General features: G+C 34.4%; 9 protein-coding genes across 10 annotated transcripts in view; 4 read left to right on the forward strand and 5 right to left on the reverse strand.

Moving 5' to 3' along the window:
• Positions 1 to 1180, forward strand: part of LOC123559968 (uncharacterized) — a 6315-nt gene extending 5135 nt beyond the window's left edge. The window contains exon 3 of the mRNA XM_045352146.2: positions 596 to 1180. Coding sequence (XP_045208081.1) covers positions 596 to 733 — 138 coding nt within the window. The 3' untranslated portion in view covers positions 734 to 1180. The remainder of the gene's footprint in view (positions 1 to 595) is intronic.
• A 4143-nt stretch (positions 1181 to 5323) lies between these two features.
• LOC123560566 (contactin-6-like) lies at positions 5324 to 11087 on the reverse strand. The gene is made up of 8 exons (XM_045352738.2): positions 10928 to 11087; positions 10498 to 10731; positions 9801 to 10070; positions 9029 to 9298; positions 8698 to 8835; positions 8043 to 8204; positions 7158 to 7289; positions 5324 to 6397 (listed from the first exon to the last, which is right to left on the reverse strand). Exons 1-8 carry the CDS (start codon positions 11016 to 11018, stop codon positions 6345 to 6347), a joined length of 1350 nt encoding a protein of 449 aa, XP_045208673.2. The 5' UTR covers positions 11019 to 11087; the 3' UTR covers positions 5324 to 6344.
• A 1388-nt stretch (positions 11088 to 12475) lies between these two features.
• On the forward strand, positions 12476 to 32836 carry LOC123559969 (contactin-5-like). Its single transcript, XM_053552212.1, has 13 exons — positions 12476 to 12622; positions 13651 to 13899; positions 14331 to 14597; positions 15186 to 15455; positions 16642 to 16779; positions 18111 to 18275; positions 20276 to 20545; positions 22150 to 22287; positions 24010 to 24174; positions 25927 to 26193; positions 29152 to 29277; positions 30158 to 30313; positions 30878 to 32836. The coding sequence occupies exons 1-13, from the start codon at positions 12574 to 12576 to the stop codon at positions 31015 to 31017; spliced, it is 2400 nt and encodes a 799-aa protein (XP_053408187.1). The 5' UTR covers positions 12476 to 12573; the 3' UTR covers positions 31018 to 32836.
• Positions 32837 to 34531: 1695 nt separating this feature from the next.
• LOC123560567 (uncharacterized) lies at positions 34532 to 43868 on the reverse strand. The gene is made up of 5 exons (XM_045352739.2): positions 43361 to 43868; positions 42627 to 42758; positions 41968 to 42103; positions 35346 to 35441; positions 34532 to 34918 (listed from the first exon to the last, which is right to left on the reverse strand). The coding sequence occupies exons 1-5, from the start codon at positions 43460 to 43462 to the stop codon at positions 34725 to 34727; spliced, it is 660 nt and encodes a 219-aa protein (XP_045208674.1). The 5' UTR covers positions 43463 to 43868; the 3' UTR covers positions 34532 to 34724.
• A 4749-nt stretch (positions 43869 to 48617) lies between these two features.
• Positions 48618 to 62471, reverse strand: LOC123560568 (methyltransferase-like protein 27). Of its 2 annotated transcripts, none has more exons than XM_053516708.1 (6): positions 62405 to 62471; positions 55475 to 55586; positions 54889 to 55020; positions 54228 to 54363; positions 53132 to 53227; positions 48618 to 51226 (listed from the first exon to the last, which is right to left on the reverse strand). In XM_053516708.1, coding segments are annotated over exons 1-6 (660 nt in total). In that variant the 5' UTR covers positions 62407 to 62471; the 3' UTR covers positions 48618 to 51044. The 2 variants fall into 2 exon arrangements, with proteins under 2 accessions (XP_053372683.1, XP_053372684.1); XM_053516709.1 differs by lacking the exon at positions 62405 to 62471 and adding an exon at positions 56782 to 56917 and having other exon boundaries at positions 48619 to 51226.
• A 10953-nt stretch (positions 62472 to 73424) lies between these two features.
• Positions 73425 to 90187, forward strand: LOC123560999 (fibrillin-2-like). The gene is made up of 12 exons (XM_053516673.1): positions 73425 to 73463; positions 73829 to 73997; positions 80291 to 80413; positions 81004 to 81126; positions 81671 to 81793; positions 82335 to 82457; positions 83001 to 83123; positions 84404 to 84526; positions 85016 to 85138; positions 87135 to 87257; positions 87797 to 87919; positions 89824 to 90187. Exons 1-12 carry the CDS (start codon positions 73425 to 73427, stop codon positions 89961 to 89963), a joined length of 1455 nt encoding a protein of 484 aa, XP_053372648.1. The 3' UTR covers positions 89964 to 90187.
• A 487-nt stretch (positions 90188 to 90674) lies between these two features.
• Positions 90675 to 103786, forward strand: LOC128546284 (uncharacterized). The gene is made up of 9 exons (XM_053516675.1): positions 90675 to 90678; positions 95649 to 95762; positions 96378 to 96466; positions 97130 to 97194; positions 97431 to 97624; positions 98474 to 98567; positions 101473 to 101634; positions 102388 to 102462; positions 103115 to 103786. Exons 1-9 carry the CDS (start codon positions 90675 to 90677, stop codon positions 103218 to 103220), a joined length of 903 nt encoding a protein of 300 aa, XP_053372650.1. The 3' UTR covers positions 103221 to 103786.
• A 1511-nt stretch (positions 103787 to 105297) lies between these two features.
• On the reverse strand, positions 105298 to 115625 carry LOC123560570 (uncharacterized). The gene is made up of 3 exons (XM_053516710.1): positions 115466 to 115625; positions 109798 to 109988; positions 105298 to 105780 (listed from the first exon to the last, which is right to left on the reverse strand). Exons 1-3 carry the CDS (start codon positions 115560 to 115562, stop codon positions 105637 to 105639), a joined length of 432 nt encoding a protein of 143 aa, XP_053372685.1. The 5' UTR covers positions 115563 to 115625; the 3' UTR covers positions 105298 to 105636.
• Positions 115626 to 118690: 3065 nt separating this feature from the next.
• Positions 118691 to 119818, reverse strand: LOC123561000 (uncharacterized). Its single transcript, XM_045353148.2, has one exon. It carries the CDS (start codon positions 119816 to 119818, stop codon positions 118691 to 118693), a length of 1128 nt encoding a protein of 375 aa, XP_045209083.2.
• Positions 119819 to 132383: the final 12565 nt, after the last annotated feature.

Consider the following 132383-nt stretch of genomic DNA (forward strand, 5'->3'; position numbering starts at 1 on the left):
AAAACATAGTAGGTCCTCTCGAGCGTTTTTTTACTTCACTCAACTGAGATTAAGATTAAGGGACCTTATGTTTATATTTTTCTCGCCATCCAACAAATAAATCTACATTGCAGATTGCAGACCGTAACAGAGACGTTATATATATAACAGTTATATCATTATTAAAAAATAACAAGGTCATCAAGTGTGTAGATAAATTGTTGATGACACTTTATATGACATATCTTGTAAAATACATGTACTTTACCATAAAGAAAGTGAAAAAGCGAAAAAAATGCGATTAAATGAGTTATGATTGTTCTTTGCATTGACATTAAGACTTAATCATGATTGTTATGTTGTTATGATTGTTTATTGTTATGATCGGTACGGTACTGAAAAAAAAGGCATTAATATAATCACGACTTCCTGAATTAATTGAAATTTCGCTAATATAAGATAAGAACCTTCGCGAATTTAAATTCCTTACCCTTCCATCGCGAATTCATAAAACCGCGAAATAATTCAGGGTGCCGGAATTCGCGAAATAAAGATCACGCTAATATAAAGTGATTTACAATAGATTATTGTTATAATTGTTTTATTGTATTGCCAGGATGCCGTAAGCACCAAATACGGAGTTCGTGGAATCCCAACACTAGTAGTTCTGAAGCCAGATGGGACCACCATAGATGCCAATGGCCGCGGAGTTGTAGCAAGTGCGGGCGATAAGTTCCCAGATGCTTGGTGTTAATGACACACATTATTTATTGGATTAATATTTACACAGACTTTATCTATTTACTTATTCTACTATAGCAACATTCTGATAAATCATGATTTGATATACCTTAGGTTTTGATTAAGTGTTATAGTAATTCTAACTCATAGTTAGGTTTAAGGAATGTATTTATATGTCTCTAACGTCTTGAAACAACATAAAAGTCTTGAACCACCAGTAAATGTACATTCCATCTCCGTATTGTTTCTGTTTTATGCGCTATTTCCTGTCATTATTTATTATTTGGTTTACATTATTTTACTCAGCATACTATATGCATTTCTTCATTTACATTATATTGTTCTTACATGAAAACGCGTTCGTTTTCAATATCATGTTGGCTAGTAATGATTTGCATGAATATTACAAATGGTTTCGCACAGTAAAACAATACATGTAAATATATATTCGTTTTTCATACGTTGTATTACTTTTTACTAACACACTTTTGCATACATCAGGATTTGGATCAGAACTTGTTTTTTGGTATCACTTCTTTACCTTTATTTCCTTTATTTTCGTCGGCATTGCCAGAAAATTGACTTACAGACAACAGCAATGTAGCTAATATCTAGGTCCCAGAAATATAAGGTCGTAACTGTTACTCACGAAGAAATATAAGGTCATAACTGTTACTTACGAAGGTATATATGGTTATATAATTATTACTTACGAAGGTATATATGGTAGTAACTGTTACTTGCGAGGAAATATGTCGCGAAACGGACTTGGTAACGTTAGGGGAGAAGATGTGTCAGGCAGCCGGTTAGCTCAGTCGGTAGAGCACTCGCCTTGTAAGCGAGGGGTCCCGGGTTCGAGCCCGGGACTGACTGCACATTTTTCTTACCCCGTGACATTTGGCGCCCAACGTGGGGCCGTGGCGTGCTTGCTTGGCCAGTCTTACGGCGCTTGCAATATTATGTACCTCCGGAATTCGAGGACGAATTTCCAATTTGTGGGGGTGTATGTCACGGTACGGACTTGGTCACGTTAGGGGAGAAGATGTGTCAAGCAGCCGGTTAGCACAGTCGGTAGAGCACTCGCCCTGTAAGCTGTAAGTAAGTGTTACTTACGAAGAAATATAAGGTAGTAACTGTTACTTACGAAGGTGTATATGGTAATAACTGTTACTTACGAAGGTATATTATTAGTTACACAGCTTGTTGGTGACAGGATACGGGATATACGCTGTCTCTAAAATCCATATCAGGCGAGAGCGAATCTCGAGCCTGATATGGATTTTAGAGACAGCGTATATCCCGTATCCTGTCACCAACAAGCTGTGTAACGATTTTATCTTGCCGACTACCCTTTATTTAAATGCTATAATCTAATATTTTGTAAAGTAACAAAGCGGCAGCCATTTTTTTAAAATCAAAATTCATATCTGAAATGTACTAGCAGGATATGGAATATGTATATATGGTAGTAACTGTTACTTACAAGGTATATATGGTAGTAACTGTTACTTACGAAGAAATATAAGGTCGTAACTGTTACTTACGAAGGTATATATGGTAGTAACTGTTACTTGCGATGAAATATAAGGTATATAAAACGCCGTAACTTGAATAGAAAATCATATTTGTGTGACCCTGTTTAGTGAACCAAACATAACATGTTGTTAATGATATAAGGTCGTATCTGTTACATACGACCAAGTTTTCGGAATGTTTTATAAATACCTACTGAAGAAAAAAGGTCGTATCTGTAACTTACAAATTTTACGATAGCATTTTATGTGATTTACAACAGTTATAAAGTAAATAGGTCGTGAGTATAAATTACATTGTATGCCCTTTCATTATTAACATCTGTAAAAAATTCTAAAGCCTTCAATTACTTAATTCTGATAAGTATATGGTAAACGGTACATTAAGTATTTGAAGGCTTTAGCTATGACGTTTTTAGCTAAGGGGTTACAATGTGAATACATTTCAATGAGCAATCTGTGAAACAAAATGTATAGTTCTTTTCAATTTTCTCAAAAGTACTGTTTTTACTTACCGCCTTTATTTGTGTGGGACGTCCATATGAAGACGGACGCTTTCCCAAATCAACATCCGTGTCATTGGCTGTTAAGCTACAGAAAGAACAAAGGACTACATCTCAATAAGGCGCGTGTTTGATCCCTGGGTGACGCAATATCCATGGCAACATTCGGACGCATCTGGTTGACTCCCCTTACAGTAAACCTCGACATTTTCATCGATTGATTTTCAATGTCGCTTATTGAGATTGTTTTGCTAATATTGCAGAGAATAAGCGTGAATATAGATGATAACACGAATAATATTTGAATGTCAAATGATGTTTTTGTTCAGGACAGGTAGGAGAGGTACTATGAAAAAAGCACTGCGAGGAGTTTTTATTTGCTTGCGAACAGCAAGACTGCAGTTTCCACAAAATAATCATAACATGTTGATGCAAGCTTAGATGCTTCAGACTTGTGGTGATGCTCTAATTTATTCTATAGAGCCAGCCACGTTTAAAGAACATTATTCAGACTCACTGAAACCAAAAGCAGAGTACGACTGATCGCGAAAATATATGCCAAATACATGGGCAAAGTAAAACGTGTATACATAGAGGACAAAATAAACAATCAAGAGAATTCCATAGAGTATCTTTTTGCAATGGTCAATGTTTAAACACAGCTGCTGAGCTTTAATCCGTTATTGATGCACTAAATCTTATTGCATCACAACATGCTCCAAAAGTTACATGAAAATATGAATCAAAACTACTCCGAAAAGATTAATCATGCAAATGAGAAAAATTCATACAAGACAAGAAAATTTAGTCTATAAAAATAATCGTAAAAAGCATAAAGAAGAACATACATATGTACTCAAGACAAGGCATTAATGAAACACCATTAAGAGCCAAACAAGACAGGTCAGATAATGGTCTTCAAAGCAGCTTAGTCCCTATGAGCTTTAAAAGGACTACCTGTCAATGGAGTATTTCACTTATTTCGACAGAGAGAACCAAAGAGGAAAGCGAAGCGTCCATCTGGTTTGCGATATGTATCAAAAGAGTTGGGTTATAACCTTTTTAAATAAGGCCATCAATCTGAAAAAAAGTATTTGAAAATGCATCGGGAAAAAAAAACATGTTTTGTTGAATGATAAGCCAAGAATTCTTTGAATTAAGTTACGTTTACAGACATATTTTAATGACCAAACAAAGTATCGTTAGGCTTTGTCAGACACTATATGACTCCCTTCGGTAGCTATATTCGGAACACATTTTCGTATATAGCTCCTTACTATAGAGAAGCTGTACACGAACGCAAACGTGCAAATCTGAATATGACTCACTAAATATAGATTAAAATGCTATAACAGCAATTTAAGAATAATACAAAACATTAGTATGCGACAGAGTTTTATTTGGACTTATGATTTCATCCCCGTTTGGTAAGAGAGGGGGGTATACAGATTTGCTATTCTCTGTCCATGCGTACGAATGAGTGAGGGAGCGAGCGTACGTAGGTAGTCCCGAAAATGTGTACCATTTGAATAATAATCATCAAACTTTATAAAAATGATAATTGACATTAGGCACCTGGGTTAAAACATTTTGTATCTGGACTGGCAGTTATGACACTTCATTTAGTCCAAAAACATACTTGATCATACTATGACAGGCATCCATATTCTCAACGATGTGAAAGTGTCACTTAATTCGAACAAATGATAATTTGGCGTAATTGACGACTTTATTTTTGTATCGGACCAGTAATTTCAGAATTAGAGCCCTTGACGCAAAACTGTACAAAAGTGTTGACTGGAAATGAGTGGTTAAGTTATGACCCTTCTAACAGATTTTAGACATCAGTTTTGAAATGTTGTAAACAGTTACCATTCATGAAGTCTCGAAGGAGAATACCATTGCTTTCGTCCTTTGAAAAAGTGACAAAGTGGGGACATCCGTATCCTAACGACCGAGTTTTAGTATGGAAGCGCCTACAGAAGCATCCTGGATGTGTGTTTTCCCAGCAATACCACGGTTACCTTCTTTAAAAGAACACGCGATTACGCATCTACGACGAAACGATATTTCAACGGTAACTTAAATTCTCTAACCTGTCTGTCATTCTCGCTTTTAAGTCGCTTTTTATAAATAATATTTAAATGAATTAGCAACTTCATGGTCAATATTGTGTAACAAGACCGGGGAGCTATATGCGGAACGGAACTACATGTGTTCCGTTTATAGCTCCAATTTTAGCAAGGGGGCTATATCCGAAGAGAGGCAAGGCTTGTAATTGTTGTCCAACTTTGCCCATGGAGTCTCATATATTCATACCATCCTGAAGAAGTCTTATCTAGGATAATTGTAATATTATTTATTCTAAAAGTTTTTGAATCATCAAACCCAAGAAGATCAGAAACAACTGCAGCAGTCTTACTGCAAATTCGCTTTATGTGATCATTTTGCATACACTTACGTTGAATGTAAGTTAAGTGGAAGATTCCTAATGCATTTCATAATTCTCATTTGGTAGACCGTTTAAAAAGAAATAGGAAAGTTGAAAATATGATTCAAACAATGCAGTATGATACAAACTTTTATAAAGCATAAAACGCAACACACATGCTTATAACCAGCACAGAATACGAGTTAAATGATAGATATTATTATTCAATTGAAATCATACAGCAGAGAGTCGTAGCAAGTTAAACTATTCTCAAAAGAGAACGAAATTAAGTAAAAGAAAGACATATTATCATTAAGAGCGTTACAATTATTATAACTTACAAATTTCAAAATGGACAAATAAATAAAAGCGTGTCTTGTACAGTATAGATTGGGTATATTTTTTTAAGACTGAAGACGAAAGAGATTATGAATTATAAAAATATATACATGTGCTTAGATATATTTTCGATAACACGTTGAGATTTTGATGGCATAATTTTTTCAATTTTCATGATATTTGGCCAGTAACAATAATATGGTTGTAAGTAATTACTTTTTAAGTCATGGTGCATTGATTATACTAATAAAAATGATATTCATTTTCAGTGATATTTATATGACATGAGTTACCGTCTCTTTGGTCGCAGAGTATCATTGTATCATTGTATCTTATATGGCAAAAATAAACATCCACGTTGAAGGGAAATAACTCTGCCAATAGCTTAACCTAAATGATTTCACTCTGGTATTTTTCAAAAGTTTTTTGTATGATTTTTATGTTCATATCTGAAGTAAAATGAAATACCTCCACTACACTATCCTTTCTCTGGTATTTCTAGCTTTGCTTTCCGGATTAGCATACAGCAAAAACCTTTTTCTTTTCAAGTTTAAATTTACTTTACTTGAACTCTTAAATTCATTGTAAAATGCTAAATGATGCTCAGTTACGCAATCAAATAATTCCTGATCAAAAGTCTTTTTGTCCGTCAACATTTCAAACATGTGTCTTTAATGATAGCTCTTCGTGAACATCCTATTCATTCATATCTTGCTGATATTCTGCACCATCAATATAGAGCTTTTCCCCCTGGAAGTCCACAGTCTTAATTTCATTGTTTTGTCTTTTTTGACGGCTGCGCATAGAAGATTCCTAGCCTCACACACGTTTGCCAGGTACAGAATCAGCACTATTGCTAAATTCAATGCTTCCTTCAATGAAATAAGAATAGCTTAATATATATATAAGTTGTTGTATTATATGTCGGTAAGGTCAAATTTTGCGACAAAAATGGCTGTACGGACTAAATACGCTCTACTTAATAGATAATTGCTTGGATGTGAAGAAAAATTGACTCTTATGTGAATAGTATTGATTTGGTGATTTTGCAGATTTCTGTTACTTGTGTTATTTGAGAAGGAACAAAATGGCGACTACAGCGTAGCAATCCGGGCGTTTTGTCGCGCAGTTTCGTGAAGCGGCTATTTGTATTGCTGTGTTTTAAGCAACACTGAATGAAATAGAATTATGTAAATTTTTATTTGGAAAAGAATGGCACGCGAGTATAAACTTAAATTATCTCATGTCCTGGTAGACTTTGTTACAGGTGGTTAATTGAGAGAATTACACTATTTATATATAATTCCTACGTATACGCTAGTTCTGTTTATTATTGTGAGTTATTAACTTATTGGAAAAAAAACGCAACCTTAGCTATGATTTCAGTTGAACACTCTGAAAGGTCAACGGACAATGTCATGCAAAGACCTGTATTTATATATGTATTACAAACGATTCAAGAAACTGACAGAACTATATACTAATTACACTAGCAATTTTCACTAGTTTCTAAAATATCGTTATTGTATGGGGTATATTCAAAATAAAGAAAAGAAAGTGGTAAGCCATTCAGATAAATTACTTTTTTGATGAAACCAATGAAAGTGCAAATGGATCTAATATATTTCTTACCTTCCATGCTCTTATATCCACTACGACATTTGTTTCTCATGCATACTATACATATCCCCACGAGACACAGGGATAAGACAACAGATGCAGAAATAACAATGCTAACTATTAATCCAGTTGAAAGTTGACTGCCTGAAACACAGCAGATGCATGATTTGAACAACCTTGATGGAGGATCTCCCAAAAAACATTCAGAGAAGAGTAACCTTCCCATCCGATGACCATTATCTAAGACAAATTTGGATACTGAAGAAATATATTAAACAATAAGGCAAGTAGTTTTTCTACGTGCAATGGCAGGACCCCTTGAACACGTTTAAAAGGATATCCGGGCAAGTTTTAATCAAATTCAATCGTATCATCTCAGAGATCTAGTATGAAGAAAATTGTGAAGGTTGAAAAGGTACGACGGACGCCATGTGGTCAGAGTAGATCACCACACCAAGCAATTGGAAAAGATCTATATAAGCCTTAGGCTTTCGATCCAGTCCTAAGCGTTTTGTTGAATGTATTTGTATTTTGTAAACTATCTCGCTAATAAGATATGTTTAAACCAATTGGTGCGCTGATGAGCTCCCAAGAACCATTAAAAGACTAGTCAGACAATGCCATGTGCCTTGGAAAGATAATATCTTAATCATGAAAAAATTACCATAATGCAACAATATATTAAAATGGATCTATAGATATAAAGATTAATATACCATTTTAGCTCTTACATCCACAGTAGAAGGATTATTTTCTTACTAATAGATCTTATACAGATCCCCAGCTTGGATAATTAAGTTATCGGACATAGGGATAGGAATCGAAGTAAAGACTTTTTCATATCCATTTCATCGCGATCCGCTTCGTGAGTAAAGTATAAATTATGCCTTGATATACCTTGCGTTGTAAAGGTGACACTTTCAAACTGTCCTTGATATTGTCCATTTTTGTTGTTTGCAATGACAGATACATTGTAAGATACATCGGGCTTCAAGTTATCTATTGTGTGTGTGACTGTGTCTCCGGAATAGTCTGACAAGTCTTTAAAAGCGGCAAGATCTATGAAATTGAAATATTTCAAAATTTTGATTAATGCAATGTAAACATTTGTTTAATGTACTATAAATTCTTTTCAGCACAAAACGTTTGGGCATTCCTACAGACAATGAATCGATTTATAAGACCTTTTTCCAGCTGACATTCAAATGAATTTGTTCATATAGTTGTATTTTATTTTTAACCTTTATCATGCTGGACACGATTGTTTCTGTCTTTTCGGTAAGTGTGGATAATGATAAGTCTGCACATCCGTGCAGTCTGATCAAAATCTGCGCTGTTCGCAATTCAGTCAATATCTTTTTGGTAAGCATCCGTTTTAACAGTTAATGGTACTGTTTCAATTGAAAAATGGACAAGTTCATTATAGAAATTTAGCAGGGTAAGGGTTAAATTAACGCAATAAAACAACAAATAACACTAATTTACTTGTTAAGCCTTTTCGTTTTTTTTTTCTGTTAAATAGCCAATAATCTGAATGGAATTATCTACATACTGGTGTATCCTCCACTTTGGTGCTTTATGACAAAAAATGTTTGGGTATCGTTGTAGTCGTACCCAGACACCCAGCTCAGAGTTACGCTGCGCGACGTGCTTTTCAAAACTGTGAGATTTTTTGTTGGTTCTGGAGGACCTAATGTCAATGTAAAACAAAATGGTCGCATTAAATAAAAATAGCACCATAAATTTTGTGCAAGAATAAATAAATGTAAGAAAAGAAGTGTTATCAGTTCCTATTTAAATAAGCAAGATTATAATAATTTGTAATGGTCACACATTTACTTTTATTGTATACATAAATAATTCAAGATTTAGACAACACAAACCTGTTGGAATTATGTGAAAGATATAATTGCCGACTCCAACCGGATTCTCCATTTCTAGATGATACGATCCGTAGTCATCTACAGCCATGTTTTCTATCTTTACGTTACTAGTGTATCCATCATCTAGATGTTCAACATTTCTTCCATTATGCCACCAGGTATAATTTGGTCGCGGATATGCCGCAGCATGCATTTCTAGCACCGCTTCTTCGCCTAGACGTGGCGTTATATCAAAAGTTGTTGGCACATCCGGATTTGCATATGGGACACCTTTCAAAGGGTAAGCGATAGCTGATTATTTGCAAATATATAAATCTATGAAGTTTCATAAACAAATGTTTAAACTATTCTGTCTCAAAAAATGATTACATGATTGCGACAAAAACATGGAGCACAAATATAAAACATATCCTACCATAGTACACGTATTTACCAGAGAAGGTCGACATTATCATAGCTGTCGTTTATTTCGGAATTTGTCACTACATTTTTAAGTTTTCAAAATTACGTAAATTGAGAATAATTGTATTTGTTACTAGTATTGTCAAACGTATTGCGAGCATTAATGTCATTGGTGCCTTCATATCATTTATTCATCATTCGTGCAATTCTAAATTGCTTTCTGATATCATATTCTTTTTGAGATAACATAAACTCATTAATGAAGTTCACAAATACACCTTATAGCATCAATGTCCGTAAATGCGTAGGTTTATTGTCACTGGTCAAAAGCAATTTGACTCTCTACCTACCAAGGTTTCAAACTACTTACAATATACTGTTATGTTCTTGGTAAGTGAGACTGAGCTGAAACGGTTCACTGATTGTAAGAAATAGGTTCCCATGTCATTGCATTTCACAGGTTCTATTGTTACATTCTTTGAACCGGCTACATCTTCTTTGAATACAACTCTGCTAGTCTTTTCTGATATGATCATGGTTGTAGGAGGCGGATTCCCTTCTATCTGTACAACCATGTTTAATGTATCGTTCTGATAAAGTTTGTAACTGGGCGTTTCCCATAATAATATCTTTGCTGGATCTGTTGCAGAAAAAAAACCCAAACCAAAACAGTTATATATATAATGCATATCAAACATAAATTAATGCACCTTTAAACTTGGTTACTTGAAACATGAGAATAAAAGTTAAAGCCGCAAAGATCCTTTAGTCCTTCCTGACTTTGACCTCTGAGATGCGATTACACATGGACCACTATAAGGTTTTAAACTGCAATGTTATAATGAGTTAAATTGATAATAAAATATGGATAAGCAAAGTAGAGAACAAGCAGGATATCCTATACTTCTAATTTCTACGTTTAAACCTATAAAATTATTTCTATGTATATTACTTTACATGATGTATTTCTATTACTGTTTCAGGTTGTAGTAGGGAACATTTTTACACCCTGTACACTGAGGTCCTTTTATCATTGCCTTAAGTAATTTCAAGTTTTATATACGTACATAGCACATCAATGAATATGTAATCAATAACTTCCGAATTAGATCCAACGACAGCATAGCACACATATAACCCAGTTTGTCCACGTTCTATATTAGTTATCAAAAGTTCACTTCCGTTCAAATGGAACTGTTTGTCAGAACTTTGCCAATAAATAAAGTATCCCCCATGACCAGAATTGTTACACACAATATCGATACTTCCGCCTTCTAGAATTTCTTTAGTTCGATTCTGCTCTGAAATAAGAATGTCAGGTTTTACAAGTGGATGTCAGTGTAAGCAATATTCAATGTAAAAATAATAGCTCATGTACTTTTTGAAGATTTGCAAAAGTGATAAAAAGTGTTAACCCTTTACCAAGCATAAGTTTTAGCAGATGAGTAGGACTACATACTTAAATTCATCACTACGTAATTTTATAAGTATACTTACCTTTATTTGAATACTGTGGCATCTCCCCACTAGCTAAATTAATAAATCCGATGAGAACGAAAACACAAGACAGTAAAATATTGTAAAACATTTTATTAAGATGAAGATGCTACCCAGTTTAGTATTTTGAATACTTTATATCCTACTTAAATATTTCTTATCTAAGATTACGAATAAAATCATTATGTCGCATTGTTTTCGGTCTACACTACACATATTTTAAATGTATCATGCGAGAAGCAATTAAACAGTTAACGCATTTGTTATATCTGCCAGATCCTGTGTATCCAGCAAACAGTTTTTTTTTTTTTTTTTTTTTTTTTTTTTTTTTTTTTTTTTTGTTTCATACAAATTTTAAGCTACTTCAGATCCATTCTGAAACAGCTATTATATTTTCACTCCGTTATAGACTTAATTTTTACAAGACATCTATACATTTGCTTCAAGAAAACAAAAAGTGGTGTTGGATAGTATGTAGTGACAGCCATGTAAACTGATGCCAGGTATGATATTGCCGCATTTCAGAAGGCGGTCCGCAAAATAAACACTAAATAAAAAATGTAGAAAACTCTAAACCATGTGAATATAAGTATGAAAAGTGTCTTATTTTAAGTAAAATACATTCCACTAGGGAAATAATGCCAATTTGCATAAATGCGCAAAAGGTGGAAAAATAAAACTATTTTCGAAGCACATTGATTGAATTACTGCTACATAACCTAAATTCATTTTGGATAATAAAGACCATTCAATATTACTTTATGACAGAGTTCCGATTTAGCTGGTCCTTTGGAGCAAGACGGGTGTTTCACATCATAATTCATGATACAGACTCAATCAAACCCAGCCGTGTTGGTTCTAACATTGTAAAGGATCTTCTCACAATCTATTTCAAATGGATTTTCCAGTTAAGCTTTAATACATTGAGATATCCTAAAATAGAATAGTAGTTGATATCCGTACAAATACAATATAATACATCATTTGTCAAAATAAAGTAGATCCTCAACCAACAAAAACGTTAAGAAGCAACAACTGTGTTTCTGTAAATATGGGGTAAATATGGGGTCTTTCAATGTAATAAAAACTACCTTATTTTATTTGCTAAAGATGCGATAAACGTTACTTTTGATAATATATCATACCATACAAGGGCCTCATGAAAGATACGTAAGAAATGTAGCATATCTTAACATATATACTACTTTATCAAAAATCTTATTTGCTAATATCTATCAAAAGGTACTTGGGACAGTCATGTAATATACTGAACATAGTTCATTACTGATATATAATGAGCCTTGACATTGGAAGAGGCACTAGCCGGGGTGATTAAATTTGTTGATCTATATTTGGTTTAAAAATGATAATAACAAATTTGTATTTTCAACTGTTACGTGTATTAGAGAATATATATGAAGTTATTTATAATTAAAACAGTATGTATAACAAGGAATTGTTTTATTGTTTTCATAGTTCGTTGTTAGGTTGCTCTCTATTTTGAAAAGAAATCCGGTTTTAAAGTATTTCTGTATATTGATATGTACTGTTATCAATTTATTAATTTTGATAACTTACTGTAACGGATAAAATGCTGTCAACACAACAAGGTGTCGGACGCTTTAAGAAATAATCAAAAGTGGAATATGTACAGGGTATTCTTTTTCTTGACGCATTTACTTATTTTTACTGGAGGTATGTTATTGGTATTTCTTTTAAACAATTATTTTATAATATAGCTTATTAGGCATATGTAATTATAATACTGTTATTTGACGTCTTCGCATATGTGTCATATATTTTCTTTATCACAAAACTCCTTTTATCAGATTATTTCTGGACACTTGTCATGTTATAGCCAAATGAAGTTCAAAATGCAAAATTGGTATGTTACGCTGCACATTTTATTTCTTGTATACACTAAATGAATTTACTTTCAAAAGTTGAACCGAAATGATAAGAATTTTTGCCATGGTAACCAACTTGTCTTTACAAATGCAATGCATTTGGTTTGAAATGTTGTGGATCTTCAGACTGTAGTTTTGGAGAAAAGGATGTCGCTCTTTTCCCATTTAATCGGTGAATTTGCTTTTTTATGCACAACCACCGCGTGTGCTTTGCGTTAAATCTTTACTTGTACATAAGTTGTATCTTATTTTATCAGTCAAAAGTTTTATCTCAGATTTGTTAAAGATACAATGTGTTCATCTTTAAGTAAAACATTTTATCGTCAGATTTTTTTTTTGAAATCGATAAATAACTTTAATTTTGCAGAATAATGTGCGTCTCATTGATTTTAATTTTGTACTTCTATTATTTTTATATAAGATGTATTGCTTCTTCTTGTCATTATTCTAATTTGTATAGTCACAATAAAAAGTATCCTGCTGTAATCATTTTCAATTTTGTTCAAGCTAAAGAACAATTATATATTATTTATAACAATTATGTACTCAATGTTTAGCGGCGAAGTAATGACCATACAACATGTCCGCTACAGAACTCGGGCACGGCACATATCTAAATAGAAATCTATTAATCCATAATTGTAAGATACACGTGGTTCATTGTAGCATCAATTGACACTGAAAATGTACATCACTGTTACATTGATATAAGATGTTTTGAAAACGTGAGTTATTGTTTTTACATATTGTAGATCATTTCAGTACACATCCTTAAAACTGGTAAGTGAGCACTTACAGATTGTTTTTCTTTATTAGAATGTGTAGCGGAAGGCAACACCCAGACGGCTACAGAAGGGAGTAACCTTACTGTTTTCTGTGATGGAGACACGCCCCAAAAAGGTCCTGTATACTGGGAGAACAGACCGTTACAGTTTCACCAAGATGGTGCAACTTTGTCTATCCACCATATACAACGTAACTTCACAGGCCAATATGATTGCTTTGAAGTGGACACTTCAACGAATAAATCGCGGAAAGTGTTTGGTGTTTTCGTCGATGTTACTTGTGAGTCATAACTGCTAAAAATCCTATCCTTACAATCCGTATAGTCACGTTATTAAGGTATTCGCTGTCTAAAGTCATGAGCAAGTCTGGCTATTATTTGTCTCGGTTGTGCTTTGTGCTTCAAGAGGATCTTCTTATAGATTTACTTTTCTTTTCAATCAAGTGCATTGAACTGGAAAAGGAAAACTGAACAATTCATCTATACATCTGCCTTGACAGACAGAGTCCTTTTACGTATGTTTCGCTTTTGGTAAAATTTACATATGAATCCTACCACTTCAATGCAATCAAAACATTATTTATCTTTTATTCCATTTATTTCTTCCACTGAATAATTTTATCTGACTGATAGTTTTACTGCAAAAGGTCATTTAACAATGTCTCGAATTTAAATAACCCCGTTGACTGTTGCAAAAATATTGTCATTTTAGATCCTGCTAAAATTTTATCCGCGAACGTATTCAAAAGTAGACTGATAGAGGAAGAAACATTTGCCACTGAAGTTTTAGTAGAAGGAAATCCGTCGCCTGAAATAAAATTTACACAATTGACAGATGGTGATGTTGTTTATGAGGACAATAAAGATGGGAAATTCAACATCAGCTTTGTTGTCCACTGTCGAAACATTGGCCGTTATCTTCTGACTTGTTCCAATGATTTAAACTATGACACTATGCATATAAATATAACGGTTATATGTGAGTATTGTTTTGTTAATAAAAAGTCTTACAATCTAACCACTCGCAGGAAAAGTCTTATCATTATATCATAAAAATGTACGTATTTACGTAATAAAAGACTTACATTTTATTCTCATTGACTCTGTTATAAACACACAATATTCTTACACTTATGTAACTGGATTAACTTAGAGTAAGTCAATGGTAGACGGAAAGAAGATGTTCCACATTTCGTTTCCTCTCATGCCAAAGACTGTTAGTGTTGTGCTTCTATACTTGTGATCGACCTTCTTGTAGATTTGATTTATTACAAAATTAGTATGAAAATTTTTCAATCTTTATTTCATATCATAGCAACATAAACATATTCCCCTTGTCCTGTAATAAAACATAAATGTAACAGTTTTTATGAACTATTTAACTAATTCGTCGGAATATTCGTAGTAAAAATTTATTACTGTTTTTTACCAAGAAATATGAAATTTACAGTTCATTGCTACTGTATCTATATACTGTTCACATTAGCCATTGGTATATTGCCAGGGCATGATACTAATTCATCGCACAATTCTATGTTATTCTTTGTTATGTTTCTGTTTAATTAAGGCAAGCCCAAACCAGACCCAGATCATTTGACAAATACGACATTTAAGCCACGTCTCGGAGACTCTGTTGCTCTTAAAATGACAGCCATCGGATATCCACCTCCTAACTTTCAATGGTGGCATAACGGTGTGCAACGGGACAGTGCAGACACTAACTTAAGTAGTGTGCTAACAATAAATCCTGTAGCAGTTCTGGATTTTGGAACATACACTCTCAACGTGTCTAACGAAGGCGGATACTTTGTCAAAGTCTTCGAAATTCTTGCATATGGTAAGAGAATCCTGAATATATTGATGTTTGTATATGCGTATAAACAATTATCAAGAGAAGAAAATATCCGAATGTAAAGTACAAACCGGAAAATCAAGACGTTAAGGATTCGATGGATAAATGACGCCTTGAAATTTGAACATCATCAAATTATAGAAAGAAAGAGATGTTTTAAATGAAATTGCACAACTTATAAAATATATGGGTTATTCGAAAAATAAATTGTCAATTTACTAACTGATGCTTTAAATCCCGAAAAAGGACCTAAAGAAGGGGCCATACCTCTGGACGGTGCAGTGACTTTAAAAACTCACCACTTTTATTGCAGTTTGACACACATCTTTGAATACATAAAACTTAATACAGAGCTAAAATGTTTCTCTTTATTTTATTCAGACGGTATTGAGCTTCACATATTTAATGACAACGTGATTTCTTTAAGGGGATAATTGCGAACATAAGCTTTTACAGTTAGAAAATGTAAGGCATGTAATATTTTACATTTAAATCCGATTTATTTCTTTACATTTTTTTTCAACTTGATGCGTGTCTTAATCTTTGTATTGAATGCCGTTTTAATAGAATAACAATGTTAGTTGAAGACATCTGTTTTCTCTACATTGTTCTGTACTGGTATTTTATTGCTTTGGAAGTAATTCTTCGAAGCACACGTGAATGACCATTAAATAAAGAGGACGAATAACTTTTGTCACTATTGTTATTGTTAAATTGGCTAATAGGACATTTACTTTATATCTATTTTCAAGATTATGTACACTCGTTTAAAACAAATGTTTTATGTTTCAGATATATTTGATTTTTGGTTACAATGAGTTCCCGGTGATAAAAGATTCGTTTTTCACCTTTGCCGTGCTATATATGATGTCATTTATGGCGTCAATTATACATGCAAACATTTTCTATAAATATATATGAATTTAAACAAAACGTGCTTTACAGTACGATAATGATTTCATCTTCTTTCTTCAGTTACTTGTAGAAATCAGTATTCCAGAAAAGAAATCGCAGGCTGTAGGTGCAAATGAAAATACCCGGCTGTCTGGTATCTGTATTTGTTACAAATTGACAGAGCCTCGTTACCGCCAAAATCTACGGCCAGTAAACTTTGTTATAGAGCTTTAACACCGTAAATGAGAAAAGAAAGCGCATGTGTTTTCTTTTAAAGGACCACCATCTCCTGTTACGCATCTTAGTTTAACGACAGTCTCAACGACAAATGCTTCACTTTCCTTTTTAACCGGCTTCGATTACAACGACACACAAACTTTTGTAGCAATGAGATATCAAAACGGAATCATGACAGGTAAATTAATGAAATTTTAATTACCTTTCCCATGCTTTTTGTCATTAAGTGTTTGTAGTAAAGCGCAAACGAGCGGCCAAATTCGCTAACTTAATTAACTGTTGGTCATAAGTATGGGTGGAACTCTTTCATATGAAGAAGTAAACTTACTATCATGTGGGGATCAATGCTTATACAAAGATGCTTGCATGTACCTGAAATATTGTCTAGAATTGCACCCGTGGTCTTAACCATGTAAGCTACTGGCTAGAACCCAATACTCGGACAGTACCAGTTTCCGGAGAAGTGTAATAACTGCTTCTTTTTGACAGTATTCATTCACTCGTTTGATTCGGATAATTCGGGTGTTTATTTTTAACGTGTAAAAGGAGACACGTATCCACAAGTCAGTTTTAATGTAAAATTTTATAATGATATCTCACCAGTGTCGCAACAATCTTCCATTGTATCAGGGTATGGAGACGGCATTGTGCATGTGTAACTTTTTTAATGTGTGGCGGTACCAAGTGTGGATGTAATAAACTTGTATATTATATTCAATGGCGACAAAATCAGTTACTTAATTTTAACTTCACTGCAGGGCAGTTGAATCTTACACGATGAACGATACTAAAAGTCTTGATCTTTTCGAATTATCAAGATTTCGTGATTGACAAAATTCTAATTTTAATGAGTTGGGTTCTACTGCTTTTGTTGCTGCCGTTGAATGTCAGATTACCTAAAAAGACGAAAAGTTATAGAGGCTTACAAATATGTCGGTTGCCCGTTAGTTTTGCAGATGTATTAGGAACTTAAGTTTAGTAGGTTGAGTTTTATTTATTTCAAAATGACTTCTAACAACGTAAAACATCGACACATTTCCGGCTACTGTTTCAATGCACGTAGGTCTTTAAACCGGCATGGTTAAAATCCGAATATAATGTATTTATCAAGCAAACCATAACCAATATGTGACAATTCAAGAATAGCATATCACGTGATATGTCATTTTTCATGATCCTTTATTTATTAATTTTGTCCGCGTGTGTTTGCTTTGTATGTGAGTGTGTGTGCTTGTAGTGTGCACATCTGCGTGGTGTGAGTTTCGTTTTGGGAAGGCTGCAAGTTTTGGAACATGGCATTCCCTGTTTGATATTTATCCTTGTTTTACACTCGTCGAAAGTAATAGTGGTGTATTTATTAAAACTTTACACTTATACCTCTATGGAACTTGTTTTATTTTTAGAACTTGCTTGCATTTTTTGGTCATAATCACGAAAATGGTATTATAATTCTAATAAGATAATGTCTAAGCCAAGTACCATTGTTTATGAATGTAAGTCCCCTTTCAGAGTTGAACAGCGTAAATGATGACTTTCCGGATGACGGGCAGAAAACATATAGTTTCACTGTCGAAGGATTGACTGCACTGACGAAATACAATATAACTGTGGTATCCAGAAATAGCAGGGGAATGTCCTCACCGGCACAAAATTATATCACATTCTTGACAGAGGGTTCGTACAATATCAATACTGAAATTTTACTTTGCTATATTTCACAAATATTTAGAAAGTACAACTTATTTTTGTTTGTTTTGATGATAAAAACAAAACACAGTAAACCTAACGGGAATTAATGAATATCATATACTTCCCAGTTTGAATAAGAGCTAGAGTACATGTATAAGGATTTCATGTGAAATTGTCACGACGGTTGGCCGAATTCTCGACTTCTTTATTGAGACTCTGCCTTCTGCAGAGTAGGCCAAACAACAAGTGCTTTTCTCTCATGGTAAAATATTTTCACTTGCATAAATGAGATCCCATCCATATTTCATTTGTTGTTTATATACTAAACTTAACATCACTTTTTACGAGTATCTTTTATGACAGTAACAATAGGCTAAGGAAAGTACATTCAAGCTGAATAAATGCATACGATCAGTATTTGGTAATTTATGTCCCTATGAAAACAAAAAGTGCATACAAAAGACCTCCTTTTTATCCAGGGCAAATATGAAATAATTAAAATGTTTCAAAGTTAAGTTGATGAAAACGACTAATTTCCTTACTACAACATGGCAGTACTTTGCTGATAACATTAAAATAGTACCCTTAGACGTTTTGAAGACGACAGTATTATCTATAGAGAAGTCAAAAGCATAACGGATGCAAAACTCCTCCAGTCTGATTAAGAAGTTGCTGGTAGCTGGGAGTGGGAAAACCCAGATAAATGTAATATTCTTAATATTACATAGAAAAAGAACCCTATCAAGTTTTGCTATAAATTAAATAATCATATTCTAGAAAAAGTTGAATCTTCAAAATACTCGGGTGTCACAATCCAGAATAAATAAAAATAGGACAAACATATCAATTCCTATACAAATAAGGCTAATCAGTCACTTGTTTAAATTCTTCATAGAAAGTTAAAAATAAGTTCCCCAAAAGCGAAAGAACATGCTTATAAAGCATAAAGCCATAGGAAGACCAACATTAGAACACTCTTCGACAGTCTGGGACCCACACACCAATAACTATTTAATTCAGATTGAAAGGGTCAAGAGAACAGTTGCAAGATTTGCACCAGCCGATATCATAGCACCAGCTCTCAGTCTCGGGCATGTTTAATCATTTGAATCGGCCAAACATCAGAAGAACCAGAGCAAGACTCATCATATTTTATAAGATAATCCATCATATTGTAGCTATTTACCCTGATAATAATTTAGTGATCCATACAGGTTCAAGAACAAGGTATAGTAGCATATACACATTCAGGCACATTGAAACATCCAAAGACTCGTGCAAGACTTCATTCTTCCCAAGGACTATTAGCCAGTGGAACATGTTGCCTATTGCAGCTTATGAAGCAGCCACTGTTGACACATTTAAAACCATCGTCACTGTGTCTGATTTTGTCTGAACCATAGGATATCTAACAGCAACTATTGTACAATTTTTATCCTAACATTATAAAAAAAATTGTAGCACTTGTACTATAATATCCGTATGACATGTTTAAAACGATATAGTTATTATTCAGCAACTTCTTAATCAGACTGGAGGAGTTTTGCATCCGTCTTCAAAACGTCTAAGGGTACTATTTTAAATTATCAACTTAATAAGCAAGAACTTGTCATTTAACGATGTTACTGAAATATGATGTTTCACTTTTCTATTGACATTTGTGAATGCTTTATAGCAAGTTCCGTAGAAAAATCAATCAGTAAACATACTAGCACTCATAGATCCTAGACATAATATTCTTTGTACTCCGATTATCTTTCTTAAATATTTATATGATTTCTGCTCGCAAGTTAAATATATATACGACTGAATTAGCGAAAGGATTGAATTCACGACGAGAAGAATTTCATACGCGATTGAAAACTGACAAAAATATATACGTTTACGTGAGTTTCCATTTTTGACGAATAAATCAAACTTAAAATTCAATAAACAATGCGATCTTTTGAAATAACGTTTTAATTGACGTTTCTTTTTAATTCAAGGTGCCCCGAAATCGGACCCGGACAAGACAATTATATATAAATACAAACCACGTGTTGGAGAAAATGTCCAGTTGGAAATGTTTTCCATAGGTAATCCGGCACCGTATTACACATGGGAACACGCTGGCAAACAAGTGCAACACGTAGATAATTCATCATATTCTGCTGTTAATCTGCATGCGATTGAACCAGAAAGCTACGGGGCATACATTGTCACAATGAGTAATTCTGTCGGGACAAGTGTATACAACTACTTTATAGAAGCTGACGGTAATATCTACACTCAAAAATTTAATATTAAAAAGTCATTAATTTCCTTTGATTACTTTAATTATGTTATTATTATGTCATGTAATGTGACCCATGATTGGAATAAAACAATATTCTATTCTATTCTATATGTAGTTAGTCATAACGGAATAAACAAGAATAATGAGTGTCTTTAAAAAATCATTTCTTCATTTCCCACAACATTTTTAGGTCCAGTCTTTACTTTGCGGCACATACCTAAACGCAGTCACGTGTAGCAATTTATGAGACGTGATTGCATTGTCACAATCAAACCTGCTATGATTTTGATTGAACTCGTTCTATGTTTCCGAACGGTCTTCTTACATATTTTATCATTGGTTACACGTAATCTGGTTTGAATCTTTTCACATTGAGTTATCGTTGTTTGTAATGCAAATATTTGTTAACATTAATATTTCCTATGAAGACATTTCAATCATAATAACTCTGAGTTATTCCCTGAAACTATCTGTGTAATTCTATATACATATAAATAGTAGCACAACACGAACTGTCATAATAGGAGCGTTATCACGTAACAGATTTATCAAATGAATTTGATTCATATATAGAGGATATTTGTTTGTTTTAGTGTAAGATCGAAATATATTTCACCGAGTGAACACTATAATGCAATATTTTCATGAGAGTGAAGATGTAAATTATGGTGTTCACGAGTGAAATACATTTCGATCTTACACTGAAACAAGCACATTTTCTATTTATTTTATGCATTTTTAATGACTTTAACCAAATTATTTCCTGTTTGACCGCGCAACTTCACGTGCATTGAATCATGACGTCATAATAATGTCGTCATGTCAAGAAATCTTTGTAGAAAAACTGCAAATAGTTCTATTACGTTTCCTGATTTCTTCTACATCTTACATAATATAATGTAAAAATTTATGATCTTTTTTCGATTTTATGCGTCCATACCTTTACTGAAGTATATTTTGCAAGGAATTTTCTATCATATAAAATTAATATTCTTTCGCATTCAAGTAGATTCTATAGTTCCGTACCAGTGAAAAATAAAAATGTTTGAAACAGTAAAAATAACAATTCTGTTTCACTGATAAATTTCGGTATTCCACTGAAGAGCATAAAATAAAAGAAGGCCTACTTATGCAAATATAATCTGTTTTGTTTCCTATGAGACAAACCCCGTGTTTTTATATTGGCAAGGCATATGCACTCCAGTGTTTTCGCGGGTACATGTACATCTCAGATATAGAATTACTGTAAATTATATCATTCATTGCATACTTTAAAACTGAATGCATAAAGTCACATGCTGCTTTAATCAAATATTACTTTTAAAAAAAGTCGTTTCATATCCATTTTCTGTTTCTGATAACTGTAGAAAATGCAACAGCATAAACGAAACAGAATCTTAAGTGCCAACAGGAGCACCCGTCATTCTAATAACCGTTTTAGTAGCACCGTTGCCGAGTATCGTTACCATCTAAATAATTACCCTGAACAAGACACTTCTGTGATTTTTACCCAAGACCTAAGACCCTTTTGTAGAGCGCTTATCAGGTTGATGAACGAATGTAGTAAATGTAATTTGTTTTTAGGGCCACCATCTCCTGTTACGTGTCTTAGTTTAACGGCTGTGTCAACGACAAGCGCTTCACTTTCTTTTATATCCGGCTTTGATTACAACGACACACAAATATTTGTAGCAATGAGATATCAAGATGGAAAAATGACAGGTATGAAGTGATAGAATCTAGTTCTTTTTTTATGTTCATTGTCTTAATATGATATACTCTATGCCATTAACAATGGTACAACGTAACGGATATCTGTAAATTGTGTCTGGTACTTGTAACATGTGACAATGTTAAGTTCTTGCATGCCAGACAGGATTTTTCCGTGCTTTGTCTGTGTTGGAAAACCTCATCTGACACCCTTACGTGTTGAAATTTATTAATTAATGCGTAAATGCATAAGCTACTATAATAAGGTAGTGCTGAAAACATTTTTATTCTTTTATTGATTGAAAAATACGATAGGCAAGAAGAAGAATCCATCACTTGTTGAAGGTGCCGATAGAAATATCTGGCTCTCGGGTAAATGTGTTGTGATAACTCGGCAGAGCCTCGTTATCACCTAAATCCGCACCTTCAACCGGTGAAAGATTCTTATATTCTGCTCAACCCGAGATAAGAGGGCGTGGACGGTAGCATGCATTTCAACTACCGTCCGTGGTCAGGCTCAATCAAATTTTCATTTTTATCGTATTGAGAGACTTGTGGAGTTTCATTTTTTCTAGCTTATTATTTTATTATATGGCTGATTTCTGTATTTCTGGGTGTGTTTCTAGGTACAATATTTGAAAAAGCATGTACAAATTAAGCCAAGTGCCAAATTTGCAAGTTATTTTGCAAATCTTTTATCATGGCTAAAACTCAGAAAATTAAAGATCAGTCTATATAACTTCTCATCAAAATCATTTTCAAGCTTAATTTACACAGTTTTAAACGTTTTGAATATTCGTAACGTGTTTTCCTTATTTCTTGTCAAGACTATGACCACTGTATACATAGTCAATGACTTGCCCAGAAACAGGGAAGTTTTACCATTTCCGCTAATATTACTGCAGTCTGTTTCATAAAAAATAATGAGATGATATTTTGTTTTGGCCGTTATTTTGATTACGTCGTTTGTTTGTGTTCTCAATAATGTAACTTAAAATTTGATTTATATGTGAAATTAAACCTTTAGCAAATTCGCAGATAATTTAACAATCGTTTATGAATGTTTAACAAATTTTTGCATTAGCCATGGGTTCCGATTGAAATATAACCTCTGACCACATGATCCCTTTTAACCAATCAAATTTCTCATGCCATATAAAGTTGAAATTATGAATATTTGTCACTTTGTCATGGTTCCTTCGTTTGAACTTGAAAGACTTTAGATTTAAAAAAATCTTTATATGACTTAAAATCGGCAAACATGTATTCGTCAGGCTGAAACAGCAAATATTTATCAATTCCGGTATTTTTTGTTTAGTTTTTGTTGGACTGAACGTCGCACCGACCCAAGTACAAATAACACTTTGGTGCTGGAGGAAGACTCAATGTGCCCCTCAGTGCATTATTTCAACCGATCTTCTGTAAGGCAACTTGGTTGCATTCTCATATAAAGAATTCAACGCCCATAGTAAGGCTCCAACCAACATCGGTGAGGGGCAAGTGATTTTCAGTTGGCATTTTATCCAACCAGCCACTGAGGCCCCAAAATTCCGCTGAAACATAGCACGTGTCATATCACTTGCAACTTTCATAGAAATACATTTTTAACATCATTATGAACTTGGTTTTGTTAAAGTATCACCAATACCAAAGTGAGTAGAAAAATAGTGTGTTTAGGATTTTATAGCTTTTATTTGATAGTGTCAGGTTTATGAATAATTATCCTCCTTTCAGAGTTGTACAGTGTGAAGGATACATTTCCGGATCAAGGGCAGAAAAGCATCAATGTTATTATCAAAGGATTAAATGTACTGACAATGTATAATTTAACTGTGGTATCAAGAAATAGCAGAGGAAGCTCTCCGCCAGCACTAAATGCTGTCACCTTCTTGACAAAAGGTAATTTTATGCCTTTGTTGCTTACAATAAACAATTTGAAGTAGTTTTGTGATTGTCTGTTTGGGTGATAATTATATTTTTCAACATTTTAGGGAAAGCATCGGCTGTAAATTTACCTGACGTGTGTTTCTCCACAGGTAAATGAACAATTTGACCAACCAGTTTCTGTTAGCCTAACATCAACATAGCTCTTGCAGTATTAAACCAGAAAAGGCAAAAGCACTGGCTCCCGCCATTTCCATGATGTTCGCTCATTGCTGTAGGTTTCAATATATGGTCGGCTGCTTTCTTTGATTTGTGGGGGCCTTTTTTGTCGTTTTTCCGGCTCAAATACAACTATATGCTAATTTTACAACACAATTTCAAATTATATTGAATATTGACATAACGGTTAAATAATTCAGTAAATGTATGGTGTAAATGATATTTAGAAAATGGAATACACACTCTTCTGACTGACATGCTGTGCTCCCTGATAGCCCTGTAGGCACGCGTAAATTTAGTTGATAAGTATTAAATATGTTAAATACACATTACCATATTTAATTATCAGAAAAAGACTGCGGAAATAACAGTTTGAAGCTTGAAAATAATTAGTTTATCAGAATATATTTTCACTTTTATATATGCATTGATTCTTCTTCGTATTTGATCCAGAAAATGAATGAAATAAAAATAAATTTTGCAAGGGAACAAATGGAACAGAAAAGTGTCCAATTGAGTTACAGGTATATTATAAGGATCTTGCATGCCTGCCTGTGTCAACAGGTTTTTTTTTCTACCCGAGGGACAGTGTAGAATGAAAAATCGAGCGTCAGCGAGGTTTTTATCCAAGCTGTCCAGAGGGTTAGGAAAAAAGCTGTCTTACACAGGAAGACATGTTGGATCATTTTTCTTGTCTATCACGTTCAAAATAGATCGTGATGACCAATAGATTTGGACGTCATAATAGTGCCAATACTATGTGACATCACCGGAGTGCACACTATTCTAGAGTATGAAAAGACAGGAATATCTATCCCTGGCGCGTGCTTGGATTAACGTATACTTTCCCCGCCAGGTAGGCAATAATTATTGATCTGTGTTAAACGCATTTTGAAGTTATTTCTTTAAAAGAAGGGTGTGCTCACTGCACTTCACTGAAATTGACAACAGCGTATCTTACATAATTCATTCGGATGTAAAATTTTATAAATAACGACCTTCCAACGCAGCGGTTAATCAGACCTGTTCATATGTATTGCGCTCTCTAAAATTTTCATGAATAACTGTCTTTTCGAGATCTTGGCTGACGTTTTGTTCTCCCTATATAGTTAGACAGGTAGACCAGGACAATATCACTTTAACAAGCGTAATAAAATTTTACCAGATAAAGGTCACCGAAAATGGTTTAATGCTGGCTGCATTTGTGAACATAGAAAAACATCGAACAAACATGACAGTATTTACAGATCCTAGATATAATGTATCTTTATTGATTTAGCTCGAACACATTTCCGTCTTGCAAGTCCAATGTGTCTGAAAGGAAAGAAGACAGGATTCACTATCCTGTACATAAAAAAGTCTCATTCATCACTCAACACCGACATGTTTTCGCTAAGTTTCATTTTAATGAAATCATTAATTACTTACAACTATGTCTACAAGTTTGGATGTATGTTCATATTGCATTTTCTTTGCTTTATTTTACCTTAAAATAGCTACAGAAATATTAGAAATTGTCTCCTAAACATACAATTTCTTCAATTGCAGGTACACCAGCATCTGATCCGGACAAGACTATCATATATAACTACAAACCACGTGTTGGAGAAAATGTCAAACTGGAAATGTTTGCCATAGGCAACCCGGTACCGACATACACGTGGCAACATGGCGGAAAAGATGTTCAACATACGGATACAGCATATTACTCCGCTGTTGATCTTGGAATTGGACCAGAAAGCTTTGGAACATATACTATCCTAATGAGTAATTCTGTAGGGAAAAATACATACAACTACTTAATTGAAGCTGATGGTAATTATTTATTCACTTATAAAAGTCCCGCGTCAGATAATCTGTCCTTACACAATTTTCGGAGGTCTTGAACAAGAAGTAAAACTTTAATTCAGTCAAGGCTATGTCTATGTTCTACTGTTTAGCACACGTTTAGGATTGTCACTAGCAGGCGCGTTGTCGATAGCTGTTAAAATGTTAAAACGACACAGACTTTATATGCATCCCAAAGATAGGGTAAATTTACTATTTTACAGGTCAGGTTAAAGGTAAAAGCAGGAAGTTGAATTAGAACTGATAGAAAAGTGGCTGTCCAGCAAATACTTCTTATGGCTGACTTAAGTTTACTTAAGAGTGTTTCATCATCTTCCTTAGGTTTGTAATAGGAAGAGATGTATATATTTCTAATACCCTTAAGGGACAGTTTGACCCAGATAGAATTGCAGTTTTACCTGAGTTGAGGTTGATCCGAGCTAACAAGAGAACAAGAGATGGCTAGGATGTCACCACCACCTTGGCCCTCCATCTTAGCATCTGTAAATATTTGAAAAAAAATCTGAATTTCTAATTTCTGATTTGAACCAGGTTTAAGTAAACATATGATGTCCGGCTTAACCTGTGAAATAACCTGATGTATATCTGGGATTTTATTTTTGATGGAGCGGCAGTTGACATTTAGAACAGTAAATCGCTCTGCAGGCTTAAGGTTAACATGATGTAATAGCCATATTTCATATCTTGTAACTGGATGGTAATATTTAACTGAAACTTGGTCACTTTAAAGACATTCATTATTAAAAACTTTTCATCAAGAGACTTTTTGAAATTTTATCATTTTTTGGGGAGACAATCGGTATTGAAGTTAACACTGATGCCTATGGGAAATATATAATTTCTTTGATTATGAGAATCTGAACCTGAGTTTCGAGAAAATTTGCAGTAGAAAGCTGCATTATATGATTCTGATACAAATATCAAAAAGAAACCTAAAATTCCCCGTAGGGAAAAGGAGAAAATCATTTTTTTTTCTAGTTTTTAGGGGAGATAACTCATGAAATACCAAAATTATCAGGAGAGGTAATCTAAAGGAAATTTAAGAGAACTTCTGTCACTATTTAACTTGTCAATATGCAGCTTATTTCTATCGTTTGACATTTTTAAAGCTTACATTATCAAGTTGTATGTACGCTTTTGGTGAAATTGAGGCCTATTACACCATGTTATCCTTAAGTTTAGGATCTGGGAGTATTGGCTTTTTTATTAGTATTTTGGGAAGATGTGGCAACTGGTTTAGATTTTTGACCGGGCGTGTATCTTGTCTGATCAGGTATATGAATGTACATGTTCATATCTAGGGTCATGTCTAGTTAGAGATTGTAAGGATGAGTTTGTTTGTTTGTTTGTTTGTTTTTGGTCTGACGCCGTTTTTCAACAGTATTTCAGTCATGTAACGGCGGGCAGTTAACCTTACTAGTATTCCTGGATTCTGTACCAGTACAAACCTGTTCTCCGCAAGTAACTGCCAACTGCCCCACATGAATCAGAGGTGGAGGACTAATGATTTCAGACACAATGTCATTTATCAAATAGTCACGGAGAACATACGCCCCGCCCGAGGATCGAACTCGCGACCCCGAGATCCGTAGACCAACGCTCTTATCTACTGAGCTAAACGGGCGGGCTGTCTAAGGATGAGTAGATTGTGCTTTCGCAAAGGGAATTAAATGAATTTGAAAGTGACGATAAGTAATTAGTATTGGCACACCTAGTGCAGTTCAAAATAAAGCGGGACTCAGAAGGGCAGTCACAGGTTTAGTCACCTACACTTTGGCAGTCTGTATGATACCAGAAGTAAAATGAGTCACGTAAGACGCCCTTCTATGCCCATGCGACCTCTTTATTAAAGACCGGAAGTAGTTTCTGTAAACAAAAAGAGGTTACCTAAAGGTTAACCTCTTACCTTAGAATACTTCAAATAATAAGATTCGGCACCTAAGATATTTATTTGTTTTCTGTATTTTGTTAAAATTCTACTTAACACCAATTTAGATTATAAGTGTAACAGATAAAACGTATTCTTGTGAAAGGTTTTTTTACAAGGACAAACTATGGTGGCTGATTTCTGCCATTTCGCGTTTTCGCCCCGCGACCCCGCCGAGCGAAAACACGAGAATTAACAAGTTAAAATGGCGGGGACGCGGGGTGAAAACTCGCTATTTAGCGGGGGCGCGGAGCGAAAACACGATAATTAGCGGGGTCGCGGGGCGAGAGTTAGTAACTGGTATGTCGGGGGCGCGTGGCGAAAACACGATAATTAGCGCTGCTTAAACGCCGAGTTTTCGCACCGCGCCCCCGACATTCCAGTTCCTAAATCTCGCCCCTCGACCCCGCTAATTATCGTGTTTTTGCTTCGCGCCCCTGCTAAATAGCGAGTTTTCGCCCCGCGACCCCGCCGAGCTAAAACACGAAAATTAACAAGATAAAATGGCGAGGGCGCCAGGCGAAAACTCGCTATTTAGCGGGGGCGCTAAGCGAAAACACGATAATTAGCGGGGGCGCGGGGCGAGATTTAGTAACTGGAATGTCGGGGCGCGGTGCGAAAACTCGACGTTTAAGCAGCGCTAATTATCGTGTTTTCGTCTCGCGCCCCCGACATACCAGTTACTAACTCTCACCCCGCGACCCCGCTAAACAGCGAGTTTTCGCTCCGCGCCCACGCTAAATAGCGAGTTTTCGCCCCGCGCTCGCCATTTTAACTTGTTAATTCTCGTGTTTTCGCTCGGCGGGGTCGCGGGGCGAAAACGCGAAATGGCAGAAATCAGCCACCATAACAAACTGTTTTAATTATACTGTAAAATTTCAGGATTTTTAATTATGCATTCTAAATCAAAGATGATAACTGAAATATTTTCAGCGTTATGGAATTATTTTTGTTTTATATGTACCGACTGAGTTACGAATTGTATTTTGTCTTCAAAGGACCGCCAGATGCTGCAAGTGGGCTTTATGTAGGAGATGTATCTACCACCGCTGCCTCTCTGTCATGGATCCCTGGATTTGATTATGGCAGTACACAAACATTCATTGTCGTCGATCCGTACCAAGGTAATTCATTGGGTTAAATTTAATAAACATACTTTGCCTAAGAAATCACATGGATATAAGAACTAATGTATTAGAATCTATATTTGTCAATTATTTACATTAATAAAAATTCATTAAGCCTACGTATGTAAGTAAAGTTCTTATTCCATCCCTTTACATATCTTGGTTGCGTAACCAGGATAGGTTGGAAATAAATAAATTCTGGAACTACACAACTGTTCTAAAACTTACCTGTTGGTTCAGATTGTTGAAATATTCCAATATCTATCAAAAAGCAAATGCAAATTTAGAAAGTATATCGAAGTCAAAAGCAATAATCCACTTTTTAATACTTTCATATTAAAGGGGAATAATAAAATTACATTAAAAAGATCAAACATACATTTCTGTTAGGGATCTTACTCTATAAAATGGGTCTTTTTGTCCCTTAAATAAATCTCTGTGAGAATGTACTAAAAAAGAAGAATGTCATAAATCTGTTTATCAAATGTGATTAACCACTTTTAAATCACAGAAAAGATTGTTTTAAGAAGCAGAGCTACGTGAAAGACACATATATATGTTACATAAATGTTCAGTAATAAAAGACATATGTGTTCGATACACATAGAACTGTGAAATAAGTTAGTACAGTGTCGTTTTTGATTTTTACACAAAGATTTTTGAAAATATAGAAACTCTGGGCGGATCAAGGTTTTAGTTCATAAAAGCATCTTTAAGACTTAGTGTACACGAACAAGGAGTCGGTTCTCTTAACTGAAGGTATCTAAGCGTCATATGGATATGCGAAAGTTGTATAAGACACATACCTAGGCGGTAAAATTCGGACATGCATGTATCTTCATGGACGGTAACTATAACTGAATGATATTCTTAACAGAGCTGGATTCATTTGTGTCAGAAGATCACACGCTGGATCGTGTTACCCGTACTATTTATCAGTTGCAAAGTGACACAACTTATGTCGTGCAAATCAAATCCAGAAACAACAATGGGGAAGCTGCAAGTTTATCAAATGCGGTTCAGTTTCATACAAGTAAGTAATGATGGAAGTGTATTCTCCTAACAGCGCTATTTCTTTTCCTAGCTGCGCTTAACTAAACATGACTGACTTTGGCGAAAAATAAAGGTTAAAAGTTACATTATAATGATTAGAGGTTGTCGTATATATAACCTATCTTTGGTCTATTTTATTATAATGACTTGAGAACAACTATCTACATATAGTATTATATATAAATCATCAAACGAAAATGAAGTGTCATAATCACGTAGTTGCTTTATTCTACTCTTAGGAATGACGTTGCTCAGACTTTCACAATTCCATTTTTATTACTAAATGGAATCATTTACAATTATTTTTTTCAACCCCTTATCCACAGAGAAATATTGTAAGTCTATAATAAACACAAATAATTCAACTGCTATTTTTTGTCCAATTAAAGAGCCACAAAGTACAGATGAACAAAAAAAAACTAGTACGCATCAAATTTAATTAAGTCGTATTATGTGAATTTCATGTTACAATATAGCCAAATGTGCACAAGATGTATGTTGATAAAAGTCTTAGAAATTTGTTTTATTTTTTGTTTTGTTTCAGAAGTCCCAGTAACCCCTTCTCCACCAAAACCAACACCTGCACCATCAGGAGCAAACACAGTTGCTGAAGCATGTTATCCGTGTGTACTGACCCTTGTAGGGATGGAATACCTGCTACATTCCATATATTCAACTGTTTAAATGTGCTAATTTAAAATATGATTTTCTAGCCCAGAAAATTTATTGTTTCATGCTTGCATATGTATTATGACCTGAAGTAATTATAAACTTTTCACAGCTATTTATGGTATTTCTAGCCGATGTGACTTAAGAGCATTGTCCAATAAAATCCAAGTGCGGCATCAGAACGTTTTAAATAATGTTTTTAGGATCGTCATGTTGGCTGGGGTAAAGAAGCACAAATGTCTGAATCAAAAACCACCACCATATGTTTTTGCGTTAGTACTATGGTGGCATAAATTTTTTGTGATTTCTTGATTTGTTTTGTTGTTTTATGTTGGTTTTTTTATTTATTATTCCATATCTATATAATACCCGTTTGATTATAAACAAGTTCAAATGTGCTTTACATCAATATAAACATATACACAGACAACAGTAGCCACTTGAGCACGCCAATGCATCTTTCATCGATGCGGATACTGAGCAATCAGACCAAAGGAACAGAGCGGAAAAAAAAACCCAGAACGAACTCACAGACATACATAGAGAGGTATTTTAGTTACAGGCATGTCTGGCTAACTGACCCTAGCTATTTGTGAATAGAGAGGCCGTTTTGTTCCTGATGTAGAGCATCAGTACATACGAAGTCCTATCTCCCGGAAAGCTCTTAGTTGGGTGAGGGACATTTGAGAATATCTCAGTGCCTTGACCATGATTCGAACCCGGACCTCTGGATTGGCAATCAAAAGTATTTTAATATTTTGCCGATGACGCTTTTATTTATTGTTAATTAAAATGAAAAAGTAGAAATGATACTACACTACTGTTGTAAATTGAAAAAAAATATATATAAAGCATACATTTTCATCAAGGCATATGTACATGTACATTTTTAGTTATGAAAAATAGATGAAAATTAAACATGATTTATGCTTGTTGGTTAGTGGTTTAAATAAGTTATAAAATATATATAATCAGGATTTTTTACATAGATTTTAACTTATTAGTTCGCAATTATACGTATTTCATAGTAAACATCTGTTTATAAGAAGCAATGTTAATTTTTTACCAGAGAGGTGCTCAAAGACATTAAATTCTATTTAACAAATAAAATTCCTATGTTATGTTTCGTTAAAGTAAAATATGTCTCATTCAAAATAGATGCTCCGGTATAATCCTGTACGAAATGTATGCCAGAAATATCAGTGTTTTCACAGTATTGTGTAAAGGGTCACAGAATATGGTGCTGACAGCCTGTACAACATGACAAAAATTTTGAAAAGAGTTGAAATGAGAGGGGTCATTGATATCGCAGCCATACATTACATCAATGTAACAATCAAAGTGTTTTTCAATAGTACCCTAGTATCTTAGTTTAGAAAAACACAGTAAGAAATTTAGTAAATGAGCGCAAGAATATCATACCGTGTTACCATGTCAATCCAGGCTGATCTTTTCTGCATGGCATTTTGTGTTAAAAAGCCCGTATGCAAACGCGAAAAAAATCGCCTTTAAAGTTTGTTAGAATGAACTGAATTAAACAGTTTATTTAAACTATGAAATGTTGCGCTAAGTTTAAAAATCGCAACCTCTCTTACTAATATGTCTTGTTGTATCAAGAGTACTGTTGTCGCTGTTTGTTTTATTCAAATTATCACCTACACAGAGAAATCACTTTGTCAAATTCTATGACATTGCTTTCCGCTGAGTACTTAATAACACCACATTATTTTATCTGTTTTTAGATGGTATTATTGGAAACATTTCGCGTGACACTTTCTTCTATTTCCTGTTGGCCTCCGTGATATCCAATAGCTCTTCCAAATATTTATATGTCTCATTATATTGAACAAGTTCAAGTTCGCTAGGGCAATATACCTTCCTTGAAAATATAGAACGATCATGAAAGTATGGTTTTGTTTTTATTGTTATTTACAGATTTATAATGCGACCAATGTAAGACTATGGAAAGGAAATCGCGTGTAGATATTAGCCCACCTGTTAATCTTAATTCATCACTAATTTACTTTATATACCCAATTTGCTCTTATAACTTTGCAACTTTTTTCACAAAACCCAGTCATATATATAAAAAAAACTTATTGTTTAAAAAAAATGGATGCGTAAAAGCCACATTCACATAGGTTTCCGATCTTAAATTATTGGGAACAATAATTATCAATAGGTCGAACGAGACATGGTCAAGTATTTCAAATTTGTATGTGGAGATTAAGCGTCAACCTAAGTTAAATTTTAGTATAGAAAATATTGTATTCCTTCAACATAACAATGGCATGCCGCAAAGAACATAGATATATTTATCAAAATAGATTGGACAAAAATGTATTAAAGGGTTACTGATAGCGCCTTCAGATATATCACTAAAAACTGCGCTGTCATATATATTATTGATTTGATAATATTTTACTGGTTTCAAAAGACATTACGGTATGACTTCAGTTGATCAAGGAAGAGCGACAACTCTTAAAAGTTTCGGAGCTTAGTATAGCAGTTCTTATCTACCTTCTTTAATGTTATAATAATTTTCCCGACGCTATATGCCAGATTTGACTGTAACAATTAGCCCAACGCTATACGTCAGTCTTGAATAAATGCAAGCGGTCCTAACCATTTCCACACGTTTAAGTGAAATTGCAAATGAACCTCTCTGTCTGGTACCCAGATTTCAAATACATTATTAACTAATTCAAATCTTGGTTTTTAGTCTTTAGCCTGCTGGTGGCAAGTGATTCTGCTTTTGCGACCAGTGCAGACCAAGATCAGCCTGAAAGTCCGTGCAGACTGATCACGGTCCGCACTGTTCGCAATTTAGTCAGTAAATTTTCAGTATATACCCATTTGAATAATAATTACGTGGCACTGCCCAAATTGAATGGTGGACCAGTCCATTTTAGAAATTTAGCAGGCTAAAGGTTAATTACTGTGATTGGCCAGCACTGGTGTCTTGTTTATAATATAAATCGTAAAATTAGATACAATAGTTTGGATTCTTCCTGAAAAATCAATCAGCGAGACAAGCATACCAAAACATTCTGATCTTCGTACAACGAAAAATATCAACCATTACAGGCCATGATAAAAAAAAAACACATACACGTGTGACACTAGAACTCTGACGTCGCCGGAAAGCCCGCTAACGTACTGGACTTTATTAAATGAGGAGTCATATGCCATTTTTGAGGACTTCTGTCACACACTTTCGAACAGACTATGCATAGTGTGAGAATAACAGACTGGTGAGCACCAGGAAGATTGTAGAACTGCCTAGTCGCATCACACTCCTTCCTTACTTAAACCCGTTTAGCTAATCCCTTCTATGCTATATAAAAGTAGCTATAGGCCTACACACTCCTTAAACAATACGTTTCAGCACATGTTAAAAATATATAAAAAAAAAGTAAACAAAGAAATAATCGTATCATAGTAACAATTACATATACATAGTCAGAAAAGACAAGGGAATATTGACGAAAGTCCCGAATGTTATTGGTCCAGAAAAGACAAGGGAATATTGACGAAAGTCCCGACGAATGTTATTGGTTATATAACTGACGACATAGTCAGATTTGATAGAAGAATTAGCTTCGATTTATTATCATAAATGTATTCATTTTTCTTCCATGTGTGCAATATCTTGGGGCCAGTTGTTGTTACTGATGTCATGCTATGAAATTAAGTTAGGTTAACTTTTGCCAATGACGTGGCTATGCCTTTCCCTGGAGTACTTGGTAACACCACATTATTCCGTCTTTCTTGAGATTAAATCTAGGAAACACATCACGTGACACTTTCTTCCATTTCCCGTTGGTCTCTATGTTATCCATCAATGGTTCTAAATGTTTATACGTCTCATTATTTTGAACTAGTTCATTACGTGTGGCTAGGACAATATACCCTCCTGTAAAAGACAGAGTATTTTGATTTTTTCTATGAAATAACAAATTAAATGACCACTGAAAAGTGGAAAAACAACCCGTATATACCTAACGCCATCTGCTTATTAAACATGCGACTTTTTGTTATGCAACAGAAATAAATTTGTCACAATGTCATTTACTTCGTACAGTATTTACATTCTTTAACATGTGTCAAACATGAGCTCCTAGTGGGACCTCTGGAGTATTTCTTCAATACTGATAGTTCTATTACATTGCAGGCTAAAGGTTCCGGCCAAATAACAGCTTTTTGCGAAAACTCGTCTGGAAACAGAATCCTGGACGAAAAGCATTGTCGGTGCGATTTCAAATTCGACACCGATTTACATCTCTTCAGGAATAAATGTATTTACATATTTACAGTTTTGAAAAAGAAGTACTTGTATATACCTTGTTTAACGAGCCGTATCATCTCGTGCGAAGCCTCACATGGCACGTGAGCATCGTCTCCGTATATTCCACATCCGGTTATGACGTCATATGAACCTAGATTATAAAATCTATAAGAAGATCCTTTGTAAACACAGAGTGTAACCTAGTACAATAACAGAAGTTAACGGGTTTGACTGAGTCTTGTCATGAGAGGTAATGAACTGTGCAACACCCCTCACACCTCATGGCATCGGTTTAGGCGGAACACTATTATACAGATATCGAATGGATCCAATGTTCCCAAAGTACCAGAAAATATGACAACACATAAGTTAGTTTAGTTTATACTTATTTGTTTTAGCTCGATTGTGATGTAAGTTTAAAGCTTGTTTGAACCACTCTCGAGTCCGCTTCCTGGAAAAATCAGTACTGGTGTCGTTCCCATGACCGACTGAACATGTTAATGTTTCAAATAAGACTGGTAGAAGATTGTGTTAGTTACATTCATCAGTTTATGATATACAGATCATTAACTAATAAAGTCATGGCCGTAATCCCAGTGGTGCTCGAACCCTCAACCCACGGGTTCAGCGGCCGACACAGAGTACTTCGCATAAAGTACACAGACTATCATGAACAGCAATAACAGACAAACTAGGTTTGCTCGACAAGCCTTTTAAGAATTAATAATATCTTACGAAGAAACGTCCCAGAGTCGTTGAATACATTGCTTGTATGCATGCAAGTATATTTGTTCTGTTTGTTTGAGCCGTTGGGTCAAAAGGCTGCTCTGCATACAACTACGCTGCACAGTGGACATACTATGTGTATATACTAGTATACTCAAAGAGCTGTTATCGTCTATGACATTTTAGTTCTTTCTTAAATTAACTGAATAGGACCAGAAAATAGAGGACATTTGTTGGTTTCTGTGTAAGATAATAATATATTCTTTTTTTAAAAATTAACTGCTATTAAAAGGTAATGTTATGAAACTCGAACATTTAGCTTTCCAATACATAAGATCCACGAGGATATAAGTTTGCTATATAAATAAGTATAGATCGAGAGAATTTATAGGAATCACCATCACATTGCACCAGGCCAATTACAGCGAAACACCTTCGCGCTTACATTAACACATTTTTTTTTTATAATATCAAGACAGTAACTGTTAATTAAACTAGTATATAAATACATATATGTCTATCTAACAGTTCTGATATTATGAAAACATGTTTAATCACCATATAGTTACAACATACATATAGGAATTGTTATATGTCTACTGCATACAGCTGCTTTTAAAGTATGGCCATGTTTATGAGACCATTATTATGTAAATGTGTACTGAACATTCTAATATGCTTGCCTCTTTTAAAACACTCTACGCTAGAATAACGTCATGTTAACGTGCGGTGACGTCATAGTTTTTGTTGCGACCAAGGAAAAGCGCTTCTATATTGTAAGTGTATATGAATTCGCGGAGACAAATATTCGCGGAACGGTCCATTTTCGGCATCGTAGATATATTCGCGCAAATTTGAATTCGCGGAGACATAGGCTTAAAATCATAAATTCGCTCACGGCAATCCACTCAAGGGACGCTACTACAAGAGTTTTAACTCGTATGAAAGACGGACGAAGTGGGACAACATCACGGATCAGTCATAGGTACATAACGGTACATGTTAGCCAAGCCTTGACACGCTATACGCCTCTGATAGTTTATAGACATAACAATTGTGTTTCAATCAACACCTACATTTATAGTTCAAACATTGCTTTTATCCAATGACAAGCGAGGGATTTTCAAAAAAGTAACCAACTTATTTTCATATTATTTCATAACTGAAGAATTTGATCCACCTAATCATGAAGTAGTTCAAAATTAAGGCCTATGCTATTTTGAAATTATGAATTAGGTGGGTGGGGTACATGATATTATTTCTGATTAATTTCGAAGTTACTGTAAAACAAACGTTATTCCAATGTGACAATACATCAAAATCATGAAGTGCTGAACTCTTACTTTAATTTAAAAAGTAAAGTGGGAAAAGTTATCAATATGTTCGTGTCACAATTTTCGGGGTAAGTATTCTATGTCATCGTGCATAACTGCGAAAAACTATAACATACATAATAAAGCTAAACTATCCGTGTAAATGAGCTGAGAGCTATTTTTCTATTTCCGTTTATTACTTTTCTAAAAAAACACATTACAATTTACCAGGTGTTGGCAAAATTTGTCATTTTTGTGCACATGCCTTTACACATTAAAGAAGTCCGAACTATAGGTATGGTGTGCGAGAGGGGCCTGACGCTTACGTAGTGCTCATTTACAGGAATTGTACTGCTCATATATATATGAATTTTATAGGTAGATAAAATTATTTATGTCATTGTTGTTACATTTGGAGCAAATCGGTCCTATTCTGAAATATGTTAATTTATATACTACGTAAAATCCAATCAATGAATTCCTTTTATACCGTTGAACAATCGTGAAACGGCATCTTCCTTCTTTGTCAGCATTCAAGAGTGAATAGCACGCTTCTTCTTTAATTTTATTTTGGGGTAATTTCTGGTTTTTTCTTACCACCCAACATGCCATTCCGCCTCCTCTTTCAAGTGACAATTTTCTAATTTTGAAAGATTTCTCTTAATATGCAAATTCATCTACATTTCTTGATATGCTTTTTGCGGTTATATCCGCCCTAATATGTGAATATATATATTTGTTATGGTATTGGACTGTAACTCCATTCAGATATGAGAACATATCTATTTGTTAAGGACGGTATGTTTCGCCCAGATATGTGAAAATATAAATTTGTTAAGGTATTTTTCGGCGGTATTTTCTGCCCAGACATGTGAAAATATATATATTTTTTAATGTATTATTTTGCAATGGCGGTATTTTTCGCCCAGATATGTGAAAATATATATTTGTTAAGCGGTATTTTTCGCCCAGATATGTGAAAATATATATTTGTTAAGGTATTGTTCGGCAAAATAAATGTTGCCCTTTTTCAGTCAACACTTAGTTCACTCTTATATTTTCCCATACATAGTCCTCAGGGTCAGTGCTTCGTTGTGAACAGATGCACATAAATAACTTTATCATAAGTCCGCAAAGTGCAACAAAAGAAATAGCAGTATTAATTTTGTAATAATATTTTTTATTTACAAGGTATGTCTGACAAATGACATCGAGAATTCTAACTTTAGAAAGCTGCATTTTCAAGTACCTGAATTTTTCCACTTTGGTAAAAAAGAGTTTTTTTTTCACAATAGATAATGACTGACTACAGAAGGTAATAAAAATTCCATTGACCTAGAGAATGCTACAACCTGCTAAACTTCAGAGTTTGTTTAAAATTATATTGAACACGTTTGCTTTAATTTAAGGTGAAAAATAAACTAGAACTCTATGATAAAAATCGAATAAATCATTTCGAACATGTTAGACAGTGAGAAAGCAAACATATCGTACGTATTATTTAGCATGGATGATTTGAACTGTGAATATATACTTTTTACACTTAACATTTAATTCCACGAGTACACACACATATACATATATATTTACCTTAACCCTTTATACAATAGGAATATATTTGTTTTACCTGTAAGATTAAAGCATAACCCCTCGTGAACAAATAATGCATGTGGCATTCACTGTTGATATATAATTGTAATATTATATTTTGACGTTACACTGAAACAAACAAACCCTTTTTGCATATTCATTTATATAAAACAAACAAACAAAAACGGGAACAATGTTTATTTTGTTTGATTGTGAGTAACACCGAAACGACACAATGAACTTTTCCCAGGTTTTGTTGGTGGTGAAAGGCTCCAGGGGTCCCTCCAGACATTTTTTGAGGCTCAGACTAGTACCTAGATCGAGACACTAACCTCAGTTGGATGGCTTCCTTACGTGAAAAGTTTCACACCTCATGTGGGTTTTTGATCCCACGTCGGTGATGGGCATGGAATTCGAAACCAGCGACCATGACCATCAAGTTTTTCTTTTGCAAGTATAAAACATAAATATTCAATTAAATTTCGTAAATATAACTGACAATGACATTTACCACGTCGGAAGTTACAAATGGTTTGCCGAATACACCATACTTTTAAATACAGAAGTTTACACACCATGTGGGTCGGAAAGCACGAAATTTACGTTCTTGAACGTATATGTGAATAGTTACTTTTGGAATGTAAACAAAGGCATAAAAGTAACTGTTTTCATGTTCGTGGTAAGGATCGACTTGTGATTGTCAATGTTCCCGATACGGAATATATATGAATGTATAAACACGAGCCGTTTCATCTTACAGGACTTACAAGAACATAGTAAGCGGTTGTTTATTTATTGTATTTATGTTCGAGTAACCTTTGACACTGATTTCGAGGACAGGCCGGGTTTGTGACATATACATGTCTGTTGTTGGGCTGGAAAAAGATAGATCCAAAATTTATACTAAAAGCTATATTGCATAAATGTTTCGTTATTTCTGTGCATACAATTCGGTTGTTTGAAGGTTAGAATATCAGAAAATTACAGGAAATAAAACATGTCTTTGAAAAAGTACCGATCTTTCATCATTTGTTCGGTAGGCGCATGATTACAAATTTAATGTTAGTAGGCCGTGATGTCCATGAAGCCGTGTAAAGTGATAATTTTGATGACACGTTGGTTTTATTTTGTAATTGTGAGTGATCGTTAAGTGATCAGAAAGATCGGACAGTGGGATGTTATAAAAAAGTGATGTTTTATTTAGATTAGAAAGTCAATCGTACTCTACAATAAGGAAATCTAAGATAAAATACTCCTTTTATTTCGTTCACTGAAGAAAACATGGCGGACACAGTTTTGTAAAAGAGCGGTGCACGTGTGATTCGTGTAATATAGTTTAACGGCGTTTTCTTAGAAAGCTAACGCTCAGCTCATTTACACTGACATATCCTTGATTGAAGAATATATATATTGTATATATATGAGAGACTTACGGTACCAAATACTTACCCCGAAAATTTCTATGCATTTTCTTCTAGTGCACTGTTGGGACATGTTTTTGAGTGTCATTGATACTTTATAATTTATTCGGAGATACATTTTCTTATAATTATTAGTTTCTTTTTGATCCCCGTGCATTTCTCGCGTTGTTACGACAATCTCAGTTTTACATACGAATTTTGCATTGTCGAAATAGCATAGTCCTTAATGAGTATTCATTGTTCCGCCTACTATAGATTTCCCACATTGAAGGAGGCGGAGCATTTACCCAAACAGGGACTGCATACAAGAATTATTGTATTATTATGTAATAAACGAACCAAATATATAAATATCAAATTGTGTGGTTATTTAGTTTCACTTTAATGCAAGCTGTACTTTCATAGTTCAAGTTTGACCTTGCTGCACCTTTCACTCTCAATCAACTACCTCCACTGGTCTAAAAATAAACCAGGGTGCACTTACTTTGTCTTGTTTTATTTATACATGTAGTTGCTTAAATTGTACTGTTAGATCATTACGAGTTAAACCATGTAAACCAGCATATTATTTTTTTATTGAATAAGAATATAATATTGTGTTCTACAAACTACTCGATAAGTGAGCCGTCTACAATATACTTATAACAACTAAATTAAAATCTTCCATCACTGGATCAGCCGCAGTTTTGCTAAAGGTTGGCACTAAAATGACTTTGTATCAAGTTGTAGTAAACATGTACTTCTCCATCATGAGTGAAGATAAGACTAACCAATGAATTCCAAGAGACTGAGGAAGGCGTGGTTACGTTTACCTCAGAGGGAGCTTTTTGTTTCTTTAACCTGTCAGTAAAATGGAATGTGGCGTTTAAACTGTAAGTCGGTTATAGATACTTATTGAACTTCTTATGCATTAAGTTTTGCCTTCACTACGCTACGCTCCGTTTCAGCAAACTTGATTGCATTAGAAGTTCAATAAATTATCTATAACCTATACATAGAAATTGAAAACCGATTATATCAACAATAGAAATTATATCTGAATAGCAAATGATTTCACAGCTGATAGAAAGTGATCTAATGAATGCCGTGTTTGACACTTTTTATTTGGGCATGTTTGAAAGTGTTTTGGTAAAACATTACACGAAACAACATTTTTTTACAATAATTTAATTAATTTAATTAATTTCAATCACTAAGTTGTATAAGTTGTTTATATATTATACAGCTCATGCATACTTTTACAGTCTGGATTGAGATGGTTCACATTTGTTCGAAAATATGACTTATAAGTAGAACTTTGTGTAGAAATAATCGCGGTAATCATGAATTCGCGGACTGCAGATCACCGTACATTGTTTGTAAATATCGCAAAAATTTGAATATTTCTACACTTACAGTATTTTATCTAGTGTTTGAGATTAAGGGCATATTAGAATCGAAATAATTTATAGCACAAGCGTGCTTTAATACTACTTATCACTCGTGTGGTAAAACGTCGTTCAAATTATTTCGCCCGACGTTTAACCACCCATCGTGCATAAATAGTGTTGAAGCACTCTTTTCCTATAAATTATTTCTTTAACAATTTATGGACAAGTCTATATCATCGATATGAACTTTTACGTACCAGCGGGTATTGTTGTCGGCGACTCATTTAAGAATTCCTTAAAGTATGTCTTATACAAGCCAGCTTTCATCGCCTCTTGCAGCATAGATTCACTTGGTTCAAGAGCATCAATATGTTTAAAACCAACTTTCTTCAGCTGAAAGATATTGTGTATTTCATGTACAGATCTACGTATAACAATTTCTGAATTGCCTTGTATTCGTCTCAGTACTGTTGGTACTCGATGTCTTATATTCACATCATTGCCATAGATATTTGAATAACTTTGTCTGTTAAAATCTTGTTTTTAAAACATTTTAGAGTATACGATTTTAACCCAATGTCCCCATGAGCGACTGAACATGTTAATGTTTCAAGTAAGGTTGTAGAAGATTGTGTTTTCAAATAACAATAAGTTACATTCATTAGTTAAAGATAAACAGATCATTAACTCATTAAGTTAAAGAATAAGGCGACTTAATTTGGCAATAAGAATTAGCTTTTTGGTATGTTTATAAATGGAAAATTGTTCCCATATCTGCTAGATACCTAGAAGATACCGAAAGTCACACAGGAAACTTCCTCTCCACGCACGAACGAGTACACACACGCACAAGAAACTCCTCCACTACCCACAAGTTAAGTAACTGTACTTTAACGTATGAATATGCAACACTTACTTCCATAGCTACTAGTCCTGTACCTGCTCCAACATCGAGAATGTGGATATTTTCACGCTCACATTCAGAGAACAGCTCTGACATGCGAGCTGCAACTTTCTTAGGACCTGTATAACCCAGCTTTTCACAGTCCTTTAACATTATAAGATCAAAAACATGTATCAGTGGAACAGTTTTCATCAAAAACTATGGGGAGAAATTAGATAAACAAGAAATACAACTAAAGTTAAAGAACTCCAATCTTGGATATGAAATTGTCAAAAGTAATAAAAGTACCATATATGTAATGTAAGTACTTAATGATAATGAAAACTAGTTTACATGTGTTCAAAAAGATTTTAATGATGACTATTTCTATAGAATAGTCTCTGTTATTTGGGCTGCAAATTATGTACCACCCTGTAGCAGTGACGTGATTCATTTCTCAAACGTCAATTCCTTTCCTGCATCGGCTGGAGAAGTTGAAGGTAAAACATTTAAGAGAAAAAAGCCCAAATAATCAAGGAAACTTAAAAGTGCCTTCCCCTCCATTTTGCCTCACATCTAATATTCAAAATACATACATGTGTTCAAAGAGATTAATCAAGGAAGCTTTAACGTTTCTTCATCTCCTTTAGGATTTTCTCAACTGGTATTCAAAATACATACATATGTTCAAAGACATTAACCAACGAATCTGTAAAGTTTTGTCACTTTCTTTTTCTCTTTATATTCAACATTTCCATTATACCTACCTTGTTGTAACTATCAGCCCATGTTCGATAGAACTCTTGTGATTCTTCGACACTTACACCAATATTGACAGAATTTAAGCGCTCCCATTCATTGCCACTCATGTTTCTATACCTACAGTGGAAAAACTTAGCACCAATAGCAAAGCCATTTATATTTCTTTATATCTTATGTCAACTTTACTTTATATCTTATGTCAACTTTACTTTATATCTTATGTCTACTTTACTTTACACAAGCGGGATTGGCCAAATCAGTACACTTTTGGACATTTTTCAAAAATAGGAGAGAAAAAATACAAATCCGTACATTTTTGAGTATACTTTTAAAAGTCGGAGGAAAAACCTACATTTTACAATTCTCCAGGGCATATATAAAGCTGTCCTTTAATGCCAGACATTTTCTTGTCATGAAAAAAATCGTATTTTACATTAAAAATCACAGTCCCAACAGAGCAAATACTTCATGCATGAAAAAAATTGAAAAGGTATTCAGTTAAAACGTATACATTATTATGTTGCGTATTTTCTTCTAAGGCATTCTTAAAGTTTTATATGAATCCAGCAAAGATAAAATTTTTGGTTTACACAATTCTCTTTTAAACGGACAATTCGTTTCAAAACTGCTCCAAAGCATTTATTAGTTTAAATGTTCATATTACAACAACAACATTAATATAATTACTTTTGACTTCAAAAACAGAGATTTTCATTGATCAAGTATACATGCTTTTGTTTCTTTTTTATCTGAAGATTTTATAGCATAAATAAACAAACAAATAAGTAAATACGAGGGGTGTTCAATAAATACCCGGAAAAGTGCTCTCATTTCTTTATTTCTAGTCTCAATTTGCTAACATTTGAAAATTTGACGGATATGAACATACTGAATTCAAATACTTAAATTACAGATTTCATAACATGCACAATATTTATTTGTCGTCTCCTAGGCAACGTCATCACCTCAAAAGCGGCCCAACGTCATTATGATGCTGTCATATCACACTCAATTAATCAATACTACTCATGATTACCATTGATTCAATGTTTATCACCAATAAATATATTTTACACTTTCCTATGAATAAATAGATACTATTCATATGATGTTCAGGACTGTCGTGTTGAAGAAATTGGACACTGAACTGATGCCCTATCAAGGAGCTCTTTAATCTATGAAATGTGACTGAACGTTATTTTACATGTCTGAAACACAAGTCGTCAGCAGTATTCTCCTGACCACGTCACGTCCCACTAATAAAATTTTGTTTTCTTCAGCGCAGTCTGGTCAGGATCCATGCTGTTCGCTAACAGTTTCTCAAATTCCAATAGGCTTTAAAAGCGGACAGCATGGATCCTGACCAGACTGCGCGGATGCGCAGGCTGGTCTGGATCCATGCTGGTCGCAAACCCACTATGTTGGTTTTCTCATTCAGGCTGAAATCTTATCTAAATTCCCTGTAAGTGAAATTAATGGTAATGTGGCGTTTGACTTTATATTAACATTAGAGTAATATTTTTTTTTTGCTTTCTATACACTTTTACTCTCCTTTATCATACATATATATAAAATAATTTAAACTGAAAATAAATGTACCTTTAAGTTATATTCCTTTTAAACTACGAATGTATATCAAATTAAATAGTGGTGCTAATTTCTACTATCCGTATTTTCAGGAGCACATGAAAACACATCCGCTCACAATCGGATTATAGCAAAATTATAGCAATAGATTTATTTGACTGTGTTCTATTTAGTCTCGCGGGCTGATAAAGTGGTAAAGTGGTTTCAATTTAAATAGACAGGATTTAAGATTACTACCAATCTGACTAAAGTTCTTGATCTTCTAAACGAAGATCTGAGAACGACCCATTCACATTCGTCTTCTGTATATTTTGGATTTCCATTATTACTATTTTTATGTTATTCAATCTGACGACTTGTTCGATTGTCAAAGAGTAAGAAAAATATGCAGTTATTCCAGGACTCGAACCCGGGACCTCTCGCTTACAAAGCGAGTGGCCTACCGACTGAGCTAACCGGCTATCTGATACATTACGACATAAGAATTGTAAATATCAAAAGTCAATGCTACAGGTAGATTTGCAAGATGTTGTAAGCTAGGCTCTGATTGGCTAGTGAAAGGGCCGTCAGAACGAGGCAATGAATATGTCGTTTTCAGATCCTATGCGTAGCGTAATAGGAGATGTACTTTAGTCAGATTGGATTACTACTGGATTATTATTTACTTTTTCTTTTCTGCTTTACCTGTGGCTGAAAACCGTGACATTGGATTGATACTACCAGAGAAAAATTATACAGTACTGGAAAATAGTACCGTTACAAATTTCAGAATAGAAAGTTCAAATGAAGCTATTGACAGTCCAACGACGTCAAGTCCGGACCTATTTGATGGAATTCTATATAACGTTCTGCAAAATGAATCGCGTACTACAGTTATATTTGTTTCAAGACCTGTGTTTGAAATATATGTTGAAAAGCAGACTTTGGATTAATTACTGATGATAATCTACGCTTCTGTACACATGTTGACAGTCTGAAATGTCATGTTTCAGTTGAAAGACCTGGAGGTAGTATTTTCGTCACAGGAATAGGTCATAAGAGATGGCGGGAAACCTCATTCGTCAAGTCGGCAAGATTTATTCTGAAACGTTATTTTAATGATATCAACATGAACACAACAACACATCACAGTGGATCAACCGAGAACTTGGAGCCGGAAAATCTAGTGGACAATATATGAGCCGTGCCATGGGAAAACCAACATAGTGGGTTTGCGACCAGCATGGATCCAGACCAGCCTGCGCATCCGCGCAGTCTGGTCAGGATCCATGCTGTTCGCTTTCAAAGCCTATTGCAATTATAGAAACAGTTAGCGAACAGCATGGATCCTGACCAGACTGCGCGGATGCGCAGGCTGGTCTGGATCCATGCTGGTCGCAAAGCCACTATGTTGGTTTTCTCATGGCGCGGCTCATATGCGAAAATAAACCACAGTACACAATTCCACCACAGAAAAATGACCCAGACTGTCAGCTTGAAAAATTGATATCTGTAATCAGTAAATTAGAATTAGAATTATCTTCGCTTCGGAAAGAAGCGGCCAGGCTAATAAACGACAGACCGACAGAAGAATATCACACCTACGCGCAAGCTATGATCAGTAGACCTCCAGCTGAGATTAAACGTAAGCAAGACCAAGTGCCTGAAACTACCACAGCGCCTGTACCGCATGTTACTTCTTCACCAACTGATGAAAATGAAACAGCACAGATCAATCGCCAATAAGCTAGAATAACCATACCTGTTGTTACAAACAGAAGGAATTCAGGTACTTCAACTCCTCAGGCACCAAAACCCGCGCCAAAACAAAAACGTGCTGAAACCAATCAGGGAACCGTCACTAAGGCGGAAAAAAGCGCGCTAACCATTCACAATACACAGTCAACCGGAAACAGAATACTTTTAATTGGTTTATCAATACTTCACGGTGTTAACCCCAATGGGCTATTAAAAAACGTCAACAAACACTCGCGAAGTGGCGCAACTATTGCCTCAATCTTTTACGTCAATGTAAAAATCAAAGTGTTTTTTCAATAGTATCCTAGTATCTTAACTTTTTTAAGAAAAACACCGTAATAAATTTAGTAAATAAGCGCAAGAATATCATACCGCATTACCATGTCAATCCAGGCTGATCTTTTCTGTATGACATTTTGTGTTAAAAACCCCGTATGCAAACACAAAAAAAAAATCGTTTTTCAAGTTTGTTAGAACGAAATGAATTGTATAGTTAAATGTTGCGCTAAGTATAAAAAACCGTAACCTCTCTTACTAATATGTCTTGTTGTAGCAAGAGTACTGCTGTCGCTGTTTGTTTTATTCAAATTATCACCTACACAGAGAAATCACTTTGTCAAATTCTATGACATTGCTTTCCGCTGAGTACTTAAGGTTTCGATGGAGGCCTTGAGAAACAAAAATCAAACAACACCAAATCATAGAAAGAAAGAGTTGTTTGACATGAAAATTGAACAGCATGTAAAACATGTATATTACTTTACGAAACAAGTGTCAGTATACTGATATAAACATTGAATTCCGGAAAGGCTGCCTAAAGGGCTCCATTTCCGACAGTTAAACGCCTTAAAAACTCACCATTTTCAAAGAACAGTTACACATTCGTTTTGATGCATTTGCAATACGTGCGAGTGTGAAATTTCGCATAACAAGTGAACACAGTTTTCAGCATTGTTTATCTTATTCTATACAAATGCATTCATTTTCAAGGAGACAACTGTTCCCGATATTTTAAGTACAAATGACATCATTTTCAAAGGGAAACAATTTTTCCGATTATTTTAGTATTCTTGAGAAAAAGTTCTCCCTTTGAAATGAAGCCATTTGTAAGAAAAAAAATAAACAATTGCGAAAACTATGTTCCACCTTGTTACGTGAATTTCACCCTCGCACGCTTTGCAAATGCATCAAAACAAACATGTGTAACATTCTTTGAAAAGGTGAGTTTTTAAAGGCGTTTAACTGTCCGGAAGTGGAGCCCCTTTAGGCACCTTTTCAGAATTCAATGTTTATATCAGCTGCCTTTGTTTTCAATACAATAATATAATGTTTTACATGCTGTTCAATTTTATAAACACTCTTCTTCTATGTTTTAGTTATTTGAACATTTCGTGTTCTCTAGCCTCTCCCCTTGAATAACACACATATTTTGTTTTTAGATATATATTTATAATGTCTCTATTTACAAGTTGGCATCCGTGTACGCAATAGCACCAATATTATTCCTTAATAATCTTAATATTATAACGATCATGAAAGTATGGTTTTTTTTTATTGTCATTTACAGATTTAAATGCGACCAATGTAAGACAATGGAAAGGAAATCGCGTGTAGATTTTAGCCCACCTGTTAATCTTAATTCATCTATAGAGTCGTCACACTGTAATTTACTTTATATAGCCAATTTCCTCTTATAACTTTGCAACTTATTTCACAAAACCCAGTCATATATAAAAAAAAAAACTTATTGTTTACTAAAACGGATGCGTAAAAGTCAGATTCACATAGGTTTCCGATTTTGAATTATTAGGAACAATAATTATCAATAGGTCGAACGAGACATGGTCAAGCATTTCAAATTTGTATGTGGAGATTAAGCATCAATCTAAGTTAAATTTTAGTATAGAAAATATTGTATTCCTTCAACATAACAATAGCAAAGAACAAAATATATTTATCAAAATAAAAACAAAAAGCTATTAAAGGGTTACTGATAGATTTAAGCACCTTCAGATATATCATTAAAAGCTGTGCTGTCATATATATTATTGATTTGATCATATTTTACTGGCGTCTAGAATTACGGTATGACTTCAGTTAATCAAGGAAGAGCGCCAACTCTTAAAGGTTTCGGAGCTTAGTATAACAGTTCTTATCTCCCTTCTTCTTTAATGCTATAATATATATATGTCAGTTTTGACTGTAACAATGAGCCCAGCGCTATACGTCAGTCTTGAATGAATGTAAGCGGTTCTAACCATTTACACACGTTTAAGTGACATTGCAAATGAACCTCTGTCTGTTACCCAGATTTCAAATACATTATTAACTAATTCAAATCTAAGTTTTGAGTCTTTAGTCTGCTGGTGGCAGGTGATTCTGCTTTTGCGACCAGTGCAGACCAAGATCAGCCTGCACGTCCGTGCAGACTGATCACGGTCGGCACTGTTCGCTATTCAGCCAGTAAATTTTCAGTACATACCCATTTGAATAATAAGTGACACTGCCCAAATTGAATGATGGACCAGTCCATTTTAGAAATTTAGCAGGGTAAAGGATAATTATAGGTTATTAACTTTGTATGTGGATATATGCACGAGTTCTGCAGAGGTAATATTGCGCGACCTCAGGAGCAATAAGTGCATATATCCACATACAAAGTTGATAACCTTTTTATTACATATCCATTATCAAATGATTAATTTATTATATCTAAATTATCGTTCTGTAACGAAAGACAGGAAAAGAACGAAAATAATTTATCCGAAAATGCAATAAACAATTGAAACTGACGAGCATTGATATTTTCAATATCATCCGCGAAAGAACGAGTGCATATATCCACATACAAAGTTTATAACCTTTTTATTACATATCCATTATCAAATGATTAATTTATTATATCTAAATTATCGTTCTGTTTTTGTTCGTTTGTTTTGAGTTTAAAGCCGTTTTTCAACAGTATTTCAGTCATGTAACGGCGGGCAGTTAACCTAACCAGTGTTCCTGGATTCTGTACCAGTACAAATCTGTTCTTCGCAGGTAACTGCCAACTTCCCCACATGAATCAGAGGTGGAGGACTAATGATTTCAGACACGATGTCGTTTATCAAATAGTCACGGAAAACATACGCCCCGCCCGAGGATATCGTTCTGTAACGAAAGACAGGAAAAGAACGAAAACAAAATGCAATAAACAATTGAAACTGACGAGCATTGATATTTTCCGCGAAAATGACGTCAACTTGTTGTCGCAACGTGCGAGTGGACGCCATGGACGTCACGCGATTCTTTCCATTGCAACGTTAATAAAACATTCCACGTCCGATATGAAAGGGTTCCACGTCATGATATGGAAAAATATTGCACGATCGCGGTCCATTGAAACCCAATGTAAAATAATTTTAGGTATGTAATAATTACTGTGATTGGTCAGCACTGTTGTTTTGTTTATAATATAAAACGTAAAATTAGATATGGTTAACTTCAGGAATAGTTCAGATTCTGTCTGAAAAATCAATCAGCGACACGAGCATACCAAAACATTCTGATCTTCATACGGTGAAAAAGATCAACCATTACAGACCATGATAAAATATAAATTTTTGAAACTAGAACTCAGACGTCCCCGGAAATCACGCTGACGCACTGGACAATGTTTTGTTAAATGACGAGTAAAATGCCATTTTTGAGGGTCTATGCACAGAGACTATGCACAGTGTGAGAACAACAGTCTGGTGTGCGATATCCCCCAACAGTTTTAGTCCGCGTGTGTTTAATAACCCCGCTAAAAGCCAAATGTTTGTTCTGACATGTATTTATTCTATGCTTCAAAAATAACAAAATACATAATCAAATATTAATGAACACTGATTGGACGAATATATTTAAGATGGTGGTACCTTTCGTGTTTGGTTACTAGCATGAAGTGTTCTTAAAGACCTGCAAGATTGTAGAACTGCCTAGTCACCTCACACTCCTTCCTTAGATCTACTTAAACCCAGTTAGCCAATTCCTTCTATGTTATATAAAAGTAGTTATACACACACTTTAACCAATATGTTCCAGCACATGTTGAAAAATATTTAAAAACGTAAACAAAGAAATAATCGTATCACCAGCAACAATTACATTATCAGAAAAGACAAGGGATATTGACGAAAGTCCTGAAGAATGTGGTTGGTTACTAAATATATAACTGGCGGATGCAACATAGTAAGATTTGAAGGAAGAATTAGCTTCGATTTATTATCATAAATGTATTCATTTTTCTACCATGTGTGCAATAACTTGAGTGAGGCCAGTTGTTGTTACTGATTAATTAAGTTAGGTTAACTTTTGCCAATGATGTGGCTTTGCCTTTCTCTAGAGTACTTGGTAACACCACATTATTCCGTCTTTCTTGAGATTAAATCTAGGAAACACATCACGTGACACTTTCTTCCATTTCCCGTTTGTCTCAATGTTATCCATCAGTGGTTCTAAATGTTTATACGTCTCATTATTTTGAACTAGTTCATTGCGTGTGGCTAGGACAATATACCCTCCTGAAAGACAGAGTATTTTGATTTTTTTTCTATGAAATAACAAATTAAATGACCAAACAATGGAAAAACAAGCCGTATATACCTAACACCATCTGCTTATTAAACATGCAACTTTAAGCTATGCAACAGAAATAAATTTGTTACAATGTCATTTACTTCGCACAATATTTACATTCTTTAACATGTGTCAAACATGAGTTCCTAGTGGGACCTCTGGCGCATTTCGCCAATATTGATAGTTCTATTACATTGCAGGCTAAAGGTTCCGGCCAAAAAACAGCGTTTTGCAACACTCGTCTGGAACGAAAAGCATTACCGGTGCAATTTCAAATAGCACACTCCCGTATGTAAGGATCTGTGACGTCACCGATAAGGTCTGCTATCTAAAAATAGCACAGGACTCAATTTGCGGACAAACAATCAGTGATTCATTGTACAATAGCATAAGTAAACCATAGATTTTGCATTTTATTCGTTATTTTTGATCAGGTTTCTAGCCTACACATCGCAAACAAATGATTTTTCCACTTCCAATTTCAATAAACTAGCCGAGAAACTATTTTTTTATATCCATGTTAAAAATATCATACCGCTTTTTCTTTAATGTATGAAAGGACGATGTTAATGAATGGATGATGTTATTATGTTATTCTGTTCATTTTGTGACACTTTCAGTTTTAAAAAAGAATATTTAGAAAAAAAATAAAACAACTCGAGAAAAAATGTATTGATGCCAAATGGAAAGCGTTAATATTTAAAACAAAAATGTATTAACAGAACAGAAAAAATCAATATTGTTGTTCTTGGTTACCGTCATACATTAAAAGTATATTTTTGTAAAAAAAATCTTCCGTAAGTGTTTATAAATTTAAAAGATTCACTTGGGAATGTAAAAGGAAATCTTATGATCGCATAATTTAAATTTATTGAAATTTCGAAATATGATGAACAACATATATATTTTAAAGTAAACTGTCATACACATTGTTATTTTCTGCCACATATCTACGTTATTCGTTGAAACAATTAACACCTCTGTGATATACATATGTTGTGTTTTATTACAAATGACCTCTTAGTGTGACATGTAGATATCTGACTTTTGGTAGTAATATTTAGATGTTATATAATAAAACATGTTGCTAATTTAATGCAACCCCATTATTTTCTACCATACCATGCATATATGTATTTTAATAAGGAAATGTTTGATGGACACTGACCACAGCTGACATCCGGGATTCTCATCAAGTTTGTGTCTTGTGTTGTGTGAATCAGCTGTTTAAAAATGAAATACATGTAGTTATTGTAGTTATGATTTTAATTGTACTGATACATTCTTTGGACGTCATGAATCAAAATGATTTAGCATTAAAAGTTTTAACCACAAGTGCCCTTCGGTGTGTCGCATTCGAAAATATTGTATTTTTTATTAAGACTGTAGACCGTTCTTCTGATGCAAAATTTTAAATTATTGCAGAATATATATTGGGTAATTTGCATGCAACATCCTTTAGACAGTGCTCCATTTGTTTGCTTAGTCGGCCCGTTTCGAATCGCTTTGTAAAAATTATTTGTCTGTATATTTGGTATATTTCTTACATTTCCAATATATTTCTTTAATTAGTTATTGTTTCCTCTCTTTTATCTATTCTGTTTACACGTGCGACAATTTTATACAGGTGGCATGTTACTTTTTGAGTTCCCTTCGAAGTTTACTGAGATAGTTAATGATTCGTTATATATAGAAAACGCTCCCTAGTCCGCAATGCGCGCATTGCATTATGGTATAACTACTGTATGTTCTATTTATAGAACACGGGAGTGTGCTATTCGACGCCAATTTACTTCTCTTCAGGAAAAAATGTATTTATATATTTACAGTTTTGAAAAAGAAGTATATACCTGGTTTAATGAGCCGTATCATCTCTAGCAAAGCCTCACATGGCACGTGAGCATCGTCTCCGTATATTCCACATCCGGTTATGATGTCATATGAACCTAGATTATAAAATCTATAAGCAGATCCTTTGTAAACACAGAGTATAACGAAGCACAATTACAGAAGTTAACGGTTTGACTGAGTCTAGTCATGAGAGGTAATGAACTGTGCCACACCCCTCACACTTCATGGCATCGGTTTAGGCGGAACTCTGTTATACAGATATCGAATGGATCCAATGATCACAAAGTACCAGATAATATGACAACATACAAGTACTTCGCATAAAGTACACAGACTATCATGAAGTAAACTAGGTTTGCTCGACAAGCCTTTAAAGAATTTAATAATATCTTACGAAGAAACGTCCCAGAGTCGTTGAAGATGTTGCTTGTATACATGTAAGAATTTTTGTTCGGTTTGTTTGAGCCTTGGGGTCCAAAAGGCTGCTCTGCATACACACCCGAACTACACTACAATGGAATATGTCCAGCGTGTGTGTATATACTCAAAGCGCTGTTATCGTCTATGACATTTTAGTTCTTTCTTAAATTAACTGAACAGGACCAGAAAATAGAGGACATTTGTTGGTTTCTGTGTAAGATAATAATATATTCTTTTTTTAAAAGTTAACTGCTATCAAAGAGTAATGTAAGGAAACTCGAACATTTAGCTTTCCAATACATAAGATCCACGATGATATAAGTTTGCTATATAAATAAGTATAGATTGAGAAAATTTATAGAAATCACCATCACATTGCACCAGGCCAATTACAGCGAAACACCTTCGCGCTTAAATTAACACTTTTTTTATAATATCAAGACAGTAACTGTTAATTAAACTTATATATAAATACATATATGTATATCTAACAGTTCTGATATTATGAAAACATGTTTAATCACCATAGTTACAATATACATATAGAAATTGCAATATGTCTGCTGCATTCAGCTGCATTTAAAGTATGGCTATGTTTATGAAACCATTATATGTAAAAATGCTGAATAACAATGTATGGACAAGTCTATGTTATCGATATGAACTTTTACGTACCAGCGGGTATTGTTGTCGGCGACTCAGTTAAGAATTCCTTAAAGTATTTCTTATACAAACCAGCTTTCATCGCCTCTAGCAGCATAGATTCACTTGGTTCAAGAGCATGGATGCACTCAAAACCAAGTTTCTTCAGCTGAAAGATATTGTGTATTTTCATGCACTCTAGATATACGTATAAAGATTTCTAAATTGCATTGTATTCGCGTCAGTACTGTTGGTACTTGAAGTCTTACATCTATATCATTGCCATAGATATTTGAATAACTTTGTCTGTTAAAATCTTGTTTTCAAAACATTTCAGGGTATACGATTTTGGTCCAATTCCCATGACCGACTGAACATGTTATTGTTTCAAGTAAGAGTGGCAGAAGATTGTGTTTTCAAATAATTAAAAGTTACATTCATCCGTTTAAGATATACAGACCATTAACTCATAAAGTTAAAGTATTCTGTGACTTAATTTGGCAATAAGAATGAGCTTTTTCGTATTTTCATAAATGCGGAATTGTTTCCATATCTGCTAGGTACCTAGAACTTACTGAAAGTCGCATATGAAACTTCCTACCACGCTCGCACACATGCATGCACGCACAAGAAACTCCTACACTACCCACAAGTTAAATAACTTAACTTTGACAAATGAATATGCAACACTTACTTCCATAGCTACTAGTCCAGTACCTGCTCCAACATCGAGAATGCGTATATTTTCACGCTCACATTCAGAGAACAGCTCTGACACACGAGTTGCAACTTTCTTAGGGCCTGTATAACCCAGCTTTTCACAGTCCTTTTACAATATAAGATCCAAAACATGTATCGGTTGAACAGTTTTCATAAAAAAAAAACTATGGGGGAAATTAGATAAACAAGAAATACAACTAAAGTTAAAGAACTCCAATCTTGAATATGAAATTTTCAAAAGTAATAGAAGTACCATATATGTAATATAAGTACATAATGATAATGAAAACTAGTTTACATGTATTCAAAGAGATTAGAATCAAGAAAACTTAACAGTTTCTTCATTTCCATTTTTTTTTCTTACAACTAGTATTCAAAATACATACATGCGTTCAAAGAGATTAATCAAGAAAGCTTTAAAGTTTCTTCATCTCCTTAATATTTTCTCAACCAGTATTCAAAATACATACATATGTTCAAAGACATTAACCAACGAATCTGTAAAGTTTTGTCACCTCCCTTCTTTTTCTCTTTGTATTCAACATTTTCGTTATACCTACCTTGTTGTAACTATCAGCCCATGTTCGATAGAACTCTTGTGATTCTTCTACACTTACACCAATATTGACAGAATTTAAGCGCTCCCACTCATTGCCACTCATGTTTCTATACCTACAGTGGAAAAAAATTAGCACCAATAGCAAAGCCATTTATACTACTTTATATCTTATGTCTACATTACTTTATCTTATGTCTACTTTCCTTTATATCTTATGTCTACTTTCCTGTATATATTATGTCTACTTTCCTTTATATCTTATGTCGACTTTCCTTTATATATTATGTCTACATCACTTTATCTTATGTCTATGTTCCTTTATATTTTATATCTACCTTACTTTATCTTATGTCTACTTTCCTTTATATTTTATGTCTACTTTACTTTATATCTTATGTCGACTTTCCTTTATACCTTATGTCTACTTTACTTCACACAAGAGGGATTTACCAAATAAGTATACTTTTGGGCAATTTTTCAAAAATAGAAAAAAAAAATAAAAAGCTGTACATTTTTGAGTATACTTTTAAAAGTCGGAGGAAATCAACATTTTACAATTCTCCAGGGCATATAGAAAGCTGTCTTTTAATGCCAGACATTTTACTGTCATGGAAAAAAATCATATTTTACATTAAAAATCACAATCCCAACAGAGCAAATACTTCATAAAGGGAAAAAAATCGAAAAAGTATTCAGTAAAAACGTATGCATTGTTATGTTGCGTATTTTCTCATAAGACATACTTAAGTTTCATATGAATCCAGCAAATATAAAAATACTGGTTTACACAATTTTACTCTTTTAAACGGACAATTCGTTTCAAAACTGCTCCAGGAAAATTATTAGTTTAAATTTTCATATTACAACAACAACATTAATATAATTGCTTTGTGACTTGAAAAAAAAAGATTTCCATTGATCAAGTATACACGCTTTTGTTTCTTTTTATCTGAAGATTTTTATGACATCAATAAACAAACAAATAAGTAAATATTGTACAGTTATCCAGATTACACATTTTTTCTTATATATACGAGTTGAGTCTTTAAAAAAACAATCCATTAAGTCGATGTCGACTTAAAAGTGCAGTATTACGCTTATTTTGATTAATTAAGTGTTCTATTTTCATTCAAACTGAAATCACCTTATCGAAATTGCATGTAAGTGAAATTAATGGTAATGTAGCGTTGACTTTATATTAACATTAAAGTGATATACTTTTGCTTTCTATACATTTTTTTCTCTCCTTTATCATACATATGCATTATGAATACATAATAAAATAATTAAAACTGAAAATAAATATACCTTTATTTTCCTTTTAAACTACGAATGTATATCAATCCACATATAACATCACATTTACATGTAAACATGCATTCCGCATCAATATTCACCCATTTCTGCAAATATCTCCATTCAAACCTTCTATCATATATGTTTTGATAATTACTACATTTTTCTGGGAGTAAGGTATACATATGTCGCGTTCCGCTCATTCTTACAAAATAACCATTGTCATAATAAAACAGTCAGGGAAAAATACTTACATGTGTGATACTACTCACTCAGGAGCAAGTCTTAGTAATTTTACCGTCATACTGGAGTGAAACCCTGACCCTGCTAAAGTCCTGTAATGAACTTGTCCATCTTATAATTTGGACAGTACCATTTACTGTTAAAAAGGGTGATTACCAAAAAGATACTGACTGAATAGCGAACAGTGTACCCGTGCAGGCTGATCATGATCTACACTGGTAGCAAAGGCAGACTTAGTCGTTCCCAGCATGATAAGGGTTAAAAACCTCAAGTTCTGTTTTGAAACAATGACAGAAGCGTTTCCATTTGTTGCAAAGTTGACACATTTGACTTGTGACACAGTTTCTAATGTATGCCCGTTTATTGTATTCCTAAAATAGAAACTGTGTGTTAACAATTATCTTCTCTGACATTTCATACACGTCTTTGTTTCAAGTTGAGCTTACATCTTGTCAAGACTTACTTCCCTAACTCCCTAATCCCTTGTAAGTTCCGCGTATGGCTCAACTATGGCGGCTGCTTCAGAACATTTCGTTACGTGGCGTTGGTGTGAGCACAGTTTATGTAGCACATTTTGTTTTGTCGGCCTTGTCTATTTAAGTAGGCCGCTCTCGGAAGCAAAGTTCCTAGAGTGCTAGGCTCTAGACTTGATTCGAACATTAATGCTGCACTAAACATCGGGTATGGTAACTCATTTGAAGACAGATTGATATACCGGTATGCAGGGATGTGCGAAACACAGCCATGTAGTCTGATGCTGATGGACGAGACATCTCTGACGCGCCAGTGACTTCAATAAGTGGACAAGATAATGTAAATTTGCTGGACCGCGAGTCCTCTAGACTGCCAGGCTGCAAGGCTGCTATGCTGCTAACTTTACGTTGCGGGCTGCTAGGCCGCACGTTCGCTAACTTAAAGCTGCTAGGTCGCTAGTTCGCTAACTTCATGCTGCTAGGCCGCTAGTTCGCTAACTTCGCGCTGCTCGGCTGCTAGGTTGCTACCTTATCGCTGTTAGGCTGCTAACTTCACGCGCATCGCTGTAACAATCTTTTGAGGTTTTCAGTGGCAGTACACATTTATACCTTGTTGAGCTATATGTGTATTAAGTGTTTACTATTTTGAACCCGCCAAATAGAACAGTAGATACTCATAAAAATGCTACTTCCATGTTTACATAAAATCCCGGTATATGTAATTATTTTTCTCATTTTTAAATATGAAATTTGCGCCTAGTATACCTTTAAAATAAACCTTCACGTATAAATAATCCAATGTCGAATCTTACAAAATGTAAAATAAATGTTGAAAAGTACACATAAATCTGAAACGCTGAACAAATTTCACGTTATGGATAGGTTCACAAAAATGTCAGATACCCACATTTTTAATCAAACGCTGTGTAAATGAATAAATTCTCACCAAATGAGTCATTGTCATGACCTGGGGTGAAAACCGACAATAAATATCTTTTTGTAAATAGAAAATAAGAAAAGAAGTAAAAATCAGTTTGAAATATACTGAAGCAGAAAATTAACTGTTTCACTTTTATTATTGCTATACAATTTAACTGGATAAAGGGCCCCTTTAGGCAGTCCTTTTCCGGAATTCAATGTATACTGATATAAACATTGAATTCCGGACAAGGACTACCTAAAGGGGCCCCACTTCCGGACAGTCAAACGCCTTTAAAAACTCATCATTTTCAAGGAACTATTACACATGTTTGTTTTGATGCATTTGCAATAGCATGCGAGTGTTGAAATTTCACATAACCAGGTGGAACACAGTTTTCAGCAATTGTTTATTTTTATTTCTTTACAAATGGCATTCATTTTCAAAGGGGGACAACTTTTTCAGAATATTTTAAGTACGGGACAGTACGGCAGATTATGTAAAGGTCAGGTAAAATATTGTTAACGATGTTGTTCGTTTATAAAATATTTCTGTGTTTTGGTGATATACTCCTAAACCTTAAAGAATGGACAGGTACAGGTTAATAATGGACAGGTATAGTAACAACCTTGTACGTTGAGAGGTGTGAGTACATCAACCTATGAAATTTGAAAGTTTCGAAATATAAACTGCAACGTTTTACAGAAATTGTAACTGCAATAATGAAGAGAAACGTATGACTTTAACCCAAATCGCCCAACAAATTATCAGTCAAATGAAAATCAAACAATGTGCCAAAAGTAATGACACAATGTTAGACTAAGTTTAAATCTTCAACCGTTAGAAAGTAGTAAAGTCCTCTTTGTGTACTCCTATATCGCAATAGAAAAGTATCGCAGATATACACCTGGTATGGCATTTTCAGTCAAAAATAGATGAAAATATGCAAAGAAATGTAAAAACAAGAGCTGTCGGAGGACAGCAACGCTCGACTATTCTACAGCCTTGTCAATTGAATGAATATTAAAGTCGAAAAGGGGGCATAATTTTGTAAAATTGCAAAAAGGGTTATGGAACCTGTACAATGCATATCACTCATGACAATGGACAATTGTGCACGTTTCAATCCATTCCCATTAATGGGTACTGAGATACCAGCTTACATACAAAAATTTAAACAAAACTGTTTCGTCGAAAAAATGGCATAATTTTGTAAAAATGCAAAATAGGGTTATGGAACCTGAGCACGGTATGTCAGATCATCACAATGAACAAGTGTGTGACGTTTCAATCCATTTCCGTTAGTAGGTACATGTGCTGAAATACCAGCTTACATATTAAACCTTAATAAAAATTATACAAAATAGAGTTATGGAACCTGTGCAGTGTAAGTCAATTGATCACAGTGAATAAGTTTCGATCCATTCCCACAACTGGTTACTGAGATACCAGCTTACATACAAAAAAACTTAATCGAATCGGGACGCCGACGGGGACGCCGACGCATGGATGAAATAAAGAAATAATGGAAAACCAAAGGTCGCCTAACACGATATACACGAAAATATTGCAGGCTCGGTTTGATCGAGCCTGTTCATGGACGGTAGTGGAAGTGCAAGCTACCGTCCACGCCCTCTAGCCCCGGGTTGAGCACAACTCAACATTTACATATGATATAAGTACCAGAATGTAATTTAGAAACATCCGCAGATGTATTCATACGACGGTGCAAATGGAACCTTCAATGATGCAGAGAGTGCAATTCCATGAAAAGCGGCGTATGGTCCCCAAATAAAATAATGGCTGTGCTCTAAACGAGAAAACAATGGGCAGAATTAAACAAACCTGAGTCCAGTAGCTCCACCTATTCTTTGAATATTCAAGCTAAAACACATTATTTTCTTTTTCTTTTCAAATGCTGCTGAATTATCTTTCTCATGCAGTGTTCGTGTAATATTGGTTTAATTTGTGCCATAACCGATATTTGTTGCAGTCCTACCGAGGAATGTGCAATGTCTCCTTGATCTTAATTGAACTTGAATACACAGGTGCCCGTCCAGTCTTGGTGACCATATGGGTGCCGCCCCCCAAAAAATAAACAAAACAAAAAACAAAAAACAAAACACTGTTGTAATCCTAAAACGAAAAACAAATTGATTTTTCCCCTATATACTCCTACATGGAAAAGATACTTGTCTTGTCATAACGCTAGGGATGTTTACTATGACACGCTGTGGAACAACCAAAATGTCCAGTTCAGTACCAATGCAAGCTACCCTGCTGCCGTTTACACATCAGACATTTAGAAAACAGTAAACAATCCTTTTCTACCTAGTATACAAAATTAAATAACTTACATTTAAATTCAAAGACGCCAAAAACGGCATAGGTTTTCCACTTTTGCTTTGCAACAAAATGGCCGACCATCACTGTTATTTTGCAAGTGTCTGGACAAGTTGGCTTGTTTGAATTTAAATGTAAGTTATTTAAGACTGTTGACTAGGCAAAATAAGATTGTTTACTATTTTATAAATGCATGATTTGTAAATGGCAGCAACGTAGCCTCTACTGTTACTGAACTGGACATTTTGGTTGTTCCACAGGGTGTCTTAGTAAACCTCCATAGCGTTACGGCAACACAAGCACCTTTCCATATAAGAGTATATATAGGATTTTTTTTCCATTTTATTATTTATTTAAAGGTGCAAAATAAAGACAAATGAATGGACATAAATCTTAAAAAAAAACTACACATTTTGTAATATAGTACTAAACATTATGATAGCCGTGCAATATTCCCTTGAAATCAACACAAAAACAGAGAAACAAATGATTGTTTCTGTATTTTCTTAGACTGACATGGGGGATCATTTTGTCCTACTTTCATGTTTATCGTTTTTCCGTAATCGGTCGGAAATTCTTCGGGATCACGTGATTTTAAAATTGTTTCAAACGAATATCCGTTTAAAGACGTGCGACAAAATAACTGTATTTCCATGATAGTAATTATACACGACTTGCACGAAAAATATGAAATGTACAAAATTTATGTTTAAAATTGACAGTGACATATATTAGGCCAAGACAATGTGTTTAATGTCTAAAATCTTATTAAATTAATGTAGCCATATGTACATAAATCAGTGTATTTAGGTAAATTTCAATCACATTTTGTTTCGGCAGTGCAAGACAGTTATTCATTTATATTCTTAAAATTATACTGAAAAGAGATTAACTGAAAAAGTTTGCAGACGAAGTTGTAAAAATACTTTTATTCGGGAAGGGCCTGAATTGTCCTCCCGCAAACTTGTCGTATAGCTGTTTATTACTTGTATTATAAGCATGATTTTCATGAAGGTTTTTTGAGTTAAAAAATTGTTGAATTCCATGTGCTAAGTTTGTAAAAATCACGTTATCGTTTGGGCATAATATATTTTGCATCTATTTATAAATTATAGCCTCGTTTCGGAGGATTCTTCCGTAAAAATCCGAAGATGCTCGACGGGTTCGTAAGCAGTCGGAAAACATACTTTCTGTTTGATATAGACAACATTTTTTGTTTATTTGTTAGTTGTTCTTGAACATATTCATGACTATTTGGTCAGATCCGATACAGTGGGCCATATTTTCAGTAAATAGTAGGTCTCAGCTACAAACTCTGGTTTTCGTATAATACTCGTTTGGGTTTTAGTAATGGACCTTTAATTTTTTTTTCGTTTTAGGATTAAAACAGTGGTTTTTAACTTTTTTTGAGGGGACGGCACCCATATGGGCACCAAGACTGGACGGGCACCTGTACTTGAATACACTTGCCTTGCAATAACGATGTTATTTGTTGTAATAACGAAATATTTTCTCATAACAACGAGATATGAGTCATAACGAGTAAAGATCTCATGTGATACGGGTAATTTTCTTCTAATAAAATTGATAGAATATCTCGTAATTACGAGATAAGAACGATTATTTTCTAATAGAGATATAAAATACATATACATACATTTTAGAATGTCTTCACCTGGATCCGTCACTAAATTACTTGATTTATATAAGACTGCAAACTCAGCACGAACAAAGCATGTATAACTATAAAAACATAAATCATAAGGCTAAGCTAAATTTTACTTTGTGCAAAGGTACTTCAAATCATACATAAATATTACAAAACGAGATATGTTCGAAACTTACCTAAGAATCAGCAGTGTTATCATTAGTGTTTAAAATACTTTTAATTGCAACAAATATTAATTTGCGATCTTATTTAAATTCTATCTGACTTGGTATTTTCATTTAGCACAGGGACACAAATCAATGAATTGTCTTTGCCTCAAAGAGGACAATATTAAAGACATTATAAAATATCACGACAATCTTGATTTTTTCGTGAGGGCCGTGTTTTAAGTCAGAGAAAAGCCTAAAAAAACTTTTCATTAAGTGAAAGAATGGACAATCTCGGCGCGTTGCGCCTCGATTTGTCCATTCTTTCACATAATGGACAGTTTTCGGCTTTTCTCCTTCACATAATTGAGCCGCACAATGAGAAAACCAACATAGTGGCTTTGCAACCAGCATGGATTCAGACCAGCCGTGCAGTCTGGTCAGGATCCATGCTGTTCGCTTACGGGTTTTTCTAATTGCAATAGGCTTTAAAAGCGGACAGCATGGATCCAGACCAGATTGCGCGGATTAGCAGGCTGGTCTAGATCTATGCTGGTTGCAAAGCCACTATGTTGGTTTTCTCATGGTGCGGCTCATATAAAATATAAATCAGAATCATCTGGGAACGTTTTAATCTTACTGGTTGCATTCTATGCTTCCTTAAGGATCTTTCCACATATTTTATTATGCATATGCAGCAATATATTTGACAAGTTAAAGCATAGTAAGTACCCTGAAGGGCACATATATATAAGTATATTATGATTATCTTGTAAAGTTTTGGTTTTAATGTCTGTTTTGAATGTTGATCATCAGTGTGTGGAACCCCAGGATCGGACACAAGGACAAGACCATTCTTCCTTATTGACATTCCGCCACACCCCCCCCCCCCACCCACCCGGTTTAATCAGAGAGTCAGTGGCGCAGTGGTTAGCAGTTTGGACCGGATCACTTCCTGGTTGTGGCTGATATCTCGACAAGTGTTCAATGCTGGTTGATTAACTTAAATTGATACTGTTTCCAACAGTATCGGTCTAGACTGGATGCTGGGGAGGTAAATATTGCGCCTGTCGTGGGCTCGGTTGGAAGTAAGTTGATCCATCCATTTCAGGTGAGGACTTTCGTCGACTACCCACGTTAAAAAAGAACCTTTACTTAGTTTAAGCGCCCCTGGGGCGTTACTTTTTGCACCAAATGTGCGTTTATTTCTGTACCAAAATACAAAAAATACAACTAAAAGTATGATACAGGATTATGTTTTATACTGCCTAAAATGTCAAGAAAGTATTGTCCGTGAGTATTGACCTGGCACTCATGAATATTCCGTATATTTCCGTAAATTAATTGTCAGTGTCCGAACACAAATACCGAATTAACTTTTACATTTATATACTTCTTAACTGATATATTGTCGCATGTGCAGGTAGCTGTAGCTGTGTATGTGTTAAGCTTCCAATATCAGGGTTGTGGGTTCGAGTCCTACGTCTGACCACAGGTGCTTGAAGCTCTGTCAACGAAATGTATGTGCAGGTTAGATCTCTTGAAGAGATCGTAGATCTCTGAAAGAGATCCTGTACTATTTCATAGTATATTAGGTGGGTGGGATATGGTAATGCATATATTTATTGATAGGGCTTCAAGCGCCTGTGGTCTGACCATCTCTTTTTTTCCAAAAAAAAAATGTATATGCAGACTTACCAATTGATTGATCAAACGTATCATGATATTTAATTATTTATGGTTCATTAAAAGTATCTTAGGTAAGAAGATCAATTACCTGTCACCAGCGTTCGAGAAAATAAATACTACAAGAGAAAAGAATTAAAATTCATGAAATATGATATATAAAATAATGTACAAAAAGTATCGATAACATTACATTCAAAATGATCTAAGTGATTTCGAACCTGTGGTAACGTTCGTGGAAGTCAGAAAACATACCACTACGCCACCGTGTCATAAGTTTACCGAATATGTTGCTTTAGTAATATATATATTTGCAGGATACAAATATTAAGTAAAATAATGAAAACGGCCGAGAATATTTGCGAAGATTAATGAGTGCCAGGTCAATACCTACCGAAAATATTTACACTAACATAAATTGTTTAATCCAACAACTATGGTGGCTGATTTCTGCCATTTCGTGTTAGCATTTTGGCGGGGCGAAAAACGAAAACACTACAAAAAAAAAACATCGTATTTTCGTGTTTTCATGTTAACAGTTTAAACATGTTTTTAAGTAAAATATTTGATCTAATTTGAAAGCGCTACTTCTCGATGCGTACATGGCGCTAAGTATCACGTCAACGTGACGTCAACATAATATCGTTGTGATGATTAAAAACCATATTTCTAGACTCTGTAGCATTGCATATTCATTTGCTTCTACTAGTTTTGCTTTTGGTTTCTTTAAAGATTATTTTTGTGTCCTATATAAGGAATGTTTGCTCTGTTTCCTGTGGTATAAATGAGACTAAATGTAAAACTTTAAGCGAGCGAAGCGAGCTGAAAATTATTATTTTTTTTTTTTGTTTTCCTGTGCAAAGGAATATCTATCTTCCTTAATAATGATTATGTTATGTGAACGGAAAGGTTGTTTTTTTCTTTTTGTATAGTAATATCGCAACTGTGATATTAGTTGTAACAAATGATGCAGTGTGCGGGGATGGGGGGTGAAAAGACCGTATATCATGCATCTAAATTTCGCCTTAAAATATTTACAAGGAGATTTTTCTAGCGAAACGAGCAGTATTTTTAATATCAATAGGGATATTGTTTCATATTATAATAACTATTTATGATGTACGAGCGAAGCGAGCAAATATTTGTTTCATGCCTTCAGCTTTTAATTACATAGAAAACGCCAATTAAAACATTCGCTTGAGAGAAGTTAATTTCTTAGACGGGAGGATGGGGGTGGGGAATGGATGCTAGCCTACCCAACCCTCCACCCCCCCCCCCCCCCCCCCACCACTCCCCCCACACACACCTACCGCATGAAGTACTTAAGCTGGATGAAATGCAAAATACGCGATCACATTCTTTACATAATAATAATGACGGTGGTCTTTTTGGTTTAGTGAAGCACAAAATAATAAATCTGATTGATGTAACTTTCTTAATTTGAGAATAAAGGGAGTGTAAAGCGAGTGTTTACTAATCAGTATATTAAATTTGATTTATCGCTTGTTTGTTGTGTTCAATGTACTAGAAAGCTGTTTAAACCGTCTGTTCAGCCTTCATATCTTTATCACACGTGGGTTTATTACGTTTTAGCTTACTTAAAGTCATTTAGATTGAATGATAACAGAAAATGATGAAGGTATCCGACGTACGACTCAAACGCAATTTTTGTCCGCTAGCTAGCGTTAGAACTTCTATATTTTCTTTCTTTCTGTTAAATAATTATTTGGTATTTAGGACATGCGTTTATTTTTTTTAAGATTAAATTATCTCGTTGTCTAATGTTGTCCGTATATTAACACCGGCTTTAAATAAAATTTGTATCTTATATCTTGTATCGTGTGCTCGACACCTTATCCCGAGCGCACGACATCTTATCTCGTGCGCTCGACATCTTATCTCGTGCATACGGCATCTTATCGATATATATGAAGGCCCTTTGTGTGTATTTAGGTCATCAGTAAAACATACGGACATGCAGATAATTAGGGTCCCGCCTATTCAGGTTTAAACTTCCCACAAGTACAAGTTTATCACATCATTTGGGAGAGCAGTGCACATAATTGGTCACCCTATCTTCGAAACGGACATACTGAATGTTAGAATAGCAACAAATCAAATCGCACTTCGACTGATAGAATAAATTCGCGCATTGTCAGAAAAGGCATGAATTAAGGGAAAATGGGGAAATTCTTTGATATGTGGGCGAAGCCTACATACTAAATCCTTTTTGTCAAGAAATTTATACCTTTGCGTCATCACTGAATTTTTGCTGCCTTTTGTTCAGTTTGTGTATTTAAATTACAACCCTGCAAACACATAAAACGGTTATAAGTATAATCGAAACGAAAGCAAAAACGGTGGCAGTCGCATGTTTTTACTGATTGTCTGAATTCACACAAAGGGCCTTCATATATATAGATATGATGTCGTGCGCTCGAGATAAGATGTCGTGCTCACGAGATAAGATGTCGTGCGCTCGAGATAAGATGTCGGGCGCTCGAGATAAGATGTTGTGAGCACGAGATAAGATGTCGAGCGCTGGAGATAAGATGTATTGCGCACGAGATATGATGTCGTGCGCACGAGATAAGATGTCAAACACACAAGATAATTCAATCTTAAAAAAATAAATGCATGTTCTAAACATACCACCGTATTATTGTCAATGTCATATTTGAATTGAAATTGGACATTTTGCAATAACAATTAGGTTCAGTCAATCATAATTAGGCCGTTCCATGAGAAAACCTGTATTAGTGATATGATATGATTATTGCTTGATAAATACTTTGAAATACTGGGGAAAAATCATTGTTTTTCTTATGTTCATTCAGAAACTAAAAAAAACAATATACTAAAATTCAGTTATCTAAGGCAAGTAAAATTCTATAATATTTTACAAATATTTTATTTGTGTTGTCATGGGAACCAAAAGTCCAAAGAACCTATGCACCATGAAATATATAGAAGTATATAAATCAAAGGCCCGTGATAAAAAAAAATCCAGGGCTAGGTTTTTTCAGTAAAATCATTTTCGACTTTTTCTAAATATCTGAATGTATGATGCTTAATTAGTGACATGCTAATTGTCACGTAAATGACATGATAATTACATGTGAAGCCCCATGATGTCATACTGCGTTTCGTGATGTTCCTAATGCCTTCGGTGACTTACTCAAAATCATTGTAAGTCTTAAAATAGAAAAGATGATTTCTTCGAATTTTCGGATTTGAAAGGTTAGAGAATGTTCTTCATGAAAATTTTGTTGTCTAAAATTTTGATTTTTGTTTTGGCTCTAATACAGGTTTTGTCACAGAACGGCATAATTATTTCCGCTTATCAGTAACAGAGTTCTGACCGGGACTCGATACCATGACCTCTTCGCTATAACATCAGTATTTATAGCCAGGCAGTTTAAGTGCACCTTTAAACTACAGTACGTAAACTTACTGGTACAATTTTGTGACAATAACGTATTCGGGATACTCCGGGTTATCGGCGTATCAACTTTGACAGTTCCGTCGTCTTTTCGAATGTAGTCTATATCAGTACAAAATTGTCATTTTCTCGCCTAGTAAAGGCCCTTTCCATGCTAGATAAAAGAAAATTAATGCCGACAACTTCATAATTGAGCCGCGCCATGAGAAAGCCAACATAGTGGGTTTGCGACCAGCATGGATCCAGACCAGCCTGCGCATCCACGCAGTCTGGTCAGGATCCATGCTGTTCGCTAATGGTTTCTCTACTTGCTATAGGCTTTGAAAGCGAACAGCATGGATCCTGACCAGACTGCGCGGATGCGCAGGCTGGTCTGGATCCATGCTGGTCGCAAACCCACTATGTTGATTTTCTCATGGCGAGGCTCAAATTTTGTTTCCAAGTTTGTGTCGAAACTGCTGATTAAATTAAACGTGAATCTTGGCAATTCCTGATGTTGACCTACGCAGTGTCAACGTTTTCATCAGGTGTCTCAGTTCCGTGACCATGGTTTCCTTGTATTATAGTTAATCTCATACGTTGGTATTCATATTTGTTTGCATATAGACAGACAAAACAAGATAAGGTTGCCTGACAAGGAGTGATAAAAAGATGTTATACACTGTTTATTTTTACAAGGAAAATAACAGTGGATACAATTAGTACCTTCAAACCTTTACTTGAGAGTGAACACCATAAGAATCGGGCATCTATTTCTTTGTCTATCTCATACCTTGTATGCTGCTCCAGAAGCATCTCAGCTACATGTTGTTACGAGCTTATCACTGGCATGACAGAGGTCTATTTACAATGAATATACCCCAGTCATAACAAAAGAAATTCATGCTGCTTTGTGGCGGCTGTAAAAAGTCTCCCCGTACTTGGATTCAGCCTTGTTATATTTTCTGGTCCTTTGGATCATGGAGTTCATTCTGTTAAACTATTTAACCGTAACAGAAGTCCGCTTAAGCCGGAGCTGGCGGGGGGTCGGGGGCGTGAGAGGAATTACACATTTCATTATCTCTCTTGTACATACATGTACTCAATCAAACCGAGACAATTTTCATGCTTGATTGCGTTCCATGCTTGCAATGAATCTTCTTTCAGATTTTATTGATTCATTAACCCTTATCCTGCTTTTCTATAATGGACTTGTACATCTTTCAAATTCCACAGTACCATATACTGTTAAAAGGGGTGTTTACGAAAAAGATACTGATTGAAAAGCGAACAGCGCCTAGACCTCGATCAGTCTGCACGGATGTGCATGTTGATCCTGGTCTGCACTGGCCGCAGAGGCAGAACCACTTGCCGCCAGCAGGCTAAAGATTAATTAAAATGTGCTGTATACAACACGAATCTAAACATTACTAATACGGCAGTAATCGTATTTCCATTATTTTGGTTATATAAGATTTATTGAAATGCACCCGACTCCGACACAAAAGGTTTTCTTCTAATGAGAATGTCTGATCGCATATTGTGGTTATACATTGTTTACTGTTTACTTGTTGATACTGGATTTTTAAAGGTTTTTTTTCGAAGGGTGGGAAAACATAATGGATTTTAATTTGCAAAATGTGCAGTGTAATGTTTGGGATAGGAATTACGACATGCCTCATTTACGACAGTGTTAGTGATTTACTGTAGTCTGAAGTTAACATAATGGGTTTGTGAGCTGACGTTGATTTTTTGCAAAAGGTAGAACACTCGAGTGTTTTTGATCAAATCAAGAATTCAACATTTTACTGGATGTAAGTTCAGGAATATTTTGAACGCGCTCTTGTTTAATTATTTAAGAAGTTTATACTGCTACATAGGTAATGCATTTATTTTTCCTTTTATTATTTTTTTCAGGCTTAGAAATTGTTTCGCTTCAATCATATATTTTGTATATATTTTATCATATATTTGATACGTACCTTGATAAAAAATCTTATTTTAACCTTAGATTAAACTTTGTTATATTCACGGCGCCTTTTATAATGTTTTATACCATAGAACTGTGTACTACGGAAGCATGGAGGGGACGTCGATATTTTTATTTCAATCTATCTGGTGGCCACGAGATATAACTATGAAAATTAAACGAAAAACAAAAGATGTTATGTTATCTCGTTGCCACGAGATATAACTAAGAAAAAAAATAAAGAAAAAAAGAGTTCTTAATTCGTGGCCATGAAAAACTAGTATAAGTAAGAAAAAAACAAAAAACGATATTTTTTTTTTGCTAATTCGTGGCCCGAAATATAACTAAGATAAAACAAAAACGAAAAAAAAAAAAAAAAAAAAAAAAAAAAACTAACTATTTTTCTATTTTTGCTAATTCGTGGCTACTAGGTTATATTTCGTGGCCACGAAACAAAAAAATCGTTTTTCTTGTTTTTTTTTTTTTTTTTTTTTTTTTTTTTTTTTTCATAGTTATATTTCGTGGCCACGAGTTAGCAAAAACAAAATAGAATGTATAAAAGACAACTGGTTAGATTTTGTCGTGCTTTGCTTTACAGAAACGCATCTTGATCACGCTGTGTCGAATGAAAATATAAAGAGAGCACTTTTCCTCATTTTATCGGAAAGATGTTTCTTGCCATTCTGGTGGGATCCTTATCTACGTTTCTAAAGTATAACGTTCAAAACGATTATACTACTTACAAAATTATTTACAAGAATCAGTTTGGGTCGAGCTGAAACATATTAATAATAAGGTTTTCATTTGCACAGTCTATAGAAAACCGAGCGCCCATATAGAGTTTTGGACATAGTTCAACACATGTATAGAAAAAGCATTAGATTTTTGCGATACTATTGTGATCGCTGGCAATATTAACGAGGACCAACTAAACAGGAATAATCACAAATTTAAAGACATTCTTTTATTGAACGACTTCAAAAATGCGATATCCACTCCATGCTTCCGTAGCATGCTGCATAATACACGATATATTTGTTATTTAAATTTAAAAAAAATAAATAAAAATCTGGTTTTATTTTAACAGTTTTATCATATATTAAAATTCTTTTACATAATCATATACCTTGATCTGGTTTAACATGCACATTTTATAATTAGCAAAAATGCAGCGTTTACTTATCGTTTTGAGGGTTGAAGAGGAGAAAAATTTAAATGTGCCGCACCATGAAAAAACCAACATGGTGCATTTGCGACCAGCATGGATCCATGCTGCTCGTTAACGGGTTCTCTATTTACAATAGGCTTTGAAAGCGAACAGCACAAGTCCTGACCTGACTGCGCAGATGCGCAGGCTGGTCTGGATCTACGCTGGTCGCAAATACACTATGTTGGTTTTCTCATGGTGCGGCTCAAATATAAATATTTATTTCTCGTCTGATTGCAGATGGCTTTAAGGAATATAGTGCGGATGATTCTACTGTTCCATATATTTTCTACAAAACGTGTACACACTCAGAGCTCTAATCTACAATCAGGTGTGTAAATGTAATATTTTAATTTATTATACGTAACATAAATGCCCAATGCAAATGTCCCATTTATGAAATTAGTGAAGTGAAAATAAATAAAACGCAGAATGTATACTCATTTTTTTCTCAATATTTCATTAGATAATGTATAAAGATGTATCTTTTTTGTGTGTCAATTTTATGAATACTGGTTAAAATAATGTTTGCTTACAGTTTTACGAGAATATTGGAAATGCTTTTTAGTCTTTTAGTAAAAATAAAAAAAATTATGGACCTTAATTTGACATGTCACTGAACTTTAGTAACAAAGACATAATATAAAGTGTTCAACTCCTGTAAAAATTCATACAATTTTATTCAGTATGTGTCACAGACGCTGATTGCAGTGCAAAGGGTGCCGAATGTGTTTTAAATACAGACGCTAACAGATTAGAATGTACATGCAAGGAAAAGTTCACACAACAAGGCGCGAACAGTTGTAGACGTAAGTCCAAAACAAAACTTATCGTATAGATAAGATGCAATGTATTTATGTTCTTTGAAGTATCGCAAGAGCCTGTGCGTGTTTGTCACCGTGATAAATAGCACACGACTAAAAGGGATGTTCAGTAAGTATGCGACACATGAGGGTAGACCGAATTGTTAAACTGTCCAACAGGTCAACCAAAACAATTTTTTCTACGAAGAAAGTACCACTTTTAAAACGTAAGTATCTAAACTTAATATTATTCAAATGATACAAATTATATAATAAAGAAGCTAAATAACGTCACAAATGGGGTCACGCACGTGATATAAAATTTGTTCGTATATATAGCAAAGTATTGACTTACATGTACCTGGTTCTCTTGTAAGTAATCGGGGAAAAACTTATGTAATGATGAAACATATTTAGGTTTCAATCAAACCATAAATTTCATTATTTTTCAGTAATGACATGCACATATCCGGTATGTGGCGTCAAAAGCCGGATTTTTTTTTTATGCTAACTAATGAAATACTGTATTCTTAAACTTTATTAAAAATATTTATCACATGCTTGACGTCGCGGGAGTGAAATAAAATATTACTATACGTTGGTCGAATTGACCTGTTTATAATAGTCAAAGAAATCAGAATTTTAAACGATTTAGCACTTTTCACCCAGCCCTCGGTATTTGCATTTTACATACTTTTCTACACACTTATAGGGACTAAGCTTCATGTATTGTTTTTTTTTTATTCATCAACGGTGCCTTCAATATTTGACAATCAATCTAAAAATGATTAGCACCCTTTTACCGAAATGCATCCCCAGCTCAAAACTCGACCTTTTGAAATTCACTCATAGCTCGAGTTTGAATGTAAATCGATGTCAGTGCCATGCTCTCGATGTTACTTGTTTGTTGGTCTTATATGAAGTTAATTCTTGTATATATTCCACCAGTCTGTTTTTTTTTCCCAAAGACTCGTCATATCTGTTATAACAGCACACCATTATACCTGTATTTGCAGGATGTATTTCTTTTGTAAAACTTTTTTTTCAAAGCACAGGGGCGCAAAAACTTGTCAGCCAGCTGGTACCACTTTGCTCTGTTGATTTTAAATTTAACGTAAAAGTATCATATTTCTACATAAAAGTGTACATTTTGTTTAAAACATTCATTTCGTTAACACTTATCGTGCTGGATACAATTGCTTCTGCCTTTGCGACCAGTGTAGATCATGATCTGCTCTGTTCGCAAAGCAGTCAGTATCATTTTTGTTAGCACCTCTTTAATCAGTTAATGGCACTGTCTTAACTGAAAGATGGACAAGTCCATTATAGAAATTTAGCAGGGTAAGGGTTAAATATACTCTTTATTGCTTGTTATTTCCAGAGTGTGAGGATGCTCAAGACTGTGTAGACCTTAACTATGCGGATGACCCTGCAAAAGTTGTTTGTAACTCTAGAGTGTGCGAATGTGCCACGGGCTATGCTTTTGATAGTGATGATATATGTCAGCCTGTGAATGCGGTAACATTTTAAAGTTATTCATTACCGCTACACTAACTTTTCCGCATCCTCATGATTTCATATTTACATTACGAGATGCACATATTTTATTTTGTTAAAAGCAAATTTGTGTATAAACACATGCAGAAGACTTTCAGAATAATGGTTTTGCTCATAATTTTGAACAGTTTGGGAAAACATCTGTATAATAGATAAATACCTTATTAAAGAAAAATGCCTATAGATAGAACACAGTAGTTATTTGAACAGACTCACAAAATGAAAGGTTTTGATAAAATGTCATTTAAAACACATATGGTATGTTAGCGTTAAATGTTAAAATGACGCATCACATAGCTGGTCATTTTCGTTTGCCTTAAAAGTTAAGATAAATGACCAAGCCGAAAATATGTCGCTGAACATTTGAATCGGATGAGATAAATATATGAGCCGCGCCTTGAGAAATCCAACATAGTGCGTTTGAGACCAGCATGGATCCACGCAGTCTGGTCAGGATCCATGCTGTTCGCTAACGGTTTCTCTAATTGCAATAGGCTTTGAAAGCGAACAGCATGGATCCTGACCAGACTGCGCGGATGCGTAGGCTTGTCTGGATCCATGCTGGTCGCAAACGCACTATGTTGGTTTTCTTATGGAGCAGCTCAGTTATTTGTATGTTTTAGGACTGTCCTGTGCTGGACAATCCTACAGATGGAACTGTATCTGCCACCGGAGTTACATACTTATCTACAGCTACATATTCCTGCAATTCCGGATTTGAAATAGTCGGAACTGAAACAAGAACGTGTAATACTGGAGGTGTGTGGAGTGGTTCTGCACCTACATGTGCCGGTAAGCATCGACAGAATCCTTTGTGAAATAATACTGGTAGTTTATCTACATTTAAGGATAAAGGTTACGAATTCAAATCTCTTCCTTTGTTAAAAGAAGACGTTAAGTTTTATTTACATATCTTTTAAGTACATAAGTCTTTCCTACACAAACTTTTCATGAAAGTTCTGTAAAAATTGGAAAGAAAATAGCTTATGAATAGTTCCTAGTTAAATTCCAAATTAGTGGTAGTCTGCGACCCTAAAATGACGCATATTTGCTCTTGTCCACATATTAAACCCAAAACCCGATGTGTAGTTCAAAAATACTGTAACCTACATTTAAAGCTATATAATATTTCAATTAATGTTGCCAATATGGGTTTGTATTATGATAAATTGCCTTTGCAGGACAAGGGAAAAATATATTTGTAATATCATGTATATCCGCAACTGCCTTGCTCAAAATGAGAAACTTTGACTAAATGTATTTAACTATTCTCCCACCATATTGATCTTCCATTTGGGAAAATTGAAAACTGATATTATCCTTCAATTCAGTTGTTGTTTGATGTTTTATGCACATTTCATAACATGATCTGACAGAACTTACAACCTGTCGCACATAGCTTACATTATCACATTTTTGAAAGTCGAACTTAATAATTAACTGTTTAATCAAGAGCTTTCGTTTCCGTTCAGGGATTTTATAAATTGTTGCATTAATGCGGCCCATTTAATTTGATTAAGCAATTCTTACTTATAAAATTTTGTTAATATTTTATTCAAACAAGACTGTTCACATATATTCAACGAAGACGAAAAATTCACGATCAGTGTGTTTTATCAACAAACGCAAATGAATATCAAAACGCTATTATGCAAAGTATATATTTCTGTATTTTACTTATTTTCGTCATGCAATGAAACAGACTTTGGTAAGAAGTTGTTTAGATTGAGTAAATTAAGTTTGTAGTGTGTGAATATTTAGATTTTCTATAAATCGTTTAAGGTCAAGAAGGTGTAATTCAGCGCCATCTAGCGTAACGTCAAACATTATGCTTGAAGACGCTACGTCTTTGCGTTCTAAACGTTGACCGTAAACATCTTGCATGCTGAAGATTTCATTTCGCATCCAGCTGTCGTCATATATAAACAATTAAATATCTACTTGTAGTTCAGAAAAGGAGTGGATATGACTGCTGCCTACTTTAAATGTTTAAGAAATAATTTATAGCAAAACGGTGCTTTAACACTATTTATACAGGATTTGCAGTTATACGCCGGGCGTAATAATTTCACGAGGGCGCAGCCCGAGTGAATTATTTCGAACGACGTATAACAGCCCGAGTGTATAATTAAGGTTTAAACAACGTTTTGCTATAAATTATTTCGATTCTAATATGAATTTTATTGTGAAATTTAGATCAAATATGACAGAACTGTTTCTTCGCGCATGCATGGCGCCAACTATTAGGTCGTCAGGCTCCTTTGTTTATGCACACCAGAATCGGAAATGGCAATACGACTTGCGGAAGAGTACAGTTTGGGAGCAAAAGATGGCGAATTATTCTGCAAAGCGAATAACCAAGTTAATATATGTGTAAATTAATCAAGACAGTTGTTCAATGTGACATGGCGCTAAATATAACGTCGACATGACGTTCTGATATATTCTTTTCCATCAAAGCTAGAATGAACGCATTAAAACCAAAACAATCTAGATTCTATATTTATTTGTTAAGAGTAAAAATATGGTTAAGACTGTGTCAGCATTTTATCGTATTCATATCTAACACTTACAACTGTTTTTATCTATATGTGTATTTTTTTTTTCAAATTAGAATAACGCGAGGTTTATAGCTGGATATAGCCGCTTAATCTCTGTCATTTTCAACTTTAGCTTGGAACAAAACTGGGTGATATGAACGAACTGAAGTAAGAAATATGAAAGATCGGGGCCGATTCCAAACTTCTACGCACAACTTTAGAAACCGGGTCCCTCGAAACATGATCGCTCAGAGTCTGTTTTAAAACGGCACTATCAAAATAAATAAATAAATAAATACATAAATACATAGATAAATAAAAAAAAAGTAAAAAATTAATATGAATAAACGCGAGGGGGTAGTGATAACAATAAGCTTTCGCGTCTTGATGATTGGGCTACAAGTTATCTCAACATAGGCATATACAGACATTCATCTTTATAAATATGATTAACAATATGTGCAATTCAGATTTTAGAGTAATTCCCGTTTTGAAAACCAAATACAACTGACCCTTAGATAATAGTCTCTCGTCTAAATCATCCAGTCAAAAATTACCCCACCCCTCATGTCGGAACGAATGACACATTGATTGAAGCGTTCGCCCGTCAATCGAGCGGTCATATGTTTGGTGTCCGGTACAGTCCCTCTATCCGTGACTAATACGTTTCAATGGAACAGTTGTAAGTTACTGTGGGAAAAGAGTTTAGTGATTGTAAAAAATAAAATGTTGATGAAAACAGGCGTAAAACCCAAAAACAAACAATAATTATTCTCGGCTAATTCTGACTTTTAAGTTGGTCGAAATATTGTACAATCAAAACGACATGAAGTTAATAGTGTACGGACCTAAAATAATTAAGTTATTGCACTTATGCATTTGATAACCAATAATTGTGTTAGGTTTACGGCGTTCCTCAACAATCTTCAGTATTGTCACGACGGTCTGCTTACACAACCTGTCTTTATAGTTTCTAACCAGTAGGAACTCTCCGTAAGAAATTAACAACTTTCCCACTTCGTGGAACGCTGTATCTAGTCGGGCTTGAACTAATATCTCCAGATTCCTGGGAAAATTGTATTTAACTATTTATGAAACAGTTGAAACGGATTGAAACCAATTAATAATGCAACATGCCGTTCAATAAAGGCTGCAAATAAATCCTACAAACAGACAATGTAAACTTTATTGAAAAAAAAAAAACACGTAAAAATGAACTAGGTAGTCAAGGACTATTAAAATCTTATTTTATTAAAAAAAAATCTGGAACATTTTTAGGAAATTAAGAAGAAATCTATGGAAGAGAGAACGAGCAGAAAAATGTTTAATAGGAAGTATCATTTTTTCATTGCGCTTTTTAGCTCACCTGAATAATGCTCAGGTGAGTTATTGTAATTGCTCGATGTCCGGCGTCTGTCGTCTCTCTGTCTGTCTGTCGTCTGTCAACATTTAGCTTGTGTATACGATAGACGCTGTATTTTTCAATTGATCTTCATGAATTTTGGTCAGAATGATAACATTGATAAAATCTAGGCCAAGTTTGAAAATGGGTTATTTGGGATCAAAAACTAGGTCACTAGATCAAATCAAAGAAAAAACCTTGTGTATGCGATAGAGGCTGTATTTTTCTTTTGATCTTTATGAAATTTGGTCAGAAGGATTGCCTTGATCAAATCTAGGTAAAGTTTGAATATGGGTTCTTTGGGGTAAAAAAACTAGGTCACTAGGTCAAATCAAAGAAAACCCTTGTGTATGCAACAGGGACTGTATTTTACACTAGATCTTTATGAAATCTAAGCTGAATGTATATCTGGCTGAAATCTAGGTCAATTTGAATATGGGTTACCTAGGATCAAAAACTAGGTCACCCGGTCAAATTAAAGAAAAGCTTGTGTACGTAACAGGGGCTGCATTTTACACTGGATATTTTTAAAATTTAGTTAGAATGATTGCCTTGATAAAATCTAGTCTAAAGATCAATTTTGAATATGGATTATCTGGGGTAAAAGCTAGGTCACTAGGTCAAATCAAAGACAAACCTTGTGTAGATGATAGAGGCTGTATTTTTCAATTGATCTTCATGAAATTTGGTCAGAATGATTGCCTTGATCAAGTCTAGCTTAAGTTTGAATATGGGTTATTTTTGTTCAAAAACTAGGTCACTAGGTCAAATGAAAGAAAAACTTTGTGTATACAATAGGAACTGCATTTTACATCAGATCTTTATGAAATTTGGTAAGAATGTTTGTCTGGATAAAATCTAGGTCAAGTTGAAATATGAGTTATCTAGGAATAAAAACTAGGTCACCAGGTCTAATTAAAGAAAGACCTTGTGTACACGATAGGGGCTGCATTTACACTAGATATTCATAAAATTTAGTCAGAATAATTGCCTTGATAAAATCTAGGTCAAGTTTGATTATGGGTCATCTGGGATAAAAAAAAACTAGGTCACTAGGTCAAATCAAAGAAAAATCTTGTGTATGCAATAGGGACTGCATTTTACTCCGGATCTTCATGAAATTAACTCAGAATGATTGCCTTAATGAAATCTAGGTCATGTTTAAATATAGGTCATCTGCGATAAAAAGGTAGGTCACTTGGTCATATCAAAGAAAAACCTTGTGTATGCAATAGGAGCTGCATTTTACACCCTGGAATTTCATAAAATTTAGTTTGAATGACTGCCCTGATGAAATCTAGGTCAGGTTTAAATATGGGTAATCTGGGGTCAAAATCTAGGTCACAAGGTCAAATCAAAGAAAGACTTTATGTATGGAATAGGACTGCATTTCACACTGGATGTTCATGGAATTTGATCACGAAGTTTGTGTGGATGACCTCTAGGTCAAGTTTGAATCTGGGTCATGTTGGGTCAAAAACTAGGTCAAACTGTCAAATCAAAGAAAAAGCTTGATAACACTTTAGAGGCCACGTTTATGACCCTATCTTCGTGAAACTAGGTAAAAATGTTTATCTTGGTGATCTTTGGTCCAATTTCTAATCTTGGTCATCTGGGGTCTATAACTAGGTCACCTGTTAAATTAAAATAAATTCTTGTGTATGCAAGGGACTGCATTTTTCATTTTATGTGCATGAACCTTTGTCAAAAGGTTTGTCTGCTTGAAATTTCGAATTACTTTTTATCTAGGTCACGTGAGGTTAAAAGCACCAGGAAAATCAAAGAATAAGCTTGTTGGCACTCTATGGGCCACATTTTTATTCTATCTTCATAAAACTTGATCAGAATGTTTTTTATTTTAAAGACTTGGATGATTTAATTCTGGGTCACGTGGGGGCGAAAACCTAGGTCACTAGGTCAAATCAAAGGAAAAGATTGTAAACACTCTAGAGGCTACTTTTTCGCTCCAATCTTCCCGAAACTTTATCAGAATGTTTGTTTTCATGGGATTTTGGACAGACACAATCTGGGTCATGTTGGGTCAAAAACTAGGTCACTAGATCAAATAAAAGAAAATACTTGTTTACACTTAAGAGACCTGACTCAATGAAAATTGGTCAGAATATTTGTTTCCATGAAATCAATAGGTCAAACATGTTTACACTGTTATGGTGTGTTTCTCTGGTGAGCGACAAAGGGCAATATCGGACCTCTTGTTTATGTGTAACATGCATTCATGTATACATTGTGACAATAAAACTGGGAAGAAATTGGAAAATGGTTAACAAAGTTAGGATACGCTTAAAATGAAATTTGTTTTGTTGTAAACTCTTTTGCAATCAGCTTATTTTTCCCTAACATACAAACAGTTTTTTGTGAAATTCTGCGCGTGGAAATGGGGGTAGGGGAACATTTAAGACAATACAGCGAAAACGAAGTCGGAGACCCACATATTTTTTTCGCCCTTTTTTACAGTAAAATAAATTTATATGATAATTATTGTTTCAAAAAAAATTGGACAGTTTTAACACACTACTTAGTCATCCCGTTGGAAAACAATAATTTTGAAGAAAGATTTTAGCATGATTTTTGCATAAAGTAAGCTTTCCGTCGGCGAATAGTTGGAAAACATATTTTAAAAATTACATCACCGTGCAGGTTACAACGAGCTTGTTATATTGAAAGAAAATAAAATACCTTTTTTAATGAAATGGACGCCCCGAAGCCAAATTAATCGCAGATCAGCTTTAGCTATTATTTAAACATGTTATAAAGGATGCAACTTGTTTCTTAAAATTACCGCTCATTACAAATTCGTTACCTTAATATGGATAAAATGGTACTCTGTTCCTTATTATTTTATTTGATAAAATTGCACATTCTAACACAGACAATGACGAGTTCGCTGTCGGTACTCATCAAACGCAAATGAATATCAAAACTCTATTAAGCAACATATATATTTGTCTATTTGATTTATTTTCATTACGCAATAAAACAGACTTGGTAAGAAGTTGTTTAGATTTAGTATATTACTTTTCTAGTATGTGCATTCTTAAATTGTCTATAAATCGTTTAATATTGATAAAATTGTACTCTGTTGCTTGTTATTTTATTTGATAAAATTGCATATCTCAACACAGACAATGACGAATGTGCTCTCGGTACTGATAACTGTGCGCAGGATGCAACATGTACAAATACAGAAGGGGCATTTAGCTGTACATGTAATAGCGGCTATTCAGGAGATGGTGTTACCTGTGATGGTACGTAAATTTGTACATTTGAATTATAGTGGTTCGTTTAAATTGCTTTATCTACATGCAGCTAATTTTCTCATAATTTCTTGCATACCCCTTTGTCAGCTAAGTAACAAGAAATAATTGAATGTAGGTATGAAAGAGTCTGCATTAATTAATGATATGCATATTGATAAATCCTTTGTATTCTTACATTAAAATACTTACTTCTTGCTCAGGAATTGGTATATTAGAGTTACTGGTACGCTGCTTTAGATCTGCCAAGAAAAATACTTAAAGCAGCAGTCATGTTCACATCAATCTGATGCAATGTTAACATATATTCAACGAAGACAAAAAATTCACGATCAGAGTTTGTTTTTTCATCAAACGCAAATGCATATTTAAAACGCTATTATGAAACATATATATTTCTGTATTAAATTTATTTTCGTCGTGCAATGAAACAGACTTTCGTAAGAAATTGTTTTCATTTAGTAAACTAAATTTGTAGTATGTGAATTCTTAGGTTTTCTATCAATCGTTTACGAAATATAGATAAAACAGTACTCTGTTGCTTGTTATTTTATTTGATAAAATTGCATATCTCAACACAGACAATGACGAATGTGTTCTCGGTACTCATAACTGTGCGCAGGATGCAACATGTACAAATACAGAAGGGGCATTTAGCTGTACATGTAATAGCGGCTATTCAGGAGATGGTGTTACCTGTGATGGTAAGTAAATTTGTACATTTGAATTGTAGAGGTTCGTTTAAATTGCTTTATCTACATGTAGCTAATTTCTCATAACTTATTGCATACCCCTTTGTCAGCTAAGTAACAAGAAATAATTGAATGTAAGTATCAAAGAGAATGAATTAATTAATGATATGCACATTAATAGGAATTGGTATATTAGAGTTACGGGTACGCTGCTTTAGATCTGCCAAGAAAAATACTTAAAGCAGCAGTCATGTTCACATCAATCTGATGCAATGTTAATATATATTCAACGAAGACAAAAAATTCACAATCAGTGTGTTTTTTCATCAAACGCAAATGAATATTAAAACGCTATTATGAAACATATATATTTCTGTATTCAATTTATTTTCGTCGTGCCATAAAATAGACTCTTGTAAGAAATTGTTAAAATCTAGTAAATTAAATTTGTAGTATATGAATTCTTAGGTTTTCTATCAATCGTTTACGAAATATAGATAAAATGGTACTCTGTTGCATGTTATTACATTTGACAAAATTGCATATCTCAACACAGACAATGACGAATGTGTTCTCGGTACTCATAACTGTGCGCAGGATGCAACATGTACAAATACAGAAGGGGCATTTAGCTGTACATGTAATAGCGGCTATTCAGGAGATGGTGTTACCTGTGATGGTAAGTAAATTTGTACATTTGAATTGTAGAGGTTCGTTTAAATTGCTTTATCTACATGTAGCTAATTTCTCATAACTTATTGCATACCCCTTTGTCAGCTAAGTAACAAGAAATAATTGAATGTAACTATCAAAGAGAATGAATTAATAAATGATACGCACATTAATAGCAATTGGTATATTAGAGTTACTGGTACGCTGCTTTAGAATTGCCAAGAAAAATACTTAAAGCAGCAGTCATGTTCACATCAATCTGATGCAATGTTAACATATATTCAACGAAGACAAAAAATTCACGATCAGAGTTTGTTTTTTCATCAAACGCAAATGCATATTAAAACGCTATTATGAAACATATATATTTCTGTATTCAATTTATTTTCGTCGTGCATGAAACAGACTCTTCGTAAGAAATTGTTTTCATTTAGAAACATAATTTGTATTATGGGCTTCTTAGGTTTTCTATCAATCGTTTACGAAATATAGATAAAACAGTACTCTGTTGCTGTTATTTATTTGAAAAATTGCATATCTCAACACAGACAATGACGAATGTGCTCTCGGTACTCATAACTGTGCGCAGGATGCAACATGTACAAATACAGAAGGGGCATTTAGCTGTACATGTAATAGCGGCTATTCAGGAGATGGTGTTACCTGTGATGGTAAGTAAATTTGTACATTTGAATTGTAGAGGTTCGTTTAAATTGCTTTATCTACATGTAACTAATTTCTCATAACTTATTGCATACCCCTTTGTCAGCTAAGTAACAAGAAATAATTGAATGTAAGTATCAAAGAGAATTAATTAATTAATGATATGCACATTAATAGGAATTAATATATTAGAGTTACAGTTACGCTGCTTTAGATCTGCCAAGAAAAATACATAAAGCAGCAGTCTTGTTCGCATCAATCTGATGCAATGTTAATATATATTCAACGAAGACAAAAATTCACAATCAGTGTGTTTTTTCATCAAACGCAAATGAATATTAAAACGCTATTATGAAACATATATATTTCTGTATTCAATTTATTTTCGTCGTGCCATAAAATAGACTCTTGTAAGAAATTGTTAAAATCTAGTAAATTAAATTTGTAGTATATGAATTCTTAGGTTTTCTATCAATCGTTTACGAAATATAGATAAAATGGTACTCTGTTGTATGTTATTACATTTGACAAAATTGCATATCACAACACAGACAATGACGAATGTGTTCTCGGTACTCATAACTGTGCCCAGGATGCAACATGTACAAATACAGAAGGGGCATTTAGCTGTACATGTAATAGCGGCTATTCAGGAGATGGTGTTACCTGTGATGGTACGTAAATTTGTACATTTGAATTAGAGTGGCTCGTTTAAATTGCTTTATCTACATGCAGCTAATTTTCTCATAATTTCTTGCATACACCTTTGTCAGCTAAGTAACAAAAATAATTGAATAGGCATTAAAGAGTCTGCATTAATTAAGAATGATATTGAATAAATCCTTTGTTTCTTACATTAAATACTAATTCTTGCTCAGGAATTTGTATATTAGTGTTACTAGTACGCTGCTTTCGATCTGCCAAGAAAAATACTAAAGCAGCAGTCATGTTCACATCAGTCTGATGCAATGTTAACATATATTCAACGAAGACAAAAAATTTACGATCAGGGTGTGTTTTGTCATCAAACGCAAATGCATATTTAAAACGCTATTATGAAACATATATATTTCTGTATTAAACTTATTTTCGTCGTGCAATGAAACAGACTTTCGTAAGAAATTCTTTACATTTGGTAAATTAAATTTGTAGTATATTAATTCTTTGGTTTTCTATCAATCGTTTACAAAATATAGATAAAACAGTACTCTGTTGCTAGTTATTTTATGTGATAAAATTGCATATCTCAACACAGACAATGACGAATGTGCTCTCGGTACTCATAACTGTGCCGCAGGATGCAACATGTACAAATACAGAAGGGGCATTTAGCTGTACATGTATAGCGGCTATTCAGGAGATGGTGTTACCTGTGATGGTAAGTAAATTTGTACATTTGAATTGTAGAAGTTAGTTTAAATTTTTTTATCTACATGTACCTAATTTTGTTTCAACTTTTTGCGCACCCTTTTGTCAGCTGAGGTACAAGAAATAATTGAATGTAGGTATGAAAGAGTCTGCATTAATAAATGATATGCATATTAATAAATCCTTTGTTTTGTTACATTAAAATACTTACTTCTTGCTCAGGAATTGGTATATTAGAGTTACTGGTACGCTGCTTTAGATCTGCCAAGAAAAATACTTAAAGCAGCAGTCATGTTCACATCAATCTGATGCAGTGTTAACATATATTCAACGAAGACAAAAATTCAGGATCAGAGTGTTTCTTCATCAAATATTAAAACGCTATTATGAAAGATATATGTTTCTGTATTTGATTTATTTTCGTCGTGCAATGAAACAGACTTTCGTAAGAAATTGTTTACATTTAGTAAATTAAATTTGTAATATGTGACTTCTTAGGTTTTCTATCAATCATTTAGGAAATATAAATAATATAGTACTCTGTTGCTTGTTATTTTATTTGATAAAATTGCATATCTCAACACAGACAATGACGAATGTGTTCTCGGTACTCATAACTGTGCGCAGGATGCAACATGTACAAATACAGAAGGAGCATTTAGCTGTACATGTAATAGCGGCTATTCAGGAGATGGTGTTACCTGTGATGGTAAGTAAATTTGTACATTTGAATTGTAAAAGTTAGTTTAAATTTTTTTATCTACATGAATCTAATTTTCTTTTAACTTCTTGCACACCCTTTTGTCAGCTAAAGTACAAGAAATAATTGAATGTAGGTATGAAAGAGTCTGCATTAATTAATGATATGCATATTAATATATATATGATAATAATTGCTAATTCTAAAACGATCCGCAGCAATTGCTTTATAGCCCTAAACAGATAATGTCTATACATGAATATTCGATAAAATATGATTGGCTGATACATTTTGCCCCCTACGACTGAAACATAAGGCATTCTATATTCTGTTCAATTAACTATGTTTCAGGACCAAACGGTTGAACACAACATTTCAAAAACATAATTATGATAAAAAAAAAGTCATACTGACTTATGTGTTATTTCTTAAATATTAAACATGTGTATTGCTTATATTATCACAAATGCATTAAACAACATTTTTATCTCACCTTAGACATAGACGAATGTGACCTGAATACCGACAATTGTGCTGAAGATGCAACATGTACAAATGAACCTGGAACATTTGCATGCACCTGCAATGGTGGTTATTCAGGAGACGGTGTAACTTGCATAGGTAATTATGGTTTTAGTGATATGTTAGCTATCATGACAGACATCTCTTGAAAGCAGACTGTTGGAATACGTGCAAGACACCAGTTTTCCGACTCAGTTTTATAACAGTTCAAAAATAATGCGACACTCGCAGCTTTATAACAGCTCACTAATAGCGTGCCGGCTCGCCGCTTTATAATATAATGTTATTAATCAAGCAGTTTCATATTGGCCTTGTTATTTGTCCAAGGGTTGTCGTATTGGCCCGAGGCCGTAGGCCGAGGGCCAATACGACTGCCCGAGGACAAATAACTAGGCCAATATGAAATCGCTTGATTAATGATAATTTTATAATTCAACTTTCAACTGTTGGCGGTCACAGTGTAAGAACTCTGTGAGTTACCTTATGACAGCTATGCACGTTCAGGTGAAAAATCTTGACAAGTTGTTTAGACGTATTTTAGAAATCATGATCATTTTCGCCAGTAAAACAGAATGAGTTGTATGTAGGTACTTGAGAATAATTTTGAGAGATATTTTTAATGCGACAAAATCAAGAGTAACTAGAACTTACCTTATTTTTTGGAATTCCTATTTATTTTCTTTAACAGCGAGTATCTTATCATTTGAACTGTGATAAAGACTGCTTTAAAAGTCATTTTCTTTTAGGCTGCAAGCAACGAGACACAAAATTATATACATATTCGCCAATTTATTTATCCACTTTCCAGCATTTGAATCGCTATTTATCATTGCACAAATAGTCCACACTATCAAAATGTCTGTTAAAGATAAGTCTCATCCTTTTAATTTATCTGAGTTTCCGTATTTTCTTATTATTTTCCTTGACAACTGCCAGAATTTCTGACAGGAAACACTTGCTTTTTACACAGTACCGAATAAGCGAAAGTACCGTTGTAATCTCTGAAGACGTACATCCCGCTCAGTCATACTTGGTTATTAAATGAACAAGTTGGATGATTTTTTTTTTTTTTTGTCAAAATGTGAAAAAATATGTAATCTATAACTCTGATGTAAAACAAAATGGCGTCATTTAAAAATCTAACGGGAGTGGCTTCTCCGTATTGGCCCTCTGTTTTGAACCAATCAGAATGCTTGAATTCCGTATTGGCCCTGTTTTTCTCATATTGGCTCAGTTATGTTTTGTATAAGCTCTGTCTGTTTCATATGATGTTTGCAATTGATCTAATACAGTGTGTAATATTGTAAAGTTGAATAATAATAGCTCATAAATAGTGATACTCGCAGCTTTATAACAGCCCGATAATTGGTCTGGTTCGCGCCTTTTGAACAGGTTCGCAAATAGTGCGGCTTAGCTGTGAATTTCGAACGCTTTACGTCAGAAATGTGGCGTTTATTACCCTGTCTACAGTTGTCATCTTGAATACTACTATCATTCTGTTAATAACTATTGTAAACGAAATGAAACTTCATAAAGCCAGTCATTGATAATATGAATAGAACAAGCATTCGCTGTATCTTCTAATATTCAAATACGCATCATTTTTTTTTTTTTTTTGTAAAATCATAAATAAAATCCGTAAAAAGATTCCTTGCGAAAAAAGAAACACAAGTGAACATTTGCCAGACAAATATATAAAGAGCAAATAATAATGTTGATTTTCAACATATTTCTAGAGCATTGTAAAGAGTTGAAAAGAAAGTTTTGTACAGAATAGGCATGGTTTTGTAAATGACTTTAATAATTTGAAAGCAATTATAGAAAAAACGATACCAATGACGTGACGGCAAAATGACAAAATATCGTTCTGTCGTTGTGGCGAAGCTAGAGGGCGTTAGTGGCAGTTTGCTAACGAATGGACATAAATTGATACCGAAGGAAACTTCAACGAAATATATATTATGTAATTTAAAGACAGAAAATGTTTTAAACAAAAATTTGCGAATTGTTTGCTCTGAACAAAAACAGATATCCCCGTCTTTATAATTAAAAATAAATCATAACAATGTTAAACTTAGTTTAAATATCTTTCCAGATGTTGATGAATGTGCTCTCAGCCTCGACAACTGTGCTGGGGACGCTACATGCTCAAATACTCTAGGGGCATTTAGCTGTACCTGTAACAGTGGTTACTCAGGAAATGGTGTCACTTGTGAAGGTGAGTCAGTGAATTGTGCAAGTATAAAATAATACGCTGTCATGAAAAAAATAATAGAGGCACTGAAACGCATAAATACAGAATGACGAAAAATGCATAAACTTGTGACATTTTGAGGAGTCATACTTAGCCCTTATCCTGCTAAATTTCTATAATGGACTTGTTCATCTTTCTATTTGGACAGTACCATTAACTGTTAAAAGGGGTGTTTACCAAAAACGATATTGAATGAATGGCGAATAGTTCAGATCATGATCAGACTGCACGGATGTGCAGGTTAATCATGATCTACACTGGTCGCAAAGGCAGAATCAGTCGTGTTCAGCATGATAAGGGTTAGTCAGCAATGATTATAATTGTTGAGCAAAGACAAATGAAGCCTTAAAAGAGGACGCCGAAACGATAACAAAGGTTTTTTTCTTGTCAGATTAAATGGCAAATGAACGCCTAAAATTATTATCTATTAGATCAAGAACTATGTTTGATACACAATTAGATTTATTTAAAGCATGAACAAAATGTTTTATTGAAAATTTCAGATGAAGATGAATGTGCTCTAAACACCGACGGCTGTGATGTTGCAGCGTCCTGTACAAACACACCTGGATCTTATTCCTGTGTTTGTAACATTGGTTATGTAGGAAACGGTTTTACCTGTCAAGGTGAGTAGATAGATATTTGTAAAAAAAAAGAAGAACGTAATTCTTCTTTTGAAAGTAACCTCTCATATCATTTGATTTAGAAAATATTACCTGACATTGATGAAGAAATGTTTAAGTCATTCTCTTGTCGTTCAGCTGGGAACGATGTACAATACATTGGTAAGTGAATGTGCGTTTTTTCCACAAGCTTTGAAACCAATTCAGTTATTTTTACGCCAGATGGTGGCCTTTATATTGGAAAACAGTTGCGGACTCTCACTCTTTGTAGAAGATTTTGGTAGAGGTTCTGTCCTTGGGAATACATTGTATATTGGAAACATAAGAAATATTGTTTATACATGTGCTATGTATTTCATACAAACAGGACTGTTATGGAATTTTGTGTAAGAGATGTTTCATTAAATATAGCAGATTGAAGCAAGAAGATAATTATCCTTATTAAAAAAATAGGGAATAATTTGAAATTGCATATCTATGATATATGATCTCATAGGCTTCGTTCTCAAATACCACCACATATTTTACTAAAGTCACCATATTAAAACGACTTTGAAGATGAGTAAAGATATTGAAGGTCAGTATTTCAAATCCTTCTTTGTTTCATATAAAAACAACAAACATCAGGTCTTATTTATGTATCTTTATAGAACATCATTTCTCCCCGCATTTATTTTTTGTAGAAGTTCTATCATAAATTAACGAAATAATGAAAACAAAATAGGGGTGGGATGGTGGGGGGTGGGGGGCAATAGTTCCTAGTGAAATGCCTTGCAGTTTTTGTCTGCTACCCTCAAAATGGCATATATTTGCACCTGTCCGCACAATAAACCCCTGCGTTCGGTTTCGATTTGCAGAACTTGCCATATGGGGTGTATAAACATGAACACCTCATTTCGTTACGAATGTATTCTAGCAGTAACAAGAGCTGTTCGTAAGACAGCCAAGCTCGACTATTCGAAATATTGTCCCAGAAGCAGGAAAATATTACCCAAAAAGGTTAAATATCAAAAGAGTTTTAAGTTCAAAAGGGGACATAATTTGACCAAAATGCATATCAGACTTATGGGACTTGTTGCTATCAATTAGTTTTATAACACCGAAGGCACATGTGAAGTTTCAATTCAATATCTGCATTAGTTTTGGAGATAGTAACTTGCATGTAAAACTTTAACCAGAATTTTCTAAGTCCAAAAGGGGGCATAATTTGCCCAAAATACATGTCAGAGTTATGGGACTTGACCCAGTGAGGTTGGTAATTGATCTAGAAAAAGAAAAAATAAGTTTCAAATCTATATGCCTTTTAGTATTAGCTGTATATACTTGCACGCAAAACTTTAACCAGAATTTTCTAAGTCCAAAAGGGGGCATAATTTGGCCAAAATGAAGGCCAGAGTTATGGGACTTGCTGCTATTAACTAGTTTTATAACCCCGAAGACACATGTGAAGTTTCAATTCAATATCTGCATTAGTTTTGGAGATAGTAACTTGCATGTAAAACTTTAACCAGAATTTTTCTAAGTCGAAAAGGGGGCATAATTTGCTCAAAATACATGTCAGAGCTATGGAACTTGACCCAGTGAGGTTGGTAATTGGCCTAGAAAAAGAAAAAATAAGTTTCAAAGCTATATGCCTTTACATGATAGCTGTATGTACTTGCATGCAAAAACTTAACCAAGGTGTGACGCCGACGCCGACGCCAGGGTGAGTAGAATAGCTAGACTATTCTTCTAATAGTCGAGCTAAAAACGTATGATAAAAGTACTCGTCCTATACGAATTTGCGCCAAAAGAATGGAAAAATTAGGAGCTATTTACTTTGGACGTTTAGACTGCACTACGGAAGCACATTTTCGGCCGAATTACTGACCGTATTTCTAAATCAACTTTATTAAATCGCATTTCAGATACAGACGAATGTTTGCTTAACATCGATAATTGCGCTGAGGAAGCATTGTGTGTAAATACACACGGATCGTATAGATGCATTTGCAAAAGCGGTTATTCAGGAGATGGCATCACCTGCCAAGGTGAGCAAAACCATTAAGTTTCTACACTTGTCATAATTGAGAATATCTACATAATGATTATTAAGATTAGTAACTGATATAATATTATGTAGGTTTAATGATATAAGGTTTATGTAGAGTTTAAGTCAGTTATTAAATGGATCAGAATTTTGAAAAACTACAGGCTTTTTGAGAGCATTAATTTTGTGTTATTAGTATTTAAGCAACATAGACACAAAAAAACACAGTTCTTTATAATAGTACGATTTATTGATTTACCATAATGTCCCTACACCTCTCATACGTTCATTTAAAAATAAACTGTTCTGTAACGTAACATTATTTACTCTAATCCGCTACTCCGCTGTCCCGACTCTCAGACTTAACCAGCCTACAGCCTCACTGCTATCCAAATCCAAAAATGAACTGCCACACTCTCGTATGGTCCTCTACTTATGTCCGTAGTCATCGAACCTAGCCACGTGACCTGGACTGATCATCAGACCAGATCACACCCGAAATTACTGTGGAATGATTGGCCGAAACTTGGTTTCATAACCAACACGGACAAGTAGGCGGAGACTTCCAAGGCCTCCCCGATACAGCCCGGCCAAAACGTGGCATACTTGAAAACTAAGGTCACAGATGTTCCAAGTTACTATGTTTAACCTAATTAATAATTGGTCATTCTTGTTCACCATTACTGACCATCCTGTTTTATTGCATAACCGCGCTGACCTGACCGACAAATGAGTATGTTGACCACGACCGCTAGCCTTTGGGTGTACTGTCATCATTATTATTTCTCTAGCTGATTACGTTATGAAAGCAATTGTAGCGAGGCACTCTATATTGGTACAGTATTATCTCATATGGCAATTTAGTTTTCGATTTTACTGATATCTATAGTTTTAATATTTCAAGTCTCGGACTAACATTTAAAAAAAAACAATTAGAAATTCTTTCTGGAAACTGAACTGATGAAAATGTCTGTACTTTGCTGCCTCCAAAAACGATGACTTTGTCTCGTAAATATTCATATTTGTAAGTGATAGAATAAATAAATACTGAGTAAATTTGCATTATATATAAAGATAACAACAAGCATTTGTAAAAGTTATATAGCACTGAGGCCAGTTATCTCGATGTTTTTATCAGCTTTATAACTGCTAAATAGTTTGTATATTTGAAACAGCTAAACGTTTTTGGTCTTCTCAAGTGATATCTTATCAGAAGTCTGGAAACATGTACATTGTCCTAGCATATTTCATTTATATCGAAAGGTCAAGTATTACTAATTGTGTTCTTGACCTGTTATTAATGTTAGTGTTTGTCTCGAACGTCAGTGAGTGACAGTAGCTAGCTCACATTTCCTTAACAAGCTATGTATTTGAGATTTTTACGCAAACTTCGATAGTTATCCCCATCTATATTTATCAATTTTCAGATATTTTGCAAAGGGGTAAGTTCACTAATGGTCAAAATTTGCCCAATCTCAGAAATAGATAAATTACACACATGTGATAGAGCAATATATATTCTGTTCAAATACCTGACTCATTTCCAGCTCAAAGACAGTATAATGGTTGCTATGGCAACAATGCTAACTACCTTAAAATCCGTTTTCGCTGCAAAATTGGCATTTAATAATGTGTTACTAAACAACAAACAATATCTGTTAAAAATATTAACAACACAACAATGATAAATTGCAAGTTGCTTCGATTTCCATCCTATTTTAGGCTATGTTGCTATGGTAACCATGCATATTTGAGACAAAACATTGTTTTAGTCATCAATATGACAACAGTAGATGCTCTATACAAAATTAAGCAGACTGTAACTTGTCTAGAAATAATTATCAGAATAATTTGTAAAATAGCAGACAGTCAAATAATTTGATGTTGTCATGGTAACAACAATGTCAATGTCATTGGATATTTCACTTAGAGCTAAAGTACACGTTTTTCTCGATCTTAGGACCTTCAGTACGTGAAGCAAGCGCTCCACCACTTAGCCACATGGACTATCAACAGTTACACGTGTAAAACTTATAAATATTTCTAATTGGCTTTACCTATAGCAGTCGTCTGTCATCTCCGACGGAAAAACAATTTGTGGGCGTTTTTATATGGTGTTCGTTATTGGGGTATACATTTTATGACATATTGTAAGATATTTTATACCTATTTACATTTTAATGAAATTAGGGCGATTACAAAATTAACTGTATGGGGGTGTCGGACGGCAATCGAATTTTTTTATTGACGGGTGGTGAGGTTCATCAGAAAATCATAATTATGGGTGGTGGGGTCCATCAGAAAATCATAATTATGGGTGGTTGTCCTCAGAAAAATCGTCTTTATGGGTAGTGGGTTGATTGTAAAAATATTAAAAATATGGGTGGGTGGGTGTTTGATCACCTCTCTTAATTACTTACGGATATTTTACCTTCTTATTAACTTTACTGACCGCGATACGCGGAACGCAATTTTGACATCACTGATCTAAAAAAATATTATCTTTTTTATTTCTGTTTATTAAATATTTCATTTTTCTGTCTAGTTCCCGTTGAATTTACAGTCAGCGTCATTAATCCCCAAAAGTTTGCCCATCAACATTTCCTGACGTAATAGAATCGTATCACCGATTATGTACGATATCTCGCACTTGTGTAGAATTCAATAAAAGTCGTGAAGACCGATTGATAATTCCATTTTCCCGCCTTTCATTCACACTCGTGCATTCTGACAAGCACGTGACGTTTGTTATGCCGCCAGTTACGGATGTTTCTCATACGCCGTGAAAAGAAATAGAATGAAACTAAATGAAATCGAGGCAGGCCGAAACGAAAACATGCGTGAATTGAGTAAAACAATTTTTGCATGAAGATCAGTCGAATTATTTCATACTCGTACAAATATTTTAAACGAGCGTACAGATTCCACTAGCCTGGCTCCCTGGCTGCATGGTTATTTTTTATATAAATATGCAAGCAAAATAAGAAAATCTTAAGCGTCTAAAATAGCACATTTTATCTGATGGCTGAACCCTGTCGGAGCCAGGAGCAATAAAAAATGTCAATGTAGAAACAACCTGCTGGAGTTACTTCTCTTTTAATGAATAAGCTTATATACATGTAAATAAGAACAAACATAGGGACGGGATCCAGTCTAAGATTCCACACAAAATCGTCTGTTGATAAATCAATGGTACTGATTTCATTACCCGATGCCGACGTAAATAGAACATCGTCATCCTCCATATTAAGGACATATTTGCCTCGGTATTTCAATATATTTGTGAAGCACTAGCCAGTTACAGAAAATGTGTAAGTCGCTGAGAAAACCAACATCATAATATTTCAGTCATTCTCGTTTATAATTATGGGAAGTCACTAATGTCGCACGCAATCATATTTACTGATTATTTACTGCAGTATTACGCAAATGTTTTCTTTACTGTTATATGTGGCCTTACCTGTAATTGAATTAATTAAACTGTTTCACGCGCGGTTTATCTATTTTTCTGTTGAATTGTTCAGTTCATTCACTGCAAAGTTAAACTGTAAAAATAGTGAACATCAATTTCTTTAAAATACTTGCATGATTTATTTTGAGCATGATAAAAGACAAAAGCCACGTGCTCATTTGATTTGCAAGGTGAACTTCTAATAGTTTCCAATCATATTTTGTCCACAGATTAATGCAAATGATAGACAGACCTATCATAAAAAAGTGCATTCGTGCAGTTTAAAGTATTAATGACAAAAACAGCATCGTAAAAAGAAACTTTTTTAAAACTTATTTTACGTGGAAGTAAAATAAATGTAAAATAAATGTGACTTGCGCAATATGTCATATCTTTTCCTAAACATTACCATTCTTAGTTATTTCCATTATACGTTAAACAGTATGTGGACAAAAAGATCACGAGTTGTTACTTTAGCGTTTAGCCATTTAATGGCACTGACCTTCAGATTTTCGCTTAAAGTTTGTTCATATTTTGAATATTAGAACACAAGAATTTTTTTCTTATCTGTCTTGAATGCCAAATCAAGAGAGAGAGAGAGAGAGAGAGAGAGATGTTCGAGTTGGGAATCAAACCCGGGCCGCCGCGGCAATAAAAAATTCCTGCGGTCCTGACCAATACACCACTGAGGAATATGCGCGTAACGGTCGATAAATAAATATAAACATAATAATAAAGGCAGTTTACCTACACTATACCGATGTTTTGAATGGAAAAAATCGCAAAAACAATTAATTCTAATGTGTTTCTATAACATGATCTGTTAGTATCTAAGTTTTAAAACATTTAGAAATATAGCAATGCTTTTCTGATATCTATTTTTTTTTTTGTCGTACGATCTGGAGGTCAGTGCCTTTAAAACAAGTTTACTAAAACATGTACTGTGTGAAATCATTATTCTAAAAACGGTTGACAAATGTCCAAAGAAATGACAAGTCTTGTCGGCATGATACGTGTATGTTTTAATGACTCGACATGATTCTTCCGAAACCATATTTCAGTAGAAACTGCTAGATCGATGTTACACATTTTCGTACATTGTTCGGAAGATTTTCCTAATGTTTGGTTGAACACACCTACATATGTGAACGTTAAGATTGAATTGTGAATAATAAAAGAATGAATACGCGTAATGTTCGGGCCTTCTTGATAGAACCGGAAGCAGACGTTTCTTCTTTGTATTTTGGCGGGAAAACTGCACATGCCTTCAATGATGCTCCTTTGGTAACGACCGCGTGCATATAGAAAATTACGTATGGGTGTTATATTTTCGCGTCACCAGAAACGTTACTGTGTTAAAACTTTCATGTAATTGTAAACAAAATGCTCTATAACCAAATGAAAATGCATGCTTAAAAGCTTGAATTTATATCGTGTCTGTAGATCTACGTCCGTGACAGTCTCTTATAATATTTTTCATTCGAGTTCTTAATTTTATATTTATATATTATGTTCAACTTTTAAAAAGAAAGGATGTTTACGTTTAAACCCTAACAGGCATTTAATGATGATTGTTTCATCGGTAAACGAACATGTTTTACGGGTGAGCTTATAATAAATTAGGTGGGTGGGGTATAGATATTTTTCCACCTGAAAACGTATTTTATCAAATGTCAGCATCAGCGCATTTGTGTACCAAACTTATACATACACCATTTTGTTGGTATTTAACTAACCTTTCACTGATACAAATATTTTTTTGGTACACGGATGCGCTGATACTGAATTATTCACCTGAACAATGAAAAATAGCGAAAATTCAGGTTTTTTGGCGAAACTAGGATTGGATTGAAGCGATGTAAATATTCACATACTTTGCATAGAAGTGATCTATTGATGTTTTTGAGAAGCTCTAAGGTTAGTCTATTTGGAAAAAGACGTAAATGATATATTTTTAAGTATTTAATGTATTTGAAATTACAGGGCAAAATAGTAGGGTTAGTGAACTTACCCCTTTCTTTTATACTCCTAGCTGAATACAGCATTCCAGACCATTATATCGTAATAGTTTTATTTTATTTCATAACAGTGAAATACTTTACAATCGTTATAGATATCCGAGTATGAACTCTCAGATCATCAAACAGGTAACAAAGAACTATTTTGTGGTAACATTCATTCACTTTCGTCGATGTTATATTTCATGCAATATAAGCAAGCGATTTACTTTTATTAATTTGTATGTTTATCAGCTATTAACGAATGCGTGTCACAACCTTGTCGTAACGGAGGTACCTGCCTGAAAGGTGTTAATTCCTTCAACTGTGCCTGTACATTTGGTTATGGTGGACCTACATGCTCTGAAGGTAACACGGTGTTATATATAAACATGTTTGATATTTGTCTTTGTTTTTAAAGTAAATATGAAAGTATATGCACATACAATTGATGCATATCAGTCTTGGAGTTCATTCAACATATGTGTAATGGAGTTCTGCTTAAGCCGGTGCTAGGGGGCTTGAAAGGTGTTGCACATTCCATTACTTCTCATGAACAGACTCAATCAAACCGTGTCTGCTGTTATTATTCTTGGTTGCATTCTTTGCTTCTTTTTTTTACATATTGTATTGCAATATACCGTACATTGTACTATTTTTATAGAGACCCCACTGCTGCTAAATATTCAATAAACCTCTATCCCCGTGGTCTCAATGTCGTGGCAGATGTTAGTTCCCAACCAATTACCCCGTTAGTTTGATGTTGTCATAAATAAAAAAAATTCTTGGTCGTCTGATTACCGAAAATATCAATATTAGACAACACTGAAAATTCAGGCAATGGGAACTACTTTAAAATCTTTTATACTCCATGCTTCCTTCTCTACGCAGACCTGATACCGAAATGATAAAAATATTTTCTTTTATGTCTTAAACATAACTTTTCGGCATGGATATGCAAGTGTGTTTTGTATTTCTGAATAGTTTCTGTCCCGGATCAATTTGATGGCTTACCTCGTATAGTTCTCACAGTTGTACCAGAAGGAGTTATCACTGAGGAGGAACTCGAAAAGGTAAAATACATTTATATGATATCATATTTAAAGATATGAAATAAATTGGTATTTTATTGCAGATAAAATACTTCAAAACAACTTATAACTTTATGAAATAGATTATAAAACATTTTATGTACGCATTCCGTATGTACATTCTGGCGTTCGGCATGATAGGTATTCGAACATTTTAAACCAGAATAATGGCATTTATGCTAAAATAAAACTGTAAAGACAATTACATGGAAACGCATATTAGTCTACTATGTACGCAATATAGTATAGAAAAGTCCGTTGTATGTTAGACAGTTTGTGATGGACATGTCGATAGATCTTGGGCTCAGTGTGTTTTCTGGTTCTTTAGGGTCATTGAGTACATTCATTCGCACTGTAAAGAATTCCGCTAAATCATGTTTGTGCTAGGGGTCGTGAGGGATATACCTCTCACGAACAGACTCAATCAAACTGAGTCTGCTATTATGTTTCTTGGTTGCGATCTATGCTTCATAATGATCTACTCACAGATTTTAGTAGTAGTAGTAGTAGACTTAAACCCTATATGAGGTCTTCCTTTTTTACAATAGTTATATCTATATGGAAAGAAAAAGGTGTTATCTACAGATTCAATGATGATGACTAACAATCAATATCTTAATCAAGACAATTTTTGCTTTCAATTAGGCGATACAAGACGTCTTGCTACAGAAATCGTCTAGTCTCGCAGCAATGACAATAGCAGATATAGTGTAAGTTCCATTTTTACCTAGGCCTTCAGATTATGGGAATAGCAAAATTAATGTATTTAGTCTTTACATAATAAAGCGGTCTATTTTCCTTTCCGTAGTTTAATATCCAACATATGAGCTCAGTAGAAAAGGCTTTTTATTCAAGTCCAGATATATTATCATATTTTTACAGTTTAATAGAGTATATACAGTTTCAATACCATTGACAGTCTGTGTGGTTTCTGTTTTGTTTACAGTTTGATAGATCAAGATGGTTTCTATACCGTTGAACTCGTCTTCAACAGAACCCGTTTAAATGATACAATCATAACGGATATGGGAAAAGACATACGGGCGAAGTTAGATAGCCATAGTTATCAATTAACCTACAACGGCAAAACAATGCAAGTTGTTAAGGAGGCACAGTTTTACTACGGTTCAAATAACTCCGGTAATATTTTCTGCTTGGAATATACTTGTTTTTTTGATATCTGACAATCGATAACAAGATTGTTTGGCGGGATGTGGTTGAGGTTGTAACAGTGTGCACAATTTAGTGATTCCAACTGATAAGCAAATAAAAGCGTAACCTAGTTGTAAACTATTCATATGGCTTATTGTTTAATCTCTCACATTTTGTTTGCTACGGACCAGTCAAAGGCGATGCGCCACAAGTTTGCGACCGGGGTCTAAACATAAATTTTTATTTTACGTTATTTTCTATACATTTCAGTGATGTTTACATCTGTAATTACATTTCTTTATGTTTCATTTTTAGGGACTGGGTGCTGCTCTCTTGCAGATTTTATATTTTTGCTGGAGCTTTGTTCTTGTTGTTTTCCTTATCACGTAGTTCTTGGTTGTTTTCTTTAATTATTACGTTAATCTTTAATATTTTCTTTAGCACGGTTACTTATTGTTGTTTTCTTTATCACGTATCTTAAACACATCTCTTTCGTTTTTTTAAAAAGTAACTTATTGTTTTGTTTCTTTTTCATGGTTAACTCTTTGTTATTTTCTTTATCATATATATCTTTGTTGTTATTTTACCGCATAACTCTTTATTGTTTTCTTTATCATGTAACTATTTGTTGTTGTTTTATCACATAACTCTTTGTTGTTTTCTTTATCATGTCATATAACTCTTTATTGTTGTTTTATCACATAATTCTTTGTTGTTTTCTTTATCATGTAACTCTTTGTTGTTGTTTTATCACATAACTCTTTGTTATTTTCTTTATCTCGTAAATCTTTGTCTTTTTTTGTTGTATCACGTAATTTTGTTTTATATTAATTTTAGCGCCAATCACATCCTCTTGTTTCTGGTACCAACATAAACGAACATGTGTAGACAAGGACCTCTGCATCATGACGGATGACAGAGAGAAGTGCAGGTATGGCTGTTTATTTCAAAATTTCGTTCATAGTGCAAATAAAGGCTAGGTATACCCTTTTGAACATTCTTCCGGTTACATAAAATACAGCTTTTACAAGGAGCTTTGATTCCTACAAACCTATCATTTATTTGAAACATCTTTGATAAAACCAGTGTATAGCAAAACCAAAACTATTTGATATCTCTGTTCTGTGATATATACCCTTCGACTTTTTTAGCCAACGTCAATATGAATGTGCTATATAACGATTTTTATCACACGTTTGACGTCGTTGGAATGAAATAAAGCCATTACATAAACTTGATAATACACTAGTATACAATGGACACGTGAATAGTCATCTTTTATGAACGTTTCGGCGCAGGATAAATGTATATTAAAACAACGGACTCGACGTCATGAACTTAACGTTACGTTGAATGGCGGGAAAACATATAGTGTTTTTAAGTATACATAGCTAAATTAATTGCATGTATACTTATTACATGTCACATGTGAATAACAGATAAATGTTTAGTACGATACGGATATAACAATACTGAGCTGTCTATTAGTTTTTTTTTAAATAAGGAGAGTAATAAATCGTTGTCGTTGACGTCGTTTTAAGTATAGGAGACGTTAGTCGAATTTACTTGGTCTGTAATACGTAAAGAAAGAAGAAATGTTGATGTTTCTGCAAGGAAAGCTTACATGTGATACAAAAGAATAATACATTTTTTCTCTCTAGCTCTACATTGAATTTATTAACCTTTAGCCTGCTAAATTACTATAATGGACTGGTCCATCATTCAATTTGAGCAGTACCATTTATCATTTGAAGGGGTGTTTACTGAAAATTTACTGACTGAATAGCGAACAGTGCAGACCATGATCACGGATGTGCAGGCTGATCTTGGTCTGCACTGGTCGCAAAGGCAGAATACCTTGCCACCAGCAGGCTAAAGGTTAAACTCATCTATTCAACGTTTTATAGATAATAATATTTTCAACAAATTTCGTTATTCTGATTTTTCAGTAGTGAAGCTACATATATAAACATCCGAGTATTGACATGATCGTCACATGATTAATAAATACCTTTTTATTTTTATTTTCTTTATTTTACTCTCAGCTAAGTTACAACTGAAACAGAAGCGTCAATATTTACAGGTTATACGATTTGTGCCGAGAAATATGCACGAGTTGTGCGGTAAAAATATTGCGCGAATTTAGGAGCGCAATATCATTCTGCAAAAGAACGTTTCTTAATGCAAATCTAATATTTTTCTATTACATATACATACATATATTTACTATCTAAATGGAATGAATTAATCTGTAGCCTGAGTTTATTTGAAAATATCATCAATCAAAAACGTTTAAACGCGACGACTTGCATGATACTGACGTCATAAATGACGCGACGCACCTGATTCGGCAGAATAATATTTCGCTCCTTCAGTCGCGCAATATTTCTCCTTCCGCGTCTCCACCTTGGTTAAAGTTTTTACACTTTCTCTTTTTTCTCCTTATCTCTGTAATTACTTGATGGATTTGTTTTAAACTTAAAATAGTTATTCCTCATCATCACCCACATCATAGGGCACAAGGACCATAACTCTCACACCAATATTTCATGAATTATCCCCCTTTTTACTTAGAATTTCAGGTTAAAGTTTTGGTGCACTTTCAGTCTATCTTAATTATTACTAAATGGATTTGATTCAAAATGAAAGAAGTTGTTCCACATCATCTCCCACATCATATGACAGAAGGTCCATAACTCTGGTACCAATATTTAATAAATTATCCCCCATTTTTTCTTAGAATTTCAGGTTAAAGTTTTGATGCACATTTAATCTATCTCAGTTATTACTAAATGGATTTGATTCAAACTTTAAATATTTGTTCAACATCATCATTCACATCACAAGACACAAGAGCCATAACTCTTGCACCAATATTTGATGAATTATCTCCCCTTTTTACGTAGAATTTCAGGTTAAAGTTTTGGTGCACTTTCACTCTATCTCAGTAATTACTAAATGGATTTGATTCAAACTTAAAACAGTTATTCCACCTTATCACTTACATCATATGACACAAGGTGCATAACTCTTGCACCAAATTTTCATGAATTATGCCCCCTTTTACTTAGAATTTAAGGTTAATTTTGATGCTTTTTCACTATATCTAAGTACTTTCTAAATAGATTTGATTCAAATTTCAAGTAGTTGATCCACATCATCACCCACATCCTATGACGCAAGGTGTATAACTCTTGCACCAATATGTTATGAATTATGCTCCCTTTTTGCTTAGAATTATACTTATTAAGTGTTTTGATACACTTTATCTTTATCTCTCTTATAACTTAAGACTTTTTCTTTTTGACACAGACTCAAGCTATTGTGCAATATCTTCCTCCACCATTGGAGTCATTAAACACTCCAGTGACAGCACCAGCTTCCTCAGAAGTGCTCAGTTTCACTATCCAACATCGAAATAGTCGAGCACGCTGTCTCCTGTGACAGCTCTTGTTTAATGTTGGAGTTTGAATCCTGTCTCATTAAATCCTTTTACTTGAGGCACCCTAGAAAAATGATATTCAGTTTTATTTTGTGTTTTATAATTGTTTACCTATAGTTTGACGATTTTTTTAATAAAATAATGGCTTATAATGAATTCCCTTCAAACGTTTTGGACAGTGGCCATTACTTTGAAATTGTCTCAACTTGAGCTTGAGAAAATATCATGAATTATACAAAATTTACAAAACAAAATACGTCACGGTAAAAGTTGTTTAAATTTTGCATACAAGTCTGCCACTGGATACAGTATATTGCTGTTAAATTGATTTGAACATTTAAAATATTCAGCATTAAGTGGGTCATATCTTAATATGATGATATGTATATATCAGATGTGAGGAGACGGTCTGTAATGTTGATGCAACCGGAGGATTACTAGCGACCGTATTACCATCTGTCCTATTTCCCTTGATGCTGCTGATGTGTTTAGTTGTTTGCCACGCTTATCCGTGCTGTGCACGACCAAGATACATATACGTAGATATCATTGAAGTGTAAGTTAATATCAATTTTTGACCAAAATACCGTTGTTGCAAATGATGAATTATTGGAAACAGAACCATAACAATTAATAATGCTCATAATCTTTAAGATGATTATATCATGAAATTTCTCCCTGATTATTGACAAAAACCACCAATATACTTCATTGATCCTTTGCACTGACACATCAGTTGATATTTTGTATTCCCTTTTGATATTTATATTGTTCTCTGCGTTTTCTTTATACAGTAAGCGGTTTTATTTATTTTTAATATCAAACCGACACTAGATTTGGTGGTCATATCAAGGCCTTCCTGCTGCTTTTCATGGTGGAAGAAGACCCTTATTTCAAACACATTAGCGGGTACCTGTGTAGTTATTGGCAGATAGCCTTAATTGTTGGTTATGATTTATTGAATTATACATGTATTTGAATAATAAAAAAACTTCAATGCAGGCTTTTATTGAATGTCTTTCTACGTTTGTCTTGTCAGTTTTTGATTACAGTTACTTAGTATGCTGTCCGTATTTGTTGCATTTTGTGTCCTTGGTATGCTTGCACATAGATAATCAAGTGTTATATCTCAATATATGTAAAATTTTAAGTACTTTCACTGACATATGTAAAATGGTTCAGTTGCACTACCATTCAGGCATCCAAAAGTGTTATAAGCAAACGTGACAAGAAATCAGAAAACAATAATTTTATTTTACGTATCTCAATAACAGTTTTACACACAAAATATCTCTGACATATGTTTCAGTGAACCGCCAGAGGAACCTCCAATGATATTTCCCACGATATTGCCTAGATATGCTGATAGTTCGTATGACAAAAGGTGAGTTTGACTGTCCTTTTCTTCCGGTCTTATCTACTTAGTGTCATGGAGACACTGATGAAGCTTACCTTACTACTGGCATTGCAGCTGAAGACTTTCTTAGATCAAAATGATTTAATGTATCAATTATAACAAGCAAAGATCCAAAAATATATGGTCATCAAACATTCTTGTTTTTTACAAGTTTGAAGGTACACACTAAGAACTAGTTTAAAACGAATTTTAATTTTAAACAGTCTTAATAGGGATAGAAATGAACCTATATTACACAGTTTGTATTTGTGGTTTTTTGTAGGTATATGGTCGCTTTTATACTGAAATAATCGAAAACAATTTGTATCTCTGAAAAATATGGTAGAAAATTTTCAGTCGTGTGTATTTGAGTTTTTGCTGAAATCATCTTTAAGTTACAAACTAAACTCGAAGTTTGACAAAACCTATTAAATGTTTATTTCATAAATAGAGTACACTGTACAGTCAGTTTTACGTGTAAAAGTTTCAGAACGAATCTACTAAACGTATCTTTGTGCCTGTGCCATACGTTATTATTCTTCTTTTTTTATTTCTAGTTTGCATTCAACATATATTTATATATAATTAGTGATTTGTCTATGTTAGATTGCCATAAAGTCTGTGGAATTGTATATTTCAGACCTGTGACTTTGAAAGACGTTTCAACTATTATAATACCAGTCGATGATGCCCCAGTAGCGGTTACAGAAACAATTGAAGCTCGAAAAGAAATGTCTCACATGTAACACCACCAAAATATGTATAAGATATTGTTTGTCTATTGGCTAATGGATTTTAGCTTTATAGTAGATGCAAGATAGTGCAATGGTGACAGAAATAAAAACTACAGGTGATAATGACAGAATGATCTATATTGTTCGAAATGGATACTGAGATGATTTTATAGAAATATTCTTCCAGGTTTCAAGGCAAACTTTATTTCAGTTTTGTGACGGTATGTTATGAAATGATTCTGTGGCGAATCGTTGTTTTATATGAAAATAGAACCTTTCTGTGATTGCAATGGAAGAAAACAGAATTCATGTGAAATATCACAGACAGAATATATTGTTATTGTTTTTCGAAATTAGTATAGATGTATGTGTTTTTGTTTTGTAGGGTACATTCTCGGGTTTTAACAGATTTTTGTTATATTATTGAAGTATTATTATGTCACTTACTACGTAATGTACTGTATCACTTTATTACTTGCCAAAACACAATCTATCGATTAAAGCTTTGGGAAAGTCTTTTGTTATCGATTAAAGCTTTGGGAAAGTTTTTTGTTATCGATTAAAGCTTTGGGAACGTTTTTGGTTATATGGTTATTGTTATATCTTTTGGGTACTTAGATGGCATCCCCAATCCATGATAAACTAAAGTGAACGGAGTTTTGTGTTTTACATTTTTCATTTGAGTACCCTGTCCCAGAATGTTATGTGTCAAATGATATTGTCAACTACCCTTAAATTTACTATAAGAACTATGGTCATGAATGGGAAAATTTACTTACCCATTTCAATCTTGCATTCTCACCTAAAACACGCAGATCGGTAAATTGGAACTTGTATACTGGAACAAGTCATAATTTGTTCCATCATACATAGTAATTACCTAAATTAGGACCGCATTGATACCGCATTGTTTGCATTCCAAGTACAGCCTGCGCATCCGCGCAGTCTGGTCAGGATCCATGCTGTTCGCTAACAGTTTCTCCAATTCCAATAGGCTTTAAAAGCGAACAGCATGGATCCTGACCAGACTGCGCGGATGCGCAGGCTGGTCTGGATCCATGCTGGTCGCACACCCACTATGTTGGTTTTCCCATGGCACGGCTCATTTGTCTTCCATCATGCACTAGTCACATTACCTTAATATTTCTGACTGATACTCCGCATATTTTATGCATTCACAAACGTTACAGAGGGGTATCCGTGGCCGAGTGGTTAAGGTCGCTGGCTTTTAATCTCTTGACCCTTACCAATGTGGCTTTAAGCCTCACTTGGAGCGTTGAATTCTTCATGTGAGGAAGCCATCCAGCTGGCTGACGGAAGGTCGGTGGTTCTACCTAAGTGTCCGCTCGTGATTAAATAATGCACAAATGTAAACTACTGTATAGTTTCAAATTCAAAATCATTTCTAAGATGATTTGAGTTTTATTGAATAAATGTGAATATTTTACATTGTGATTTTATTTATTTACATTTCGCTCAACATGTGTCGTGTCTTTTAGTCCAGGAGTTCATTTTCAAGTTTTTTTTCTGTAATACTGACGACATAAAATATGCTGAGTGTTTCTGTGATATAAAATACTGAGACAATATGACTGATGCATGTCGGAAGATAAATTACCAATAGAACTTATTAATTGAACTGCTCGTTTTAGGTGGGGAATGCGCGACTGAAATATGATAATATCTTTTTCATTAAAGTGGTTCTAATAGTATACCTAGGGTAGCGTTATAACATGTATAGCGACATTGCTTTTCTGGTCTGGTGCCAGTAGTCAATCTATTTACGGTATTAGCCAATTAGGAATGTAGTCTTAACGCAGTCCAAAAGTACACCTGACTTTCCTTTTCATGCCTTACAGTCTGTTTCAACTACTTATATTTTTGCGAAGTTGGCAGTGTATAAATGATGATAAATTTACACAAAGGTCAGTTGAGTTTAATAAAATTTCAATTTCATCTTGTTGGAATGTAAATATATCCAGATATATGGTAAAAGAAAAAATACTGATATCCATTTAACCAAACTGTCAAAATATTCTTGTAACAAAATTATAAGACTTAGTGTACAACTACGATGAAAATGAAATGAAATACATAAAAAATGATGTAACAAAAGTTAATTATGTAAGCATTTGTGCGAAATTACTAATAATTAGAATTGAAAGAACCTGGAAAATTAATTCTATGCAAGAGCAGACGAAAATAAATCACAAAGAGGACTTTAAAAGGGCAGGAAATATATAATAATATCATAATACAGAATATGGACAACAAACATGATAATTAATGTGAACAAGAGAAATTACAATAAAGATAGCTAATCAAGGATCAAATGCAATGAATTTATACAAAAATAGGCTGTTGTATAAATGTTCAAAATATTCAAATATTTACAAGAAACAGGTCACTTGTAGAATTCTCTACATTTTTATTTCCACTTTTCTGGGAAAATATTGTTTTGTGCCGCCTCCTGTACAGTTCTCCGGCCATTAGCTTCGATTATTTCACCATTAGGTCTAAGAACAACGAGGTTTGGTATTCCTCGGCTTGCATACTTTTCACGGAGTTGTTCCTGCAATACGACAATGATATTCACATTTTAAAACATTTTCATCGGAATAACATACATTCATCAATTCACCAAACCAACAGTTAGAATAAAGAAATATTACTAGACTTTGTCCGCCAAATGAACATCCAGGGAAGTGTAACCTTTACAGCTACATGTATGTTAAAACACTCCTTTGCAATCTATAAGAACTATTTCTGATTTCTGTCCAATGTCACCTTTTCGTTCTGGCGTTGTTCCGTTCGCGAAATCACGAAGAAACGTCTTCCTTCCGTTGTTTCTCCTTCCGGTACACATGAACATAACAATCATTTATTATTATTATCAAAATGACATAACATTACATTATTAAATCAATAAGTCAAACATCCTGTCTTTACAAGTAAGTAAGTTAGTAAATTGTTTATTATAGTGACTTGTGTATCCAAATACATAATATGAATACATCAAAAGACACCCGGCCTATCGGACCTATAAGTCACCTAATTACTAAATTCAACGTCTTTACAAGGACATGTTTGCACTGCCTTTGGAAGGCGAAACAACGAAAATACGTCAGAATTAATGCGCCATAATCGGCGCGAAGCAGATTTCGTTATGTCGTTCTATCGCGTTTTCCACGACGATAACAACCTGTTAATGTGTCGTCTTGTTATGTTTTCTTGGGTGAATTTGAAACAAGGCAGAAAAAGAAACGACGACGAAAAAGTCGTCTCTTCGCTGGTGAAAAGGCGACAGAAGAAATAGACGGCGTTGGAAAAAAAACAGCCAACATAAAAAATAACACTGTAGTGTTATCAAATGAATTGTAAAGCTACTATTCGCCAATTATTCAACGTGAAATGTCTGCCCGCTTAGCTCAATAGAGAGAGCGCAGATTTACGATTCACTGATTTGTTAGTTCAATCCCCGGGCGACGCTTATGTTCTCCTTAACGATTGATAAAAGACATTGTGTCTGAAGTAAATCATCCTAGAAACCAGAAAAAGTAGTAAGGTTAAATATCTATACAATATGCGTACCGGCGTCGTTAATAAAAGACAGTTACAAAATGGTATCGTTCAATAAAATCAGTGAAAATCGGCAAAAAAAGAAAATTCAGTGATAGCTTGAAGTCTCAAAACTGAACCAACAGACTGTGATTTAATTTGGACTTAAAGACACTTTAAATTAAACTCAGGAGGGCGAATTCAAATCTGACGTGGGCGGATCTTTTAGACTGGTCTATACAACGTATACTCATTGTAAACACCGAGAGTTGCGATTCGCGCATTTGCAACAAGCTCCAATGTGGAAATTACTTTCATACACATGTAAACGGGAAAAAGTTATATACATTTGAATCAGTAAACGTTATTTTGACATAGTAAATGTAAATATATTATGTAAATATTGCACAAAGGAAGATTACTTTCCAGGGATTTTTCGAAAAGGCCTTAACCTTTACCCTGCCTTATTTCTATAATGGACTGGTCTTTTACTTTGGGCAATACCATTTATTATTCAAAGGGTGTTCACGAAAAACTTACTGACTGAATAGCGAACAGTGCTGACCATGAATATGCAGGCTGATCTAGGTCTGCACTGGTCGCAAAGGCAAAACCAATTGCCACAAGCAGCAGACTAAAGGTTAAATTTGTTTACTGTATCTATCTGAGCGCATGGACTGGACAGCAAGGTCACTAGACCTCGACCAAATAGAACATGCCTGGGACATGCTGCAGCGCCGGATTTCCTGTCGGATTCGCCAGCCACAAAAGCTTGAGGAGCATGTAGAAATGCTGACCGACAAATGGAGATTCCACTGGCAAACGTCAGAAAGCTTGATTAACAGTTTTACAAACAGATTCCGGGAGGTGGTTCTTGCTCGAGGTGGATTGGGGAGGGGGCACTCGTTATTGACAATAGAAGGTAACATGTCTGCATTTAAAGTAAAGCCATTGTAAAAGGTTTGTTACCCCACCCACCCCATCTGGCAAAAGACTTTTAGGGGTGTTGTTTATTCATTTTAACTATTATGTTGATTTAAGTTTTTTGTGTGACACATCTGCTGTCAGTGTCAATATCTGACCCTTTAAATTTTTGCACTGTATTGTATTGTATTGTTTTGTGTATTGTGTACTGTACTGTACTGTACTGTACTTTACTGTACTGTACTGCACTGCACTGCACTGCACTGCATTGCATTGCATTGCATTGCATTGTATTGTATTGTTAATTTGAAAAACAAAATCGTAACAATAATTAAATTGCATAGTCATAGTAACAGGCATAAAGGAAAGACTATATACATGTATTTCTTTTATGGCGACATTCAAACGTTTACGCTACTCGAGGGACACGCACTATCATATTTTTTTCTTTTATAAATCTATAACCCTGAACAAACTACAAAGCAACAATTTAGATGTAGACTGTATTTCTATGAGAGTTTCTAGGAGACATAATTGATTTAAAGATCTAATCATTTTGAAATGTTTCTATTTTGATGTTGACGGTAGAATCATATCTTTCCGCGGTGAAAAGCGATATATTATTCAACATACGTGAAAATTGCACACATCAAATATTTGAGGTAAACAGTTAACATGATATACCTCTATAGTGTTCACTATTGTACATAATCATATTAGTATGAATCATTTAAACTTGATATAATTGAGCCAGTAACAAAACTATGTTTATTCATCAGAAATATAATTAAAATTATAGGCTCATGATAATCAGTTTGTAAAGTAAAAGGGATATAACATCAAATTTAAGGACCGGTACAATAAAGAATTATATGCAATTGAAGGAAACCGACATGTTCATTCATACAGCATGATAATACAATAGAACGAATCCCTTCAACAACGGAACAACTGTTGAATAGACAGAGACCAGATTAATTTCGTGATTATTGAATATCTATCAGCCCGAAGTGAGACAATATTTATACTTCCGTGAGCGCATAAAGCTAGTGAAAATGTTAACGATTCCTCACCTCGATGTGAGGTAATGTAAAAATATTCACAGTTCCGCACTTCGATATGAGATATTATATGAGCCGTGCCATGGGAAAACCAACATAGTGGGTGTGCGACCAGCATGGATCCAGACCAGCCTGCGCATTCGCGCAGTCTGGTCAGGCTCCATGCTGTTCGCTTTTAAAGCCTATTGGAATTGGAGAAACTGTTAGCGAACAGCATGGATCCTGACCAGACTGCGCGGATGCGCAGGCTGGTCTGGATCCATGCTGGTCGCAAAGCCACTATGTTGGTTTTCTCATGGCACGGCTCATATATACTTTCCAGATCGCAACGCACTAGTAAAAATATTTTCATCTCCTTTTATTCTATGCTGACTGATGAAACTATGTACTCGACCAAAACAATTTCTGCACACAGTGGAAAAATATATAGGGGGATAAAGTTGGAGGTAGGTTGTGGATGGGGGTGATTACGTGATACAAACAGAAAAAAAAATCAAGAAACTCAAGAAACCTAATAGTACATAATTATATGCTTTAATTGGTTGGCTACTGTGTGGGTTAAAGAAATGTGGACTAAGAGGTTGGGAAATGACCAGATACTAAGATACAATATCAAAAAAAGGAAGAAACTAAAAGTTAAAATAAGTGTGTGGGGGGGTGGGTGGGGATAGGGGATGGGCAATTTTGGCTTGAGCTTAAAGGAGGTTTTCGTCGCCCAATGAACATTCATGTAAAATAAGTTTGAATTCGGGTTAACAGTTTCATAGTTTTCCGTATAAGGTATAGGGGAAATTAGTTCCGCTTCTTGGCGGCAACGTTTTTCAATGCAACAGAATTGTTTGAAGGAATTTAGTAGATTATTGCTATCAAATGATTATGGCCAACGGTTTCAGAATTTTCAAAAAATTCATATAACCTGTAGGGAAAAATATACCCACCCACGTGGCCATGATGATTTGAAGGAGTTTAATACAGCTTTGTTGTGAAATTTCACTTGTAAAACACAGCATTTCCTTTCAGTTGTATAAAGCAAAATGTGCTCCTACCTTTTTGTTTGAGCTTGAATAGGGTACCGCATACCAAGGCATTTCCCCAAAGTATTCATCAAACGAAGCCTGATCGATGTCTGAACTGACAAAAATCACAACAAGGTCTTTATCATTAGCCTTGTGGAACCGGGACAACACAGGTGTGAAACTGCGACACGGTGGACACCAGCTGGCGGAGAAATAGATACCTGAAGTACAGAAGCACGTAGGTTATAAATCAGATCAAATCACTTTTTCGGATACATACGACTAAATTATTTCCCCATGAATTTGATTCGATTCAATCGTTTAATTCAAATACTAGTAAGACGACGTTTGGAATGCATTAAAAACTAACCATACCAGATGTATATGGTATGAATATTTGAAACGTAAAGACAAATAAGGTAAAACAAGGATGTTTAAACATTTTCAGAATAATTGGTCATAAACGTATTGATTTACGACCGATATGATTTAAGATAATATGTGGTAAGTTCGGTCAACATAAATTAAAAAGCGTTGTTGCAGTATATCGTTTGCACGACAAAGAATCAACTTATTTACCAAAATAAATGTATACATATGAAAAACAAATAGTTGGATAAAAAGCATACATAAGGATTCTCATTTTTAATCCTAAAGTTCATAGCTCTACAAACACATAAGCTGCTTCTGATTTCATATGACGAACAGTTATCATGCGGTTATGTTTTGGTCTAGCGGTCCCAAAGCTACGCCAAGTCGAATATGTAAAGAAACTTGAGAGAGGCCCATGTAAAGCCAATACTAGTGTAACTTTGACCGGTAGTATCTGTCAGAGAAGAAGCTGTTGAAGTAAAATTAATGATGCAGGACGACGGATGATTGACGACGAACGAATGGCGATGTACACGGTCTATCCGCCTATACTTATAGCTCACCTCACACCTTACATTCGGATATAAAAGACTTGATGGTCGTGTATAATTTTCATTTTCTAATCTTTGTAGATCAAATTCATTGGCAAAATACTGCAAGTAAATTGTATTGTACATTGTAGTCCTATATTCTAAAACACTAAGGCTATATGAAAATGCCTTCCTAACTCCATTTGATGATTTATTCACATTTAGAGCAATTTTATAACTTTCAAGCATATATTCGCGAAGAAGAATAGTACTTTTGTATTACTAAGATGTTAACTTGTCGAAATTTCTGGAAAGCACCATCTTACACTCTGGTTGGCTCTCGTGCTGTGCTGTAAATGACATCATTTTGCTTTGTATTTCAACAAGATAAAAATCAAATTATGTAACAGTTTCACCCTTTTTTTATATAATAAAGTTCTCAATTCATAAACAACTGTATGAGAATTGCATAACCTTACTGGCAATGTTAAGCTACAATAATAAAACTAAGCTGGAAATCCCATATTGTTGTTCACATTTGAAATGTCATGACGTCATTCTGTTTCCCGCGTTTTATCTTTTTTAACTTTGTTTCTTCTGTTATCTGTATAATACAGTAAACAAGTATGATAAATGGAAATGGGTACAGATGGAAACTTCTGGTTCTCCGGTATCTGTTGAATAACCGGTTATATACTTATGTCAGAGTAATATTGTTTCTTGATTAAATATAAGAAATACTTTTTACTAGATTATAACTTCATATAGCGTTAAGCAACATACATGTAATTTACCTAAGTCGCTATGTTAAATTTCTGAACAAGAGCTCGTAGAACACGAAATGCCCCCATGATGCATTCAGTAATTGCACAAAGAACAGAAATTATTTGGTCACTGTACTCAGACGTTCTACTGTTCTGGGTCTATACCTTGACCTTTGACCTACTGACCTCAAAATCTATAGGAGTTGTCTGTTTATCATGATCAACCTCCCTATTTCATTTCGTGGTCCTAGGCCTAAGCGTTATTGTCCGGAAACCGTTTAACTGTTCCAGGTCGGGTGACCTCGACCTTTGGCTTACTGACCTCAAAATCAATGGGGTCATCTGCTTGTCATGACCAACCTCCCTATCATGATCCTAGGCCCAAGCGTTCTTGAGTTATCATCTGGAAACCGTTTAACTGTCCCAGGTCACTGTGACCTTGACCTTTGCCCTATTGACCTCAAAATAAATCGGGGTCATTTGCTGATCATGATCAACTTACCTATCAACTTTCATGATCCTAAGCCCAAGCGTTCTCAAGTTATCGTCCGGAAGCGGTTTAACTGTTCCGGATCACTGTGACCTTGACCTTAGACTTACAAACTGCAAAATCAATAGAGGTCATCTGCTGGTCATGATTAATTTCCCGATCAATTTTCATTATCCTAGGCCCAAGCGTTCTTGAGTTATTATCCGGAAACCGTTTAGCTGTTTCGGGTCACTGTGACCTTGACATTTGACCTACTGTTACTACCTGTAGCGTTTTATTACGAAACCAACACGATTCTGGTCAAGATCTGCCACGATTTTCATCACGTTCTCTTTAGCTACTACATTCAGTTTACCACTCATTTTAAAGTTGTATGAAAAGCAGCAACGTGAGAATACCTGCGTGACATGCTTTAAACTTAGCCAGACAATGTACTTGACCGTAAAATTTATTTCCAGTGTGATTTATGTTTACGGTCACGACAACACGACATTGTACTGTCTCTTCTATTCTTCGTTAGTAAATAATATTCATCTCTGTTATTAAACAATAAGTTTAGACTGCAAAGAAAATGTGAGACAACATTTCAAGCATAATATTCTCGCAGAAAATGTCAACTGTGGTGATACTTTACTGCATACAAACTTAGTCAAAAAGGTGCATTTTTTCTTGTGTAAGCAATCCATTGCATTAAGTATTTTCAAATTGTTGACATAGTTTATAGTTCTCTTACGATTACTTCGATATGCTATCACGTTTTGTCACGTTCTGTTTAGATCCCTCACGTTAGCAAGTTCTGTTAAGCTCTCCTACGATTTATGGCCGCGATTTGATCAAGATTGTCACGTTTTGAGCACGACTGGAGTATAAATAGGAGGCATGGATCATCGTCTCATTCTCTCCAGGGATTCCAAAGAGGAATGAGCTATGCATCAAAGAGCTGAACAATATGCTGAATTTGCAATTTTCGTGTATGCCTATAACAGTAACTCGTCGGCAGCAGCAACAAGGGACGGAACAGGGCAGGATAGAAGAGGGAGGAAGGAGAAGAATAAATAGAAGGCCTAAGACCTGCTGGATGAGACCATGGTTAAGTTGAAACCAAAGGCACCACTTGGGACAATACCCTCAACTTTTCAACAGAGAATTCAGGCCTGACGATGTTGGCTCCAAGTCAACTATGTAAGGATGCCTCCAGATCTGGTGGAACTTAGAATCGCGTTTCCAAGTTCACCAAGATCCCCCTACGATGGAGCATCAAGGTCTGATGCGCTACATTTAGGTCTGTTAAGCTGCATTACGCTCTACAACGATTTTCACGTTCTATCACGCTCTCTCAAGATTTAACGATAAATCAGGATAATCGTGGAAACACTTATGACTGTCAAAAAATTTATCACGATCCTTAAGATCATCACGATTCCACCAAGTTCCCTCAAGATCACCACGATTCGATCCCAAGACCGCCCACGCTAACCACGCTTCTCTCAAATCGTGGACATCGTGGACATCGTGGCTAAGTGTAAACGCAGTAAACAGTGGTAAGCTAATTTCTAAATCTGTATAAAAACTGCAAGCGGATATATGGTTATGAAATAAGATGTAATAAAGTTTAAATCTGTTATTTTTAGCCTATCCAAAATGTTGTATATACAAAATGATCGAAGCCTTCGAGTCGTTTGTCGTCTGGTTTATCTCGGTTCGAGTTAAGATGAGCAGAGGGTGTTAGCCCGAGGGATAAAATATCTAAGCATCTGAATGATAAACGGTGAAAGAGACCTTAAGCCACAAGAAGGCCTTGATGATTTTCATTATTACATTTTTTTCTTTTTATTCTAACACGCATTAATTGCTATATAAAGATATACTGTAGATCTAGCAAGCAGCCTAGATCTATAGACAATATGAATCTTCGATAAAATATGATTGGCTGATACATTTTACCCCCTACGATTGTAACATAAGCGAATTATTCCAGGGCAAAACGGTTGTAAACTACATTTCAAAAACTTAATTATGATAAAAAAGTCGTACTGATTGATGTGCAGGTCCGTAAAACATGTTTTGATCTCTGCGAGCAAATTGGCTCAGTTATGATTCACCAGTAACGTCATAAAAGTATGACATAATAAAATGTGACGTCATAATGATGTGGCGTCACACAAAATTAAGCTCGTATCACTGGGTCAAATAACAAAATTTAATGATTCTGTTCATAAATAGTTTGCGAGCTGTAATTATTATTATTTTTTTTGTTGTTGTTGTTTTTTGTTTTTGTTTAACGTCAAAGGGACACAACTGTTGGTCATATGGCGGCTTTCCAGCTTTGATGGTGGAGGAAGACCCCAGGTGCCCCTCCGTGCATTATTTCATCACGAGCGGGCACCTGGGTAGAACCACTGACCTTCCGTAAGCCAGCTGGATGGCTTCCTTACATGAAGAATTCAACGCCCCGAGTGAGGCTCGAAACCACATCGATGTGATTTGAAGACAACGACCTTAACCACTCGGTCACGGAAGCCCCTTGCGAGCTGTTAGGTTATTAGGTTATAAATACTTGTCAAAAGTCTGACAGGTTATTAGGTTATAAATACTTGTCAAAATTCTGATAAAAAAAGACACAACTATCTACTCGTTCCGTTGGCTATGCAACAATGCCTACCCTTGGGGTTAAATTGTAACAGCATATGACTCGAATGACGTATTACGCTGAAAACGTAGTACTGCAAATTGCGAATTATTTGTGTTGTTAGAATCAAAATAATAAATATGTTACATTAGTGTTTGAAATTATTTTTTGTCCAGTGGCATTGCAGTATTTTTCAAATTATCGGGAAATTTATTTTGGTAAATCATCATTTACTTCCAGTCGTTTATTAATCCGGTAAGTCACATACTGTAGGCGGAGCTTAAATTTGTAAACAAAAAATAATTTCAAACACTAAACAGGTTAGTGTTTATTAGTAAGCATTTATCCGATTAAATTGGTCGCGCGGCTGTGCCGCGCCAGACCAATTTAATTTGATAAATGCTTACTAATAAACACTAACCTATACATAATGGTATCAATTAACAAAATATGGGCAGCCGTTTGGATGCGAATAATTTAATCAAACGTGCTACGCACTCGTGATTTAACTATTACGCATCCAAACTCCTGCCCATATCTTAGTACCTGATAAAATATAGGAACTTAAATCATTCAATAAATTTTGATTAGCAATCTGGCCACCAACATGGAGTTGGTTATTCAAATGTTAAACAACCAACCATCAAATGCCTACCACCATATACGGTCATGTATTGTCCGCTAATCATACATAATCATATGTTCGTTAAGAAAACGAATGCGAAAAGTATTTAAAATCAAATGATAAAGCGACTGATATATCATATATGAAATAAAGTAATCTGTATAATACTTCTATATGCATATGTAATGTACGGTCAGGTGAAAAGTATGGTAACTTATACTACTTATACTTTATGAACCATTACCAACATATAAAACAAGCATTCTTTTATGTAATCAACTAACTTACCAATTACTGTTTTATCTTTACATATCTCTTTCACAGACACTTCATTCCCTTTTCCATCTATTACTGATTCTCCAACTAATTCCATAATCGCTGCCATAGTTATTTTACACTAGAAGTTTTCAACTGAACAAGTCTATAGTGAAGCAGATATTGCCTTTAAACAGCAGCCAAACAAATACTAACCAATCAATAAATATTCCATGAAATATGTTTCCACTGCATTGTCATATGAGCCGTGCCATGAGAAAACCAACATAGTGGGTTTGCGACCAGCATGGATCCAGACCAGCCTGCGCATCCGCGCAGTCTGGTCAGGATCCATGCTGTTCGCTTTCAAAGCCTATTGTAATTAGAGAAACTGTTAGCGAACAGCATGGATCCTGACCAGACTGCGCGGATGCGCAGGCTGGTCTGGATCCATGCTGGTCGCAAACCCACTATGTTGGTTTTCTCATGGCACGGCTCAATTATATTGCGTCATTCTAGCATATTTATACAATAGTAAAAATCAAATAAAGAGCTTGTAGAGAAATGAATGAATGCGCTCATACAAACATTTGTAAAACATGATTACCGGTGGTCTAGTGGTAACACGCTTGACCGTCAATCCAGAGGTCCGGGGTTCGAATCCCGGTCCAAGCGCTGGAAATTTCTTAGATGCTCTTGAGTGTCTCCCACCTAACTAAGAGGCCTGTACTGGTTCTTCCCAGGACAGACGGCTTTGCGTGTATCGGTGCTATACACCGGGTACGTTAAAGAACCAGACTGTCTATTCGCAAAGAGCTAGGTTAAGTTAGCTGGATAAACCGGTATCTAAAAAGGATTTCTCTCTATCTGTTCTGGAGGCTTTATGTCACTCTGTCCAGATCGCTCGCTCTGTGTCTGTACTAGTAGAGGATGAATTTTGCGCTCTGTGTGGCTGCGTTTGCTATATGTAAAGCGCTTTGGAACGTGTTTATCATGAAAAAGGTGTTATGTAAATCTGATATAATAATAATAATAATAAGAATCATTGTTATGTTACTGACATTTTTGTTTTATCTTTCTCAACAAATGCAGTTTGAGATCATGGCTGTATTTTGATAAGTAATGTTTTAAATACTCTTATTCAAACTGGTCATGCTTTAGTACAACAGAAACAAGGTAAACTGAACTAGTTCATGGTACATATTTATTTCAAATCCCTATAATTATCAAATATTCGTCTATTTTCCATCTCGATCTGATACATAAAAATGTTACTGAGATACATCTTCATATATATATATATATATACGCTAAACTTTAACTTATAAAGGGTCATAAGTTGCTTCACATTCATTCAAGTGTTATTTGTCTTGGTTATTTTAGCATTTGCAGCATTTAAGGCAAACTGGCCTCTTCTTTCATACCCTCGTGGTGATGGATTCCATCAGGAATGAGGTGTCGAGAGTGATTAATATTAGTTGTAGAACTTGTTTCACAATCGACCCAAAATAAATTAGTATAAACTATAAATTATTTCAGCATTTTGAGAACTATAAAAGCATTGTACTTAGTTTCAGTCCGATACAGGTTATGGTTGCTGAGATATGATCTTGACTCCAAACTTTAACCTTGAATACTGGGGATAAAATAGAGTACATCGCTAACTTTCTCTTTTTTTACTTCAAGCCGAACGAGTATTCATTCGGATCCAGCTTTGTCCAAAATGAAAGCAAATCAAGTCAGTAAAGAGTGAAAGAACGCAAGCTGACGAGATATTTCGTAATTTGCGAAGTTAAAACAAGTTACTCATCATTCTGGGATATATATATTCAATTTTGTTAATTGTTTATAAGAGAAGGAAGACAATTTTAATACCCAAACGTGAAACAAATATACCAAAATTTATACAAAATATCATGAAGATTCAAACAGATCCATTAAGTGGCTGCTTCCTTTGAATAACAAAATTAATATACAATAACTGGACTTTGAAACATTATTGGATACCATTAAACTTATTTTATGTATTTTTCATTTTCATACAGAATAACATTTAAGTCAGTTACGTGATTTTTCCCCTCAAATATTAATAAGATGTATAATACATAGAATATACACAACAGAAAAGGTAATCAAATAAGCTTATATACGAAGTTTATCTAAATTGTTTTATCATTAATGAATGATACGTTTGCGACTCGCAACAATATGGCACGCAAATCTAATACAGATAAAGGTATTAGGCTTCCCTTAAAATTAGAAATAACCATTTAAAATGAAACATAAGATACTCATTCATGACCGCAAACACAGACAATACACCATTTAAAGGATATCTTTGTTTATACGTGTAAAATAGGTTTATCTGTAGGCAAAATATGTTTATGAATTACGTGAATTAACAAATGTGCATCAAGTCTGATGAATTTGTATTTAAGCAAAAACATTATTTCGCATTGACTGGATTCTCATAGATAATGTATCTACACTTTCCAAAGTAAGTGGCGTAACAATGGCGTAACAATGGCTGAAACACGTTAATTATAACATATGGGGGGGGGGGGGGGGGGGGGGGGGGGGGGCAAAGGACAGTAAATTTGAAAATTCCACAAATCTGCGCTGATACCAGTGCGAAAAAAAAACTTTAAAAATCCAATTTTGAGAAATTTCAGGGAAGTTAGCACTATATTATCAGCTGCCAATTCCGTTGTTTCTATCATAAAAACGAGCAAAACTCAGGATTTTTAGGCAAACATGGCTCAAAATGCACACCTTGCGCGACCTGTACCGTATTATCTGCAAATGACTGACCTTAAACATATTATATGTACGTTACATTTTTAAAGCATGTGACCAGACAAAATTAATGGTGAGAAGAAAAGTGTCTCATAACCGTTTACATTGTCCGCAAATATGATCTGAATCTGGATGATGGATGGATGATAGTTTCCATTCCGTCTGACCTCCATTACCTCATGTAAGATTTTAGATCCGGTCGTCTAAACGGAGCTAGGAAAATCGCATATATTTATTTTGTACAATAATCTATAAACATCATAAATAACCAGTTGAATATAAATGCCTTGAGAGTACATCTACCTATCTTATTTTAAAAGAAAACGTACACGGGCCACAATAAGAAACTGGAAACTGGCCCCTGCAACTTTATTGGTTTATCTCCGTTTTCCTTCACAGTTGTTAACTGCAACACAACTTAATAGTCCATTGAAATTATTTAACTTCATTTTCAGACAATATTTATTTAAGCGATTCCTTCTCAAGTAACAGATGAATCTCCACGGACATTGCATCGTTGTAGATATATCCTTCTGTAACATTGAATAGAACTGAAGTATTCTGCAAATTTATTGACTGCTCAGATCTGCCTTGATAAAAGATCATTTTAAACGCCGAAGTGTAGTTTTCGTTTTTCTGTGTAAGATTTTTTATCACAAATTGCCCTAGTACTGTTATCCTTACATTTTTGGTCGCGCTTGCATCAAGTGAAATTTCAAGTCTTAAACTGTTGGCATTTGGGCTACCTGTATTTTTCACCACGTAGTTTGCATCAGCGTCAAACAGTTCAAATCGCTTTGGACGAGGAAAGCTGTAACGTCCCAAGTCTTCAACCGGTAGCGTGAATTCTATGGATTTGCCGGTCCAACCTCGATATTTTTGAAGATCAAGTTGTTGTTCAGTTTTAATCCCAGATACAAGATACCTGTTAATTGCTTCTAGCCTTGCGTTGTCTTTTTCAGACTGTTCCAGGCGTCTCAACATATTATCTTGAATCGTAGAAATGATTTTTAAAGGTAGTGATTCTGTTTTCAAAAAACAATCTACGTCTTTGACTGGCTTCTTGGAAATTTCGGTAGTGCATTTCGCTAACACATCTTTCATGTTATAATCTGCTGCATGTTTTAGCATGTTTTTTAAGTAATCTGTTGATATTTCATCATTCAGCTTACTCATCAGGAAAGCCTCACATTTGGATTTCAACCAAGACACTTGGTATTCTACCGCTAATGGAAGTACACTGAAAACATTCTGGTCAGATATATCCGCCATTATACTAGGGTAAATACACCTGAGAAAGTCTTGCATATCGGAAACCTTCTTGTCAGGTAACTCCATTTCCGTTTGATTTTTTTCTTTAAAATCTGATTGGAACATCCTGTCAAAGACTGGTGAAGACAGCGCAAGAAAAGCCTTGGATACATAAAGTTTCTTGTTTTCTACAATAAGAGTGAAATCTTCCTTCCATGTTCGTTCAGAGAAATCAGAAGTAGATGTGCTTTTTATATTTTCCTTTCTTTTAGATTCTTCCCCATCAGTATAATTTTCGTCTCTGCGCCGGCTTTGTTTCTTGTTTGAATCTATATCCATTCCGATTAACACCTGTGTCCTAAGTTTTGTTTTCAATTTGTTATGCTAAAGTCTTTCTAAATGTTTATTTCTTCCTGATACCAAAAACTACCGTGAATCGATGACCATTCTTTATATCTTCGCGTTTCATTAATTTATTATTGTTTTAAAATACTTTACTAAACGTAAACCGCTTAACATTACCGTTACAACGTATAGATTTATACATTGTCAAGCTTTATATATTCATACAAGCAAACAAGATTTTTTTTCTGTTTATGTAAGTGCTTTTCTTCTTTTTAGTCTTTCTTTTTTTCTTTTTTTTTCTTTTTTTTTTCTTTTTGTATCTTTTTGTCTTCTTTTCTTTTCTTTTATTTTCTTTTTTCATAAATTTCATTTAATTAAGTAACCTAATTCGTCCAATGAGAGCCAGACCGGCTCATCAGCATATTGATGAAGAACGTTGACGAGTCCGTCTGGCACTCAACGGGCGCTATCCTTGATAATTTGACCAGACCTAAAGGAGAACAAGCGTTTTAAGGTAAAACTTAGGTAAAACCATTTCGAATGTAGCGAAAATTCAGATGTAAAGAACAATTTGTTATTGCTTTCTTTATTTCATATAAAGTTCTATGAATGCAACGAACGCGTTCATAGCAAAAACCAGGTTATAAGGAACATTTTGGTTGTAATAAATGGTCATAACGACAAGTTACAGATGTGTTATTTTGATCATTTCTTTTCGGTAGATCAAAATTAAGGAATTTTGAAGTAAACGTTACAAATTGATCTTGAATACAAAATGTGAACAATGTACTAAATATCAGATACTTATATAAAATGTTATTATTGTGTACGATAATGTACTCGTTATCGACTTAATTTGATTTAAAATGACCTTATTAATATATAATGGAGACCTGTTTTTGAATTGTCTAATGTTTTAATTGAAAACAATAAAGTATAAGAGGGTATTGTCTGTAAAGACGCGTCACAAAATAACTGTATTCTTTTGTATTTCCATGATGGTAATTATACACATACCTACCAACAAATTGACTTTGATATTTGTTAGGCCAAGCCAATATGTTTATTGTCTAAACAGTTCATTAAATGAATGTAGCATTATGCATACTGTATTTGATATATTAAGCCGAGTTTAGATCACATTTTTCTACAGTGTAATTAAATTGTGATATGAACTAGAGAAGTTGAAAAAGACTATTTTCATGTTCAATGATTCCAGAATGTAAATATTTTCGTGACTTATAGTCATGTTTAATTTCAAAGAAAAAACAAATAGATTAACCTTGATGTTAAACTTGTCTGCTATGCCAGCCAGGGTCTATATCGATGTTGAATTGGGTGAAATTGCAGTTTTACAAGATAGAGCACCACTTATATTGGAAACTGAATGCGCGTTTAGTAAATCCACTAACCAAGAATTCATCTACAGTCCTTCCTAAGCACAGTTATTCCTATAAAGTCGCGTGAGGCCAATATTTTCAATTGTGGATGTATTTCTTACATTTTGGTAGAAAAAATGGGAGGGAAGTTATATCTGGTGAAATAACTTTCAATTTTAATATGAGTAGTAATACTAGGTCAAGCAGTGTGCTTTCGATGTGATTTTGCAGTAAGCAAATATAAAAGGAAAAACTCTCTTAGATGATAAATGGCACCTTCTTCATTTTATGTCAGTTTTTATGGTTTATCTTTAAAATAGGGTAAGGACCTAAACTCTGAAATGGGTCTAGCTTTTTTGGCAGCTCTGTGAAAACTTATTCATTTTACAGAGAATAAATAGGGAATAATATTTATTAGTCCGTGCCACCTACAGCGTACTATATGATTTGTCAAATAACTTCTGAATCAGTAAGATTACTACTGTGTAAACAAAACAACCAATTCAATGTGGCTTTAATTTGTCTGCCATAAAAGATCCTGATTTGGCCGAGTTGGCTGAACCAAGCAGAAGTTGTATCTCTTTTGGCCGAGTTGTTTTACCAGTCCAATTAGATAATTATCAGTTCAAAATGAAAATGAATGACGATAAGTGACTAATGGGATGATAGGTAAATCAGATATTACAGGACATGTATACCCATATATAATCACAAGACATGGACAATGTTACATATACATGTACATGAAAATTGACATTTTCATACAAGACAAAACAACATCTTACATACAAAATAATCAGACTATGTACTCCTAAACATAAAAAAGCATGTAGTGCAATTAATTTAGCCCTGTGGCACTCAGTTTCCATAAGTATCGAAAGTCTATACCTTCACCGATATCACATAGAGAAGTAACTACTCATCAGAACACATGATGTTGTGATCACTCACGGATGGTCTTATATATCATATAGTCTTACGTTATTCATATTCAGATGAACTGATGCTAGAAGCAAAGAACCAAACAATGCAAGCATACGTTTTGTGGTCTAACGTTGAAGACATCGGCCGCTCAACCCGTGGATAGCGCAATAGATCCCACCTGGGTAACAGCCAAAACCAGTGGACACGGTAGTGGCTGAAATAAGCTTTAAACAGTCCAGCTGAAATAAATTAGTATACAGACACGTTTCAAAATTTTGCTACATAAGTGAATGTCACATAACTTTTTGCATACCCCTTCATCGGCTAAACGATAATTACATTAATGGGCATACAGCATCTTTGAGATGGAAACCTGAAGGACTCATTAATGAGTTGAAGTGAAATAATTTTTTAAATCGACCAACATTTGAAACGATTTATCGATCTCTAATTGCAAAATGCTGTTAGCTTTGTTCGCATAGGCTCTTTGTATTCAAAATCAAGTGTGTTAGTGAATAAATAAGATCGTACTGATTATTAAAATTGATGATATGATAACGCGTTTGGAGCCTTTGCAATAACAATGGGGATATATAGCCTGTTATGGACGAAATTTCAGACTAGAATTTTTGAGCTTACAGTTTTATCTGGACAGGTTCCAACTTCCAAATAACTGGTTCCAGACGAAGCACTAATGAATTGGCATCAGCCCAAAGCTGGTGCCACTTAATTTGTCCGATTTCTCCTTTAGATAATATATGCGAAATATCCTTATTTTGGTAAAATTTGAGACGTTGAATACTGTTGATATAATTGATTCCTTATCTCCTGATTACCAGTCTATAATAGACTGAAAGATATTGCCACTGAAACGATCCTATATGGACAAAGTCGACATTGTTACTTTTCTCCAAGATGGGGCGCTTGAAAACTACTTTCGACAACATTTAATACCCGGATTATTTTCTTGTATTCGATAACAGAAATCCCAAATGGTCAGTCACTATAATCCTTCGCTTTGTAGTCACTGTCAGGAACTATATCGGGCATGTCTGATCGAGACTATATCGGGCATGTCCGAGAGGTAAGAAACTTCTTAGGCCTACATCATAATTATCTGATTGCATCCGGTGTTCGTCGTCGTCTTCATCATTTACATGCACATAGGACATTGTCGGGTGCGCCATTCTTAGTATGGTCCCCAATGGCACAGCCCTCATAAACTTCGAACCACTTACAAAACAGAAAAGGCAGAAAATTTTATTTATCACTGCTTCCAAGTGATGCTTTCACTTCTGCTACTTGTGTAATTAGACCCAGATCACATGACACTTCAGCAATTTGCCATCTTTAAAGGCCTGACTAGTAGCACTGTTTATAAATAAATAATCAACTATGAAGAATTTAAACGAGTTTGATTCTAATTATCTAAGCATCTTTATTGATTCAGAAATAATAGTTTTAATAAGCATTTTCCTGTATGTTTAAAAGGGACGCATATGCCCGACGCCGAGTCCAATAGCTCTATCTATTATTCGAACAATCGAGCTAAAAATGTACTTTTAACGTACTAAATTATTCCAAAGTACTGTAACAGTTGTGGATAATGTAAATGTGTAAAAATAATCTCAATGAAGTTCGATGTAAATACTCAACGTGACTAGACCACTATAGACTGCTCATCTGTAGACTGCTCAGCGTTACTGGACTGCGGACTGCTCGACGTGATTAGATCTCTGCACACAGCTTAATGTGATTGGTTAAATACAGACTGTTCGACGTGAATAGATCTCTGTGCTATGCTCAATGTGACTGGACTTATGTAGACTAGATCTCTATACACTGCTCAACATGACAGGTTCTCGGACGAATGTTCAATGTGATAGGATCTTAGTACCCTGCTCAATCTGACTGGCACTAAGTAGACTCATCTCGACTTGACCCTCTGCGACTCTGTACCGATGTTTTCGGGGACTATTGGTAAGGTTAGACTTCTACATTTAAAGTTTGGGGAAATAACTAATAAAATCTGAAAAGTAGATCCCTCGGAAGCACCGAGAACACGGCAAACAGTGAAAATTGCATACTCGGTTTAATTGGGTCTGTTCATGAGCAGTGATGGAAAATGCAACACTGCCCACGCCCCCTAGCACCGGCTTAAGCAGTATTCAATCTTCAAATCTAAATGAGTTGAAATCAATGATCCCGATTACTTAATTAATTAAAAAAAAAACAACAAAGGACAATCGAAAGTTTCTAGACTTTTATAAACTCATAAATCAATATAAAACGCTCCATAAAATTGTAATGCGAGTATTCGCGACAGTAGTCGTAACTCTGTCAAACACATGCAAATTTACTGCTTCAGAAGCCAAAGCTTGGTTCCTGCAAAAATATTTAAATGCTCTAAAATAATAGTTATAATCCTACAAAACTTTAAAATACCAAAGTAAAACTATGCCCACCTTTTTAACAAAAACTTTGCAAATTTCAAAGAACGACAAAATACGATGTGCTGTGGGCAATTTGTTGTTGTATCTGTAGACCTCTAACTACTTACACTAAACAGAGACCCACTAAAATATAGTGGTAATCGCCGAATAAAGTCGTAAAACTATATAAAAATTGTTGAAGAATATCCCGCAGAAACATTGTGGAGGAACGGTTCACAAAAAAGTTGTAGACACTATTTCCTTGGTTGATCTTGAAATGGTTGATATGTTACATATATTACATAGAACAAATTGCATAGAACAAAAACAAGTACAAATATCAAACATAAAATGCTACGTTTAAAAAAGTAGCCTCTCCAAAACGAAACTCCCAGCACCTATACTTGTCAAGCATAACTAAATTATATATAAAAAGTATCGTCCACTACCAGTATATTTTATAATTTTATGAACATTTATTATCTTTCAACTTTAATTATCAGATGTAGGTATATCAGAATTTAATTGTATTTAACCCTTATGAACTCCAGTCAGAACATGTATAACATTTTCTTCCAGTAAAAGCCAATAAATCTTTAAAGTTCAGAGTGTAAAGAGAGAATTTATTTTTTAGTTCCCTCATGTTATCGCGCTTTTAGACGTATACAAACTATGATCATATATGACACAACACCAGCACATATAAAAAGAATGCTTCTCATTAGTTTAATCTCGAATAGAAAGAACTGATATATCTTTCAAGTATGTCTAGCCTGATTCGGTTTTACTATGAATACACATACAATTTATTTCATATCTTATCAGAGCAATTATTGATTTGTATCTAATCCAAATATGCCACTTGTTACAACCCATTGTAAAAGTAATAAAGACCTCAAATGTCCATTACAACCAGGGAATCTATTATTTGGTCGGATTTTCTTTTATATTTTCAAGGTTCGTACTTAAAAAAAGTCGTCTGTAAATAGTTTACTAAACTTTGATTGTAGAAAACAACAGAAATCCTATATACAATGAGGAAATATATACTACTGTTTGACGATTAATCGGATAACATATCATACAGATATGGTGAATATACATGTATTACAGTTTCTTGGTCAAACTGTGTATGACATACCTTGAAAGTGCAAAATGTCCACCAGGAATAGAGCGAATATTGAAGGAGATATCATTGATGAGAGAGAAATTCTCCCTTACGATGAATATGTTAATACAGATCAAACAAATTTAGATAAATACTTGGACACATTATTTGATATGAAACTTAAGTTCTCTGTGGAAAAAGATGTGGTTGACTTTATACAACAAGGCGTTGAGAGCCTTATTCAAAAGGTATTGGACTTCGTTATGAAACAAGATGAGATACAAAATAATTTTTCTGAATTCAGAGAACAATATGGTAATGCTTCCATCACAGCTAATACTGAGTTACTACGAGTTGGTAGTTTTTATGAGGGAACGAAGAATACTTTCCCCGATGAATTTGACTTCATTTATATAGTATTGTGCTCAAAATCACCAGTTTTAAAGGAATATTCTAAGTGCATTGTATCTGGTTTCGACGGTGGATTGCTTTATGCGATACAGCAAATGATACAGAATGATTTTAAGGACATCAGTGACTTTGCCATCAAAACATATGAGGACTCACAATATAGCCTGGAATTTGTAAGTCTAAGACAAGAAGACTTGAAATTCCACTATGGTCCAAATGCAAAAGTAAAGTTGAAATTTAAAAGAAAATGTTTAAGTAGACCGTTTGAAAGGAACATTTTTGTTGACATAACACCGGGAATAAGAATTGTTGATGCAAAATTGACAGAGTATGTGTCAAAAATTTGCCCATTAGAGCCTTTCTCGAAAGAGGTCTGTATTCATGGTAGTTACTTACTTGTGTCGAGAGGAACAAAAATAACCCTAACTGAAACAGAAGTTACATTCATGAATCGGAAACTTTCATATCGGCATCGAAGAGTATACAGGCTTTTGAAATACCTTATCAATGCAAATGTTGGTGAAATAGAACTAAAAAAATTTCGAGCTTCACCTCATTTCCGTCTATACCCAATGAAGCTTTGGTTGTCTTCGTATGAGTTAAAAAAAAATTATCATTAACCATCATTATAACTGCGACAGAGATGAAACCGCAATGGTATCATCTTGTTTGATCGGATTACTTGAATCGATCTTCAAATGTATTTTAACTTCTTTAAGTGACAAATTCACCACAGGCAATGACAATGAAATAATCACTGTATATGCAGATATTCACCCTCTTGTATATCAGGATGAATATATAAATACGTGTAATTCACAGCTCGAATTATTTAAAGGTAAACGGATATACATTGAAAAAATCAAATCCTTACTGAACGACTTAATCTTAGATTTGAAATCCAAAACGAACTGCGAATACAGGGTTGACAGTTTTGAATCTATCGCCTCCTTTTCGGAAAGACTTCCGAGGGATCTACTTTCCAGATTTTATTTACTTCACAACAGCGGGTGTTAAGTGCTGTGTGGCGGCCGTAAAAAGTCGCCCCGACTTCATCTCAGTGTTGTTATATTTTCTGGTCCTTCGGGATCATTGATTTCAACTCATTTAGATTTGAAGATTGAATACTGCTTAAGCCGGTGCTAGGGGGCGTGGGCAGTGTTGCATTTTCCATTACTGCTCATGAACAGACTCAATCAAACCGAGTCTGATTTTCACTGTTTGCCTTGTTCTCGGTGCTTCCGAGGGATCTACTTTCCAGATTTTATTTATGCTTATCTTCAACATGACAAATTAGTTAAAGGAAGGAAAGAAAAACGAGAATTCATTGTCTTATCTGTGATGTTAGTATTGAGTATCGTTATTGTCGTGTGCTTTTCACTACTTGGGACATGTACATAAATTTTACTGACAGGATATTTTAATGACGATTTTCTTTTATTGTGCATTCTAAAAGAACAAAAGCATACTTACAAGAATGATAAACGTATATTAGGTACTGTAAAATCATTTAATTTCTTGGGCATGAAATTGTGTGGATTTGGTTAAAACGGCAATTTTGTGGGAATATGAATTCGTGGATTTCAACTTTTGAACATAAAATGAACGGGAATTTTACATGTTCAATGGGATAAAATTCCGTGGATTGACTCAACCACGAATTTCACGAAACTTAATCCCCCTCGAGTATTAATGATTTCACAGTATTGCATGAGTGTAATATCTAACGCGTCCAAACTATGACTGAAATAACTGAAATGCCTTGTGCAAAAATGAAACAATATAGTCAAATGGTAATACATAGATAAAAGATTATACCATATCTGTGATGATTTCTTCTGGAACATTGTTTCGTGAAACTCTGACTGTTTTAATCTCTGATGCAAGTATGCAATCCTTGTGCAACATTATCAAATGTTAAATACTTATGAACTTCTGTCAATGCAGAAGTCCGGGGTTCGAATCCTAGTCCAAGCACTGGAGATTTCTGAGAGTCTCTTGAATGTCTCCCACCAAACTAAGAGGCCTGTACTGGTTCTTCCTAGGAAAGACGGATTCTCGTGTATCGGTACTATACACCGGGCACATTAAAGAACCAGACTGTCTATTCGCAAAGAGCTAGGCTAAGTTAGCTGGACAAGCCTGTATCTAAAACGGATTTCTCTCTATCTGTTCTGGGGGCTTTATCTCACTCTGTCCCTCTGGTTAGATCGCTCCGTGTCTGTACTAGCAGATGATGAATTTCGGGCACTGTGTGGCAGCGTTTGCTAAAAGAAAAGCCCCTTTGAACGTGTTTATCATGGAAAGGGCGCTTTATAAATCTGATATAATAATAATCATCATCATTGTTATTTTACTGACATTTTAGTTTTACCTTTCTTAACAAATAAAGTTTGGGGTAATTACTGTATTTTGAGAATTATTTTGACAATTAATGTTTTAAATAATCTTATTCGAACTGGTCATGCTTTAGAACAAACCGTCCGTATACAGAAACAATGTGAACTGAACTAGTTCATGGTATATATTTATTTTAAATGCCTCTTATTTTTAAAGAATCGTCTATTTTCCCTCCCGAACTGATATATAAAAATGTTACTGAGATACATCTTATTTTAATATTATACATGCACGCAAAGCTTTAATCGATTTCTAAATTAAAAAGAGCCATAATTTGCATCAAAGTCATTCAAGTGCTATCTGACTTGGATATTTCAGTATTTTCAGTATTTTGATCTGACACAGGTCGTGATTCCTGAGGTATTGATCTTGACTCAAAACTTCAACCAAACAGTAGTAGTTTAGTTCATACTAATTTATATCAGTTCGATTGTGGTGAAAGCTTCAAGCCTATTCGAACCACACTTGAGCCCACTTTCTGGAAAAAAAAGTACTGGAGTCATATGAGAAGCATGGTCGAGAGTCCAGTGTGGTTCGATTCCAAGACCCACGGGTTCAGCGGCCGACATCTTAACAAATAGTCGACAACTCCCCTTAAGGTGTAATAGCTATCACTATTTCTTGATTAGTCGAGCTAAAATGAGCTACATCGAAAATATTTTTTACATTTTGATTTCCAACTTAACGAAAATTCTTTCGGATCTAGCTTTGTCCAAAATAAAATAGAATCAAGTCAATAAAGCGTAAAATGACACGAGCTTACGTGATATTTCGTAATTTTCAAAGTTAAGCAAAGTTAGCCTGCATTATGGGATATACGTACAATTAAAAGATTCAAAGTTATTGATAATTTAATTGAGAAGAAGTACAATTTAATGCTTTCAATTTGTTTTGTCAAACGCTAAACCAAACTAAATAGATTCAAATAAATGCATTCAGAGTCTGCTTCTTTTGAATTAACAAATGCACAATAATTGGGCCTTGACAGGTTTTTTTACACAATTTAACTTATTTCGTACCTCTTATTTTCATACAGAATATGATTTTCCTTCAAATATTGGCATGATATATATAACACGGAAAATACACAACAGAACGGGTAATTAAAGCAGTCTATATACGAAGCTTATCTAAAGTTCTTTATTATTTAATGATACTTTTGCGACTCACATCTAGTCTAATACATATAAAGATATTACATTTCCTTCAAAATTAGAAATTACAATTTAAAATAAAACATAAGACACTCATTCATGGCCGCAAACACTATCAATACACGGTTTACAGGATAAACTTTGTTTTTCTTTATGACTACAGATAACAGTAGAGAAATATGTCCGCAGAAACTGAAAAGGCGACACAACAGTAGATATCAATTCTTTTTAAGACAACATCTATTCACGTGATTCCTTCTCAGCTAAGAGATGAATCTCCATGTCCATTTTATCGTAGTAAATATATCCTTCTACAACTTTGAAAAGAACTGAAGTATAGTACAAAGTTGTCGACTGCTTCAAATCGCCTCGATTAAAACTCATTTTAAACGTCGTGTTGTAGTTTTCATTTTTCTTAATGATATTTTTTATCACAACTCGCCCAAGTACTATCCTTACACCTCTGAAAGTGTTTGCATCAAATGAAATATCAAGTATCAAACTGTTGGTATCATAGCAGCTATCATTTCTCACCGCACAGCTTGCATCAGTGTCCAACAGTTTAAATCGTTTTGACTGAGGAGCGTTGCGACGTTTCAAGTCTTCAACCGATAGCATTAATTCTATGGATTTGCCTGTCCAGCTCTGAAATCTCTGAATGTTAAGTTGTTCTTCAGCCTTAAGGCCAGAAAAAAGATACCTGTTAATTGCTTCTAGCCTTGCGTTGTCTTTTTCAAACTGTTCCAGGCGTCTCAACATTCTGTCCTGAATCGTACATACGGTTGTTACAGGTAGCGGCACTGTTTTCAATAGAGAGTCGACATCTTTGACTGACTTCTTGGAAACTTCAAGACTACATTTCTCTAATAAGTCTTCCATATTATAATCTGCTGCATGTTTTATCATGTTTTGTAAGTAATCTGCTGATATTTCCTCATTCAGCCTACTCGTCAGGAAAGCCTCACATTTGGATTTCAAACAAGACACTTGGTATTCTTCCGCTAATGGCAATACTTTGAAAACATTCTGGTCAGATATATCCGCCATTATACCTGGGTAGATACACCTGAGAAAATCTCTCATATCGGTAATCTTTTTGTCAGGTAACTCCATTTCCGTTTGATTTTTTTTCTTTCAAATCTGATTGGAACATCCTGTCAAAGACTGGAGAAGACAGCGCAAGAAAAGCCTTGGACACATAAAGCTTCTTGTTTTCTACAATAAGAGTGAAATCTTCTTTCCATGTTCGTTCAGAGAAATCTAAAGTAGATATGCTATCTACGCTTTCATTGCTATCAGATTCATCCCCATCAGTACATTCCACGTCCCTTAGCTGAATATGTTGTTGGTTTGAATGTATATCCATACCAATTAACACCTATGTCCTATGTTTTGTTTTCAATCTGTTTTGCTAAAGCCTTTCTAAATGTTTATTACTTCCTGTTACTAACAGCTATCATGAATCAATAAAACTTCTTTATCTGTTCGTGGTTCATTTATTTACTATTGCTTTAAAATACTTTAAACTTAAATCGCTTAACAATACCTTTACAACGTATAGATATTCATTCAAGCTTTATATTCATACAAGCAAACATTTCTTTTTCTTTTCTTCATTTTTTTACCTTATTTGTTTTGTTTTTTTCTTTTCTTCTTTTTTTTTTTCTTTTCTTTTTTCATAATTTTATTTTAAGTAATCTATCCTTATAAACCGACCAGACATAAAGGAGAGCAAGTGTTTTAATGTAAAACTTAGGTAAACAGTTTTGAATGAAGCGGAAATTCAGATGATTGTAATTTAAAAGAACAGACCAATTTATTATTGCTTTCTTTATTTCATACCAAGTTCTTTGGATGGAACGAACTCGTTCAAAGTGAAAACTAAGTTATAAGGAACATTCTGGTTTTAGTACATGGTCATAACGGCAAGTTGCAGATGTGTTATTTTGATCATTTCTTTTCGGTAGATCAAAAGTATCGAATTTTGAAGTGAATGTTACAAATTGATGATCTTGAATAGAAAATGTATACAAGGCACTATATATCAGACACTTACATAATAGGTTATTATTGTGTATGATAAAGTATTCGTTATTGGATTAATTTGATTTAAAACGACCGTGTTAAAGCAGCATGCCTCCAGATCGTTTGACAACAAAAAAAATTATTTTTAGATATCTTGAAATAAATGCTATATTTCTTAAGAAGGCTTTAAAACTTAATTACTGACAAATATTATGTTACGGAAACACATGAGAATTTGCTGTTTTTACCACTTTTTACGATGAAAATCGAAAAGCGTTTGTCACGCTTTTACTCCATGTAAATTGTCTCGATTATAAATATCTATATTTTGAAGTCATTATTCACTACTTCAACTATAGCGCTATTGTTTACTACGACGGGAAAATGTCTTATTGCCGCGGCGGTTCGGGGTACGATTCCTGACGCGGTCATCTTTTTTTCATGATTTGGAACTTATAAAATATTTTAGAAACAAAAAATCATATTCTAATGTTCATAATAAGACCAAACTTCAATTTGAAAAAAAAGATTATTTTTAGCCAAATCTGGAGGCATGCTGCTTTAATACATAATGGAGACGTGTTTTTAAATTGTCTTCTGTTTCAACAAAACACATTCTAATATGACTAACAATTCTTTAATCATCACAGCGATGTTATGTTGACGTCACGTCAACGTGATATCTAGCGCCATGTACGCATAAAAAAATTGCGCTTTCAAATTTCA

Source organism: Mercenaria mercenaria, chromosome 10, assembly GCF_021730395.1.
Source record: "Mercenaria mercenaria strain notata chromosome 10, MADL_Memer_1, whole genome shotgun sequence".
NCBI lineage: Eukaryota > Metazoa > Mollusca > Bivalvia > Venerida > Veneridae > Mercenaria > Mercenaria mercenaria.

What these genes read in the sequence shown, in the direction of transcription:
- LOC123560566 (XM_045352738.2), bottom strand. Translation starts at nt 11,018, where the DNA reads ATGTTTTACAATATTTTACTGTCTTGTGTTTTCGTTCTCATCGGATTT. An exon ending in CTTTCACATAATTCCAACAG is followed by an intron (nt 8,836 to 9,028) that starts GTTTGTGTTGTC and finishes CATTGACATTAG; the next exon opens with GTCCTCCAGAACCAACAAAA. An exon ending in TGGATATAAGAGCATGGAAG is followed by an intron (nt 6,398 to 7,157) that starts GTAAGAAATATA and finishes ATTTCATTGAAG; the next exon opens with GAAGCATTGAATTTAGCAAT.
- LOC123559969 (XM_053552212.1), top strand. Translation starts at nt 12,574, where the DNA reads ATGTACAGGGTATTCTTTTTCTTGACGCATTTACTTATTTTTACTGGA. An exon ending in TATCACATTCTTGACAGAGG is followed by an intron (nt 18,276 to 20,275) that starts GTTCGTACAATA and finishes TTTTAATTCAAG; the next exon opens with GTGCCCCGAAATCGGACCCG. An exon ending in CTACTTTATAGAAGCTGACG is followed by an intron (nt 20,546 to 22,149) that starts GTAATATCTACA and finishes ATTTGTTTTTAG; the next exon opens with GGCCACCATCTCCTGTTACG.
- LOC123560567 (XM_045352739.2), bottom strand. Translation starts at nt 43,462, where the DNA reads ATGAGTGGCAATGAATGGGAGCGCTTAAATTCTGTCAATATTGGTGTA. An exon ending in CAGGACTAGTAGCTATGGAA is followed by an intron (nt 42,104 to 42,626) that starts GTAAGTGTTGCA and finishes AATATCTTTCAG; the next exon opens with CTGAAGAAAGTTGGTTTTAA. An exon ending in GCCGACAACAATACCCGCTG is followed by an intron (nt 35,442 to 41,967) that starts GTACGTAAAAGT and finishes TTTATAATCTAG; the next exon opens with GTTCATATGACGTCATAACC.
- LOC123560568 (XM_053516708.1), bottom strand. An exon ending in CTGGACTAGTAGCTATGGAA is followed by an intron (nt 54,364 to 54,888) that starts GTAAGTGTTGCA and finishes AATATCTTTCAG; the next exon opens with CTGAAGAAACTTGGTTTTGA. An exon ending in GATACGGCTCATTAAACCAG is followed by an intron (nt 51,227 to 53,131) that starts GTATATACTTCT and finishes TCTGTCTTTCAG; the next exon opens with GAGGGTATATTGTCCTAGCC.
- LOC123560999 (XM_053516673.1), top strand. Translation starts at nt 73,425, where the DNA reads ATGAAAGGTTTTGATAAAATGTCATTTAAAACACATATG. An exon ending in AGATGGTGTTACCTGTGATG is followed by an intron (nt 82,458 to 83,000) that starts GTAAGTAAATTT and finishes ATCACAACACAG; the next exon opens with ACAATGACGAATGTGTTCTC. An exon ending in AGACGGTGTAACTTGCATAG is followed by an intron (nt 85,139 to 87,134) that starts GTAATTATGGTT and finishes ATATCTTTCCAG; the next exon opens with ATGTTGATGAATGTGCTCTC.
- LOC128546284 (XM_053516675.1), top strand. An exon ending in GATGACAGAGAGAAGTGCAG is followed by an intron (nt 98,568 to 101,472) that starts GTATGGCTGTTT and finishes TGTATATATCAG; the next exon opens with ATGTGAGGAGACGGTCTGTA. An exon ending in TACGTAGATATCATTGAAGT is followed by an intron (nt 101,635 to 102,387) that starts GTAAGTTAATAT and finishes CATATGTTTCAG; the next exon opens with TGAACCGCCAGAGGAACCTC.
- LOC123560570 (XM_053516710.1), bottom strand. Translation starts at nt 115,562, where the DNA reads ATGGCAGCGATTATGGAATTAGTTGGAGAATCAGTAATAGATGGAAAA. An exon ending in TAAAGATAAAACAGTAATTG is followed by an intron (nt 109,989 to 115,465) that starts GTAAGTTAGTTG and finishes TCTGTACTTCAG; the next exon opens with GTATCTATTTCTCCGCCAGC. An exon ending in ATTCAAGCTCAAACAAAAAG is followed by an intron (nt 105,781 to 109,797) that starts GTAGGAGCACAT and finishes GTCGTATTGCAG; the next exon opens with GAACAACTCCGTGAAAAGTA.
- LOC123561000 (XM_045353148.2), bottom strand. Translation starts at nt 119,818, where the DNA reads ATGGATATAGATTCAAACAAGAAACAAAGCCGGCGCAGAGACGAAAAT.